The 144,179-nt window shown below is 34.6% G+C and overlaps 1 protein-coding gene across 3 annotated transcripts; it reads left to right on the plus strand.

Moving 5' to 3' along the window:
• Window positions 1–23,383: 23,383 nt before the first annotated feature.
• Window positions 23,384–118,466, plus strand: LOC149786591 (uncharacterized). 3 transcript variants are annotated; one of them, XM_089977090.1, is made up of 12 exons: window positions 23,405–23,473; window positions 31,043–31,094; window positions 44,129–44,259; window positions 45,775–45,917; window positions 54,049–54,153; window positions 73,352–73,571; window positions 75,109–75,398; window positions 77,437–77,577; window positions 82,853–83,059; window positions 85,229–85,344; window positions 104,387–104,528; window positions 116,105–118,466. In XM_089977090.1, exons 3-12 carry the CDS (start codon window positions 44,223–44,225, stop codon window positions 116,909–116,911), a joined length of 2,208 nt encoding a protein of 735 aa, XP_089833216.1. In that variant the 5' UTR covers window positions 23,405–23,473; window positions 31,043–31,094; window positions 44,129–44,222; the 3' UTR covers window positions 116,912–118,466. The 3 variants fall into 3 exon arrangements, with proteins under 3 accessions (XP_089833217.1, XP_089833216.1, XP_089833218.1); XM_089977091.1 differs by lacking the exon at window positions 44,129–44,259 and having other exon boundaries at window positions 23,384–23,473; XM_089977092.1 differs by lacking the exons at window positions 23,405–23,473; window positions 31,043–31,094; window positions 44,129–44,259 and adding an exon at window positions 51,888–51,946 and having other exon boundaries at window positions 45,778–45,917.
• Window positions 118,467–144,179: the final 25,713 nt, after the last annotated feature.

Genomic DNA, 144,179 nt, shown 5'->3' on the forward strand with positions numbered 1-144,179 from the left:
TTCTTAATAATCAACAAAATTCTTCAACCAATCGTGTGGAGATGGTCCAACAAGCGGAGGTGGTTGACCGTGATCGCCGCACATGATCACAGCTGTATTGTTTTGTCAATAACCAATCGAGAAATGTTTTTAATGTTTCTAACGGCACTGTGCACACTTCATCCCAAATAATAACTTTTGGAATATATTTCTCTCCCATTCGATCTGGAGTCCACACACCACCGCCTCGTTTTTTCATCTCTCTGGCGAGTCTGTGTGTTGGTGTCAGCAGAATCATAGCTGAAGATTTTTCACGAAATAATTCAATCACTCGAGTTGTCTCACCAGATCCACCCGCCCCGTTCAAATAAACTGTTTTGTGTCTGGATACCGGATCGTACACAGATGGTGCATTCGACATTTATGATAATTCTGATTTACACTAACTATCTTTAACCGAAATATCAGCGGCTTCACAATAGCAATGTAACATTTCCTTTTTTATTCTCCATGAACTCCATGATTCATCACTGCTTGTGAAACGAGCCAGTAATTCTGAATAATTTTTATCGATATAAAATGAATCCGTAGCAACACTAACTGTAGTGTCAGTAAAATCTATTTACTTGCTATAGTAAATTTATAGAAACATAAGCGAGCATTGAAGATCTTAAATGGGTGTACTGAGGCGATTCTCCTTCAATGTATCTAACAATTGTGCCCAGTTTTGTTCCGTCAGACAAGTACGCATATTCCCGATTACAAAGTATATCTCTCGCAGTGGCATCATTAATTATAAAATCTAATTCGGCATCATCCATAATCAATCGTGCGTAATGTCGTTTATGATCATTTGCACCGCCTTGAGTAAATTTACCGATTATTCTTCTACCGAGATCTTTTGCTGTTTCTTCACTGTTGCTAAGTTTAATCTTAAGAATATTAACAATGACATCCGCAGACAGGTCTGGATATTCTCGTGCACGTTCTTCGAGATTGATACACTCCGGTGTTGGTAACCAAACCGAAGTTTGTTTTCGGTACGATATAATTGCTTCACTGACCGTCAACGATATCAATATTTTACTATCAAGCATATATCGTAATAACACTATTGGCGCCCAACGTTTCTCCGAAAAATGTCTGCCAAACCAAACATAACAAATCGGATGAAGATTCATAGTGAATTCAAACGACGTTACACGAGCAAATCCTGTCAGGGAAAAATCGGGTAATGGACCATTAATTGATAATCATACCATCTCATGACAAGGATGACCAAATCTCGCAAAATATCCGGCACACTCACCCATCCCAAGAAAACTTACAGGATAACACGGGGTCATGTCCACGGAAATCGTCTCACTGATATTATACTTGGTGTTCCACAAACCGCCGTGTCCGTATTCGATACAACTATTCTGGACATCTTCAAGGAACTCAGCGTGTGTTGGTCTCCATGAACTTTTTTCTCTCGCGGCATGGGCAGCAATTGACGGGACTGTAAAACAATTAGTTAATGACTGCTCAGTATCTTCTGAATATTTCTGTGCGAGTTTTCTCATTTCTTCGTTGAGAGATTCTTTACGATATAATTCGCCGTTAGGTCTTACAAATTGATCATACTCGCCTTCTTCGGAACTTTTAAACAACCATACTGACACAGGGTCGTTTTTGCTTATTTGGCTGATAGTATCAAATATTCCACTCCAAAAACTCTCTGACGAGTAATATCTCACAACACGATTTCGTGGAAACATTGTGACTGCATTGGTCCAAGCGTGAGAGTTATGGTCAATAATTTAAATTGGCGCTTCTCTTGATTTACTATTATCTGACTCATATAAAACCTCCCCCGTGAACGTTTTTACTATCATTGGAAAATTTAATTTACTTGATAACTCAGCAACATCGTTTATTGACGCTCCTGTGTCCTTAACCGATTCAGCCCATTTGTTTATTTTTTCACGTCGCAGATCATTTAAACCGTTTCCACGCTTCGCATTTTTAAAATATTCTATTACTCTCTCGGCTACACAATTCAGCCTTGACACAGTCAAGGATGAAAATCTCATCGGAGCAAGATTATTTTTGTTAGGTTTTCTTATCGGATAAATTTCATAAATGACCGCTGTTACAGGATACGCTCGAGCGTAATATGGTTTGTTAATTCCAGTCAGCATTCCTGGTTTGGAATCTTTACTTAACAGAGCGGTTTTTCCACCAGCAAGGACAGGGTCACGTTTGTCACGGATAATCCAAGTATCATCATCCGAGCGCACAATAAACTTTATTCTGAAATAGTATTTCTGATTGAGGTAATCGATAATCGTATTTGCTCGTGAATCGTTCATTGTAGCGTCTTTGATTTCATCAGTGTCGGGTATAATTTTGAATGTGGACCACACGTGAGATTCTCCATCATTACGAAATTCGTTTTCGGCATCTCTGATAATATCAAACAGATTAGTCAGGGCTCGTGTTCGCGAATCAGGGGTAGACTGTCGAGATCAAATCTAAAAGCCTTTCTGAGCTTGATTGCAGATAATCTCTCAAACTCTTCCATTTTGTATTTAAGGCAAACATTTAAATAAGAAATATATATATATATATATATATATATATATATATATATATATATATATATATATATATATATATATATATATATACATATATATAGATACATATATATATATATATATATATATATATATATATATATATATATATATATATATATATATATATATATATATATATATATATATATATATATATATATATATATATATATATATATATATATATATATATATATAATGAATCATTGTGGGTCAAGGTAGGATCTGTGACTGTCTGTAACAAATCATGCAAAAAAGAATTCTGCGGAGAACATTCCCAAAGTATCCGAAGAGGGTGTTCAGGACCAATACAATGTTTGCAATGTGGTGTTGGGGTCAGAGGTAAAGCACAATTATGTGCAAATTTCGGGGGTAAGCGATACCGCGAGCTTAAGCGATATTATAAAAAATAAAATTAAAATGATATGCTAAAATGTGAGCGCGATTATATAACTAAGTTTTCAGACAAATATAAATTAGACAAATGACATTGTTATAATGAACCAAGAATTTGTCCGACACCCATCATCAAGAATTACGAAGCGGCCCGCGGTGGCACAGTTAGGCATTGCAGGGTGACAAAACCAGTTGGTTTTGTTGATAATTTTGGTTATCTAAGGTTTGGTACTGGGAATAAAAATTGTTATAATCATCGATTTGTATTCGAGGTATTTAATGGAGTGAAAGAAGATGGACTTGTGACCGATCATATAGATAATAATAAACTTAATAACTTTCTTCAAAATTTACAAGCCATCTCACAGAGCAAAAATTCTGGACGAGGGGATACTGGTAAATTTGTAAAAATTCCCAGAGTTGTCAGATCTTTCAACATAAGCACCAGTGAAGAAAAAATATTTTGTTCGATGTACGCGGCTGGCAAGTATTTCGGTATTCATTCGATGTCAGTCCAACATGATGCAGATAAAATATACAAATGAACGTTTTCATAGAAATTTAATAGTTGGATTTCATTTCGTTATGTAGATGCAGATAACGGAGTTAACTCTGTAGCGGATGTGTAAAAGTCAATGACGCAGTTATCCCGAGTCAAGGTTATTACCTGTAAATCAGCGAGCAGAACTATTGATAGTTTTTTTTACACAGCCAATTGTAGCAGAAGTCTATTTTCGCCTTGCGATTGTCAATCCAGGTAAATATTTCGTCAGGGAGATTGCACAACACATATCAATACCTTTAAAAGTGCATTATCCAACGGCGGGCAGAACTGTATACAGTTTTTCACAGCCAGTTTTTATTGTATACACACTACAACAGGTAAACAATTCTCCGTTGCTACTTAACACGGAAGTAAACATCTCAAATTACTTCCCTTGACAGGTGACAGAAGTGAGAGAATTTTATCAATAACGGCAGGTGTAATTGTTTATTTCTTCTTTTTTCACAAGCAATATCTTTGTTTTACTGAATTCGTTTGGTTTCTTGGTTCATCTACATTTTTTCTGCGAGTACATTTAAGATAAGAAATACGAAAACCCGCCCACCGTGTGAGCTAATTTTGAGTTTCCAAGTATCAGTCAGTTTATATACTATAGGATCCGAATTACATACTCTGGTTTCAAAACCCAGTAAAGTTGCACACCTTCCGCGTTATCACCCTCTCGGGGTGACATTTTGCACCCCGCGGGACTGATTCGGGGAGGGTGTGCAACCTGTAGAGTGCAGAATATAACCCCGCATATGTTTGTACTGTCCCACACTATCGTCAAACCTGCCAAAATGTCAGAATGGCAATTTGGAGGAGGCACGATTAATAGTGCAAATATATGTTTGTACTGTTCCACACTACCCGTCAAACCTGCCAAAATGTCAGAATGACCATTTGGAGGAGGCACGGTGAATAGTGTAAACAAACACACCATTTCTTGACTTGCTAGGATGTTATAAGACAACCTAGGAGTTCACATAAATAGATTTTTTCTTTTAAATTTATAATTACATAAATATGAACTATGAAAATATCAACCAAGTAATTGCTGATATTAAAAAATTGCAAGAAAATAAAATTAATATATCTGATGACTTAAATCCTGAAAAAATCATGTCTGATTTTGAAACGTTACACGAGACTACATTGGAAGGTCGGTATATTTGGCTTGCTCAGTATAAATTTATAAAGAGAATGCAAACAGCGTTGTATAAATCACTAGCTACAATACAAGAACAGCAACTAAATGAATTTGTTTCTCTGTTCCGTGCAATAGAAAAAATCAGGCTAGTGTTATCCCAAGAGTACGAGGCCAGGAAAGTAATCGGTACGCGTGTAAGACAACTGAAAAAGTTATGTCAGATCGTGAGTTAAACCCCCTTGATAAAATCAATGATGAAATTTCTGGGAAATGAAATCAGGTACGTGAAAATGAAATCGAAAGTAGAAGTCGGTTTCGTACTGACAGAAAAAAACATTTTACCCGAATTTATATTTTTTATCCACATTAATCTGACCTGCATCAATCCGATAGTTTATTTTCACTTGTATCATCTGCATCTGGATTTGGATCAATTTGATCCACAGGGATAAATACTATTTTCTTAAGCTGACTAAGTGTAATACACGAGTGCGTGTAATTTAAAATCTGATCTCTGTCACATGTGATCATACAAATACGTTTTTGCTGCAGTTCATCTAATTGTCCCTGCTTTAATAAAAAGTCTTCATTACCGAATACATCAATAACCAAATCAACCGTGCTGACCGAGGACTGGATAAACACCTCCCTGATGTATTTTTCAAGCGTGTGCTTGTCGTGAATAAAAACCTTCACATGCTGGTACATATATGATACTCGTTTGATTAATTAGAAATCAGGGTCTGTCAGGAATAAAATTCTTCACAGGTATTTTTTTTTTTACTGAATTTGTACAGCGGTTGATTTTTATGATTCTGAAAGTATATTAACCCTGCGGAATTGAGAAATTTGGCAGTTTTTCAGTAAAAGTTCCCTGTCAGATAATCAATAAGAAATTGTATGTTTCATGGAAAATTGTTGATTTTTCATGACCATGCTGGGGTAATTGCCTTTCGGAATCAGTAAAATGGATGATTTTTCAGTAAAAAATCCCTGTCAGATAATCAATTTTATTATTATAAGAAATTGTATGTTTCATGGAAATTTGGCGATTTTTCATGACCGTGCTGGGGTAATTACCCTACGGAATTGAGAAATTTGACGATTTTGTTGACCATGCTGGGGAAATTACCCTGCGGAATTAGCAACACGGATGAATGTCATAACCCCGTTTGGGTAATTGCTTTTCGGAATTGAGAAATTTGACAATTTGTCAGTAAAAAATAAATTTCTTAGATAGCAAAACACCCTGACTGTCAGGATTTTTTTTGGAAGATTGAAAATACTTAAGATTTCACAAGCAAATTAATATGCAGAGTTTCGTGTCTTAAATTCAGAAGGTGGTTAGATTGGTCTGTTAGTTTGAAATATATTCTTGATAACAGTGGATTATAACACTGCAGATAAACCCGATTAATCAGCTCTTGCACAATCAAATATCCAGGTGGGTCTTTCGGGGTGAATGAATAAAGAACAAATCCTTGCTGGGCTTGATTTGATACTGTTGTGTCCGTGCTGTAGCTGCCATCAATGACATCACACACAAGATTGACCGCGACCACAAGGGTTATATTTACGATTTCCTGGGACACATGTCGGCCTGTCCCTTCGGGGTCATTGTTGTGTCGGAGAATAGTTACTGGTGGCAGAGTTTTTCTGTACTGTGCGAGTATGTCAGGAAAGAACTCATCAATGAGATCTTTGACTGATTTTTTTAGTTCGTCTGCGTTTTACCCGGGAAATTTAAAATTTGGCAGTGTAGCTTCTGTCAGCGGGTATGCAGTTAAAAATTGTTGTTTAGAGATACTCCTCTCGGTAATTATTGCTCCAAGCAATCGCCGGTGAATGTATTCCATGTCGGATACAAGCTGATTTAAAACTTCCACGCGTTTAATGATTTCGCTGTGTGAGTTATGAAAAAGATGTTCTTGGAAACTTTGCCGTAGTCGTTGCAGTTGTGTTTTATGTTCTTGATTAATAATTTTAAAATGCTCAGTGATTTGACTTAAAATAATCTCAATACCTGCTTCGTCAGCTTGACGTTTTCAGAAACAAACTCCCCTATCAAATTATCCTTGTCGCGATATACAAATCTGTCATCCAATTTGGCTTGCTTCATACGATCCATCGCCGTCTTGTACACTGGTGCCATATCGTGATACGAAGTTGTATCCGTGATATAATCAGACTTTTGTGGTTCTGGTGGTATCGGTGGTGTTGATGGTGGGATTTCAGGCCATCCTAACACTGTTCTGATGTTTCAATCGCAGAAGACAGGGTTGGTTCATGAATATTTATTGTTATCTTGGATTCTTTTCCTGTGATATTTTTTATCCGACGCTGTAATTCCTCATTGATTTCTTCGATTTGATAAGACCCGGTTGGTATCCCAATGACATCCCAGTCGGGAGTACCATCGGTTTTATTTTTATGTGCAAACACGAACGAATTATTCGCTGGTAATCGACCGAACGATTTTGATCTGATATTGGGCCAGCTGTGATATACTCGTATTTGTGCAGAGTGCGATTTCTTTTACGGGAATAGCAGTTGGAAAATTAGTACTAAATTCAGGGTTAGTCGAACTTACCGTTATCATTGAAATTCTTCTCGGGTTTGTATTTTCGACTATCTGTTGAAGTAATCCTGTCATTATCTATTTTTGTTGTTTTTAAATGGCGAGTGCAGTCTTCGTATATCTTAACCATTAACGCGAATTCGGAATCTGATATTGTCGTATCATTAATGCTTGACGATATCAGCGACGATAATTTTGAGTATGTGGCTGTGGCTGTGTTTAGTTGCATGACGTAATCGTGGTATTTTGTGCTCGTGCACGAGGATATTTTTTTCGCGATTATATTAAAAACCCCTGCGATAGCAGTTGATGAAGAGACGATTATTACTACAATTGTTACTGGTGTTAGTGCTGATAATACTACTCCGGTGGATGCAACTAACGCGGATACCGAATACACTAACGCATCCAGGATGACTATTCGTCGTTTATATATTTTTACTTTTAGGTTGTATTTGTTGTTGAGGGTTTTTAACTCTGATTGCCATTCGCGCACTTGATTGTATCTATATTGTTGCGCATCCAATGTTGTTGTTGATGCTGTCGTCGACTTCGTCAAGAGGGTCATTTATTATCTTACGCAGTAAACAATAGAGGAGTTACAGCTACAAATTCCAAACACCACCAGTAAGATGTTGCGTTTAATGTCGTATCGGCTGCTTCCAGTATAAACCCCTCTTCGGTTCCGCTATTTATTATTACAGTTACAACCCCGGAAAACCTGTCGGTGGAATGTCGCCAGTGATAATTTGCGAAAATCTCAAATCGAGCATCACTGAACACAGACAGTCTATACACACCAGTAACTGTTGCGGTATATTTGATAGTTTTATTTTGTTTAGACCATGTTGCAAATCCAGATGATACCGTGTATACTATGTTGGTAAAATGCCCAGGAGTTAACTCCAGGTGGGAATTTAATCAAATTGGTTTTATTAACGATATCAGGAATCCCACTTACGATATCTCGCTGTGTTTGTTTGATCGTGTCAATGTTGGTTTTGATATCGATAAGTTTTATGTCAACGGTGAGCGAAGTGCCGAAGAATTCTTCTGCGGTTCTTTGATGGTTTCTAAAATTTCTACGAAGATTTTAAACACGCTTACGTGAACGTCGTGTTCAGCCCTCAACGTGGATAATTTATTATCTACGGTGCCGTAGTTAACGTCAACATACTTTTTCGTTGCAGCATCTTCGTCGGATGTTGGATCTCTTAAAACAACTATTTTATTCCCGTTCATGTTAAGTTCACCTGTCATTGTGTCACCGGTATTTTTTAAGCGATTAATTATACTTGCTGCGATTTGATCTCTGATGGCTATGAACGACATACTTGAGTCTCTATTTTTCCGCTGTCAGTAAACACAGGAATATTATCCGGGACAGCTCCAAGAACCCTGCGAACTATGTCATTCCATTTGATATTGCTGGTTTTTAGTTTTCCGTGTCGGTCCTGAAAAATAACAACCTCATCTGGGTCTATACCGATCAGGCTTAAAAGATTATCGATTTCATCTTTGGTCGCATATTTTGATAAATCTATATCAGTGGGCTTCACTTTTCTGTTGACAAGAGATCTTCCGTAAATATCAACCATTACTTGATAGGAAACTGTTTAAATTGACCCGCGGTATACTTATGCACGTCTTTATGAGGCGGTTTGGTTGATTTTGATATCGCGGTGAGAACATTTAATACTTCACGACCACATATCGGAGGATCGGTCAGTGTCTGTGTTGGTAGTGTTGAGTACCAAACTGGAATTGGAGTTGGAATTGGAGTACTTCGTACTCTGTGCACATATTTCAGGAATTCAACTGGTGGTGCTAATCCATACGAATCGAAATAGATAATTCCAAGTAGATCGATCGCGTAAGCGACCCAGTGAGTTCCTGGACCGTTACTGTTATCGAGATTAATAATTCCGGTTTCTGGATTATACGGTTGTTGTGGTAATTGATCGAACATAAAGACGCCTTTCAAATTGTTTATATTAATCGTTAGCAGCATCGAGCAAATCAAAATTTGACATCGGTGAAAACACTTTGTGTTTCAAAACACTTTGTACTTTTAGAACCGTTTCGGATACCATGAAGGCGGAGTTCCTGGAAGTCTGAGACCTCGTCCTTTTCTTTGTATCCTTTTCCAGTTGCTTTCTTTAATGCCAGTCCAGCAGCTGTTCCATCAGCTCCCAACGCGGCTGCTTTAGCGACAGCTGGGGCAGCAGCAGCGATCGGCGCTGGTATTGCTGCGAGAAGTGGAAATATACCACCTGACTTAATCATATCCTTGATAACGTTTGGATCGAAATCAAGCTGAACTCCATTTTTCCTTGCTTCGCTTTATTAAAATGTTTTAGTTGGGTTTTAGTCAGCGATAACCTGTTTGGACCGCCGCCAGAGATTTGATCGTTTCTTAGTGTTATCGCCGCCCCATATACATTTGCGTTTTTCGATTGTAATTTCTTTACCTGACCAGAAGTCAAAGTAACATTAACGTGACTATATGACATTTTATAATAAACGCGATTGATCTAATTGTCTACATGTTTTCCACTGGTGCATCAACGATTCTCATTCGGCAACTGATACCTTCAAGTAACATTGCCTTATTGCTAAGTATGACCGCGATTGCTTTGCTGGGATCATAAACAACTGGCGGACCATCCGCGATTCTTGGTAATGCGCCGACATGAGCTCGAAAGTATATATCAACGACAGACTGCTTAAATAAATCGAGATGCTTCAACGGGAAGTAATAAATCGGATATAGATTTGTAAAATCAAACTGTGATATCTGCGTCCCAGTATCTATATTTGTATTACGCGCCAAGAATGTCAGCCAGCGATGATGCGCACGCGTTACATGATTTTGTGTAAAATTTAGTGATATATCCTCAGCTGGTTCTTGTTGTCCATTTATTCTCAACGAGATATCAGTAACATCAAGTTTGTCAAATATCATATGAGATCGTTTTTGGTTATTTTCCCGACGTTTACCTTGCAGCGCAATAAAAATATGTCGTGGCGCAGAAATTTCCTTTTTGTGATGCTATATGCCAAGTAAACAAACCCGCGGAAGAAATTTGAGCGGAATCTGTGGTAACTGTTTACCACGATAACAATGATTTACCACCTTGATTCATAAAAGAAAGTAATCGCGGTTCTTCCGTGATCGATGGAGTTAATACCGGCATCCACAGTGAAAGTTTTGATATCTCTACTGTGCCAGCAAGGAGAGCAACATCATTAGGAGCAGCAGCAACAACACCAGCTCCTCGCCAGATCGAATCATTATCACTTTCTTTTCTGTAAAGCACAACTGTATGTTTAACTCCAAAGATAACCCTTCTAAAATCTCTGCAAAATCCAAAGATATGGGTTAGTGGAATCGCACACGAAAAAATTCTTTGTTCTCCTAACCACATTCCTCGGCGTGTTAAAAAGCCTAAGTTGTAGGTCGGGGCAATATCTTTTATGATTTCAAACTCAGCACCTGGTCTAGCTTCACGGTCTGGGTTGGCAGCTTGTAATTGATCAGCAACCGAAGTATTTTGTGGCGTAAGTAAAACTTGATATATTGATTATGATTGACGTTATCGGTAGTATCTTTGGCAAACATCATTGATGGACCAGCCGATTTTGTGTAATCGTCAGAGTATCTTGCAAAATCAATTATTATTGTAGCAATATCAACATCACTTTGAATCGATTCGATATTTTTTCCATCAATCATATATCTGGCGCTATTAAATAACACCATAATCCCATTGTTGACAAAACGAACTCGGTCATTGGGATTGTAGTTATTACCATTTGTCTTCACAAGTCTACCTTCCACTTCAATAAAAGCCTCATGGGGTAGAAAATATCTACTTGTATCATGAACTTGAAGTTCGATACGCCCTCGTTTATTTGCTTCTTTTGCATCATAGGAATAAAATTGATAATCGCGCACTGAGTAATCTTGCTCGACCGGCTCATCTATGTTAAATGCTGTGTCGGATATGCGCTTGAACATTTTATACTATTGCGTGTGTTTTCAAATGGTGATTATCTTCATCGAACACGAAGTCCACTTCCTGCTATTAAATTTGCTGTTATATTTTTTGTGCGTCAGATTCTAACGCTGCTAGTCTCTGATTTGCAGCTTGATTTATCAACTTACTGACATCCGCGGACATAATTTCAGTACTCGGTAATTTCACCGTGCAGATTTTCGTCTTATTAACCGTGCCAGTCTTTCTTTGCTTGCCGAGAGCGCCTTACAAGCAGCACTAACAATTGCACCAGGAGCTTTTTCACTAACAACATTAATGGCTTTCAATGATAATTGTTTAGCAAGAGGACCCAATTTTGGTGCTAACCCAGCAAACAATCGTTGAGTTACATCACCAAGTCCGTCTCCGTAAGCTGGTCTGTAGATTGGTAATCGTGAGTTTACTGCTCTGATCTGCACAGGTGTATGTTTGTTATATATGACCATGTTATGCTATTTGCTATTGTTTAATTGCTGTAATCATCAACGAGTTCGTCAACGAGTTCTCGGTAAATACCAGCATCCATGACACCACCTTGAAACAATCGCTGCCAAATATCAGCTGCTTCATTAATTATTTCTGGCGAGTTATTTCCAGCTCGTTTTCCTCCTATGAGAACTTCTAACCGCGAAACATCATTGAAGACACTATCAGGACAAGGAATACTTCCCAGACCCTTGACGGTTTTTTGTAGTCGTTCTTTTTCGACCTTTTCCATAAATTTCAAGTAGGGGCGATCGGTTAACATATATTCCTTTAGAAGCAAAATATACTGCAGCAGGCCACTGCTCATATGCTACTTTTCCAAGATACTCAGGTTTTAAATAATCCAAATAATCATCATATTTTACAGCAATACCAGCTAAACGACCCATTGTTTGACGCCCTTGAAGATCTTTTATAGTGGATTCTTTAAACATCTCTACAGGATTCTTTGGTAAATCACCCCAGAATTGTTTTAGCTCTGTTTGCAGCAATGACCGAGGAAGTCGATAGGAGGAATCTTCCTCACTTTTTTCTTTTTCTTCAGGTGTAAAAGAAACCTCATTATGCGGAACAATAATATCAGGATTTTTCTTTTTTCTCTCTTCCTTTTCTTTTTTCTTTTGTTCTCGCTCTCTCTCTCTTTTTCTTCCAGTGCTGCTTCATGTTCTTTCTTTTTTTGTTCCTTCATCTGTTGTTCTAGTTTTTTCTCTTCCTCTTGCCATTCTTTTTGCTTCGCAATATAATATGCTGCTTCCTGTTAATAATAAAGGTAACTAGCGCTTGTTTTGTCTATTGGACCAATATCATCTTGAATTATTTTATACAACCAATCATACCACATGCTTCTAGCTACTTTGATATGTTCGGATTTTAAAATATCACCTTTGGTATTAAATCTTTCGGCAGCATACCTACCAAAATCAGCCGCATCCTGGGGTCTTTCTATCTTATAAGATCGAATTTCTTCTAAACCCGCTTTAGTAAATCTCTCCCTAGGATCAGTTATCTTTTTTTCTTTTCAGGTTCTCCAATAGCACCTTCAAGTTGAGGCTGAACCGCAGCCATTTTTTCAGCAGTTTCTTTTAATACTTGAATAAGAATTTCTTGTTTCTCACCTGATTCCTTTTAAAGTCCTCTGATAGCAGTTAAAACATCTCCAGTAACCGCGGTAATAGGTTTAAACAACTGTTCCGTTTCCGCTGCGTACTCGACTTGTGCTTCCTGTCACGATTGCACATTTAGTTTTGAAGTCCTCCTTCACATGTATATATTTTTTAAGTGCTTGTTCTCGCTCTCGAGCTAGTCTAGCTGTGTAGGATTCCGAGTGTACCATTGTTTGGTATAGCAATTTTCAATTCAGAGCAGCAGGGAGGGCAACGCTATGAACACGTCACCGACGCTCGTGCATTTTTTTTAACGATTTTTGCGATCCCCCAGGAGGTCTTAATTTGCGAAAACACAGGTGAACCAATTAGAGTCTGTTCGCCCTCCCTGCTGCTTTTATTTATGGTGTACAGTTCCTGATCCCAGATTGACTGGAAACAGCTAGTCAGATTCAGACCCGTTCGGGAGTCTCCGTCTTCGTAGACTTGTCTGGTAAATTGTCTGTTAAAGGTGCAATGGAATTCGTAATTAAGTCAATTTTATTTCATTCCTTCAGTCTGTGTTTGAGGATCGGCTAGCAATATTTTGACTTCAATTCCGGGTAGTCGATCATTTGAATCTTTGATAAATGACTAATCAATGAGGATGTTTTTGAAGATGCATATTCACGTTTGTAGTTGTCTTGTTTTTTTTTTGTCCGTCGACCAGAACCGGTATTATAGATGATCGCAATGTATCAGGCATGTATATTCAAAGTATCATACAAGTTCTTCCTATCATTCCAGTTATGATAAAACTCATCATATTCGATGTTCACACACGAGGTTTCTAACTAATTTGACAGTCCTCTTGTTGTTATCGAAAGATACTATAGAACCCGATCCGGTACATGAAATATAGCCGCTTAAATTCCTCGACCTGCGCTAAATATGTTACAGGCCACACAGGCACATATGACATGGTCAAGTATATGTAAAGATAGATAGTTATACATACATATATATATATATATATATATATATATATATATATATATCGACAGACAGATATGCATACAGACATATATATATAGATATATGGATGGATAGACAGATATATATATATATATATATATATATATATATATATATATATATATATATATATATATATATATATCTACCTATCTATCTACATACATATATATATATATATATATATATATATATATATATATATATATATATATATATATATATATATAGACAGATAGATAGATAGATAAATAGACAGACATACAGATATTCAGACAGACGCATATATATATATATATATATATATATATATATATATATATATATATATATATATATATATATATATATATATATATATATATATATATATATATTTAGATAGATATATTGATGTGAAAGTGAAAATAATACCAAATAACAGCATTTCACATTAAATTATATATTTATCCAAATAAATCCTTCGTTCTAGTACCACTGTTGTTGAAACATTTAAGTCCTTCTGAAAGTACATTTCATTATATCCATGCATTTGTAATTCAAAAGAACGACAATCATGTAAAATACTATAACTTTTAATGAAACACTATGTATTTGGATTAATTATAGCAGATTATTAAATCTCACACTTCACCGATTTTTGAATAAAGCCACTGTATCAACATCGTGTCAATCAAGTCTCATGGTATGTATGAGGTTCATAATCCCCAAATTGATGAATTAAACATGACTAGCTTTCCCAACATCACTGACAATTAGGTCCGTGGTTTCGCTCACTGTCGAGTGAGCTGCAGTTATCCATTCAGCGTGAATTGGCTTGATTAATGAAGTTGCAAGGTTTACTAATGCATATGCCACACATTCTTTCGGTTTGTTTAGTTAGTCCTTATCTGGCTTTAAAATGAAATTAAAGAATTGCAAATAAAACGCCATTTAATAATAGAGTTAAAAAAGTAAGCTTCAAACCAAAAAGATGAAAATCCTAAGAAAAAAGAGAAAGAAGATCGACACAGTTATTACTAAAAGAGTAAAGAAACTTAATGCAAAGTTATTACAGAAAGAGTAAAGGAAGAATGATATAAAAAATATGAAAGACATTTTGAATTGCAGAAGATGAGGGAATTGAGTAATATAAACAGAAATGCAAATGCAAAGAAAAAACATCTGATGTAAATCCCACTGAAAAGATAAAGAGAGAAAAAGAATAACTTCAGTTATAATTTATAATAAAACCATTAAAACTGGCATATTGAAAACACTCGTCTCCTTTTCGCACAAGTTTACATGTTGCTAAGAAATATCATGAAAGTATATACGTTTAAAGAAAATGAATCAGATCAACGTTTGCCGTATTTTGAGAAAATTGCTGGAAAATTGTAATGGGTGACGGAGCATTATAATTGTATTATTCCATTAGCTGAAAAATGGTTGTTTGAAACAATTGTGCTGACTACAGTGAAATGTAAATGCATTTGTTGTTGCAATATAATTTAGTGCCATATATAATGATCTTAATATTTGTTTCAGGATTGTGACAGTTTGCCTTGGCGACGTGTGAGTGCTCATATGGTGCCATTATTTACATTCACTCATATCTAAACTTTATTTATCTCTGAAACAGTCTCAACTTCCTACAGTTTTGATAATGTGCGCCTGACCGTTATGTTAGAGACATTGTCGCGGGCAATATAGGTGTAGGTAATTTAAATATTTTATATGGTAACACCGTAACCAGGGTTTGGTTTGAACACTTTATATTATTCTCATCAGTCGAATTAGGAAAGCAGTAAGACCGGTCTTGAATGTCTGCAATCGTATACTCGCGTTCTGTATGCATATCTATCTTTAAGAAGGAAGATTTTGCTTACGTATATTAGCCAAGATCAAGGAAACAGTGATGCATATTGGGATTTAATCCTTATAATATGTATCATGATCGTTAAAGTGTTGTTGTATTTAAGGTAAAATAAAACTGATCCAAAGAACATTTATGAAACATTGAATCAATAATCAGACGGTATAAAACGATTACTAAATCCTCTCGCCATTTTAGTACTTGTGGCAAGTAACATTCTGGCAACTTGCTTTTATCAAGGACCCAAACATGTTAAATTCTTAATTGTATTGTTGTCAACAAAATATACACAAGGACTATATATAAAACTATCAGTAGTTTCAATGCAGATATTACTACCAATTACGTTCGTTTTCACGGCGATCCTAGCGTCTCTTCTGATGACTGGATACAATACTAATCCTCAACAACATGCCAAAGTTACATGTGCCGGCAATGGACTAAGCTTTAGTTTGTGTTGTTGCTAATCAAAAATTTCCAAGGACCGTGGCATATTCAGAGTTGACAACTGTCATATATAATAATGAGTACCATTCTGGCAACGTTCATTTTGCATGATGGGACTTCACAAAACATTGATTTTGGATCGAGTATACATTGTGATCGCTTCAATTTGCAAAGCCTTTAGTATAAATAACGTTAGTAGAATATACTAGTATATACAAACAGTTTTTTTTATATAACAAGAATATGTGGTCATATGCGCCCAAAAGTAATATTATTTTCTAAAAGTCCTGTCCAAGACTTGGTATTTTTTCTGCGGAATAGTTTAGCGTTCTTGTTAAAGAACATCGAAATTGATTTCGCACCTGCGCACTGCAAACGGAGACGGAGGACTCCTAACCATTAAACTGTCTGCACCACTATTTAGATGTGTTCAAATGGAAAGTTTAGGTCACATAATCTTTTTGTTTTACAGGTCGACCACTTCTGTGATCTAAGTGGTTAGAGCTTCCACCTTGGATGACGAAGGTCGCGGGTTAGAACCCCAGCCGATCCATACGAATCACTCAACATTAAGAAGTTAGTTTTAGGACTGTGGTCAGATAATGTGACTGGGTATGGTACATGTCTACAGCACGACTTCTAAATGCTAGATATCAGCAAAAACCTCCAGGATTCAGAATCGTTGTGATATGACTAACATTTTTAAAGCTAGGTTAACATTCTAAAACACGCAAAACTCTTGTCTTTCAGGTCATTGTGTATTCTAACTGCTTCAACCAAGTGCTTGAGACGTCAAAACATTCTATATCACTAAATATTTTAATTTTTGTTTATTTATAAATAAATTCTTTACTATGTTGATAAGTTTATGGTTAGGCAAATTAGCATATTTGTATTTTACTAGACGTAGACTGCAATCGGGAGCAAAAATATCTGTGCCATATTTTCGAACTCAAGTGACGGAACTTATACGTGCAAAATATTTCCGTAATCAATTGAGTTAACGAGTGTGCGTCAACATTTCAACAAATACGGCTTCAAATTATAGGCTAAGTATACCTGTAGGTGATATTATATATTCTGGCTATTAGAAACGCTTCTCGAGATCATGCATGATTTTAGATTTCCCCAGAATGCATCGGACCTAATAACAAATCTTCGTGTGAGGTCGATCTCAGAATAAAACTAAAACTCGATAATATGTTTTCAAACCATTATTTTACCATGATATGCAAGGGCGCCTCTTTATATTAACAACACTCGCTAACTGCAAATGTTAATTTTGTGGTAGCATAAGGTAAAAAGAGAAAAAGTGTAATGTTTAATACTGTTGATTTTCTAACATTTTTCTTAAAACGTTGCTACTATGTGTATGATTAGAGAAATAAACGAAGAGTAAATAAAGCTTATATCTTCGTTTTGTCAAATTAATTTTTTAAATTCATGATAAAGCTGAAAACAGATCAGATTACCACCACAATTTTCCTCAGTGGCTCTATGGGGTAGATAAGGTCGACCCATTCGGGTTTCTGAAACCATATTCTCTATATCTTAAAATGGTTTTTGTATATTAGTGTTATATTCATTTAAGTAATTATGGGGTACATTAAAGCGAGCTTAAAACCATATGTTGCCAAAATCTAAACATTAACAACAACTGATCACGCAAATTAGACAATATGTCGGGTTAAGTAATCTTGTGACACTTTGACACTTATGAGATATCTGACATGGAGTTATGATACCCTGTTATGAACTGCCAACAATTGCTGGTATATTTATACGTCTCCTCGCTACCCTGTCTCTATTAGGCAGTTGTTATTGTTGACTTTGGTCACAGTAATCATTAGATATCAAAATAATGTAAATAACACCCCAATAACTGTCATTTTGAAGTGTTCACTTAAAAATGCAAAACATGTTGAACACTATCTTATTCTGACAGCTCTAGTTGATAAAAGGACAGGTTATTTGCTCTTGTTGTGTTAAATATGACTATTGTAATCTGGTTATAACCAACTATTATATATGACTCAAAATCACTTCAAAAGTACTTCTGAGCGAAAGGAGTTTGCATATATAGTGCAGGAATATGTGATATAATGTGTCAAGAAATGTTTGATGAACCTTTAAGAAAGAAAATATGACATTTTCTTCGAAAGCGAAACATAAACTTAAAAGCAAAATCAAAACGTTACTTTGATTTAACAATGCACGCAATGTTCATTCAAGCTGTAAATAGCATGTTGCCAGAACAGAACACGTGGACTAGACTCACCACTTCATGTGGAAGACTGTAGATTACTCGACATGCATTGAATTGCAACATTATACAGTGATAATATGTGGATATATAACAACACAAAATATATCATAGCCTTCGTTTCCAATTAAGGTATACGTATATATATGGTACACAACAAACATTAGCAAAATAAGTAAATATTTCGAATACTGCAGCTTAGAATATATACCCCACCCCCACATAATGTAACCCCACTGCCGGTACATCTCGTTTACTCCAGCACTCTAATGTCATGGATATGTATGTCTGTATTAACAAGTAAACTCTTGAGTGTAAGCTTTAAAATAGTTAATTATATGGAATACAAACATTATATGAGACGAAAGGTCATGCCATCACAAGAGGTAATATAAGCTAACATTTAACACTTTCGAACTAGTTACGGGACACTCTGTTTCTCCTTCAAGTTAAATACCATGAATTAAAGATACAGTTAAATGACTGATACATTATATTTCAAAAGGAAAAAAAAAAACACAAATCAAACTAGTGTGTATAAAATTAGTAAAATATATTGTCCGAGTGTGAATATCCCAATGCTGTCAAAATAGTTAGAATTAGATCTTCTGCAAGATGATTTGCCATTGAAGAAACATAACATGTAAATATGTTTCTTTATTTAACAGTAAGCATATAATTTCAGCCAGCACAAGTGATGAACGGACCTTCTAACGTTTGCTTGAATAGTCTTTTACTATAAACCAGTATGACTACACATATGTTATTGACATGTTATGTGTACCATTGCATTTTAGTTCTGAAAGAGTCAAAAATGGACTTATGGAATTTCTTTGGAAAGGTCTAAACACGAATAAGTAAATACACAACATTATATAAAAATATAGATTTTCTTATATTTTATTTCTTCATTGATTTAAACCAACTTGCTAATGACGTAATAATTATTTAGATTTGCTTCTGTATCAATTAAGTTGTATGTAGTTTCTGCTGATAATCATTTATCAATTTTAAGAAAAATCATATTCTGATCACGATACAACTAACTAAATTTAACTCTATCGTCCCTTCTTAGATTAGTACCACATATACGTATATGTTCGCATCTAATTACGTTCATGCTTCTTTGCTCTCAAATACAAACATAGTTTGAGGATGAAAACGGAATTTAGGAACAAACATGTTGGAATGTCTTTGGATGCGGTTTGTAAACGTTTCTCGTGAATATCAATCATTATCATTTGTTAGTGGTAGCTGACGAAAGTAGAGAACTGCGATATAGAACCGATTCGTTCTGAATATATCACATGCTCATTTATATATGTACTTTATTTAGGAAGCAAAATACCGAATTTTGTGTCACTTTTACTCGGAAAATTGTTTCACTTGTGTCTGGCTCTCTGGTGTCTGGATGTATCGACTCAACTGGAATATGACGGAGTGAATTTGACAACACCTAGAGAATATTTATATGTAATTGGACTTTTGGTGAACACAATATCCATATAAGATAACATGTAAAATAACAATGATCTGTGCAATTTGTTCGTAACGAAAATTAGCTTAGCTCATTACAATCGATGGATTGAACTCCATCGTTGATAAGAACAGTGGATGCCAAATCTATCTCTTTAATCCAATCATGGAGATATGTCACTAGTACGAAAAGAGTTTATATGGTTCATTGATCGAATGTCAGAAACTGGAAAAGAACAAAGGTATGGTCAATTATTGCAACGTTTTCTATTATAAATTTTAAACGAGACGGATAAACAATCTTTGAAATGTCCGAGAAGTCATGATAAACGAAATAAATCTAAAAACAACTGCAGCCCCATCCACTGTCTAGAAGACATCGCTTAGATAATTTTCGTAATATGCCGCACAAACGGGTTCTATTAATTTAATAACACGCATTGTTATGTCACGTTTAAATACAACTGTCATTTTGTTAAATACCAAATCCATTTCTAATGCATAGGTGTATTGTCTAAGTCACCATATGGCGATCCAACCCGAGCTCTGTCTGGTCAAGAAGGAGAAAATGAAGGAACATCAACTTGGGGTTTTGGCAAGGAAAATTGACGGGCATTCTCTGAATAATTAAGAGTAAATTACCACGTGGTTGGCTGGGGGTGGGGGACTTCCTTCCGCTTGAGTTTACTATTCTTCTTCAGGAGACATACCCTCCCATGGAGACAAATTGTGCTGAATAGAACAAACCTCGTAAGATTTTGCAAAGACTTTGTATGTAAACGGATACAATTATTTTTTTTTCCATGATCTTTTCTACACCCATGATTCTATAGATTTTTTAGTAATTGTTCCGAAATTCGATCGACATATGAGGATTGTGAAAGGTAAGCTGAAGTGCCGGATATTTAATTTGTTGAGCTAGTGTTAATTTCATTGGGACTCGGTTAGTGGTTCTTGTTGAAATTTGGTAGCCGCCTCATCGAAACTTTCTTGTATCTCCAGTATCCTTTCATGAATTCGTGCATCTCATTTTCTTCCAATCACGGCAGTGGAAGTTTTCATCGTTTTCTTTACATGGTCTGCAGTTAAGCGCCCGGGCTTAATCATCTGCACGAATGTTTGTTCCATGCCCAATGTGACCTATCTTAATTCAGTCTGTCTCCACTATAACTTATCTTTGACATGTTATCTGGCACCTATATAACGAGATACTGCAGGAATTTCTGTTAATCAGCAGCGTCAACTATAACATCGCATACATTTTGTTATAGTCTATATGTATCGCGGTTGTTAAATTCATTGATACATTTGAATTCAAAGAGAGGCGATACTTGCGCGCTTCAACACTTAAGTCTACCTGGCTTCAGCAAACATATTTTAAACACCATTCCACGACATGTTAACAGCAAATTATGCCTAGCAAATGTTTGAAAGGCCATAAGCGTTAAACCAACGAAATATCATCAACATGTCATAATTTTACCAAGTCTCTTTAGCCATTTATCTGCAACGATGTGTCACATAGATCACGTCTGTGATTTTGTGACGGCCCCGGGAAAATATTATGGCGACGCTGTTTCACCGGTCAAGCATCGTATCTTCGTACACGACACAATTATTATGCTCTGAATCAACTACTCTTCGTCAATAATGGAACAAGATAAGTGATGACTACATCGACTAAAGCGTTCTTAAACCATTCAGTACATCTGACGATCGTACGTGGATGGTGCAACAACCGAGATTTCACAAACAGGCCTGGCCAGCTATCAGCGCACGAGCCGAGTTCTGAAACATGGAACAAACTAATGTACAGTCATGAAACCATCTAGTTTCAAAATCAACTTGACTGTGATATCGCTGCTGACTTGGCAACGCTTCCCTGGTTACGGTAAAGCAAACGTCCTGGTGAACAGCATTTCCCTGGATATAATTATTGTAGTCGTGAGAGACGGTTGGATATAGGACTGGTCTCCAATAACCGACCAAATCCATTAGTTCGCGTAAAACGTTCAGGTCATAGCCATGACATAAATGCAATTGCGTGACGTGCTGTCTGAGAACAATCGCTATATACATTGACAACGGAAGTGTGAATGTCATGATTGAACTCAGAGGCTCAGCCTCAAGTGGACAAAAAAGAGTAATAAGACTTCACACCGTAATATAATGAACATGCAATAATAAAGTCCTAGGGTTAATGGAACAGTGAATCAGTCTTTCTAAGATTAGCGAGCGCAGCTATTATTGAGATCGCTCGAGTGTTGTTTTCCAATGAAACTTATATGGTGAATTTCCCGTGCATTGTCTGATGTGTGTACTCACAATGTCATTCACCAGGCTCAGTTGTTATTTTTCCTACATGAGATATTACATACAAATAAACATTACTCATCATAGCCTATGCCAGTAGATACAGGTAACCAACTTCTTGACACCTAATGATTCCCCACGTTTCAGAGACTCTTTACAACCCATGCAGAACAAATATAAGCAAACAACTCAGTTAATACTCTGACCATTGCTTGTTAGTATTTTATTAGAAACACGAACTTTATCATACCATATACAATGCAATGTAATAATATTAATGACGTTCAAATAAAAGCATTATTGTCGTAAAGTTGTAATAATCATAATTAAATGCAAGATCATCAATGTCATCCCATAGACAATACCATTAAGACAGTAAGTTTTTTAATTCTACACAGTACAAAATAACAAAAACAGAAAGGAGATTAAAAAATAGAAATGAAGCTACTTCTACTCGTGATGTGTTGGTCCCCATCCAATTACGAGACAAAGTCGATCAACATGATGTAATGCATGTATCAAGCTGAATACTTCAAAATGTCTTACTTAATAATGCTAAGTTTTGTCCTTGACACTTATATCTCTATAATCAGCTTTCACATGGAAGTACGTTTTGTTTTACAGGATATTCTAAACCGTATTTGGCGCACATATCTCTCAAACTAAAACAGTTTATGATCGAAAGTTAGTTGTATTTCTCATGCAATGTATATTCAACCTAATACTGTTTAATACAGTTTAATTTAACTTGAAATCTCACCCAATATATTATAATGTTCTAGCATTTTTGTATTCATTACACGTTCAAAACATACGCCATGTGTGGACCCACTGTTAAACAAAACAATACTACAAGCTATATTGTTTAGTGAAAATAACTCTTAAAGATTGTACATAAACTTTCATATAGTTTGCTCTTGTCATTGCCGTCTGTCAAATAAATATTTATATTGTAATGTTTGTCGAATGAAGACACCTTAAACAAATATGTCCGTTGTATCTCTACGGATCACATCACATCATTAAGTTACTTTTATTGAGTAATCGTATCCACCTGTACGTAATATAACGTTTTATCATAGTAATTGCATACATATATCTTTAGCAAGATGTAACTCGATTTGCGATACCGTATGCAGACTTTGCCCTGGGTGTTTTCGTGATTGCACCAGACGTTTCGAACGAATATCATGAGAAATATATGGGTATGCTAATTTTAAAATTAACTTATCTAATTTCATTTAAATGTATCTTATTGTAAAAATGCATTAATAATTTCAAACATACGCTTTTAGAGATAGTTTTAACAAGTCGTTAGGATTACAACATTCAGCATATGCGTTGTTGTTTTCGCCGAATTTTGTAAACGTTTGCTTTCAATATAAAACAAACTTCATCACCTATCTATAAAGTATATACCATATTAATATGTGATACAGTGATTTAATACATCAATTCGGAAGTGATTTCAATAATGGCCAATGATTTGTCAATGGGTGGAGGAATACTAGATTTCTTTGGAAGGCTTATACACGCCTTATAATTGTCTCCATTACAAACTTCTGTACACACCTTTAACTCTATCAAATAGGTTCCTCATATAAACTTTCTGCGTGAAGGGAGGACAAAGGCCTTATGAGTATTCCACACAAGCAGCGATTATCATCCCACCCCTTATTCACTGCCCACTCTCCACTTATAATTGTCATGATTGGTATCAGCGCTTGTGTGGTGAACAGGCTATTATTGTAATTGTAATACACATATAACCTATCTATATGTAAATGTTTCAATCAGGCCATGTGTGTGTCTGTGTGTTCTTGCGTGTATGTGTGCTTATAGCATTTTGAAGGGAGTTATGATGGTATTTAAGGGGTCATGATACGTGAACGATGATGTATTTGTAACTTCACATAACTATATAATCACTATGTTGCTTAATGCATCATACAGATTTAGCCGAGAGGTTCAAGAGATGTATCATTTCTTTTCTTTGCGTATCATGAGCATCTTATTAAATCAATCTAGTTAATAACATGCATTTTAAAAGCAAAGACGTATAATCGATCAAATTTATAAAACATTGAATGATATTGTATACAAAAACGTTTTATATGATGACACTAGCATTAGTGAGCGAACACAGTTACGCATAAAATGAAATCATTAGTGAATATGGCACGAGAGACAGTAAATGTAGCAATGACGAAATCAATTAGAAACATACATTTAGTAATAATATAATAATTGCATTCATACTCGACTTCAATTTTGAAATGAAATATAACGCTGCAGAATCCAAGACAGTGCTATATTCTCGGAAGTCATTGTCACAGTTTTGTGCGGACATTTAAAATCATTTCACCACGTTTTACTTTATTTCATATACGAATTGAATTTGTTACATTACTTGAAGCCAATCGGTCTGGCATCACGTTGGAAGATAAGTTATTTAAGCTACCAAGCCAACTTCATGATCTTGGAAAGAACATGCATGGTTATCTACGAAGGCCTGAGTTTAATAATCGTATCGTTGTATCGCTAAAATATATCTGGTTGATGATCTCCGAAAAGTACAATAGATAAATTCGATTTTATTATATTAATTCATATACCATCACACGTATATGAGTATGGTGCTCAATCACTCTTTATAAGAGGTGCGTGAAGTAAATCTAGTACTCAGCTTTGAAGACCATACATATCTGTTTGAGAGTAATAATGTGCGCGCCGACGAAGGTATAAAACCTACTGTTGTTTGAAGTCCCAACGATATCGTTGAGGAAAATGATAATACGTGAATGCAATACTAGGCAGGATTGAATCCATTACATTTTCTGATCATGACAATATAAAACCATATACAATAATTATTTATAAATTAGATAATGATTTTCCATTATAAATAAACATGAAGACCGTGAATCAGCGAAATCAATTCGCGCGTTGGTGTGAGTTACGAATAGCAAGCGGACTATGAAACGCTGATATGCATTTAATGTTACGATCTTCTGTATAGTCGACACAGTTCACATTAAAACAAGTTTTCGAAGCAGCAGAACAGCATCATCTCGATATTCATACCTGCACCAAGATGGCTGCAATTGTAGAGGTGGTTGACGATGAACACTAGCGTGGACCCTCTATTACAGAGATGATCGCCACTTAGAACAAGGGTAGGATATGTCAATGCGAACGTGGCATTCATGCATATATGTATATATATATATATATATATATATATATATATATATATATATATATATATATATATATATATATATATATATATATATATATATATATATATATATATATATATATATATATATATATATATATATATAATGTTTACCAGCGGTGGAATTAGTGAGAAATCAAACACTGAGCAATAATTATTTCCAAAATGTGGTACCGATGGGAGCATATCCTTAAGGAGTTTTATCTACGCTACGCCAAAAATCCTCTATTGGAAGGATACGACCTACATGTCCCAAATGTGTTACATCATAGCATTTGTATGCATGGTCGTTGATGACTCTCGTTGGTTTGACCCCCCCCCCACATAGACGTGAAACAAATACATACGAATAACAATTAAAACAGTTACGGCAAGTACTTTGATGAAGTTGACCTAAGTTTAGTCCCGGTCATAACGATTATTCTTTAGCACCAGAACCTCTTTAGGTACCGCAGGACAAGCTGTCCGTATAAAAATGAAATTATGCTTGATTCCGGCTGTAATTATACAGAATTATTCGTGCTTCCTCCGACTATTCAGAATCAAATAACTATGTAATACACGTGCGTAATTTACAGTTATATCCGCAATAATGTATGCGAATATTAAGGAAAGATTGAGTTTGGAGCCCTACAGAAAAATGAATAAAATGCATCGCACAGACGACATAATTGGGTTTCCAATAAATCATTTAAACTACTATATCTGACAAAACGACGGAATCATCGTCGACCTCGTCTGGGACAGCGAATAAGTATAAATGGAACAATACTTTGGACTGCGTCCTAAAATTCATCAAGTGTGTTGTCTGGTCCAGAAACATTAAAATGTGCAGAGTGTAGAGTCCAACGTATTAGTGACGTTTACATTGCCGGAAATATTGGACTCGACATATTGAGTAACGACCGATCCGTCATGTGGTTTTGCATGTGGGCGCTATTTTGACACGCTGATCATGTCGATCATTTACGGCATGAACTTACACCAAATGCTTTTTTAGACGCACAACGCGCTGTTATGCCTGACAGAGTTATTTCCAGTGACGCCGCTTATAAAATTAAAAACATGAGTAGCATCCTTGACATTTTTGTGCGTGGAGAATAAGCTGTTAAATGATATTCATGATTGATTATTTATGCGATTGTTCCAAGGTATATATTCAGGGTTTGTAGAGATAATTCTTAGCCTATTTAGGAGCCAATACACGGTCAGGCTATACCGACAACCGACTGACAGTGATGTCATTTGTCGTGCTGATTGGGCCCGAGACATCATAGTCATTACGTCATAATTACCTTTGCAGACTCTTGTGATAGTCCATTCAAAGGCTGTACAATTTGGTTTGTTAGCATTTATGAGTTCGTGAGGTACGTCGCCGCCGTCATATCACAGGACCACAAGTTCAATAAAGTTATAAGTTCGTCAGATTTCATGGCAGGTATATAAAAACAAGATATCAGCGGACCAAAACATGTCTGCATGGATGGGCAAGATTTAATTTGCATCAGGGATAAGTCCGTAATTTCGACAACACTTATTTTGCACGTGTATATGACAAATTATGTTAAATCATAGCCCGGCAACAAAATGTTGACACGGGTCTGAATATTTCTCAAAGCGAAATATTTAGCTATGTTTTAACTCATTTATTAATTTTCATTAAAACACAAGGGACTTTTTACGCAGACTGGTAGACAAGTAGTTTCAGCTTATGACGCAGCAGTGATTAACTAGTAAACAAAACTATTAGTAATATATCATGTTACTTTTTAAATAATAATGTCATATATTGAAGTTAAGGATAGGTTTATGCAAACCAGCTTCAGAAAATAGCTTACTTCTACAAAGTTAACTGGAGTTGTCACTCAGTGTTTCACCCAGACACAAATATATCATCTTAATGTGGCCAAACACGCGAACACTGTAATGACATTAAAGCGAAACACATTAAAGGTGCAAAAATTCGTTAGATTGTTGGAATATTTCCATTCGTTTCGCGGTCATTCCAACGTTGTTAGGGGCTGAGACTCATGTCTGTTGCTAAAACCGCTGAGTTTAGGGTTGTAGAAGCTGCATTAGAGATGGCTATGAAAAAGGTTGCATATCATCTCCAAAATGAAGAAACGATTATCGACTACACGAGACTACGCGCGAAATAAGCTCAGACAGAGATCTTCAGTGGCACTGTACACGTTGCAGAAGGCCCGGTTCCATTAACCAATGTTGGTTTACTCGCTATAATAAAGTATGTCAAGCAATTCCGATATGTCTATATTGAGGATGAACATGGAGTCAAAGACTCTTGAGCCATCATTCCAAGCACAAGGTAAACTATGATTGTTAACCACGGTTAATAAACATGACCTGGGACTCGTTGGGTCGCATACTATGTACGGCCTTGAATTCTATGATATTTTTATTCATACGCGCTTTCACACAAAGTCAATTTATTTAACCCGTGGCGCTGGACGAAAACGGCTGTATTATTTCCAACGCTCCTATTGCAAACTTTGCTGGACGGTTCCATATGCGTACATTTAGTTGATACAGTTTTGCATGCGTATCAGATTTCATCAGCACGAATCATTCTTCTTGATGTTACCTTGTTGCCTGGAGCGTAGGCATACCTGTATACGAAATGTATATTAATAATATAAGCAGACGATGATCTGACACGTTTTGCCCTCAAAGCAAATTTTTATGAGTTTAATAGCGGGGTTGTTATTGAAGTCAACCGGTACAAGCTACTTATCTTTCAATATCAAACTAGATTATTGAAACGTTTAAGGTGGATATTCAAGATAACGTTTTGAAGCTGTCAGGAGCTGTTGCACTAAAGTGGTCAAAATCAGTGGAATCGTTTGAATTAGAGACTGGTGTTTCGGTTACATCAACCAAAGCTACATTGACACGGATATGTTATGGAAATGTACAAATCAGGTAATCAAAGGAGTATAAGCCTTATTATGAATGGAAATGAATTGATTAAAGTGCCCCTCAGTGCAGTTGATAATGCAAACAATGAATGCGTGGATATAAAGATCATACATTGCCTTTATCACCAGGCTTGGTAACGTCAAAGTCAAGATGATTGTATTCAACCTATGATGTAAACAATACGGTATTAACATTAGCAAACGATGGACTTGTTTTCCATCCTCTTATCATGGTTTGTATCAACCTTAACTTTACTTCTTAAAGAAGCACGTGTAGGATCATGCTTGCTTTTTTTAAACGGGTTTAAAGGCTGATTGGGTAGAATGATGGAAATAAGAAAATAATAAGTGACATCTTGGTGTCTTTTTATCATTCCCCATATTGATAGATGGAGACGATATTGTTACAACATACAAAGTACCAATGTCATTGTTCGCCGCAGATGAAATTCAGTATTCAACTTGAATAAAGATATGTGCAATACTGTCTTTGGCGGTTAAATTTCAGATCAAATTTAGATGCCGTTTTGGAGTGTGCCGACCATTGGCGCCGTAATCGTTTGCGATTCTTTCCTCTTGATGACGTATATTTGTCGACAAATTATGAAATGTAAAGAACACACTGGAATATAATTTTAGTAAGGATCAGTTACATTAAATCTGCTGTTCTGATGTACTAAAACAAACTCAAAGCCAGCTTGGAATAATTGCCTTAGCATGCGAAAAGACCCGGTCTGAGAATGCAATGCCAAAAACATCCAGGGTTTTCTGGTACTACGATTAGGTGGACCTGGCCGACAATTTCAAACTAGTTGCTTGCCCTGTTGATTATGCTGCACAATAATTGACTCAACAAAGTGGAGACAATTTACCATTGTTAATTAACATGGACGCACTTGTCCCTGTAAGAGTTCTTGGCCGTGAAATTATTAAATGCCGCAATCAATATACGTCTAAATTAACGTAATATCCGGTCCAAACAACACACAATCGTTCGAAATTTAAAAATTCACTCAAAATATGTTTGTTATGGTTATAAGTCATTTTTCCCAGTAAAACTCGGTAATTGGTTTAACTGGAAACTAATTCATTGCTTCTGAAATCAGCAAGAGTGTCAAACAATTATACTTCACGTTCAGATTATCAATAGAAGAAGGGATTAGGGACTAAGACTATCACACCACAACGTAGTAACATAAAATATACCCTGAGGTACCTATGCGAAAGGGTTTTAGACATTTGTGGAAAAATCCTTATTTGGGAAAGAAATCAGAGCGGTGAAGAAGGCTTTGGCCAAGATAATACCGATAAGTGACCTAAATCCGAATTGTATATTACACACTGCTAACCGTAGGGCCCCGCTGTATTTTAAGATTGTATAACTTCTTTACACAGCATTGTGTCGCTGATTGTCCAGTTTGACACTACATAGCATGTAGAATACGACTAATAACTACATGCTAATTAACCACTCTTTAGCTACTGTTAAAGACTCGCGATAACAGTGGAATCTCCTTATGTGTTATGTATATTTAACAATGATTCGTTTGTTAATTTCAAATTTATTTTTGCTTCATTACTTGTTATTGCAATGTAACATTATTTGCAGGACTTGACCTTGTCCAAAAGTGAGTTCGTTTCTGATTGACCTGAGTGACTTTTATTTATTTTATTTATGTAAGAGACACATAATCGCTTCATTACATTCTATGTTTATGAGATAATTAACCTAATTTTAATTCAGGATAACATTTTGTTTTAGGTCAGGATTTTGAAGATTCCAAATTGAATTTTATATACTGTTGTATTGTAAGTAAACGAATCTCATTTGAACAATCTAGAATGTTAGTTTACATTAGGTAATGGTTGCTTTTTGAAAATGCTAATTTGTCGCCTGGCATCAAGCAGAGATCTATATTATCTTTTGACTGCAAGGATTTTACCAGTCGTGCTTTAACATCTAGCACTTTAAGTTTTAAGATGATGTGACCGGTTTGGGCTGAATTTTATTTTCCTGAAATTATTGAATTTGAGTGATTATTCTCTCTGGAAATACAAAAGTGCTATTACAAATACTTGGATAAAGACATCAATTGCAATTTATACTGAATCCTGACCTGAAATAATATGTATGCGATTCACGAAGAGACTCTTGAGACACCAGCACTTCGCAGACCATACGAGACACGGCATCGCCTTTAATTTTCGATCTCTTCGGGACCTGAACTGAATTTTATTCAGGGCTATTTAATATTAGAACCCGTGTCTTCAATTCTTTGATTATATTTGGATTTAATATGCAATACTGTAACTATTTTTTCTCATATTTCACTTTGTATTCATGGGAAATAAAGTATTTTTTAAATTTTACAAAGCATTTTGTCTTCACTCTTTTCTGTTATTTATTTGAAGAACACACACTAGTAAAATTATGTAAGATTATATTGAAAAGTAATCAACATATGTTTCTGTTTTTATATAAATGTTCTATATGTAGATATATATTTATATGTATACAAACATGGCTAATAAACATTTTATATCTATGGCACACACATCAACCAAGTGAATAATGAACAAAGTGTCTTTTCTTTCAGTGATTCTGCTGAATTTAGAACTCATCAACTGAGTCTGGGAAATTCCGGAAAGGTAAGTTTCCAAATAAATGATCAAAGAAAGAATATCGTTTTGGTAATTCAGTCTTTATAATGCATATGTTTATGTCCAATTCTTTTTCCATAAAGATATGAATATATAGAGAAATACATAAATACGTATATACATGAATATGTAAATACTATTCTAATGTCTATGATGTGTCACTCCAGAAATTATTGTCGGTTCCATTTGTCGTGTAACCACACCTCTTATGTTCGTGCTACCATGATAATCCTACTCTCCTATCCAATGTAATAATTGTCCTTCCCTTGCGTTATTCTTTCTATAAAGTGGTCTCTTCGGCCAGGTTGGATATTATTGTCTTTTTCACAATGAGACTCCGAATGCAACCAATATGAGCTAATTACTCAAGTAAACTTACTCAACGAATTGTTCTAATCTTATCTAGATCTAGTACTAAAGTATTTCCCGATTATTATTCTCTTCATCAGATGTATTTGTGACGCGCCAAAAATTAAGAAAAATACAACGAATGACGAAGAATAAAGTACTTTTCACAGACATTCAGTTCCATCTTTCAGTACACAGTAGCATTCATACAAGTAGCAAGTAGTACATATTTATTATATATTTATACCAAAAGACCATGGTAATCAAACGACCTTTCTTACTCTTGCCATTCTTACTCTTGCATAAAGCGTATGGGAATCCTATTGTAATCAGCGTATCGCTATACTATTTGATATTAAATACATTTTGGTTGTTTCTTACATAAACGTTCAAATATATCAATTTCTGTGACAGGTGAGAAAACATCGATCAAATGATTAATTATATCTGAATATTTATAGTAACCCCCACCTTTTGACCATGCGCTAGAACATAACCATTGAGACATTACACTATCATCAGCTGCATATATTTGGATGTCAGGATTGATCCCATCTGATATAGCAGTCTCTTTTATAAAATTCATTTAAATAGTGGACGATCCTGTAACGATTATGATAGTATGGGGATAATTCATGTAATGTAACTCCTAAACATGTAATAGATTTCCGAACAATCCATATGTGATTTGAAGGTCCGTAACCTGTAAATGTATTTATGAATTTAGACTTTGGAATATAAATAAAAACAATAATACAGTTATACTCTTAAACTCATCTCATAAAGATTTCATACAACTGTGCGAACCATCGACCTCATCTTTAATTATCTTGCCCAGGAAAACTCATTATAAACAATGGGACGTGCTCAAATTCGGATGTAAATAAGATCTGTATACTTTCCTGTCAAACTTGAAAATCTTAGACTGTTTTCTTTATCATTGTTCTACATTGATAACGAGAAAATGGTGAACTGTCATAGTGTCAAAGCAATGGGCCTAAAACATTGGACACATATATTTGGATTAATGTATCTTATGTTAAAATAAAATAAATTAGATTTCGTTATCTGAAGGGGTGATATAGAACCTAATCTCATCCTCATATTGATCAGATGTGGAGAATTGATTAGTAAATCTGACGAAGATGTATTAAGGGCACATGCTGAAATGGCTATACCATTTTTCATATGCAACCTTATCCAAGTTTAAATAACCAAACATGACAAACTAAAAGCTGAAAGGAAATACATTGAGATTTTGCACACATGCGGCAATATAAACAGTGGACGAGTAATATGTGTAAGAGTATACTAAACACTCTACATGCTATATGTGTCTAATAAATCTTGTAAGCACTATAAAAGAATATACTTTCACCCAAACAGTGCAATTTTCCATAAAATGCCAATACCGGTCTTAACATTAAGCTGTTGACTAAGTTGCGCATAATATAAGAAAAACTGGCTAGCATTCCCGTACGTTATATGAGTATTATTTTGTACAGTGTCAATAGCAATGTATTCGCTTCTGTTTATAAAGCCAGTAAGACGCTAATAAAAAAGCTGATGAATACTAATCAGATGATGGTGCTAGGGTTCAGACCTGTCCAATCAGACGATTTTATTATTACCTGATATGCAATCTTCAAAGATCAGAACGCGAGCTAACTTTAGGTAAGTGTTATCCTGCAAATTGTTATGTTGCGTAAATTACAAACAAGGGATACATTAGACTGACCTTAGCAATCCATGACAATAAGCCAAACAATGGGGTCAAGTGTCCCAAACCATGTTGTCACTCACAGCATACAAATCGGCCCTCAGTGCTAGGGGTAATATACTATCCAAAATGTCGACTGTAAATATCCAGGTAGCAGAAATGCTTATTAATGTTAGGTGAGGTTAACCACGGAAGTGCGGACACGTATGCAGGAGTTGCCTCCCATTAACAACTGTATCAGTAGTAAGAAATTCACGAGATTGCCTTTTTTGTTCCTTCTCTCCGGTTTCACCCCTACCCCATGACACAATTAGCCCCTATGCAAGCGCTATCTGGTATTCACTAATTATGTCAGCGGAGTGTAAGCAGCGTGGTAGAGGGTTTTCAATGAGGCAAAGCATATCCTTTCGTACTGCTTTGTGATTTTAGAAATGAGATCCTTAAGAAGTGTTTATTTATTTATGCAAGCCTATGTTTTCAATTATTAACCACACTGCGAGATAATGTTTACGATCCATACCAGATGGCTGTGTGGAGATGTCTGCAAAAAGAACCAATAGTTGAGTCAATGTTGGTTTAAAGTATTTGATTACATATATTATAATAACACCAATGTTACTGAGGATGTATGGCAGTGACCTAACCGAAAAGTGTGACATTAAACTGGTGTAAACATTGAGGGGTTGCAAATATTCTTAACGTGCGGACATTACCAGCTATGTGATATTGTCAATATACTTTGGTGAGATATACTACCGAATTAGCACATTTCCAGTTTGAAAAGAAGTCTTCTATGCATATCATCGGTTCCCCATTCCACGTGGTAACTTGCTTTGATCTATACAATCAGTACAAAACAGCTTGTTCCACCTTTCGCACTGGGGTGAATAAAGTACGTTTGGCATTAATGCTGAGATTTCAGAAATTTCGCACAAACCATTTTTTTTGGCGGCGCTGACTTTGAATTCGAATCGCTGCTGGATCGAGTCAAAGAGACGATCCAAAATTCTACTGGCTGATTGCTCCGGCAGAGTGTATTCCTGATTTGTTGACGTTCATTGTGACTGAGTAATATAAACATTAAGTTTCAGTTTCACTTTTATCTTTCCTCATATTCCGTGCTTTTATAGCTGTGTTTTCATATGCTATTTTATGTTGAGCCATGGTGTTTGTCGCTGCATTGTGCATACGAACTACTTATGTTCTATATATAAACGAAGTACAAGGGTTTCTTTGTCCCGTAGAACTTTACCCGTGAATTTATTTTTAGTTTCCTGAAGAGTTTAGAAAAATCGGTTTATTTCCATGCACTGATAAACGCGGAAAGCACGCAGTGTGAGACGTGCAACACAGTTGAAATTGCTTGCATCATCGTAAAAGATAATGTCTGACTCTGTAAGAGTATAGAACCCTTTATATTTCCAAATTATTAGTCCCTTTTTTTTGGTGTAGTCTATATACATCGCTTCTACAGATAATATCATAGAAGACGTACCGTTTTAATGTCTTGTAATGGGGACATCAATCAGTCATTTGATCCAAGAATATAATAAAAATCAAACCAAACGTTCAATAACCCATAACGAGACTCTGCTTGATGATGCCTGTGCATCCGATGTCCCACAATATCATAACTTCCTGACCGTTTGCGGTGCCACTAACTGTAGGTACATCTGCCTTCGGAAAAACAACAAGTGTAGTTCGTCTGAATATCTTCGCCCGATTTATTTCCGAAATATAACACTCAAATCTTGCGTCCTTACAGATACCCATAGTATTTGTAGCAATAGGTACTATTATGGCACACCTCCTTCGTTTAGAATAGTCTGGCGAAATGTGGATACATGTAGTAACATTTCTTACATGTGTAACGTCGTTTATTCTAACAATGGGAACATATTGAAACCGTCCACATGTATTAGCACAAGTTTTCTTGGCTTCTTCAGAAGTAAACTGGGTAAACTAAACAATATCACTAGTATGCCAAAAACATATTCCTACCGATTATCCATTCTAACAATTTTATCTGAATAGGTTGTGAGGAATCTACAACCTTGCGAGCAGTTCCTTATTGTTTCAGTAGCCTTCAGTATGTCATATTATACTTTCAATTAGGACATCATCACATTATGGATAGAACTTTGTAAGGAACTATTCTTCATTTATGATACTGTATTGTGTTGCCCCTTGTTATAAGTAGCAACCTTACTGGAAATATTTACTCGACAGTATGCAGTTTAAATCTGGGTATTACAGATCATCAAAATGAAAATTATTGATACTACCCTTTTGTCTGTATAAAGCCATAGCTTTTACTATTGATATGAAAATAATGGCTTGTTATTTGCATTTCATATGAGAATTATTTAATTTTCAATATCCACTAAAACAATTCCGACATGATCACGTCTTTACCATGGCACAATGGTTATGTCCCAAAAGTACTTCACAATGCTATCTGAAATCTGAAATTGTCCATTTGTGTATGCTGTTTAGAATTGTTTCTTCACCAGGTATAACTCTTTATAGTTTCTTGATAGTTTCTTGAAATATTCAACAAGTTGTTTCTTTCTATTAACTGAAAATGAAGTTTCAAAAACAGTATATACGACATTACAGTGATTAACATGCATATACATCCCAAAAACGTAAAGCACTGTCTAATTTCACAGTATCAAAATTGTTAATTTTGTCTTATTTGTTCCGTGGGAATTTTAAATATCAGTGTTCAGTACAACTAATAAAACGCAGTTTGATTATATGATAATATGTACAATTCTTCCATTACCTAATGTGATATGAGTTATCATTTGTTTATATAATACATTTTTAATTATTTATAAGTACTTACAATTTTTGAAAAAACTCTATATCCAAATATTTATCCTTAAATTAACAGTAATCCATGTCTAATTTAAAATCATCAAGTTAATATGTTTGAGTTTAAGAAAAATAAATAACCATGCAATATTTGTATATGAAATGACCTCATATATTTGTATTATATGTTTGAATAATTCACACATATAAAGCATTACATATTTTCATATTTCATAGAGAGTTACGTTCCTTAAACTATGATTGTAGTATATAAAATAGCATGGTAACCTTTGAAATATATACAGCTATTGATTCTTGCAATATGTGTTACCGGGTTACTTCCCTAGTCTTATAGTTGCAATAGACAGAGTAGTATGTTAATTTTTCATACATCTGCAGTTATTTCATGTTTGCCATATTTCATAGAGTCTTCCTTCCCTCTGATTGTTGATATAGTGTCAAGAACCGCATTGAAATTATCAATCAAAGTGAACTAAAAACGAAACGATAAGACATAAGCAAACCTATGCACTCTACTTTTAAACATAGCATTGAAGTTAAAGAAATCTAAACAAAGCAAACGAAAATATATTTAGACTTTGTGGAACATGCTGACAAAACAATATTAGGATAAAATAAAAAACAATTATCACTTTACTCGCCTCTTACACTACATATATAACATTCAGGTACAAGTGACAATTCATTGTAATGCTTAAATTACGACAAATTGTAGTTACATAGCAAATTAATTCAGATATGCAACGTAAACTATCAATTCCAAAATTATGATCATCATACTCTTTATTGTTACCATCTCACTATTTCATTCATTTATGTTCCAGCAATCATAGCCTCATATGGCACTAAATATTTGACATTTTTTCGACAGTGCATATCTTCATTTACCTAAGACAGCAATATTCACCAGTTTAAAGAAACCAGTTGCATGGTTAGTGGTTATATTAAGTCTTTAAAATATATAAATTAACTATATGATTTGCCTATGAATATAGATGAAACAATTATATATTTTGTTAGATACCTTGCACAATTATTTGGTGCTGAATATCTTTTGCTTTTTTCATTTTCGTTTTATTGTTCTGAAATTAAAAAAAAACAGACTCTTTAAAAGACAGAAAGGTTGTCTTAAAAATATGCATATATGTGGTACTTCTAATCTATTTTTAAAATTGAATGAAAACTAATTTTACGTTTCAAGACATTTTTTTCATTATATTTACCTGTTGCTTGGATGCCAATATCAATTTGATTACAAGCATCAAATAGATACAAGATTAACCACAGACGCAGCTAGTGTGTACGTTCACAATTAATAACCCTGAAATTCAATTATAGTGTTGTTATCTTCAAGAAGTACTCGCTGCTTCTTGTAATATCTCTTATCTAGTTCCTGATTCATTCATCAGAACTTATCAATAATAATAATAATAATAATAATAATAACAATAACAACGAGTTTTTTGCATTGCGCCTGATCTTTAAAAGGTATAAGCGCTCTACAGCTTTAGACAACAGCTAAAAAAGAACATATTATGATATGATTACACAAAATAAATACTACTATGATAGAAAACATAAAACATACTGAAAATATTTAAGATAAAGAAACATTATTAGGTCTTTAAGTCTGCTCTTGCTGTAGAGTTAGGCGAGTCTTAAGAGCGCTTTTGAAAGAGATCACTGTGTCTTAGTGTCCAGTTTCAGTGGGCAAGTCGTTACATTTTGCATTTTTGATCGTAACTATATTATCTTAAGCTAATAGTATAGACTAGTTTAGTTGCAATAAATGAATATTCTGAATATACTTGGTAAGCATCCATGGATATATTTTTAAATACGTCCAAGGTTTCACCATTTTTCCTTTAGTGGCCATGTATGTCTATCGACAATTAACATGGGCATCTTTGATATGGGATCTGATCAAATGTTGTATATTAGAGGTTGTTTGCCTTCTCTTAACGTTGCAAAACCATTCCTTTATTCTTACAGATATAATTTTGTTCTCAGGTGTGTTGTCATGTAAAGAAATTTAATAATTGACTCTGAAAACGGAACATCGTTTAGATTCTTATCACGTTGTTCATATGAGACGTTCTTACTAAGTTTGTGATAATAAAGTGTCGTGTATACAAACCTATCAGCGGAAAATGGAATAGAGTTAGGATATTAATGATTTAAATCACACTTAATATCTGCTATTTTACATTTCCTGTATCATGATCTCTCGATTCCTTCTCTTCAAAATTCTCCTTTTGCAAGTTACGAAATTTAGCGAAATTGTACTACCTGTTTTTCATTAGTCATCTGTTTTATATGCAATCATTCGCTTTATTTCTTCATAAACTGTTTATACAAATAGTTGCTCATATTCACAATACAATTGGGTTATCTGCAAACTGTAAATTCCTGACAGCATTATTTTGCAGTTTTTATTTCCCCAATGTTTATTTTTTTTTGTATTTTTTTACTATTCTCTAAATGTTAAATGGTAGTTCAAACAATAATACAAGGGCGGATACATTTCATTACGCTGGAGTTTTGAATGTAAATATCATAATTGTTAGTACTGTTGTTTATTTGATTGATAGTTATTTATGTTACTATTCATTTAGAATGCAATGTATAACTAAGATCTGTTTTGTACCTTGTATTGACTTCATGTGACATCAATGTTAACAGATCTTTTATTCCACAGCAAACAATGACCAACATCAAATGAAATTAGGATATCTCAGTACCTAATTTTTGCATGGTTTCTTTAAATTAACATACATATTTAAGTCAGTTCACATTTGTATGTATTGTGTATTTATTGGACATTTATTACATCGTTGTTTGTATATGCCAATGTTGTTTGTTTTGAACTTTTCGAATGATCTATTGCTGGATTTATAATACATGAGATGGAATTATGGGCAACGTTATGTCATTTTCTATATTATTACAGGCTTTTACATATTTGTATATTCTGATAAATCTAGCTGTAAATCGTCTTTTGACCAGTCTATACCTTTCGATAGTTCGATCTTACAAAGAGAAGGTAGCATAGCTTAATCCCTGACTATGGTTTATATCAAGTATGTCAAACATCAGTTGGATTTGATATTCCATCTCAAAACTGTTCATTGTATTGAAAGGCTATGTTAATTTGTTCGCCAACTCATGCTATAAACAAAAAAGGTATGCTCTTTATTTTACCAAGATATATCTTTTACCGTTTTATATAATGTTCTCAACCTTGAGCACCTCCTCTTGCCTGTTTCTTCATAAAATATTTCCGGAATATTAACTATCTTCAAGTCCTTTTATTTATATGATATAGGGTCGCTGAAAATTATTTGTCCGATATAGAATTCTCGTCCGTGAGAATAGGATGTTAACCTTCCGAAACAAATAATGTTGTCACCTGTCGTATAAGTGGAAGTCCCATAAAAGACCTGATATCTTTTTCCATCTTGCTTGCCTCACAATGGAATCATACCTATTGACCTGTGACATGCATTAATGTGACCACCGTTAACGTTAGGCAATGGATGTACCTAATTTCAGGGAAGTGTTCAACATTCTTTTGCTAAGGGATATTTGTACAACAGTAAGTGTGGTCTGCGAAAATGGACGAGTATTCGATATTTTATTTTCAGCAGTTTCAGACATTTTCGGCTTTCCGTTTATCTTCCTTTTTCATTTTTAGTTTCTCGCTTATTAAATATTTCGCTCAAAGCAGTGAATGGGTCATCTCCCATTTTTTTTTTGTTACATGCTTTTACAAATTATATGTTGAAGAAAGAAAAATGTAAATCACGGTCATGAGGTACTTATATTAATAGTTGCATGTTTATATGCTTCCATTTTAACAATGTCTGACAGCTCCTTGTCACCTGCGCGATTTACATAGACATTTATGAGGGAACATCTTATTTAATATGTTTATGGAATGTGTATGTTGTTTATTCTGTTAAAGATTCTTTTCTCTTACCACAGTTTACTTTTGTTCTGTATTTTTAAAATTAGTTCTAATAATTGGTAATGATTTGTGCAACCATCTCCAATTCCTGGGTGAGAATAATACAATATTATATGAAATACAGCTCTCCGTTTGTTTATCAAAAAGGGCATTGATGAGTTTCTATTAGGTAAATATTGGAAAACATTTGAATTGTAAACTGTCTGCAAATTAAGGTCCAAGGCACTTTTCTGTGTTCATGTCTTCCAACATTATTGACGCAAAAAGTGGAAAATAATATATATTCTTTACTGCACAACTGTTGACAGAATATAATTGGATAGACGTTATTGGGAAAGCATTTTCATAGCTTTGACATCAAGCTTACAAATGGTGCTGCAGAATTTTGATTCCTTTTTATTTTTTAAGTATTCGATATTGATGATACTTGTTCTCTGTGGGCTGAATGATACAGTTTTTGATAGTGTCTCCTGAAATGTGATATACTTATCCAGGGGCCCCGAGTGGTCGAGTGGTCGTAAGCGCTCTCCGTTACGGATCACTGCCATCTCACCTCTGTCTGCGTGGGTTAGAGTCTAGGATTAGGCCAATGTGGTTCTGTGAGAAAGCCTGCCAGTAGCTTATCGTGGGTCAGTGGTTCTTCCCGGGGTTTACCCAGGTTCTTCCTCCACCATTAATACTGGCCACCATGCATAGCCTATCGTGTGCTAAAAAATGGCGTTAAACCCCAGAACAATAACAATATACCTAACTCACATCCCGGGAATATGTTTATTTCATTCTGTGATCAAGCAACACAATATAGCTCTTGCAGAGTGAAGAATACAAAAAGTGCTAATTAACAATAATATGGAGGCAAATACTCCCACAGTTTTTGATCCAATATTATGAAACTTGACAGACATTATTGACATCATGTAAACATGTTGCGTCATCACACTGAATTAACAGTGTTTAGAGTTATGTCCTTTGTTTATTGTTAACTCGTTTTCAGATTCGTGCACACATGCATTTAGTTTGTCTGAGTCCGCTACTCCGTTTCTACCTGCAGCTTTGCTTAAACAGAGCCGATCAGACATGTATGTGTATTAAAGGCGCATTAATAATGTAATCTTTTATGCAAACAATTATATATGTTCCTGTTGGAATCTTTGAATGGTTTCCACATCATTTGAATTATTGCACATACGTTATTGCAAGTTCTTCACTTCGATCGAAGACTTGGCTAAGCATACATGAAACTTGTTTACTTGAACGTTAGTATTAAGCTTTGACCTCTTAAATAAATAAGTAATTTATTAGGAAAGCAGCTGACTTAATTACATATTGGCATAATTTATAAAAAAATTGAAATGACATTATGAGAGGATCCTTTTTCTTAAATTTAATTACAATGAGACTTCTATGTCGATAAAATATATTTTTTTTAAAGGCGATTGTCGTCGGATGACGGACATACTATCTATTTTCAGTAACTAGTGCCCAACGTGAAGGCGAACAACATCATTTCGTTCAACCTTAAGAGAGCTTCCAATCAGATTTGTTAAATAATATCGAACGGTTTTGGAGTAAACCTTGTATAATTCTTTTTTATTTACGTATTGACGCAATATTTGAGAGCATACAGGCATTTTTAATGCAGTGAAACAGTTGTGCACATCATCTACAGAGCTGTTAAAATTTCATGAGACTTTCGGGTGAGGAATCGCTAAAATGTTAGTATTTTGAGTAACTGCGGCTATATTTGAAGGCAAAGGCAGATCATCAATAGCGAACGTTAAATGTCAATTTACATTAGCGGTGCCAAATTTAGCCTGCGATGTCCTTTCTGTCAATGTTGTAGCTATTACATATCTAATAAAATGACACAAATACAAAGGTATAGGAAAAACATACACATATCCAGATAATGTTTCAGTCATATATATATTGAACAAAGCAAAAACGCACTATTGAAATTAGACATCTCAAATGTTAGCATTTCGCCATCGAAACAGGCGGCATACATTGCATGGCATGTATTGCAGCCTTCACGTGATAAGGCAGATCAGGACATTTCTAAGGTAATAAAAACTCATCAATATAAATCAAAGCTGCCCTATATCCATTAATGCGTTATTGCAAACTGTTATTTGCGGTGACTCCATATAACACCATATAATATATTAATGTACAATATCCATACATTTTACAATATAAGTATAATATATTCTGCCTACCAGTCTCGGAGTATGATGAAGTGATATTCTTCTTCTCACTTAATAGTATATACATATACATACATGCATATACATATATATATATATATATATATATATATATATATATATATATATATATATATATATATATATATATATATATATATATATATAAAATTATATATGTGTGTGTGTGTGTTCGTGGGTGTGTATTAGTGCTTGACATACACACAATTTTTAAAAGTAAATCTCGGCCAGCATGCACAGCTAGCCATGGTCCATAGACAAGATACATATGGTTGTGTATCGATGCCCGTCCTAAAGGACAGAAGTTGTCTGATGAGATATCCATTAAGGAACATTTCGATAATAAACTCTCGCAATAGGACCTGGATTATTTTGCTTGAGCTATTTTATGTAGCAAAATTAGACCAAATATTTTAAGTATTGGTTATACATGTTATTCATTATAACGTATCTGTTACACCCGTATTTCGAGAACAACAGTACCTTTTATGAGCCGATATTTCTCTCTTGTTTGTTTTGAAATTAATGCATTTCCTTAACTTGTGTTTTCTGTGTTATCATAGTTTATACAGATGATCATCACTTCACAAAGTTATTCTTTATCGGTCGCCGACGATTCAGGCTCTGTGTACCGCAGACAAGGGTCTGCAACATATCATTAATTAGCATCATACATAACGAAGTTGTCATGCGTATATATATTTGTATGTGACACGTTTAGAATGGAAACGATATGTTAAGTAGGTAAGCAAACAACTATATATAGTCAGTCTGACACACATTCATTCTTAATCCCATCTCATTCATACTACTCATCCAATATTTAATAAACGTAGAATATAGATGTACATACCGAAGTTTTCTTTTAAAAAGGAATGAGATCTACACATACCAATGATTTGATTGTGCATCAGATTTCCCGAGTCTGTTACTGCTCTGAGAACTATGTTAGCAACGAGCAAGTTGATTAAATTTAAGATTTTGATTTGGATCATAATTATATTAAGACAATTAGATATTGAGAAATGCTATATTTTTCCATCACATTATATGAAGGTCACATATTGAACCAATGTTTCACTAGATTCACAATACAGACTTAAATAATCATCATCTTAAATGAGATCCATATTGAAAAAAGAAAACTTCATTATGCTATTTTTCATCTGATTGGCTCAATTTATTTCCACTCTCTAGACCATACTGATAATCCACGTGTAAACAAACTTAAGAGCTCGGTTTGTATCATGAATTCCTCGCATAAATATTTCATGGAGAGAACACGTTTCATATACATAGGGTGATCTTACTGCATCCTATGTGTTCAGCCCGCTTCGGAGTGTCATTTGGATCCTTATATTCGCATTTGTAACATATATTAACAAGATTCCCAATGTGTTCAACGAACATTAAGTACCCAGAGACAGAGAAAAAAATTAAGTATTGTGCCCAAAACTTACATACCGTACCTGTATAAGTTCAGTTTATTCCGGTCGCACGTTTTTTCAACATCTGTTTTTACAGTAATGATCATCCTTTTATGCATGTCTGGACAGCCATAGGTAAGTATGTCTACTATGAAAAAAAACACTTTTTATTGACCTGTTGTTAACACTGATTGGCTATAACTTCTGTTTGTAATACTTGTCATCTATTTTGTGGAAATCCAAAGTACTGCCATATTCGGTTGTCTTAGCGCTTCCTTGGGAAAGACGTTGTTCTTCTCCCATACCCAAGGACTCATCGTACCCTTAAAACTTACAGACCATTTAATTTTAAAGAAAAGTTAGAAATGAAATATGTTGGTTAATTATTAAGTAAAATTGTGAAGAGTGGCGGATAATAAATGTGTACACAGTGTAACGACAATACAAGTTCACTGCAATAATACGTTAAATGTATATTCTGTTTTATGCAGATGACAGAAAAAAAACATCAAAGATGCCACTCCTGAACAGCCTTCAGATAAACTCTCAGTGAAACAACTGGCTGATAAATTCAGAGTCATTGGGATGGATCGGTCTGGCCAGACGGCTTTAAATAAGAAAGGTTCCGGGTTATAATAGTGTATTTTCTGTTCTAAATGGTTTAATGGTTACACTGTCATTACGGGTCATCACTGTACTTATATGTATCTACCAAATGGAAGATATCACCTTATACAAGGGGCAGAAGAGGAAGAGATGGTAAAATTGGTAGAATTCAATGTATATGCCACATACTTGATGATCGCAACCTTCGCATAAATACCCAAGGTGTCAAATCAATTAGTCAACTAATACAAGAAAAAATAGAGACATACTCATTACTAAATACTGAAATATGAAATCTCATTCAACACAATGTTGGTATCATACTGCCTTCGCTAAAAATAATAACATCGAATAGATAATACTCAATATAATTGGCAAAAATATAAAGGTATTGTAATTATCTTCGTATTAGAATGTTATTAAATGTTGTACTCAAATCTATCAAAACACGTACAAATACAATATTACAACTAAATTTCTTTGTTTCTTGAAATGAAGAAATAAAAGGAATGACACAAAAGCTGATATGGTGCTCAGAATGTTAATGTAAAATAATGTAGATCAAGCAAAATAAAGATGAAGTCAACCCCACTTTCTATCACAGTTTTTGAAAAACCACAAGCACTTGAATATGAAGAAGAAAAATAACTTAAAACTATTCAGCATAAACACATTAACATTCTTTTTTTTCTCATTATTGGACAAGATACTCTTGGCACTTTGTTAAATGGCTGGAATCGTCACTTTTTTCCGTGACACCAGCCTGCTAGGTACCTATTAAATTTTAGTAGCAATTGGGCAATATACTTGAAAATGTAAGTATCCATTTATATTTGAATGCTGCCAAATCATTCTAGCTTGATAGCAGCTCTACAGCTGCAACCCATTCAGTAGTTAATTTGGAGCGCTGCCATATTGTTTAAAAAGAAGCGTGTTATTGTACAGGACAACGAAATATGATATTCCAGAAAAAAATCAACATTAATTCTGTATATTAAAGTGTCGACTATTCGCTTAAGTTTTGTAACAACAACCCATGTCACTAGTGTTGTATTGATGAGCAGCAAAGCCACAATCACTGAACAAATGCTTTGGTGTTTTTTTTGACAACGGAACTATCAGACAATCTACATTTCCTATAACAACTGTCCATACTAACTATTTACACGAAACATTTAGAATCAGACGGACGTATATTACTTTCACAATTTTAGGATTGTTATCTACATTGTAATTTAAACATTGTTGCCGGCCAGCATGCATACCATGATTTTGATTTATGTTTCATTTCCTCTAATGATCAATGCATTTCGGTGTTAAAAAGTACATGTTTTACGTTGTGACTATGGGCCTAATTTTGTATATACCTACGTGACATGATATAATCAAACAATGTGAACATAATGACATTGTGATGGATAGTATTTAACAACATTTTAAGCACAGTTCTGGGCTATATCATACAGCAAACAGTATACAGCATCTACAATAACATCACCACCTGATGATACACTTGTTTTCTTATTTCCAGAAGCTAAGGCACCCTTGAAAGAAATGACATTCATAACAGATAAAAATAAGACTGGACATGGCGTAGGCAGTGGTTCAAACATACTTCGCACAACAGGGACTGGTACAAAGCCAGTGTCGTATGATAAGCCAACGGAAAACAAGGTGTGTTATAATATATATATATATATATATATATATATATATATATATATATATATATATATATATATATATATATATATGTGTGTGTGTGTGTGTGTGTGTGTATACATATGTACTTATTTCCAATGTTCCATGAAATAATTAATACTTTCGTAATTACATAGGTTGCGTACGTTTATTGTGTTTATTGTGTTTATAGCGCATAGGTATATAAACATAAGCTCTACCGAAACAACAAAATTGCCAAGCATAAATTCTAGTTATACTAATCAGATGTAATATCCTTTGCAGTAAAATATCCGTTAATTAATTAGCCTGACCGTTAAGTAAAGTTTAAGATTTGTAATGAAACATTGTCCTACCTGCACTAAATAGACACGAAAGAGTAAAATCTAAATTGCTTGAACCCGTTTGGCTTGTACACCTATTTGTATGCTAATTGCAAAAAAACGTATTTATTCTCGCGATCTACGTGAAAGATGAACTGATTATGCACTTGTGAAGCGAAGTTAGCATGCATATTCTTAAACGGGAACATTTTGATACCCATTGTCCAACTGTTTGTCTCTCTTTTACTATACATATATTTGATATGATGAGTGTACCTTAAGAAAACTGAAGTTATGTTGGTCGTCTGGAGTTACGGGTGTATGGTATACTACAAATCGCTGTAATCATATTAAACCCCTTAACAATAAAGGCTGTGTTCGTATGGTAGGCATGCGGTCTACCTTGTTCATTCAGCTGTGCAGATATGTTATCTCCACTCTTGAGCTGGAACAAAAGTTAAGCTTTATTCACTCTACATCTGTCTCTATTTTTACCCATCTGCATATTTCAACACTTACTCCTGCAATGCAGAATAAAATGAGTAACTCTTGCAGATCTGTTGCGGCAAAGTCATTTTTGAAATCACGTCTTGTGTTTGTGTCCGTGTGTCAGATGTAAGATGTACAAAGATTTTTTTAAAATGATAGGTTTGTATAATTTTGAACTAAACTTTATCGTACCCGATTAAAAATACGTATATATGAGACACTGTGTATCATGAGCTTTTGGTCACTGACTGGCGCTGCTAAAAAATAGGAAGTGGGTTAGGTAAGAAATGGCTGCATAATTGCCGCGTCGAGCCAGTGCAATTACTGTGGTATATATGTTATGTTAGTGATAATTTAGTCTAAAGCAGCACTATAATCTGAAACAGTAATTGCAGTGAAAGCCTCCATGAAGCATAACAACTGCATTTAGTAATTATGTATGTCCAATTTACAAAATGCCACATACAGAGATGGTCCATGCAATCGGATTATCTCATCTTCGATCGCTAATTAGATTTTTCTTAAATGCAAATAACTCGCGGTTGTTTAACATCACTTGTGGTTTAATTTAACATGTTTTAACAACATTCTGATTATATGTAATGTCTGCTATCAATAGTAATTAGTTTACTATATTCGATTTTTTAATATCTTCTTTCCCTACTGTGTGCATTGTATTGAATATAACTACATTACTATTTAAAGACATCTTAATTAAATATATCAATGTTATAGCCAGCCAAAAATTTTAATATTTAAAGTCGCACCATGTATGTCCTCACTGGCCATAAATCCAAGGGGTGTTGATAATTTAGAGTATGTAGTATGTTAAACAATTAATATATGATACCTCTCTTTCTCGTCCAGTCTAGGTCAAACTTGTAATGTAGGTTTATATCAATATGGCCAATTATTTTCAACATGAATTAACATCCACACATTTTAATATAGTGTATCCTGAACTTGTTTATCCGATTTTAATAATTTTGTTTTTAAAAATGACCTTATATTATCAAGATCTCCAAGTTTAAGATATTGTTCACGATCATTAGATATTAAGGATGTAACCTCGCAACAGCTGAAATCCAGTGTGTCTGATCTCATTCCATTGACATTCCAAATGTTCCTCTAGTTTACTTTACTATGCTTTACTAGCTTTACAAAATCGGTTGTTTTATGTTGTATGTTACATGTGTAGCTGATTATGTGCACTTAGAATATCTTGTTTTACTTGCTGTATACGTGTAAGACCACAATACTTTTGGTATCCACTATTTACACAGACGATTCATTAGACATAGTAGGAGGCTCTCGCATTACCTATCCTAGATGGATAAGTTATTTGCACCAAACGTACTTATAAAAATAGTTTTATAAGCAATATACTTTAAGGAACAAAACAATCTTTAGCTGTCTATTTAATCTTTTGTTTACGTTTCATGTTGCATTAATTGTACTTATATTTTTATTTTCATAGTTTTGTAGTGTTCCATTCAGTACTATCTATGTTGTTAATTTTTCATTTTGGTTAGCTGTTTTGAGTTTGCTGTATTTATTGTCTTCATGTTTACGGGTTGTCTCTCTTTTATGGTTTGCTCTTTCTTTGCGTTTTTCTTGTTACTTTTCTCTGGGATTTTTTAAAAAATTTTTGTTAAGTGTGTTTGTTTTCATTTTTTCTTATATAAGTTACTACTTATTCAAATGTTGCTATTTTATGCTCGGTGTTATTTTCGTTTTTTACTTTTGCACTTTAGTGGTTTTAGTTGTATTCTTAATTTGCTTTTGCTTGATTACTTAGTACAATCAATTTCGCTTATTAATTTCTCATATATTTTCTTTGATTTTAATGTGCTTTTGATAATCTTCTTTCAGTAATTTGAAATGAGCTTTTCTTATCATGTACTATTATTGTGCATTTCTTTAATGTGTTCTTAAAATCTCTTATTTTTGTCCTCAAATGCATGTGTTGTAAGGACATGTGCAGATGTTTTTGATCAAATGTGCATTTCTTTTTAAATGTTGTTATGAATTTATTTCGCCTTTATTCGAGAAAGCTTCAGTCTGATAAAATGAATTGTACCTAGTGCTGGTAATGGATTTTTGTTAAATGTTTCTTGAAAGTAAGTGTTGTAATAAGAGTTTCTCAAATATTGTTTGAAATAGACTTCCCTGACCTCTGTTAAATTCATTATTTTGATTTTTATCTTTTATTGCTTTTTGTTTCGAAATTAATATGTGTTGTATTTATATACCATATTTGTAATAGTTTCTTTTTATTGTGTGCTGTAGAACATTTGTTGGTAAATGTTTTGGTTGTTAATAGATGATTATTGATGTACGACTTTAATCTGTGTTTTTCAATCTTTCCCCAGAAAGTACATTACTGAAAGCAAAATTGAGAAATATAATGTCTTAAATACAAACCTGTATATGTCGCGTTACTCAAATATCTGTTTGGAACGTGTTTACTCTATTTACCCAGCTGTTTGTACCTATTGCTTTATATCTTTGTACAAAGTTGTGACTCAGGATATTTCGAAACTTAGTTAACATTTAAACCACCCACTGCCAAGGGAAAATCCAAATTTTCAGCTAATTTACAAGGAGGGTATTTATTAAAAGTGTGAAGAAATGAACATCGAAAATTAAATTACGCAAGATAAACATTATTAGTTTGGGGTTAGTATGTATTAAGGTTGTAACTAGAACTTTATGTACGCATCTATTTTCAGAATACTGCATTTTAATTTCTTTATAAAAAAGAAACATATTGAATAGCAGCACAAAACGAAAGCACGTTTTGAAATTTATTTGAAATCCAAAACAACAAGAAAATCAGTAATAACAGACAATGTAACTTATTCACCAAACCGCACAAAAAAAGATATATGAACATAACATTGAACAACAAAAATCTTATGGATGACACAATAGAAAACCATAAATATATATCACAAATATATTTCAACCACATTTTAAATGACAATATTTGAGGAAGCACAAAAGCAAATGATGCAATTTTCATTTCTTAATCAACGATAAAAATATTGTATAATAAAAAGTGAGCCAATATGCATTTAAAGTGCACAAAGTTCTAAACTTATTCCACACTCCAATTCGCTAAAACTGGCAAAACGTAATAGTCACAAATTACAACAAAGTAAACGAATCACCCGCACAAAATACAACATAGATATCAATACAAAATCCTCCCAAAGTGTATGACATCAAGGAACAAAACACAAAATGACATCAAGGTAAACAGCATATGAAAACATAAACATACCTATAATCAAGCAACAAATACTCAAAAGCAAAGTCCAAAAAAAATAATAACGAAAGCCCTGAACAACAAACAACTAATAAATTAAATAGTACCCTTAAAAATAATACAAGTTGTACTAGCAAATATTGCAACACAATTAAAGCAAACTAACCACTGAAACATAAATATTATAAAAAGACATATCCTAAAGTCTAATATCCTGAAGTATATACCTGGAGACTTACCTTTCAAGTGGTAAACATGTTCCATATTGATAAATACAGTACAGCAAAATGAATGTTTAGACCTATTTATGCGAACGTATTACATTAATCTTCCATCATAAACTATATCAAACAACGAAATTACGAGCGCTATTCCTGAATATTCCAAACTCAGATTAATACAGATTAGACGAATTTCATACAAGGATTGTTGGTAAAAAAAACGGATAATAATTACATCTAACAAGATCAATGCAATACAGATGCATTAAATACATTATTAGATAGGACTCTTATAGTTGAAATAAATTGAGAGAAAAGAAGAAATTGAGGAGACAGTTAAGAAAGAAATACAAAGTCATGAGAGAAAGGACTTAATATGTGTTGCAACATCGATATACGACGTTTAAGTTTTGAAAAGGTTCGAATGTATGTTCAATAGAAAATATTCACAATATCAGACATATTAACTGTATAAACTAGATTTAATCCATCTCTTGATATATTGTACACATTGTTGACCATTATATTTATCTTGTGGAAAAGTAACGTTATTCCTAAATACCAAGTACAAGTATTCATATTTTATATAACTGTATGTATTTGTCATAGCTAGTCCCATTTTATCGCAATTTGAAAAAAAATAATTTTAAATTCACTGCATTATCTTTTGAAACTTGCATACAAAAGAAGGCATTTATGTTCAAACATGTAATGCGAAAATAATTGCAACTTGATTAAAGTTGTTATTCACGATTCATTAAGACATCCTTGCATGCAAATGGAGAATACAAACATGCTTAAAACCTGCTTAGTTATTAATGCAATAGGACAATTACATCAACGTTTGTAAAGAATCGAGTGATGATACAATCTGGAGTGTGACGTGAAAGAAACATCTAACAGCATATAAACTGTCACATCGAATTATATCAATATGCTCGCACCTCAAGTGATGCAATATATATATATATATATATATATATATATATATATATATATATATATATATATATATATATATATATATATATATATATATATATATATATATATATATATATATATATAACATATGTAAGATTATGTAACATTAATCACTTCAAAAGTTAATTATCTACGTAACTATCACCTCCTACAAACACTATTTATTGAAAGAAAATATAATACTACTATAACCCCACTGTATGTTAAATTGAAATAACTATTCACTTGACAAGCATATTAAGTTGCTAAGCAATGAAGGGTCCTAGGGCACAAAACACTGATTACGATGTTTACAAGTGCAAAGTGAAAATATTGATATGATGACCTTTATCTTCTAGGTACAAGGGAAGAATAAAATTAACATGATGCATTTATTTAAATTTGTATATGGTACAATGCAATTATGTTTCTAGCAGAGAAGTGATATGATGTTTCGCAACATATTATGATTTTTACGTATGCGTGTAGCCCAATGCCCCTTTATGCGAACTGATGCATATAATATATCGCGCTCCATTGCGTTGTCTTCAGTCGTTCCTATAGCTAATTATATGCTCTATGATAATATTATGCACTAAGACAATATTGTGATCGCTCCGAACTGAAGATGCACACAAAAGTATATGATCATTGTCTAGTATGCAATAAATTAGATATGCATTCTTTTCTTTATGAGGCTAGTTCGGTTGAATGCCCTGTATTTCTACCGTCATGATATGCTGAGTTGTTCCAGATGTAAGTCCAACTTGTTATCCACTAAACATTATATGAAAGGTAATATTTGTGCTTACGTATCCTCGCACAGTTGGAAGATGTTGTTGAAGCCAAATAATAATGTGCATACATGCATGCTGTTATCTACTCTACATTATTTCAACAGGGCCGCGCCTTCATGATTTACTCTAGAATATATATAATATGCACACATATTTTTAGGGTAATCTCATTATATCTCTGAATGTTTTGCCCTGACACTAGCCATGTATAATTGACATGCTAAATTGAGATTTATGTTTTTATTTGTTTCGTTTATTGCAAATGTTTGTGCATGCTTATATGTATACATTATACCATCCTGTTAAAATGTTGGCACTTCGTTTCATTTTGCTCTACCCATTCAGACAGAGGGGAAGATGGCATCCGCGTCCTGAGGACACCTTTCTTTGTCTTACAAATAGCAAATAATGAAAACATTGCGTACCTCCTTGTGCAAATTGTTAATTACCATGTTTTATATGCCGCATTGGAATAATATACAAGGATGCTTCAATGTCGGATACGTGAACTTAATAAAAAATCACATTAACGGAAAGCATCTGGTTTGTTTATTTATATTATTGACATTTAATTGTTTTAATGTATTTCTCTAACATTTTCCTAAATGCAAATATTCGTCTTAGACTGTCATTACAACATTTAACAATTATCATATACACATAGTATACAAAATCGATCTAAGACTAAATCGATGGGTCATTGTATTGTTGTTCTTGTGAAAAATGATCTTGTATTGAAAAAAGCAAGTTCATCATGAACCACATAACTCTTTAGTCTTCACATTAACACAGAAGTAGAGCCCATTTAACAGAATGCCCATTATCTTACGTCGATTCAAATACCTGTATAGACTTTTTGACTTAAAGCTCTTAAAAATTGAGGGCTAGCATTTCTTATCAGTCCATAAGTATCTCTCAAATATGTTTAATTTATTGGCAAACCAAACTAATGCTAGTAATTAAAAAGCTATTATCATATTTGCGAGAATGTAATATGTCATGAGAGATTAACCTTGGACTGTATACGCAACTGTTGGCGTCAAACAAGTTTTGGATACACCATGACGGTTCTAATTTCACATAAATACTAGCTCATCTCGATTCACAAGTTCATGCAATATTTGTTAACCATATTTAGCACTTTGGCTGATCTATTCCGCTTAACTGTTAAAAAGATGCGGAAAGAAATAGGGTTATTAAATCTTAAGAGACCTACATAGAGGCAGTATACAATAATTATTCACTAATTGTTTTTCTTAAACACTAATTCTGATTCTAGTTATTTCCACCATTGAGGGAACACAACGAATTTACTGTATAATGTGTATGCATGATACTATTAAATTGTCATAAATGTCAGTATAATAAACAACACAGTTATGAGCTTAAGGTGATAATGTTCTTTCAAAATGATTCACTGAACGCATATTGTCATTACAATCTCGTAGGAATCCTTCAGATCCTGAATCTAAATATTAAAGTACAGTTGTTTTCCATGGAATTATATAACTGATATACTATTAATCATATTACTTACTAAAATGGAAAATAAACATTGTCATATTTGCGAAACGGTATAGCAGCTCTTAAACAAAAAACATCGGAACATTTACCATGAAACTCTCGATTGCCTTACTATCAAAAGAAGTAATCTGGCATATGCAATGCAAGATCCTTCTGAGATATAATTATTTAATTTGTGCGAAGTTTTGTGTTCGTTGTTGGACAGCATTAATATGTGACCTAATTACACTTGAGTAATATAACACACATATGAACGTGTTTTGGTCACATGTAATTGTTGAGGGCATACAATTATTGAAAACATATAAGTACAGAAGTCTTAAATGTAATAGTCTGGCGCAACATTGGATTGTAACATTTTAATTGATACATCATTCTGATAGCACAGTTAGTCATACATTTGTTATTCGCATAGTTGTAAGAGAATAGTTGACTTATAAAACAGAGGTATGTTCTTCAAGAGGTGGCAAATCATAATATCAGACCATGAATGCACATGTTAACAACTATGTTTTTTATTTTTTCGGGTTTTTGTAGGAGCAAGGACGCTTGATGGATGACACGTGTCTACAGAATCAGTACGAACTTGAACACGGGAGTGATGTTATAGAGGAATGCTTGGAAAATGTGATACTTACAGAGGTCAAACAATAGCAGTAGTACACCTTTGAAATATAATGCATGATGTATATATTAGAAATTAATGACTTTCGACCTAAATAGACACAATTCTCAATCTGCATGTATGATATTGATACTATGCTGTTCTCCTTTTGATCACACACTATTTCATAAATAAATATTAAAAGGGTAAATTATACATATTACTTCCCAAAGGTACTGCAACAGCTTTTTTCTACTGCTTTGGCTCGTTTACAAACAGGGAAACGCCATTGGTTTAAGCTAACACGTCTGCAAATAGATATTTGTCCAGGTTTGAGGACATATTATTAGAGTATGCTTACATCAGGGAACGGTTGGGGGAAGCAGTCCAATTTCATAATGCAACATTAATATTGATCCGTACATTTGTATAGGTTAGCTAAACAAAACCATTGAATTTATGGTAGTGTTGGTACTTTTGTATAGTGACTGCTTTTAAAATATCCGCTAAACATACAGAAGAAAAGAGTATTCTATATTTATTTTATACGCACCTACAATTCATGAATAGTATTCTGAAATAATAGGAAATTCTTAAAAATTTACATTTCATTTACAATAGTGTTGTCCGTTAAAATGTTCTTTGAATATTGCACATAACTACATGATCGGTGTAAGCAAGCAAATGTTCCTTTGCAATATCCGCACAGAGGAGCTTAGATTATAGTTTGATAGAGATGTAGGAACTTATTTAGAAAAGCTGAGATATATTGTGTTAATCACGGAAGACGTATTTTTCCCATATTATACTCTACATGTTTGAATATCAACGAAACTTGATTTTTTCACACCCTCAAATAGAAATAATCGGTAATTTTTGTGTAGTACATTGACAAACAAACACCCATAGTCTAACAACAGTCATACATACTATTACTTCGAAGTGAATTAGTATATATTACTTTAATCTGACATTATCAAAAAGTGTCTCACTTTGTCTTATGACACTTGTATACAGTACTAAAATATGCAATAGTAAATGAGAGCAATTAAGTATTTCAGATGTAAGGATATATATCTTTGGCTTTGGATAAATATGGGAAGTTCGTTTATAAATCAAGAGCCTCGGTTTTTAATACAGCTCGTATTTTTATCACATCTGTTAAACCTGTTGGTTAGTTTTAATAAAACAAGTAAGATATGATCGGATATATTAATATTCCTTTTTACGATTGAAATTGACTGGGACTATCACATATTACACGTTTTTAAAAGGAAAATCAATTCAGTTAAGTAAAATAAAAAATTAAACTTTTTAACACTGAACTAGAATTCTCATTGGTTAAAATGCTCAATGTATGAATACAGTTTTTGAAAGGCTTTTTATAACTTTATGATGGACAGTTGTGTAAGTTTCAAGATTTGTACGCATAACATCCACATTGTTTTATTTTCCTTCAGAACAAAACAACTATAAGAATAATCGCTTGGATGGAATCTATTTATGTTTGAAAAGGTACTCCAGCTGCTATTCTATGTGTTATGCGGCCATTAACCATGTAATTATTATTCCCTTAGTTACGTTTTACTTGATTTTGGCGCAAATGAACTGTGCTATATTACAAAGCATTTAAAGTAAAGACTGTATGTGATAAGAATGTAACCTCTCTTAAGTTGAATAATATTATTGCGACGTTAAATAAAGCAATAAGCCACTCTGAAAATGACAGGATGCATTTAATATGATATTTAATTATTGCAAATTCGATCGGTGTATGTTGGCTCCGGCTGAAGGAGTGCTCTAAGCGCTCTGTGTGAAATGTCACGGACATATCATCTCTGTCTGGGTGTGTACGTGTCTCATGCGCCGCGCACGTGGGTGTGTGACAAATATTGCCAGTAACGTACCGTGGGTCATTTGATGTTTCTGGCGATTCCACGGGAACTTCCTCTATCAAATATAGTAGCTGCCTCTCATGTGCTGAGGAATGGCATAACAAACGATAACATGCAACTAACGTCTGTCAGCACAGCTGTTGATAATTATCTCGTGAAGTCCAGACGATGGCATGAGATTCCAATTCCAAAGTTCCCGGTTAAATGATAAGGAACTACTTCATGTGTATTCTCCCAATTCACCGCGAGATCATCAAAGAATCTTCCATTTTCGCAAAAACCTTAGTCAAGAAATGTTCACGCCTCACAATTTGTAATTTAACACTATCCAATGAACCAACTCATCAACGTGATACGTTTCTACAAGACTACATAGTTCTATGACTGCCCGTTACATATAGAAATGCAGGGACCGAGCCGTATTATAAATCGTATATAACAACAAGATCAAGGAAAGATACCTTCGATATATTTTCAAACTGAGTGTTTAGTATTTGTGTTTGTAGAAGCATAACATTACTCCAATTACAAGACCTAAACATCTGAACCGAAGGACAGGCTAACAGGTAATTTATTACATATTCATAGCATGTAGGCCTGTTAACATCCCTGACGTTAACATAAATGAAATCATATATGAAAAGTGAATAGGGCCATCTGCTTTAAATATCACATCAATTTAAAAATGAATCTTGAAGTTGATATAATAGTAAAAGACTTTTATAAAAACCTTAATTGTTGACTAATGTGTGGGGCCATATTGTCATTCATCCCACCCTATCCTCAACCTTTTAAAATCTATAAACATAGCAAAATGTACAAAATATTACACTCCGAATAAATATTTTTACAATACAAACACGACAGGAGTTTGATCCAACACAACACTGACTGATCAATATTCCAGATGCTATGAAACTTGCCAATGTCTGCGATAAGAAATAAAGTACAAGGTATGTTGAATTTAAAAAAATGAGGACGGAGAGATCGTGAAAGGCTATGAACAAACACGTGTATAAAAGTTGTTCGCTTATAGTTTCAACATATTTAATTGGCAATATATGATATAATGCTATGAGGTAGAAGTTCAAGTAACTTAACTGGTCACTGATAATTATATTAATTATACATTATACACTTATTTTAGTATATTTCAACATGATAAAGGAGTATTAAATATGACTATTGAAAAATGATTGGAAGGAGAGGGTGACAGCTTCGCTAACCAATGTTCCGATGTGTTAACCCTATCTAAACCTAAGCTTATCGAACATATATTTCTGTGCGTAGGGTCTATGAATTTCATTGGATGCAGCGGCAAGATACCCCATCAAATAAAGACATATCTTTCAAATTTGAACAATGTGCCTAAATGATGAAGAAAAGGTGAGAAAACAATTATAATGGACTGATAGATAAGCACTTTTCCAGTGCTGGTCCGTGTTTGCACAAATATCGTTCACTCAAATACACCTGTAATGGCTTCCCTTGGTACATATTCATCTTTCTGTGTTAAACTTACAAAGTCATCATATTAAGTCAGTGGCCAACCGATTGTTGCCCATACAGAATGTTTGTCATAAATTAAAAATGGAGATCAACAATATTGAACTATGTACAATAAATTACATATATTAGGATAGAGTTCACTAATTTGAAAAATATGGATGTGACAGGAAATGAAATGTTTGTCTTTATTTATTGAAAATACTTCTACACGTGTTAAAATGCATCTATCAATAAGTTTTGCAAGACAGCTAAGTGTTAACATTGTTCTATAATACGCATTTTCACACATATCAACGGTGACAGTTTCTACGTAATACGAAATTTAATTTCATGTAACAATATATTAAGACAAGCTTATAATGGTGCCGCCAAAACCTGGCTGATGCCGTTACGTAATCACAAATATATCATATAGCGGCATGAATATATTTGTTATTATCTTCCGTTTTACAGTCTGCAATTTTATTCAACAAGTATCGTAGAAGCCTTAAGTAAAATTGGGAGGGGTATATCGATATCATCATCAGGTGAAGTCGAAGTAAACTATTCAGTTCTAAAGTCAGTATTTTTTTATATTGTTGATTCGAAAAGAAACATTCTTACTTCTTCAATTATGCGTGTGGCGGGGTAGAATATACTTTTCCAAGATGCGTTTAGATCTTGTCTCTCGCAATTGGAAAGATACACATCAAGAATATCCACATACTGATACTTAAATTGTTTTACTAGTTTGAAATTATTTAAATGGACTGACTGTCCATGATTAAAAGCACCGTTGTGTTTTCTGTATCCCGTTCTTACAGTTATACCTAATTGAGAATGAAATGACGGCTTATCGGTTGGGCAATTTGTTCCAATTTTACAGCGAGTACATCAACTTGAGATTTCTGATAGTATGTTGGAAAACGTACTGAATTCTTTGAATATGCTAAGATAAGCTTAGATTTAAAACCAAACGCCGCTTGTATAGGCCCCTTTGCAATTCAAAATCCTATTTGACACCGATTGCTATATCAGAAACATTACAGTCACTGCTTTCTCTGTAAATTTGTCGTTAGCAGCTGCGTGGCACTCACAAGGATCATGACCAATAATAAGAGTGTTGTATGGTTTATGATCTGCATTATTAGATGCATTTTTAATAAACGTCATTGTTGGGCCACCTGTTCTCGTCTAATGATCGCTGTATCTGGCAAGTCCAATAGTTGTTGTAACAAATTCAACGTTGTCAATAATTGATTCGTTTACCTGTCCGTTAATTAAATAATTTGCACTGTTAAACAACCCAAAATACCAGTTTTGAAAAATCCCATTTGAACATTACAACCGTTGCTAGCATCATTGGTTTGTGTATGTTTTCAATCAATTCATCATAAATGCCTCACATCGCAGAAAAAATCTAGACGTGTCATGCACTTGCAGGTTAATTTTGATTGATTTAGATCTCTGGCCGAGTATAAGTGATACTGTAAATATAGTTTTCATCGATCCACTAACACAGGCTCATCCGAGTCTTATACAAAATCTGATTAGCCTTTCTTTATACGTTGTTAAGTTTTTTAGTACAACTCACATCTTCAACATTGTTTGATTCCTCATCGCCACACTTACAGTTAATGAATCTTGGAATCGTTATTGAGTGGCTTCATTAATAAACCATTATTGAAAAACATACTCGTCATTTTGATGAGTGTCTCCCACGAGATAATATATTGCTGGTTACCTAGCCATAATGGTATTAAAGGTAACGAAAAAGCTGATCGCGCTGCTAAAATGGCCCTTACTTTAGAACCATCTGATTTTAAAATACCGTACACTGATTTTAAACCTTGTATCAGAAAGTTCTTACGTCAGAAGTGGCAGGCATCATGGAATGATGCTGTAAATAACAAACTTCATGCAATCAAGCCAACTCTAGGAGAATGGACTCCTTCCTACAGAACCATCCGTAGGGAGGAGATAGTCATTGCAAGAATCTGCATTGGTCATACTCATATCACCCACTCCCACATACTAAAAGGTGAAGACCCACCAGAGTGCGTTTCTTGTAATGAACCATTCACTGTCAAGCACTTTATGATAGAGTGCTTTGACCTGCAACCTACTCGCGATCGTTATTACATTGTGCATGACATGAAAGAACATTTTTATACTATAAACATCACTCGTATTATAGAGTTCCTGAAAGCCGTAAATATTTACTCTAAACTCTGACTTTTATGCTATCACCTTGTGCAGTTTTATGCAATATATATACCATCCCATTTTAATACCTTTTCATCTTTTTTCATTAACATAGAATATTTACATCTCCCGTTGATCGGGAGGCTTTATTTTGCACCGTTACCATCTTACCGTTTTTAATTTCAACCATTTGTTCTTTTATATCGCTGGTCGATATAGGACCTTTTAAATTTTTTTAAAAGATTATACAAATAACATTTTGTTTGGCGCTAAATAGCCTAACAGTGCTGTTGCGCCGTTAAAAATCAATCAATCAAACAATCAATCATTAATAATGTTACTAACCACTGGAGGAATATATTCATTGGACGGTAATTGAAATGTTTTTTTATGGTCCTCGAATCACTAATACATGTATAACCTCTCCAAATGATTGAGCCGCCATTGAAACCCAGTTGATTCATCCGATCCACTTAAGTACTTGTGATTTTCTGAACAAGTTTCACTGCACTTGTTTAGCTGTTGGCCAAATAATTTTGGTGCACCTTTAAATAATCTACGAACAACATTGCCTGGACCAGTTACACAATATTTTGTGTTAACGTGTTGTATCATCAATATTGCAGAGCATATATTAATAGCACGCACCTCTTGATATACAATAATGTAATTATCACGTGTCATCCGATTAATGGTGTTGATGGCGTAATTGATATCAAAGCAACATTTTCCATTGTAGACGAAAACAGAAGCATCATTTGACTTAGAACATCTAAGCCTTTTATCATACTACTACTGACAGCGTCGCAAGTTTAACTGATCATTTCTGTTGACGTATGTTTACAATATTACTCATAATATGATAGCCCGCGCATAAATATGGCTTGACATCTGATACTTCCTTAAGACAAATTAAAACTTAACGTATTGACCACCCTGCAGATTATACTGAGGTGATGAGACAGAGTGGATTTATCGGCACGTATGGAAATTTTAGAGTAATTGCTGCGAACCAAATTGATTCTGCGTCAAATATTTACTTGATCGATTTAATGTATGCGCCTGTATGACGTTCAATATTATTCCGAGTGGCACCAGTGTCTGTTGAAAACATATCAAAATTATTTGCTGGAAGACTACCAAGCGATGGTGACCGGATATTAGGCTAAGTCGTACTAATCTTTTAGCTACGCTATTGTGATCAGAAGTCAGTGTGATTCACCGGCATGCAATCAAGGTCATACGATATTCTGGTTTTCTTGATGAGGTTGTAATCATCGATATAACACTCTGGTTTGTATGCATAATAGCTGTTTCAGATTATCTAGAATATGGCGATGACATAGTACACCACCAATATAAACATAACTCGCCCACTGCTTCTGAAGCGAATGCAATTTTGTGATGGTACTGAGCAAGATGTTCAGGATCAGGCTAACCAAGTAAATGTCTTGGTTCATAAATATACGAATGCCATCAGAACTCCACGACCGTCAAAATGTATTGTACATAGCAAAAAATAGCAAGTGCAAGTGTATTAGAAAGTTAGCAAACGTTATCATGAAATTTAAACAACCCAAAGCTGTGGACGAAATTTACAAGATGTTTGACATTATTTGGTTGATATGACAGCCTGACAAAATTCATGCTGGTACAATATTCAGTGATGTTTGGACAATCAAAATACTTGCGCAAGTTGAGGTCCATCTGTCACCGTATTAGCCCTTTCGCGGATACAGTTACATAGCAACACCAAACTTGGTACCACTAAGGTCAGTTATAAATTTGAATTATTTGTATAAATAAATATGTTTCAAAGAAAGAAACCATTATGTTGGCGTTATATCAGGTGTGCGACAACCAAGAGAAAACCGGCGACACATGGATAAACTCTTTTTTAGTGATATCATGTTTCCTGAGCAGGTTACCACAGGCACACTGAATAAGTGTGAAACACTTAACCCAGCTATCGATGAGAATTTACTCACGTGTAACAATGATCCATGATCACCACTTATGAATTCTGATTCATTTGTTGTTGCTGAGTGAAAGGAAAATAAGCATACTTGATATCGCATTAGGTACGAATACAGTATCTTGCTCATCTATTTAATGGACGCACTAAACACTAACATACTAACATAACAGTGTTCCCTGATTGTATTTAACACCCAAGAACTGCTCACCAGCCATGCCTTTACTGCGGTAGTATAAGTGAAAAACAACAAAGTACAATCATGCCATAACCTGGTAAAATCAGTCAAACATACCGTAGTACAAAGACAGATGAAAGTCCCGTATATCATATACAAGGATTATAAATCCAAGAATATTTCAGTGGATAGCTCTGCTAAAACAAACGCTAATGCGCCTGATATCGATCGAATTGTGTAAATTGCTGAACAAATTTCATGCTGGTTATATTGCCGTGATACGATGTGATGGTAAAACCAGACAAGCCAGTTAATATCTGGCCACGGTTCTAGGTATCTAAACGCAGCTGTGGTGATTCTCAGATCGATTTAAATTAAAGTAAAATGGATTTCACCGCAGCACAATTTCCAGCACGCATATTTATGACTAGTAATAACAGCTACTCACTGCAGGATTTGAGACGAACCTTTCGCTGACAAAGAGCAACATCCTTCCATCGACAATGATCAAAGCCTATCCTACTGTGTAATTAAATAGCCCGGTTCCAAAGTTCGTGATCACTATCACATCGCTGGTGCTCAAAGAAAAGCTGCAGACATTGCATGTAACTTGCAGTTGAGAATATACCCCGACAAAAACAAATTTGCTTCATAAGCTATGTATGATATCAACTTAGTAATGCAATTAGTAGCCACGGCATCAACCACTGATAAGCGTAATCCCCATCAACATGACAAGAATGTATGAAGATTGAAATAACTTAAGATCATTAATTTGGTACAGTTTATGCTTTTCTCCATGGGCAAGTTGTCAAGCTGTCTGACGGCGGAAAACTTCAAAATAAATTGCTGCTACTCTCCAACCAATACAGACATTGTGATGAAAAATGTTGTGTGAATTCCTACGATTATATAAACGAATTGGACAAATTTTATGAAACTCAGTTGCAACCGATCGAAGAGTTGTATTCATCGCTGCTGCTTCAATGTATTTCAGAAGAAAATTACAAACAAGAAAAGCACGTTTGGGCAATACTCGAGTGCAACAATCTTGGTAACTGTATATGCATTCGAATGTGTTCTGCTTGAAGATATATTTCAGAAATATTTTGGCACTGACATAGACCTGTACAACCTCGATCCTGTCGATGCCGGGTATGGGTTCGCGTGTATTGCTGCTTAAAACCAAACTCGAGCTGTAATTACTTACAGACATTGTTCTGTATATATCCATCAAACGATCAATTCGTGTTGGTATATCCAAGTCAAGTCACATATTCGCTCGAGCCAACAACAAAACATGGATGGATGTGACTCCGCTGACCCAGCAGTCACATCATGTACCAAGATAAAACATAATCCGTATGAAGTGGCCATTTTGCAACTACGTCCGCTTAGTGAATTTCATTGATCCGTCCTGCGTACATTGATATACAAAATCACGTTCACGATCATAACATCAGGAGTGACCAAGGACAATTCTTTAAAATTGCTCTTGAATATCTCGAGCGATTCTGCGAGGCACACAACGATCATTCGCAAGCACTTGAAGCGCTGCTAGTATCACGTACATGATTGTCACCGTATCAGTGCTCGATCGTTGATGACTCTGGCCGCAAATACACTGAATGCACTGAATTTGTGTTACCTTTTAGGACCAAACACAACTGTGAACTGCAGATGGGAAATATCATTTGCACTTGTGATTGAAAATGTGTGTGACCATGATCGAGTGTTTGGACTCGCCAGAAAGCCTAGATGGCCCCATACATTCAGATGGATATGGTCCTCTAAAATGACTTAGAGATGGACTAATTTTACAGACTCAGAAGCATTACTGTGTTTGGGAAAGACATGGATAGTCTGTGTAAACTTTTCCGAGTATGTATTGTCCGCGACATTATCCATCATTAACTTGGAAGGACCATCACAGACCCGGCCTTTGAATAAAAAAAATGAATTGTGTAACTGGTCCAGGCAATGTTGTTCGTAGATTATTTAAAGGTGCACCAAAATTATTTGGCCAACAGCTAAACAAGTGGCAGTGAAAGTTGTTCAGAGAATCACAAGTACGTAAGTGGATCGGATGAATCAACTGGGCAATCAAGTCATTAATCAGATCCACATGTATAATTAGATGCTTTGTAAGCAACATCATCTGGGTAACATACATCATCGATGTGGTTGATAGGTGTTTCACCAGTCTTGGGTGGTTATTATAATGACACCTTTTATCAGGTCTAAATTAGTTATATCTGGGATCATGATTTTCACAGGGTATTACACTCTGTACTGTCTCTTGTGATTTTTCTAATGCAAAATCGTCTGTCCTTGCAATCGTGAAACATTTTGTAAAATATTGAACACACGTTCGCGTATTCGATTCACGTTCATTACGTGTTTGAACTCGATTTGGATTTGCGTTATGTATTTTGTCGTGACATTGCACACGTTATAGAGACATGATCATATTATATCACAGACAATAATTAAATGGCATCACGAAAAAAGAAAATTCTCAGATACTCTTGGCAAGAGAAAAGATTTACCCACCATTGACTTTCTGCACAAACAACACCTAAAGGCGTCAGACGTGATGACTAGACAACGTTTTCAAACTCATTTCGTGCACTAATACTTAGCCCTGCTTGATCAGGTAAAGCACAGGTAAAGCACAATTGTTTCTGAATATGTTTGAACGTCATTGCGATAGATTATACCTGAGATAGGTTGTACATCGTTGCGGCATTGGCATCGGCATCGGCATAGGCATCGGCTAATGATCAACCGTGCTATAATATTTTTAAAGATATTATAAACGTTGTTGAGTAACAAGATACCGTTGCGAAGTGGGATCAACGCTTCCAATGATTTATTTTCTATCATCGTATAATAATCCACCAATAATACTTGAATGCAAACAAAAATAATAGTGTTCTTGAAAATCAAATTAATCATTTACAAATATTTTTATGAGGTCGGTATGAAAACACATACCTATTTGACTCAACGATACGCACATGTACCAAATGTGTTCATTGACAAATGACACATGCTAATACTATTTCGTAGCACTGACACGTATGATCTTGGAAATATTCAATGGATTTGGTCTGCCGCTGACCACATATTGGATGAATTTTGTGATGTGTTTGTACTTATTATCGGACTCGTATAATTCTTTCATTATTGATTAGAATGGAACTTGCAATCGAGTGGGTAAATATCGAACTGGTTTGGGTGCGCCAATTTAACAATTAAAAACCAATCATATAACAAGTTTATGGCAGTTATAACATAGAAAATGGAAAGCGACACCGCGAAGCTGCTTACCAACAACTAGATTTGATTTACGTTGTGATAGAAGCCTCCAAAAATGTCAAAGATATGCTACAGTCCGGACAAAGTGCACTATTACATACCATGGCGGGGTGTGAACAAACATATGGATGAACATGTTCAAGATATTCATGATATATGAGAAACCGCTTATTAGTCATGAATCAATTGGGACTGTCGGTGTGCTAAGTGAAATCAATGTTTCATTGTAGCAGGTGTTTGTAAAAACAACCCAAAGCGTGACTTTGATGATCATTATTTCACCCACAAAGCGAGAATTCAATTATGACGTTTTATGCACCACTGACGGTTGGTGACTCTATTACAGTTAGCATAATATGAGATCCCAACCGTTTTTTTGATCTGCCCACTAACCATTCATTTATGTTTATAGCCGACACTGGTGCGTAGTGGCATACTAATTAATTTCTCTATTCGCGTACGACATATAATACATCAATGAAGACATTTGGCGATGCACTTCACTTTTAACTAACAAAGACTCTAACATTAATATAAATGTCCATGAGATCACACACACGTCTTTCATCGCCATATAGTCTCAGACGAATGCGGTTGAACACTCCGGCACCTGTGTATTTGAAATGATATAATAATTGGTTGTTTCATATTCGCATTTCCCTTGTGGATGAAGAGGGACAAGTTGTAGATTTGCCAGGATGAATCTTGACAAAGCAACTGCACTTTAGAGATCAACCTGAAATTTTACAATAACAATAATGACTAGTGCTTGGATGTGCAAACAAAAGATTGTGTACATGTGAAAATTACAAATTATAGAACTGGGATTATTTGCGAGCGCACCAAAAGCATCTACAACCTGATGATCGCGCGTTGTTACCGTCGCTAAGCAAGATGCAATGCCAGTTGCAAATAGTTGCTAAACGTGCTGCTGTGGATCGATTGGAACAACTGGGTTCGTAGGCATCTCAGTAGCTTTTTTTTGAATACGGCGATTAAATACCAAAAGGCATTTCAGTTACATAATCATCGACAGAATCAATGCTTACTGCAGCTAGTGAAATCGTTAACGAGGACACTTAGCAGAGATACTCAGAATCAACGATTAATACTCTGGCAATATTGATTGGATTTAGACGTGGGTGGCAAAGCCGTCAAGAAACTAATTAGTATATAAGTGCAAACATGACATTTCCATATGTGTCAGTTGATTAATATATGTCTTCCATGATTTGACATGGGTGTGCCTGTGTTAATGGATGAAATCATAGAGATTTCTGGTCTTCATCATACCAGGCAAGAGATCACAATCAATTAAAAATGGCATTGCAAGTACAAGATACATCCAAGTTTCTCCTTCCATGTGAGTCATTTTTGGCAATTGACGGAAAACTGGTACAAGCCGACGTCGCCGGTTACCCGCCCAATGCTAAAGTGGGATTTGTTATCAACGATACCATGACAGTGCCACAATAAATATCGGACTTGCCAGTTATACCGATGATTGTTCTTAAGAATAAACCCAACGAGTGTTATGTGGGTGTAGTGCTGCTAGTAAATATGTTTCCAACGCTGACTTTGTTGATGCCTGTGTAATCCCCTTCATTAGGCTTGTTATCATTTCATGCAGCCGGGAACCACTTCAACGCTGCATATCCTAAGAACACTCACACTAAAACAGCTATTGCATGACAGATGAATTGTCAAATAAGTACCCAACATGGTCAAAATGAATGAAAACTATGTATGTCAAAATGCAATTAAAGATAATGGTCAAAAACGTAGCAAAATTATATTTGACACCTTGGAAGTGACCGAAAACTATCTGCGGTTTAACGGTAATCAAGAACCTTATGAAGAAATTCGCTGAAATACACCGAAGCAACTCCTCATATTGCATGATCAGGTGACCATCTGTAATCGTAAATGTACCGACATAATACATTAACGCTGGTCTGCAAATATCCAAATAAGACTTTCGTTTGTTGTTCCCGATTAGCTGCTTTTCAGTAGAACACTAGTAGTTTTTCAGACTGTCATTGATATGCACTTTCATGCAGATGTATGATGGTAATAACGGATGTTATGCTATGATAATTTCTGACAATCCACTGATGTTTGCGGGTGATGGTGGCCGAATGAGAGCGATCGATGCATCTTTGGAATATTCACAATTGTAAACCTGTGACGTATTTGAATATTAAATCCCTACCACGAACCGATATTCGATCTTAATGATACTCAACTAGAGAAAATAAAATACGCAATCAAAATAAATTGTGGGGTCACGCTAAAACTTTCTCACGCAACATTAACTGCAAATGTTCCTGTGTAGTTAACTCAAACACAGCTGGCTCAGTTTAATGCGTCGATGTACAAAACAAAACCATCAGTGAAACTAAAAGTATCCAAGTTTGAGGTCCAACAAGTTCAAAAAACAGGTTGAATATTTCTGTTCCTTGCAATGATTCTAAGCATTGTTGGTAACCACGGTTCCAGAAGTTGCAAAAACAGCAGTATTAGTGGCTCTAAGAATCGCATTAAGAACGGCTTTAACAAACGTGGTAGGTGACCTTATCAAAAGAGAAAGAGGTCTTCTTTTACCAGAACCAGGTCGTTGAATATTCTCCGACAATCCCTGAAGATCGCTCCGTTATTTACTAACGATGTCAAAATCAGCCGAACATTTTCGTTGTGCGTTACGCGAAATGAAATTACATCGATGATGCCATGCACACGCGAAACCGGTATTGTTAATCTGAATTCTTCAATAGGCCATGTCACTCACCGGGTCACATCCATGGTAACACATCAACATAATTTGTAGTTTGACACGTATGAACCTGCAGCACCTGTTGATGTTGTTAATCAAGGTAAATAACCGTTGTTCATTCGACTATGCCAGTATAAACACGGTTGGATAGACTGATATGCGTTGCAGTGTTGCATGGACTGGGGCGTTCACCAACACGTCAGAACACTTTGATTTTACATTATAGTACTTGTACTATCACACAACAATGTCAATTAAAATTTATGGATGTTACTCAGCTCAGCGTCACGATGCTGATGTAGATATTAGGTGATTAGCCACCAAGGCAGATTTGTATCAATGTCCAAGTCGTATTGTTGTTGGTATCAAGTCAGATGAAATTTTGATCACACTTTCAAATTTAAAACGTTACATGGTGACAATCGGAAAATTACTGTCAAGCCAAAAATTGACTTTGTATGTGGTACCGAACATGGCCGAGTTTACCAAAATCGATGGAATTAGAGACAAGTATAAGTCGGTTGCTTTATCGAAAACTGTGCTGGTGATACTAATTAAGCAACAAAACTATACGTGGATCAGCAAATCGCTGACAAACAATGAACATCGCGGATAGTAACTTCATGAAAGTATATGTAGGTGATATTAATCAAGAAATGAGTGAAAGAAACTAATGTAAAATCCTTAAGTAAATAGGTGCGTCCTTTTCACATGTATTCTGAACATTCTTTTGACAGACCTAAAGTTATTCTCAACCAGATACATCATGGAACTGTTCAGGACAGGGAGGTCATATTCTTCCATTTTTGAGTTGTTGCCGCGCGTATATCTTTATACATTCATATCGATGTCGGTGATCAATTCAAACTCGATTTTGGTCTTCGACATCAAAGCATCCCACGCTATCCCTGGTGGTGAGATGTAATGTGCACAATATAGATTATGGTTGTGCATGGCAGTGTTACAAAATTGATCAAGCACATCAGTGATCAGCAACACGTCGGTGCGCATATACAGATCGCGATAGTCGCCCATAGTTTTTTAATCAAATCCAGATCAAACTGATACCTTCTCGATAAAAGTATTTATAAAACGCTTCGCAACTGAGTTTCAATATATTTGTCCCAGGCACTCGTTTACTCGTATACTCGTACAGACACACCTTTTCTGGTCAGAAGGTCTGTGCTGCTTGGACCATATGGACTAGACATTGTCCTATTCTCCCAATTTTGATTGCTCATTACCCTTTCCAATGACGAATTTATGAACTGCATATTTCCATATTGTGGGCGATCTATCATGTCGGTGAGTTAGATGCTCTGGTTACTTCTTGCATCATTAAGTGCTTTCATACCCACCCAATTTATGAAACTTCAGAGATATTTGTTTTCGTTAGATAAATTATCATTGTTATCAGGCGTCATAATTATCAACGCTGTTGTCCAATACAGTTTGCGTTAATCTCCAGTAATTTAAGGAATGCCTTAACTTAGTTCCTGCTAAGTTACAAAATCGAGATGGCTGTTGATCAACTATTTATGTTGTTGGGCTGTTTGCTTTGGCGTTCACTTGAGGAATGAGACATTTGACACTTAAGATAAGAACATTCATCTTTCGCTGCACCACAGTAAATTAGAGAATGTTTCAACTTGTTCACTGACTCCAGCACAGTATAATGCATGCTCTGGGATCACTAGTTCAGTGCTATATACATACACGCGTGCAACATCTGCATGGACACTTCTGACGTTCGTGCTTCCCGTGTTGTTTAAGCAACCAAATAAGACTATTTATTCATTGGTAGTGCGTTTTCCATTTCTGAACCAAACATACCGCTCATCAACGACAACTCATAATGTTACTCAACCAGGGTGAAGTCGTTTAAGTTTGATCCGTGTGGACTGGGTAAGCTGCAAGGAAATTCAATTTTAACCAGGTGCTGCCCCTCGAATCATGTCTTAGTTGTCACTAGCTCGATCTAACTCTTTCTCTATTGCCCATTCAATTGCATATTCTGGTGGTGGTACGTAACTGGACTAACGAATCCTTTGGTATGGTGAAAAATGCACTTAGACTTAAATACATCAATTGATGGTCCATTCTGATCCTGCAATGGTGTATTTCTCCAACGCCTAAAAAGTTCGTTCAATACTTGTCTCAATTTTATAAATCATGGTGCTGGTATCGTTATGGTTCAGAATTGTACTGGCACCGCTGTGAGTCCACATTATCGTCATTTAAAGCCCATTCTTACCGCAACGAAGCGACGTAAAAGAATGCGTATTGAGGATGATATCAGCTTTAACTCCAGAGTGGCCGAACGATTTTGACACAAATGTTATTATAGGGATCATATTTATTAGCAGCTGTAATACGCTTGTATGTGGGTGGAATAATTCACAAGGGATGTTCTAACTCATTTCTACCCGTATAAATCTTAATTTCACTTAAATGTTATTGATGTCCTAGATCATGAACTTGTTCAGCAGATGCAGTAGCAACAACGTATATGTAAGACGATTTAGTTCATCGCGACTACGGAGTTTGCCAACGTCAACATGGCAACGATTTTGTTTACGCGTGTCTATTATCTAAAGTACGTCAGCCTTTATTGCACCACTTGGTATTTTTATATTACACTGACATCCATATTGTTTAGTTATTGTATTATTGCTTTTTTTCCATTAACAACCGGTGGTGGATTTGTAACCGGCATTGTATTCGGTGTAAATATGGGTCTCAATAATTCAAATATGTCGGCTATTTGCATTCAACTTGGTATTTTGTTCCATGCTGTCGTGCGATTTGACTCAGATCCGGCGCGGTATGCATGATCACATAGAGGAAACCTACTCTAAATAAAATTTCCGTCAAAAACGAAGTTTAGTTTTTGCATTGAAGCAGGATTGGACACTGCAAGTTGCTTTAATCCAAGCAATTAAATCATTTCTTTGTTTGGCATTGTTACATTCACGAACAGATCCACAGGGCTATCAGAGGTGACTGTGTGATTTCACTCCAGTGCCTGATGTAAGACATTGTCCAGCGCCTGGGCCAATACGTAACTACAATATTTGTGTTACAATATTATTCGTGGCATGTTCTGACGCAGAGTTCACATTTTCCAAATCATACACCTTTGCATGTTCGAGTCCGAATGACATTGAGCTTATAAAAAATATGGAAGTTGATATAATTGAACATATTAACATGATAGAAAGTTCATTACTGATCTTGATCTGAAATACTACCGGATGGTTTTATAAAAAGATAAATGCTAATTTTATACGAATAGTCCATAACAAATAAATCCAGAAACTCATTAATAATGGTTCCCACGTTCATCTCGGCAAAAAAAGTTCAAATTCTCCTTTACTTAGTATTGCACCAAATCTCAAACTACCCTTTGGGGCTTCATATCTAATTGAGGTTTTATCTCAGGTATGGCCTTTGCCTCGGTGAACTTAAAAAGGTATAACACATTCCGACAATGGGTAAGTGGATGACATTATTTATTCCAGTCGTTGTATGTCGTTATTAGCCTCTAGAGCTTTGTTATACCAAAACTTATGATGTTCGCCGTTAATGACGCAATTTATTTGTTATTCAAATACCTATGATGTTCGCCGTTAATGACGCAAACGTGATAATCAGCCATTGTGAAATAATTAAGAACACCTACTTCAGGTTCCCGATAGCGAAATTCCTTTTCAGCGCTAAATAAAATATAGTTCAAAAAGTAGTGCGCGTCAATAATATCAAGTGACCCATCCACGAATACAATAATATCATACATTTTGTCAGACTGACGTAATTACTCAATAATATCAGACGCCTTATATATTTCATGAATACCTTTAAGTTGTTTATGTTCCGAAACAGCCATTACAAATTATACTTGCGCTGCTTTGATTCTGTCATTAGGTTTATCTGTTTGTAAAACTGTTCAAACTCCATTCCTATATAATACCCAGAGACATATGTTTACATAACTTGTTCTTAGATGTAGTCAGCTTTACAGGTATGATTTTCACTAAAATTATCAAGCTTTGTTTCAGATGTGGTGCACAGTCTCCTCAGAAACACTGCTATATTTTGCACCATATTATATGAAGTCTTTATCGCGTTTTCATCAAAGCCAGTCTTGCGTTATTTGTTTCCATTTTTAAGGCCACTTTCAATTTAATTTATTCATCAAAGTGTTCTGCATATGTCCCTGAAAAGGCATATATAATCTAAGGTGCTTCTTTGATAAATCGATATGATCCACTCAAATCCTGCAGGGATCGAAGTTTCTCTGCTACATAAACTATTTCCCAATATTAATAATATCAATCTGAAGTTTTGACATTATGTCACAGTCATTCGTTAGTAAAAAACAAAATTTCTCCTTAATAGGTGTGCTTTTGACTTTTTTCTATAAATATTTGGTACTCATATAATCTTAAGCTTGTGATGTTTTACAGTCAACTAATGTGATCAGTCCAAATAAGTTTCAAAGAGTATACATGTCACATATCCATCATTGAAATCGCTCTTACAGTCAGCCAGGCCCAGTTTTCTCTATTATCAGTAAGGCATATCTTGTCTGAAAATTTGATTAGAATATGCAATCGTCTGGCTGACAGCACAGCATGCTAATTATCAAGTATATCGCTTGCATGGATAATATTAATGAAACCCACGTATTTAGCGTTCAGTAGTCGTTTCAAAACACGTGCTGGGCTCTTCACTTTGTATACCAATGTCGAAAAATACGTCATTACTTTATATGCACCACGTAATGATAAGCATGGAGAGCAATTGTGGACCAGCTAGTTATGTCCAGCACCATCACTCAAAATGTTCAAGTAGTTTTCGATATTAGCAGAAACTATTTTACTCCGTTGTAGATTAAAAATAACCAGCTGACCTCGCTTTAATGTATTGGCCATTTTGATACAATCTGCATCAGTTGTAATCCATCAGCGAACTTTACATGTAGCCTGGGGTAGCAGTGAATAATCTAAACTTGGCTGATTCACGACCTAACGGATGTGTACAGATGATGTACACCGTCTCACAAGCGTGCCATTCATTCCATGGTCTGTAAGAATGAGTAGTACGTTTTGCCCTTTCAAACTCTGATACGCGACATAAACTTATATCTCCCATGTCTGTTCACTTTTCGTATATTATTAATGCTGATCAGATATATGTTTAGCATAGCATAAAGCTCGCTTCTCAAGTCATGGGGGATTGAGGCTGTGATTTGTATAAGATTTTCGAAAAGGTGAGTGGAAGGCGTAGTTCGACCAGGATTACTTCTAAATATATGAATAGTTGATGTACAAATTACTTGTGGTTTGCAAATACTATTGTTCTGTGGTACGGTAATAATTTAAACTTTTTTTCTCTGCAGATTAAAGATGTACTTAATAAAACGGTACAAAAGTACAAAGATTTAAAGACGAAACTGCTAGAACTTTACTCTGACGTAATTACAAATGTTCAGGATGAATCGTTGAAGAAGAACATGGGTGAGGTGATAGAAATGAGGTTCCTACACTATGAGGAGGAGTTACAAACCATTAAGACAGTGCTGCAGAACATGACCGAGGAATTTGAAATTGTTGTTTCTGGTATTTCCTTTTTGCCTACTAGATAAGCCTGACACTCTTTAAATAATAGGCTAAACCAGTATGTTATTATTTATTTCATTACATGATAACGATACATAATTTGAAAATCTAGCGTTTATTGATTTCCTACAACGAAAACCAGAAACTACGTATGACGTCACACATCATTTAATATGTATCGAGGTAATTAAGCGTAAGTACTGACTGAAATAAGTTTCTTTGTTTGAACATCAATTATAGCTTTCAAAAGTCAAAATGTCCAGCATTTATTTTCCGGCAACGCATTTGTTATATTTATGTCACCTAAATCACTATGTTCACAGTTATGTGTGAACAGAGCTCAATACAAAGTGGCGGCTCAAAATGAATAAATGAATAAATTGCAATGAATTGCAAGGTAAATATGAACCCTTGCAACTTAAGCAAAATCAACACAAACAAGGACTTCAATATGCTTATAATACATAAATCCAAGGTAAGCATACACTTAAGAATGCGTACTTGTGCGTTTTAGTTAGAAACAAAACATCCGCATGAGTTGTGTACAACTATACTCAATTACCAATTGATAGTTTTACGTTGTACAGAGTGGTGCCACCATTTAATATAAATTTGTCGCGTCTTATCAAACAAAACAACTATATTAATTGCACAAATAACGGTTTCGTTCATCATAATTATATCTCATACCAACTCATGCTGACAGGACATTCCCAATCAATATACTATACTATTTTCGCGTTTCTACGTTTCCGTAAAATATACGTTAAAATTAAGAGATCAGGACCGTGAAATTTGTAATGGTCCTCGTTTGATCAAATGCATAAACATTCTATTTTCCATAGCATAGCAAGGGGTCTCTTAATCAACTCTCAATATAAATAGGGTTGTTAATTATTGTATTAAATATTTATTTATTCTACAGTGAAATATAATTTATGTTATTTGTTCTAGGTAAATAGTCAGGAAATCATCGTTGAAATCTGCATTTAATAATTATAATACAAACTAAGATACACCCTTGTCTCAATTGCGCTAGGACATGGAAGGAAAACATTCAAATATAGTCACCTTCAAAATATCAAGTTCAAAATAGTTCATTTTATTGTGGGGACATACCATTATATCTCGCGTGTTATTTCGTGCTAGACAATGTAATTAGTTGGATACTGCAATCCAACCTGTAATTGCAGCACAGTATCATAAAATTCTCTTAGAGCAACAAAAATCATCATGCGTGAATGGCAGCGATACGATTTAAATTTATGTTTAAATGCTGCTCACGAGCTGTATTATGATATATACAAAACTAATTTATTTTTGTCGAGATAGATTCCCCATACGATCATCTTAGATCCAAATAAATAGTTTATTTTGAAACCGTTATAATATGTCATGACTGGGAAAGATTCGATATGTGCGGTCATTTACATGAATACAATTTAGCAAGTAGGTTCCATTTATGAAACGAAGTACCAGTTTTTAAACATCAAGTCATGTACACTAATATATTCTTCGTGTGACTTTCTTACTACAGGCGAAACAAGCTCCGGTAAGAGTACATTTCTCAACGTGCTTCTAGGGGAGAGGATTCTACCATCGCACCATTTGCATACAACCGCTAGCTTATGTCGCTTACACAACAGCGAGAATAGAAGGATAGAATGCTTCGTCGACAAGAGAATTGTCGAAGAAATAACTCTGACGGCGGATTCCAATGAACTAAGGGGAAAGTTAGACTCAATAACGAAGAAGTTACTGTCAGAAGATGGAGATCATGAACCCCTCAAACAAATTGATATATATTGGCCAGTATCCTCATTGCACGTAAGTTATTAAATGTCAAAGAGGGGAAATATAAGTAGGTGCTTGCAGCCATCCTGGTGTTCACCATCTTGATAATTAATTGGTACAATTCGTTACACGTAAGACCGAAGATGATGCAGTCTTTATGAATGGATAAAACAGCATTATGGTATTATGATATACAAAATTAGTGATGGCTTTTAGAAGATGTTTAAATTTCTCTTAGTTTGCGCGACCTCAACAATACGGATATGTACCTTTGCTAGCTTCATCCCAACGCTGCAATATTGTGTACATTCTAATATGCATGCACATATGTGGGATTCAATAGCTGGTATCTTGAGTAACACGACTGATTGTCGAGTTGAGTAGTAGTGGCTTGATACCTTAACATGATTTGTTTTGTAAATCTGACTTTCTTGATTATTCATTCGCACCCTGAATCCAAAGGTTTCATTATCATATTGACTGCTCGATAGCAAAATATCATGTATGGATAGTATGTGAACTGTTGTATATCAAACAAAGCATATAAATCATACCTATATTGTGTTTAGACCCACATATAAATACAAATATTGATATTCCAGCAAAGTTTAAGATTGATTAAACTAGAATGTTTGTTGACTGAGAAGGATAACTCTTCATCTTTATTAGACGGTTTGACTGCCAATTCTATCATCATATAGTAAAATTGACTAGTTTATTGTGCAAGCAACAGATCACGGAGGATGGTATGCATAACTATCATTACCAATGATTATTATGCGAACGGGACGGACAAATATAAAACAACAACATAAGTGTTGCACAAAATCTACATAACATCATATTTAGCTATAAACTATGCTACTAAAACTCAAATGAAAAGGTTTCATCGTGCTTAAATTCCCCAGTTTGAAAGTTCAACATTGCAAAAGCAGGTTATAACATGCAAACTAACGATATAAGATATATCTTATTACAAGCAAGGTGTACTGAATTAGAAAGATTCTTCAAGGAAACGGTAAAACATGCAAGAAATAAAACAATAAAGAACACAAAATAAAAGATCAAAATAAACCTGTTGGATTAAAGTTATGAGCATCATATTGACTGATGTATGAATGTTGACCCACTTGATAACGTCATCAATTAGAGCTAATTTGATCCAACAACATTTTCCGTGTCATACGAACCCTTAAAACAAATACGGATATGTTCAAGTTCAAGTGCATTGCTATCAATCTATTTCTAATATAAGTGACCAAACTGACATTGTTCTGCCATTAGTTTGCTTTTTATAACCCTTAATATCAACTTGCATTCTTCTGTAACATTTTTGTCAAATAAATAAACATACATATATTTAATTTCATACTTGTATTAGTCATATAAACTAAACACAGCTTTTTAACTTAAAGGTTTACTAGTTTTATACAATCTACTTTGCACAAAGTATGATAGTCGAGATGAATTTTAATTTGATAGTCTTCGGCAGCAAAATAGATGGAACAAATGTATGAATGTTGACCCACTTGATAACGTCATCAATTAGAGCTAATTTGATCCAACAACGTTTTCCGTGCCTTTTAAGATGAAGCGTCAAACGTTGTGCCGAAACGTCTTCTTCCTTTTCATTCATTGTTTTACTACCGAAGTATATTTTTGAACTATATTCTTGTCTTCTTTATGTCCTTGTCCTTTGAAGCATTGTCCTTAAAAAGAGCTAAGGCTGTATACACTATCGATATTAATCCTTTTCAATAAAATAACTATTTGATGAATGTTTCATTTCATGGAAATACTATCGAGAAAATATTGCAAATAATGATGCAGCTTGTCTAATAATTTGGTCAAGCGTATTCAGTGTCCACGGCTTATATGCTTTTCAGTTTGGTTTATATAACTGAACAATACGAAAATAAGCATTTCGACTGCATTTAATGTTTGTAGTTATTATTCGTTTCTGTGCTGAACGTTTGAAAAGGGATTCGATGATCCTCATTAGCGAACAGTATATTTAAGGGAAATAACTGCAGATGATTTTAGTTTAACATGTTATTGTTTTTTTTTTCAGGAAAGTGTTGTTCTTGTTGACACACCGGGAATTGGAGAGCGAGATTCGCTTACGAAGCAAGTTGTTGAGTTTGTCCCCAATTCGGCTGGATATATCTTCATCATCGATAGCTCTCACGCAGGCGGAGTTCAAGATTCTGGGGTATATCTATCTATCTATCTATCTATCTATATCTATCTATCTATCTATCTATCTATCTATCTATCTATCTATCTATCTATCTATCTATCTATATATATCTATCTATCTATCTATCTATCTATCTATCTATATATATCTATCTATCTATCTATCTATCTCTATCTATCTATCTATCTATCTATCTATCTATCTATCTATCTATCCATCCATCCATCCATCCATCCATCTATCTATCTATCTATCTATCTATCTATCTATCTATCTATCTACCTCTCTCTCTCTCTCTCTCTCTCTCTCTCTCTCTATATATATATATATATATATATATATATATATATATATTATCAACTTTATCTATATATCTATGTAGCTAGCTATCTACGAATATATGTATTTATATAGCTTCTCATCCTTGTAAATATTCTTCTAAATGGGAATCTTGCAGAATCTAATCGATTACTAGATTGAGCATTCAATTTACTTCAAAAGTAAAATATAGTAACTTAGATATGCAAACATTTTCGTGTGATTGAACAGTGCAAATTATGACAATAAAGATCCTTTGCTATATAGGCCATGAACATTATTCAAATTTGCATGATGTCGTGGTCAAATTGTGAATTTATTAATCTACGGAGTGAGTTCATACATTCATACAGTTCATATTTCCTTGATTTGACATTTTGGATAACTACGTTCCAAAACCTGATGATGTGTTATGCATATTTATTTTCTCTCTTCTAATTAGTAATTAAGTAATTCAGTAAATATCATATTATAATGAAATTGTCATAGTAACAATACGTTTAAAATGAATATAACCACTCTGTACAATAGACTTTTAAGTACCTGTTCAATAGAAAGTGTACATGTAATTTACAGTGTACGTTCAGCTAATTATTTTAAATTTGGGAGTAACTATAAAATAATAGCAATGTTAAGTTGGAGAAATTATATAATTTCTTGAATAAACAAAGAATTTTCATAAAGTGTATTATTATGAATATCCGTGTACCTTCTGTTCGCATTACTGGTTGTTCATGTTCCTACGTGTATTGCTCATTTAACATTTTATTTTGATATGATTTAGTGGACCAATATAAAGAATGCATCATAATACTCTCGCAACACTGACTTTATTCCCTGTTTCCATTTCATTGGAATTAAATAATTCAGAAAGACGTGTGGTTTCTGTAACTAATAGATCGTTAAATATTGCTACACCAATACGTATTCCTGTGGCAACGTCCGTTGCCGCTATCGGTAACACTCAGTTGAGTATGTTGTTAGTATCTTACTGTAAATGATAGTTGATATTTCATTATGTTTCTTCTGGCATTTTGAATCAAATATCAAATCATTTTTCTTGAAACGATATAATTGTTCCTGGGTAGGATTTGAAAGACATATTTTCACTTTTCATGAAATTTGTGAAAAGGCTTGCCGATTTCATTAAACATTTCCACAACTAGGGGAATTTCAATTTCAAAAGACAAAATTTTCTTAAATATTCTTGCTAAAATTCTAAACAATCCCGAGGACGAGCACCCAATTCGTATGTTACGTGTTTAGGCTGGAATAAACAGCAGCACAAGAAAGAGTGAAAACAACAAGCTTTTGAGAAATTCAACAAATAATCTAGTTATCTGGAAAAATACTGTAAAAATGAAAGATTAAGAACTTACGGTTTTAAGAATCATATCTAGAAATAATCCGGGAATAATCCACGAATACAATTTTAAAAGTCATATTAATGAAATGTTTTGATGAAGTTCGAGTCCCGCAAACAAATCTAAAATGGAATGCTGTGGCGTATACTGTATCATATTCAATGTTGTTTCTACAGTTCCTTGTAAAAATACAAGAAATAATCTTGTGTTTGAATTAATTTAAAAACAATTGTCCTAGAAGTTTGTATAAGCACACAAAATATGTAAAGAGAAAGGAATTCATCTTTTAGAATCCAAATAATTCGAATAAACATTGAAATGTAACTTCAAAAATATGAGACAACAAAACAAACCACATTTACGTCCCAGATCACAAATCATCACTATTAAAATTAAGTAATGTGCAACTTCGGAAATGCCTAACTGCGAAATAGAGGATCACATAATCATGTGTGCATGAAAATATCACGTAGACCCATCATGACCTGTAAAAACCCCAATCATTTTACTCGAAGTTAAGAAGTGGTTCACTAAAAGCTATTTACAATTCGGTGGTAAAGTAACCAACACAGCATCGATCTCATCCTTGTTATTCCCACAATATAAATAGCTAAAACAAATCTGTGTTTACGTGACTATTACTAATTTTGAACTAAGGTCGGGATTCAGAGATTAGCCTTTTGTGTTTACAAAAAGGAACAGTCACGGTGAAACGATTTTCCGGAAAAAATTATGGATTTTCTAGTTAACAAAACTACATAACTTTGACGTATAATTAATGAAATTAAAATCGAAAAATATTGTATAACTTACAAACAATTAAATCAGATATAAATTAAATCAAATATGGAAAAGACGATTAAATGGTTTCTTGCCGAAAAACGGAACACCTGACAATCGCTTGGAAATTTCATAACCTATATAATTTGAATGTGCCTTAATTTCAGTTCACTCATCTTGTCCACCCCTTTTGTTCACTCATCTTGTCCACCCCTTTTGTTTATTCATCTTGTCCACCCCTTTTGTTCATTCATCTTGTCCACCCCTTTTGTACATTCAGATTGTCACTGATTAGTGTTTGTCGGTTATATTTGTGTTCATTTCCTAAATGTATGCTTTCAATTCATGTATGTATGTATTACATTTTGCAGAATAGGAGTTATTGATATTTTGGCTTTAATGAATTTGTATCTCAATATCAATGGCTATTGCTTCACTTATTAAATAAACAAAAACGTTTTTGTCAATGGTAATTTAGATTTTGTTTTATGTGAGTAACGTTCATCATTACAGTGTACATAAAGAAGTTGTAATAAAAACTGAATATGCTATATAGCGTGCAAAACACATTGCAGAACTAAACATCGGACGCTTTTGATGATATCTCTCCGATTAGATATTCTAAGCTATCACCCAAACTGATCGACTATTAAAAGGTATACATAACATAGGTCTTTGCTATTGAAGAATTACACTAGTACTATTCTATTACATAAACAATAATAGTCATAGCAACCATTCTCCTGAAAGAGTCTCCACAAAATCAATTAAATGATGAAAATATATATTTCTTAGAAACAAAAATGTTTCCTACTTTGATTATTGACCATTTATGCAGAAAAAGCAACAAGAAGAATGCAACTATGTCAAGAGTTTTACCATATCGGCTCAATCTATCAGAAACATCAATCAGCTATCCATTAACTAATTACTGATAATATTTATTGTTGGTAATGTAAAGTACAATTAGGTTTTGTTCACGCTTTGTGGGTGCCATGTATTGTTAAAGCTTCCAAGCATAAAATCAACTTGTGCAAAGATTTCGCCATCTTGTCTATAAAATGTATGCTACCGAATCATCTTAATCAAAAGTTTATATTTACACACCATTAAAGCTATGTCCTAATTTGTCATGCATGTGTTGTAAAATCTCTTTCTATCTCAAAAAAGTGTTACTTTTGGTAAGTATTCTTTGTAATTAAAGATCATCAGGAAGGACAATACTATACATAATATGCAATATGTTCTGACGAAATATCTAGATGCCGATGCAGCTGACAAAGTTCCCATACCGATGTTTAATTAACTTTTCATGAACTGTCGTCCATATCAAATATGTTGATGATCCAATATTGTTATGGGAACATTTTTACGCATACCTCTTACTTTACAAACTCATTACTTAATAATCATCAGCTATGTAATTCCTTTTGTTGGAGAGTACATATTTTTATTTCATTTAAATCCATATTTTGAGTACATACTTTATATGGTGTTCTTTTAAAATCGTCTAATTTGGGTTCGGCTTTATAAGTAGTACTTGCCGTTACGATCTTAACGTCTTTCAACTGTCTATTTTTATATTGTGTGTGTTACAGAGGTAAATCCTGCAGTTAAAGCATGCTGTAGATATAATTCGTATACAGTTGGATTACATACAGTTACTTGCCGGATTTAAAACATTTTGTTAGTAAAGTTCAAAAGATAGCACTTTTTATAAACTTATTTTTGTATTTTGACATTTAAGATTTTCACATATTTGATATTGATGTGTGCCCTATGTATAATTTTTTAAATAGCGGTAAAGATATAAATATATATTTTATATTTTTTCTCATCAAATGCTTCAGCCAGTGTCATTTTCTCTTAATGGAAATACATGCACATTCTAATCTTTAATTTATGGTAAACCGTTCACTACAATATTTGAGAGAAGGAAAAAACATTCAGTATTTTCCAACCATTCTTTAACTTTCCTGTAACATAATTATTATCTCCTCAGTAAACTACATATTTTGAGGTATAGTATTCACTCTTTCTATGTTAATATTCAACAAAATGCATCCTATATGGTATTTACCCTCTTGTTTCCACATTTGCAGACCAATAATACGTTTAAGTGAATATATCAAAAATTCGAATTGTATCCGTCTATATTTCTTTCAATGGTGACTGGACAACAATGCTTGCTTGTCACTGATCTTTAAATGTTTGATTTTAAACGTTTTACCGGTTGCGTATTTAATATCTAAGCTGATTGCTAAATTTCAAATTCCTTGAATATATTGTATTGTATTTGGGATTTGTACTATTTAAACTTGTGTGAAAGTCTCAACTTGGATTATAGTAGTAATGTTGATTTAATCTTATTTTTTGTTTTATTTTTAGTGTCGTCGGCGTTTGCAACGTAATAAAAATATATAAGTAACACTTACTATCAATTTTTATATCATGAAGGTGTTGAGAGAACGAAAATCCCAAAGTGTGTTCTTATAACAAAGCAAATTAAAGTGTTGTACGACATCGAATTTAACTCATACAATAATTGAACTTCAGTGAATATATGCATATCATAAACATTTTCTACTAACTCATACTGCGGGACATAATCGATTAATGAAACTTATATATCATGTTTATTAAAATCTTTGTGTTGTCATTATTAGTGTCTTACTGCTGATTTAGAACATGTCAAAGCAATTGGTTTTGGGCGCGACAATTAAACAAATTAATTATGCATGTTACATATAATATACTTAAATAAGTTTACAAAAACAGATAAGCTGTGTTTTTTGCAGAAAGTCAAATTAATATACTTTTTTCAGATTAGAAAATTGATTGAGGCGGTAGCATTATCTGCCGCAAAAGAAGATCACATAAATGATCTTACCAATATGATTTTTGTGTGCAACAAGTGGGACATGGTTCCAATGGAGGACAAGGCAGCCGTGATAGAAGATACAAAAAGAAAAATAAGAAAATACTGCGGACAGTTGGGCGACTGGCAGATTATAACATTTGATGGTAATCTGGTGAAAATTTGAATTTATAGCGTATTTAGTATACAAAGCAAACGGCAAATCTTAACATTTTCTCAAATCCTTCATTTCCGTTTGCCGTAGATAACTGTTTGGTTTCATATAGAACTAAAGATAATTTAAATGCAACAAATCAAGGAGTATGACATAAAGCTGAACACGTTGACAGGGTAATCTTAAGAAATTTTACAATAATTGTACTTATTGTAATGTTGACTTTCAAGAAGCTCATTTAATGATGCAATTGAGTATTTGGAATAAAGTAAACTTTTATGTCGATCTGTACTAGTCATATAAACTTATTCTAAAAATATAATCATTTTCCAAATATTGTACTATTTGTCAATTATTAAATTAGGTGTCTCTATATGTCTATATATCATGTAAATAGTTCCAAATACATTGATAGTGACATATTTATATTATTGTGTTATTAAGGTCTATTGAGCTCATGTTTTAATTATATATTCCAGTTGGAATTCATAATTATATCCGTAATATAAAATTAACATTGTGTCATCTCCATAACGTAATGTCAAATTCTATTTAAACTTCACAGTGAACATTAGTGTTATATTTTCATAAATCCCTTTAGCAGATCGACCACTTGCAACATTGTTCCAGCAGTGATGAATCTTAGGTCCCAAGTGTACTTCCATATATTAACCCGTGTCCGAAAGAATTAAATCAGTAGTTGCAATTACCATTGAATACAATCAAGATTTGTTTATAATTCTTTATGTTAATAGATTCACCCAGAACAAGAGCACATAAGAACATACGCAAGGTTTTCACAGATACATCCTGTATTACATATACCCTCATATTCATATTTACTTCTTTTAGTTTTGACAATTCCTGGGGAAACATGAGATAATGTTGTCATCAATATCATTTCCATTACAAAAGGACATAAAATGGGTTTGGGGGTTTGGGGACAAGTACATCTATTTTGTTTTTTAATTACTCGGTTCCATGAAGCAAATAGATGTGCACAATAATATAAAACATAATCAACAATGAACTTTATTTTCAAACTGAAAAAGGGGCTACATCGGAAAGACACTACATTCACATATTACATTGCACATCGACCAACTGTTGTATCTCATTTTGCTAAAGGTAAATATTCTATCGTTGGCACCTTTTTAGCGCAATCTTTAGAGATCAAACTCAGTAAAACCTATGACAAATTCTAAATCTATCTGAACTGTATTCATTAGTAATGTGTCGATAAATTATATATGGATTGTACATGGACGCATTTACTATATTGTGTGTATTAAAAAAGGTGTTATGGTTATATTGTTTTGAATGTAAAATATATAATTCGCTTCAGTTCAGTATGCAGCTATCATTATACATTTATCGGAATTAATTCTTGCATTTATATGCATAACGATCTTTGCAAGCCGAGGTGTCTATAACCCTTTCTACACCTTGACATATCGAACAGAGATGTATGTGTTCCGGGTCCGTACATTTCATTCGACGTGGAGGCAAGCCACTGCATCCACCCAAAATTAAGTTGTTCGAATTTGAACAATGATCATGTTTAGTCGAGACAATGGAAGAGAACACATTTTGAATGGACTGATAAATAAGAACTTTTCCAGTGCCAGTCAGTGTTTGCACAAAGTACTTTTCACTCAAATGCAACTGTATAGGCTTCCCTCTGGTATATAGTCATACTTTCGTTGTTAAACTAACAAAGTATCCTTTTTAGGTCAATCGCCACCACCGTTTTCGGCCTATGTACATTGCACAACGCTATTGTTTAGTTGGCATTCCATACTAAAGATGGCAATACATGACATCCAAACAAAGTCGCTGAAACAAGGCACGGACACAGTTGTTCAATCTACTAATGTGTAGATAGTATTATTGGAACCATGGATAGCAAATATGTTTATCACAGACAAGTCCATCATAACTAATTCACCTCGGGAATCGTTTGATATGTCGTTTGAGAAAGTTCTTAGATTAAAATTAAAATACATATTAAAGAAATTTGATTTTTATTTAGCCATGCCATTTCTTTTCCAAATGTTCCACATATATGCATGTCTACATTAAAATATCGGCTGTTCAAATTGTATCATATTGTGTTCTTTACGTTTTATTGACTTATGATACTAAAATAATAAATTAAAAACCTTTCAGGAGCTGAAACTCCTGGAATGGAAGGCCAATCCGACCGATGCTTTCAAAACATTGCTGAAAAGCCTGGAGACTCTGATGATCCGTACAATAGAAACACGACTGAGAGACAAGTATCGGTCAGTAGATTTTCACGTTACTGATTGTTATGTTTAGCATATTTAGTATGATTTTGGCTTCTCTTTCTGACGACAAGATATATGCAACTATCTAATAACCACAGCAGGAAAGATTATGTAAGGTATTGAATCGATGACGATCATAAACATGATGACGATGTATTAAAGTCTCTGCGATACGGATATTACAAATGTTAACAACAATAACAACAATATTCTAAGTAATGATAATTTTGAGTGTGATAACGCTATTGATGAAAATGATGATAATAACCAAAGTGATGACGATCAAGTGTTATAATACTTTAGTGTTATTGTTGTTATTCTTCTTATTATTGTATCGGTGTAGTTTTAGAACGATTGGATATAAGTATAGCCTTTATAGTGGTAATGACCGTGGCCTCAAACTTAAGACCAAAAGTTCAAAGTTTATGAACGTTACAAAATTTCTAAACCCGTTACTTGATTCAACTGAAACTTTAGTGTAGCATTATACGATGTCTGAAGTTTGTCACTTGGTCTTGTCATCATAACGACGCTACATATATAATCGATTTTGGTTTCTGGACCGATGTATCTGTCGCATACGTATTTGAAAATATAAAATCTTCTAGACCCATTACTTTATTCAACTGAAACTTTAGTATTACACTACTCATGAAGTTTTTCACTGCCTCTTGTCATCATACCAATGTTAAAATGCGATACACTGAGTATACCACTAATGGTGTGGTTATTGGTTTTGCCTCTTGGTGATTTTAGTAAATAATCAGCACCACCATATCCATCACCATTACATAACAAACATACTTTTAGTTATGCCATGCAAATTTTCTTTAATGTAAAATATCATGTACATTTGGGAGGATAAATATTCACACAAAATATCTAACAATTTGTATATTTAGCAGGTTTATAATAGGTGTTACGTATTATATCTTGCTGTGGATGTGCAGGCTAATGTGCGAGTGAGAGTCCCTGTTGCAGTTGGTGCACAAATACTGGGAAGTTTGCGTTACTGAGGTTGCTACCGCGCTCTTCTTTCTCTCATGTTTCTCTGATGTCAACTGTCATCTATCTCCTCTCTAAAACGACTGCTATGCCCTTGCTTAACGTCAGTCTTCAGGTGCCTCGGTCCTCGGCCATCACTGCCCAGTCGTTGGGTGAAATGTCACATGCCTTCATGTCCCTGCTGCACACATCCACTGAAATAAAGTGAGGGACGGCCGACTATTCTGATACCAGTGGCAAGCTGTCCCTATATGATGTATTTTGGCAGCCTCCCATCGTCCATGCGTTGGACGTGTCTCAGCCATCGAAGGCCGTGTTAGCTCAGCAGGGAGCACATGCTGGGGGTACCTGCAAGCTACAGGATATCACCGTGTGGAACACGGTCTTGTCAGCTGATTTTCTAGATGCGTTGTATGCACCATATATGGAAGGAGTGGAGCAGGCGCTCTTGCCTCATGTAGATGCTCCAGGCCTCACTTCCATATATAAGGATGCTGAGAACGCAGGCCTGGTAGACTTGGATATTGTTGTGCTCTGTTTGCGCGTTGCTTCCCCCCACCCTTTTTGTTAGTTGTGCCATGATGGTGTTTGACATTACAAGCCTTCTGTCCAGCTCCACATCAAAAGAGTGAGTGTGGCTGACAGTTGACCCCAGGTATGAAAAGTTGCTGCCTGCTTCCTGTGTTTCACCGGCAATTTTGATGGAAGGGGCAAAGGTGGTATCTTGAACACTGACATTTGTCTTTTCCAGGCTGATGACGAGCCCAAACTGCTTGCATGCATCAATGAAAGATCTCTCAATCGCTGGTGGACGTTCTAAGTGTGGGTCACAAGAGCCTCGTCATTTGCAAGAATGATATCCCTGATGAGCACCGACCTCACCTTGGTCTTTGAAAGCAGTCTTGCCAAGTTGAACAGTCTTCCGTCGGACCTGGTGTGAAGATATACGCCATCAGTGGTCGAGTCAAAGGCGAAAGACATGAGCATGGGTAAGAATATCCCGAAACAGGTTGGCGCCAGCACGCAGCCCTGCGTCACGCCGATGTTGATTGGGAAGGAGACTGTGGAGGATCCATCATACAAAACTGTTCCCTTAATATAGGCATTGAAAGATATTATAATGCTGTGGGATTTTTGTTGTTGTTGGGGAGACAACCGTCTTGCGAATTAAATCCCAACTTAATCCAATTGTTACAGGCCCTAATTTGATAAAATTCCGTACAACCAATCTTACTGAGAAGTTCAAAAAGGCCCTTCCTGCTGACCACATCAAAGGCATTTGTGAGGTTGATGAACATCATGTAGAGTGGTTGACCTTATTCTCTGCTCTTCTATTGGAGTTGTCGTAGGGAGAAGATCATGTATGTCGTCGACCTGTCTGCTCTGATGCCTCACTGTGGTTCTGGGTACACACGGTCAGCCAGCAGCTACAACCGGTTGAGTTTGATGCGGTCATACACTTTGCCAACGATGCTCAGGAGCGAGATCCCTCTGTAATTATTACAATCACTGCGATCGCCCTTGTTTTTGTAAACGGTCACAATCGTAGCGTTGCGCATGTCTTGGGGGACTGCTCCTTCCTCCTACCAGAGACAAAGTATCTCTTACAGCGGCTGAAACAATGTTGGTTTCCAAATTTGATAGCTTAGGGATAGATGCTGTCACTACCTGGTGCTTTGCCGTTTAGGAGGGATTCAATTGCTTTGCCGAGCTCCTCTAATGTGGATACTTTGTCGAGCTCCTCGATGGTGGGCAGTTTATGTATGCTTCTTTGGGCCGCATCGGTGTTGACGTTTATCGGGTGTATAACTCTGAGTAGTGCTCCACCCATCTGGCCATATGTTGTTCACGGTCAGTGATGTTCTCTCCAGTCAGATGATTTACGTTGGCGCCCCATTCACTGTAGAGACTAGAGCCTTCTTGATGCAACTGTACATACTTTGGATATTTCCAGGCTCAGCATTGCGCTGGATTCCGTAACACATCCTTGCCAGTACTCGTTTTTGCACTGCCTAGCGATGCGTTAAGTGTTGCTTCGGGCACTTCTGAAAGCAGCAAGCCTCCCTGCATTAGGTCACTTTTGTAAGATATGAAGATCGTTTGTCTTCGAGTATTGGTTAAATAATGCAGGCACATATTGTCAATTCCAATGTGGAGACAAGTACAATTTGAATAAACGTTTCCTATCTGCCAATTGATACACGCTAATAAACCTTGTGTAGGATAAAAACAGCAACATTGCTAAAAACAAATCACAGGAAAGGGCAACCGGTAATACAATGAAAGCGCCAGAGATGAAAATCCAACAGTATAATGTTTGTGAAGCCATTGAAACGGTACATTAAAATATAACTTTCCAAGAGACTCACATCCATTGAAGATAAGGAAATAAATTGTGTATGGCAAATGCTGTCCTCAGTTCACTAGTTATATATGTTTGACTTTTTTACATGCTATACTCTAAGTCCTGTTATATATTGTTTGTCAATAAGTATCACACCATAGCATCAAAAACTACCACCAGCACTAACACTACGTGCATTAAAACTACATGAACAACTCCATGTAATCCAGTGAGAACTGTTCAGTGTAAGAAAGACTTGATGGAAACGTGCGTTCCCGTGTCATAGTTTTGATGTTGGTCGATCCACGACCATCTATAGTAATATGCAGGTGCAGTATGAGGAGTGGTTTCTGAATAGGTAAGTCGAATTCTCGGCTGTACACACTATAACAAACGTGATTATGAATTCAGGGAAGAGGATAACACATGCATCCACAAGGGTAACGTTTCTAATACAATTGTGTTACCAGCATCGCATGAATCACGCCAAATTGCAATGTTGGAATTGTTCCTACGAAACAAAGTGTCTATGTGTTTAGCTCCAAATACATGCTTGCGAACATCTTTGCAAAATTTGACTGAGAGAATTGGGCACGTACATCTTAATGAAGCACCTATGATTTGTGATCGACTTTATTCAAATCAGTGTTTATTATTATTATTCGAGAACTTGAAATAGTCTGGATATACGTTAGCATTGTATGCATTATTTCGAGTTCGTATACATACATTATCTCTATTTTCTGCATGAGCTGTTGCATCTTACACAAACATCATTGGTTACCAATCTGTTCGTGGGATCAGGGTCATACCGTACACAAGTCGTTTCATACCCAGTGGAAATTGGTTGTTTCGTACCCAAGGTGCTGGTCATTTAGTACCCAAGGTGCTGGTCGTTTTGAACCCAAGGTGCTTGTCGTTTCGCACCAATTAATTTACAAGCTCAAATATACAGTGCTGTCACATTTACACCACTCGGGGCCCCGTTACTACTATTACTTCTACAACTATCAACATTACCGCTCCGGTGTCCTAGTTCTTAAAGCGTCCGCCTCGGACTAAGGAGTTTGTGGGTTTGAATCCCTACCGAGTCATACCAAAGATTTATAAAAATGGTACTAAGAGTTGCCTCGCTAGGCGCACAGCATTGAGCGGTTAGAGTTAGGACTGGTAGGTCTAGAGTCAGGATAATGTGACTGGGTGGGAAATGATGCTACATGCCTGCGGCATGATGCCCCAGTGCTTGACATTACTATAAACTGCCACATGCAGACATTGTAGGGATATGACTGCAAAATTGTGAAAGCTACGTTAAAAATAAAAATAAAAAAGACACACTATTGACTTTAACATTATCATTAATAACAATAATACTAATACTACTACTACTGCTAATAATAATATACATACCTATCTCACATTTGCGATGCAGCCACTTTTGGCAAGCGTTACATTGTAAAGCATGTTGACGTGGTCTTACTCTTAGGAAGCAAACTACAGAGTTGTCCATTTCTTGCTTGTATTTGCCTGTGTGTGTTGATGTCTGATTATTTCTTACAACACTTTTTTAAAACGAACTCAACTATTTATATCTGTATCGCGTTTTGTAGTCAGATGTTGTTTGCACAGAAGTATTATAAAATGTGGCTTCATTTACTTATATAAATATATATAAAACCATGAAAATAAACTGAATTAGAAATCGCACGTACATTATACAGTATCTGACGACAAACAACTAAGAGTGGACCAAATGGCAATTGTAACCGACACAGGAGAGTAAGAGCAGGTATAATTCGAAACAATGCATGCATCCATGAGAACAAATGAATGAATTTGCTAATTGATTTTTTTTTCTTCATTTAATGATACATTTGATTTCGTCGTATATAACTCCAAGTTTGCCTTATGCTCATTATACGAAAGTATAAGTTCCTGAGTAAACACATTTAAAATTCCGAAGATAAAGTAAATCCCCAGTAAACAAGTGAGGTAAATATATTATTAATGTCAAATAATTTTTTACACGGAATTTAGTGAAAATTATCTGAATCTAAATACTGGTGAAAAACAGACCCATTGCAATTATTTCAAAATAAAACAGAACCTAAAAGATAATCATTCACGTATAAAACTGAAATAAGTTTGAAAGCTTAAACTTACTAGTTTACCGTGGATTTTAGCATTTGATAACTTAACACTTAAATTATGCTTCCCTTTAAAGTAAACAACGTCATCCCTCACTTATTATTATTATTATTATTATTATTATTACTATTATTATTATTATTATCCATTTATATACAGCCGTTACTTTACTAGCATGTAGTAATTATGTATGCCTCTATGTATGTATATACGTATCACAAAGGAAATAAAGCAACGTTGAAAATACGTCTGACAAATGGCTAGGGTACGAAATGACCAGGTATCGAATTGTGTATGTGGTTAATGGATTTCTCAAATAGTTAGCGGTGATCATGTATAAACACCATGTACGATTAGGTGTCGGATATATCAATGCAGACCGTGACCAAGATAATGTGGAACTATGTAATCGCACTCATGCAGAACGGTTATTCGGTCATCAAGAAGCAAAGTTAATCCTTGATGAGGCCAGAATGGGCGCGGACAGCAGAGTTGTCTAACGATTTGGTAGCACGACTTACATTAGTTATAGCAATAGCATTATCTTTTCAACTTGTGTAGGCACATGAAGAAGTAGTAGGTGGGCATCAAAAGCCATAAAACTGACCCGTGTTGTCTGTAGATGTATTCCATATTTTAGCTCGCATTGATACTCCAAAACAACCAACACGTTAACTATTGGACACATACTTATCAAAAAAGCATTATATATCAAAGCCTCCCAACCATGCATGTATGCGAGTGGAATTGCACGTTGTTCCAGTAAATGAAGAAGTGAAATCATGTTTGTTTTTAAACGTTAATCAGCATTAATCGTGAATCGGCTCACAGCAGCACAATGATCAAGTGGTGATTTTATTTGCTCATAGTCGTTCCGTACCCAAGTCGTTTCGTACCCAAGTCAATTCGTACCCAAATGAGTCGTTTCATACCCAAGGTACTGGTCGTTTCGTACCCAATGTACATATAGCCCATGCCTTTGCCCGTCTTAAGGATCAGTCCAAGATGATTCCCTTGTTATCTAGTTGGGTTGACTATGTAGAGTCATATTCCTAGTAAACACATGGTTTGTGTTCCGAAACTCTGTACGAACCAATAACGATGTAGAGGGTTGAAATCGTAGGATCAATGCGAAGGCCGGCAAAGCCAATCTTCCATTCCTTGTGCTAGTCAATATTTTATATGACGAAGCCACTTCAGTTGTTACACAGATTCAACTGGTATCGGAAAAAAGCTAAGAAGATATCAGAAGAAAAAACATATCAACAAATGCAGGCGAGAATATTCTCGGTGTGGGAGGAGTATTAGAACGGCGTCATCTCCTCCTCAAAATTACTGAAGCGTTGCAGCAGTATATACGGCCCGACAACTGAATGACAAGGCAATTTAACTGCATTATTATACCATGCATATTGTAATCTTATTTTTTTCATGTAAGCATGTAATAAACCACAAGAATGTATATTTCGGAATAATGTTGTTAGTCTTTTGTTATTTAAGAAACCTTTTCGACCTATTCTTTCGTCTTACTGAGACATCTCCTTCAGTCCTTCTTTGGATGGTAACTTTTACTGTTCTAATCTTTGAAAAATGTGTGCCCTATTACATAGGGTGCTGTATGGAATACGTTTCAATACTGGTTCAATCAAAGCATGCATATATATCTTCGATTATTTAAATAATTAAATCTGTTTTAAAACAACAAAATAAATGTATGTAAAATGCAGTGCCAAATTAAATCTTTCTCTCTTATTTATGTGGAGGATAACAAAAGTGAGCACAAATGTGCACAAGTATGCCAATGCGATCTGCTGTCTCCCCCCTCAACACAAAAATGTCTTGTTTGCCCGTATAATATACCTCTTTCAACACATTTAAAAGCAGGCGACAAAATAGAAATTAACACAAATATTGGGTCTTGGAGAAGAGAAACTTACACAAACGACACTATTGTATCTGCATTCAGCCCAATTATCAAAAGATCGCAAAATGTATAGTTGTTTTGAGGGGATAACAATTTGTAATTTATCGGACACGTTAATCATTACTAAATAATACCAAGAAATATGACAAGTAATTGTTAATTGGAATTATACAAAAATAATGGACTTATTCAGTTATTTAAACCTGGACAAAGTTTTTTACTGGCAATGTGAATATTTGTTTTTTATTCCGTTTTGTACATATACGCTATTATAGAGTGAAAACAATACAATTACTGTAATTATCTGTTTGGTAATTTGTTTGTCCAGGATATGCTTTGTTTAAATTAGGAAAAGGGAGCTGTAAGTATGAAAATACTTGTACACTTGTAAATTAATTGTTGCGAAACGACAAGCACCTTGGGTACGAAACGAACATCACCTTGGGTACGAAACGACCAATTTCCACTGTGTACGAAATTAATTGGGTACGGAGCGCCCAGGTACCATTTTATCTGGGAGTATCCCTCGCTTGGCATCAAGCGAGGACAAATCTTTGTACATCGGTATACACCCATAATATGTTTCTTGAGTCATATTGTTTTAGCCCTGTGTGCGTAATTATGTCGGTATCGAAAACATTCCAGCACAATTTGTGCTGAGCTCTTTTATGTACAATCACCTTTCGTCTTTTTAATGTTCTTGTGTCCAACCACAATAAAGCGCGCTTTGGACCGGAGTCCCACATGCGTATTGATTAGTTTACTCGAGCGTTCTTATTTTAACTTGCCAACCATCTTTTATTCGCAATTACTAAACAACAAATGCTCTTTATGACATTTGCTGGTACCAAATTCATTCACGACACTTTGTTATGCCATGTCTGCGTACACATGGTTAGTGGTGATATGCATCTGCAACGATTTTGTATCGGTGTACAGCACCTTAATTCAATCCTCTGTAACTAACAAACCGGAAGTGGATGCAGTATTGGCCGGTCCTAAATGTGATACGCATCTTGTTGCATGCTGTTACTAATGGGGTCAGCGATGTTATACCATCCAAAATTTGGGTTGTTTTCAAGAGCATGTATTTGACACTACCTTGAAATTATGAAACAAACTGATTGTTCCATAAAGAGAAGATTGTCAATGTCATTGACCAATTACAGTTCGATTTAAATTTTGGAAAAGAATGCACCACAGCCCATGTCCGATGAATGGAAGTAATGTGCAGGATCGACTTTGTACACTTGCATGTCAGAACCACGAACTTATCAATCAGAATAGCGAGCAACATCACATCAGTGCGCATATACAGACTGTGATAGTCACATATGTTTTTGAACTCGAATGCTGACAGAACTTTCGTTGCACGTTCTTAGTCATTTTTTGAATATCTTCACGTAACAACGATGAAGAAAACGCTTCGATGGATGGCAACTGAGTTTCAGCAAATTTGTTCAAATCGTACATATAATCATATGGATACATACTTTTCTTCGTCATGATAACACTATTGATTGGACAGCATCGACAATTGATTTTGAATTTTTTCGCCGATAGATTGCTAGCTAACTTATCCAAATATAATTCATAAACTATTTTTTCCGATAAACTGAATTTAACCCATTCGAAATTTCTCAGTACTTTGTCATGTCGTTGAGATTTACGCTTATTCGCGATTTTCATGCAGTGGCGTCTACTTGAAGTATCAAGTGATCATCATAACCACGCAGGTTATGACGCATCATATTGATTTTGGTTTTGTTCGGATACATTCTACATTACATGTGCTGTGTGCCGTGCATCTGTACCAACCAGTAATATAACAGTGATCATGGACTTTAGAAACGGGAGTTTTAATTACATCATTGGACTTGCATGAAGCCTTTTGCTCCTCAATGAAAGCTTTAAAGCTTTTTTTCATAAATCCAACAGTGAGTGGCTGCAAAAGAATGACGAATATTATCATTAGCCATAATTTTGGGTGCTGGTAGCCTTGTACTTACTGTGTTAGTTAAGTTGCCGAGCAAGATTCGTTATCCATACATAGAGCAATGTCGATTCTGATTCTTTCATTTCACTCAGTAGCAACAAATCGATCTGGGCTTGTCCCTACTGTCAATGGGCTGTCAGCTGATAATGGCCTTTGTCATAGCGAATGAATTAACAGCGATACTGATGTTAAATGATTCAACTTTGTTCAGTGTGGGTTTTGCAATCTGCAGGGAAAATTTAATTTAAAACTATGTTGTCAAGGTTTTGATCGTTTATTACTTACTTTGACGGTACACATTTTGATCTCGCTATCTAAATGGATGAGGAAACGGCTGATACAGTGAGAGATGTAAACATCGTTCGAGAGTCCATCCTTATCTTGTTTTAGGGTATTTCTCCAGCGTTGCAAAAACATTTTCAGTGCCTCTGCTAATTTCATCATTGCTGGCGCTGCTGGCTTTGCGGTTCAGGATTGCAATAATAATATTTGTCAATTATTGTCGAGCGTTGCAAATGCGAATTGTCTCACTTTAAACCCAAGCATCTCATACCTAATAACTAATTAGCAAAACTATTAGAATAAAATCGGCGCATATAACAGTCGCTGTTCTTTTTACAAATATTTCATGCATGTGAGACAATATTGTCGGCAAACTCATGATACATTCATACCATTCACATCCAATACATGCAAACAAATCCACGACATTTATGAAAGATGGACATCAAAAGGCTATTGGAAATACTCATGAATTCAATGTACAGTTGCACTGAACTTACCATCTGTAAAGTTAAAACGTTATGTTTGCGGCAAGATTTTACACACGTAAAGATATATAAAAGACATCCTTAATATGCAAAATTTATTTTATGATTATTAAATGAGCTGTATCCGCCTATATTTAATCATTTGCTACTTCGCATTGAAACATGAGAGAACAGATATGAATCAAGTGAATGATCACGATACGGTGAAACGGAATTATCATAACCGAATTAGGAATTTACACACACAGACATCAGTAAATATATAGAAAGATAAGTACATTTTACAGGGGTCGAATATTTATCATCCATATAAACAGTCCCAAAATGAACAATTTAATTGCAGCAATTTGTTTTTGAATATCACGCTCTAAAGACCTGCGGCTTCACGTGCAACATTCATAAACTGTTGAATGCATTCAATGTTCTTTAAAATGTATATACTTGCTTCAGCTGGTGATTTGATGACGTTGCTGAACTTATCATGAATTATGTTTGCATCGACAGTTATGTTGTAACCGAAGTCTTATTAACATAACACACAACACGTAAACACCAGACGTCAATCTATATTGTTTCCTATATGTAAGGAGGATTTTAACAATAGACAAAACGCTCAAGATATTCTATTGGACCAACATATATTTATAACGTAAAATAACATTTATTTAAGGCTGCATTAGACTGTAGTATTCTTACTAATTGAGTCTTTTTCAGTATGTTTTGCACAGAAGGCTGTTTAAAACTTCCAATCAGCGATACAAAACATCTGTACGAGTTACCTTGAATTAGCAAATGTACAAACTAAGTGATTTGGCATGTGAACCATGGGAATGCCTGAGAGAGAGAGAGAGAGAGAGAGAGAGAGATAGAGAGATGGAGGGACAGGAAGTTAGCGAGAGAGAGAGTGAGAGATATTCGTATTCGTATTAGACAATGCAGATACTACTTTCTTTTGTCAAACAACGAATAGTCATAGCCGATAAGGTGAGTTTCCTCTCATAAATGCTCAAATCGAGCCAAATGGTATTGTTGCAAGCCAGGGGTATTTGCTTGACCGAATGGTGTCAAACCCTGGCGCTATTCCACTATAAGTCATAAGTTTACCCCAAATTTCCAAATACTTCTATACAACTTCATTTGAATATTAGAGATCCCGACGTGTCCATTATATTCATACATTTTTCTCTAATCGGTGCCAGACCTCATATTTCACAACTTGTCAAATATATAGCACATCTGCATGATTTCTCTTTAGCAACTTTCCGTACCGTCAGCAGTTCACACCGTGTAAACTATTCAATATCCCTTAACACAGTGAACTATTTTCACTATGCCACCTTAGGCCAGTCAATTTATGGTTTCAAGGTACATTTCGCCAGTATAACTGCATCACATTTGCCAACAGGTCGACATTAAAGGTATATGCCGAGTCCCTTCTTGTTTATTTCCTTGTGTAAGTTACCAGTCTCCTACCGTACATAAGACCACTGCAGTCACACCTCCAATGTACACCACTAGATTTTAATAGGGACTATGGTACTACATGGACACTCTGGTGCTTTTGAACTGAATTCATTAAAATTAAAACATGGCGTCATGGCAACTTACTATCACTTCAATATGATACGTTTTCTCTACTAAATTACTAATTAGTTCGGGCCAAGAAATACTTCCATTGCGACGAGTTCAAATAATCAAACACGTAATCACACAAATCTAAGAAGTCCTTACAACGGGGCACTATAACCAAATGAGCATACTGCAGATTTATTACAGTATGATATCCAAAGCGATAGATCAGTCTTGGTAAAGTATACCTGCACGACAAACAGTCAATCAATAAACTCATCAGTCAGTCAATGGAAACAATATATTTTTCAAAAATAATATAATTGCCTAACTAACAGTTACTTAATACTAATCTGTGATTTGGATTTGATTTTAACGTAGCTTTAACATTATTTCAGTCATATCACTACGATGTCTGCAGTGTGCAAGGTTATAATTGTGTCGCGCACTGGGGCATCACGCCGCATACATTAACCTCTTAATGCTGAGAGCAAAAAGCGAGCCAGCTGTTAGTACCATTTGTATGTCTTTGTCCTGACTCGACATTGGTTTGAACCCGCAACCTCCCGCATCCAAGGCGGACTCTCTAACCACTAGGGCATCTGAACGGTCGTATTGCTTGTTAAGACTGGGCTAGATATGCAAACATGTTCTCGTTGGTCATAATGTACCAATGTCCACGGTATCCGTGACTTTTTCAAATAGTGTGCTTCCTTAGTTTGGAAGAATTATAAATACTATTTGTGTAAACTTCTGCGTTTTCGCTCGCATTGCTAAATGTAATATTCCTCAGAATTGATAATACAGTTCCTTCTTTGATACCCAACCATTTGCTACTAATATACTGCATCTACGTGTGTTTCTCATTGTTCTCTAATAGCCATATAAAATGTACGCAGTTCCATACCCGAGTCATCGATATCCACCAAATACCAGAATGTGTGTGTTTATTTGTGGCTTAGATGTCTAACGTGGCCTTAGCCATATTTCACTCATATCGTCACGATGTCTGCATTGTGACAGTTCATACCAATGCCCAGATCTGGGATATCATGCCACAGACATGTAGCATCATATACCACCTGAAACCATGTAGTCCAGTCCTAAACGTAACAGCTTAATGCTGAACACCAAGTCAGGCAGCTACTAGTAACATTTGTATAATAACTTCGGTTTGACTCGGACGGGCTTCGAACCCGAGATCTTCCTATACTGGGGCGGATGCTCTAACCACATATGCCACTGGAGAGGTCGACGCATAATTACACACATACATGCATGCATACATGCATGCATGTATACATACATACATACATACATACATACATACATACATACATACATACATACATACATACATACATACATATACATACATACATACATACATACATACATACATACATACATGCATACATGCATACATACACACATACATACATACATACATACATACATACATCGTTACATACATGCATACATACATACATACATACATACATACATACATACATACATACATACATACATACATACATGCATACAGACATACATACAAACATAGATACATACATACATGCATACATACATACATACATACATACATACATACATACGTACGTACGTACGTACGTACATGCATACATACATACATACATACATACATACATACATACATACATACATACATACATACATACATACATACATACATACATGCATACATACATACATACATGCATACATACATATATATTTATATTGCAAAACGAAATGTTATAATGTGGATCATTTAAAAAATGTTAGATTTTGCGCATCTTGTATTTTTGCAAAATAAACATATTGTGTATGGGTGGGTGGGTGGGTGTGGATGTAGGTGTGGGTGTGGGTGCGAGTGGGTTTGGAGCTGGGGTGATGGTTTTGATTAGGTGTCATATGCTTGCGAACAAATACACTCTGTGGGATTTGTTTATTTAGTCTCAAGAAGTAATATCAAAGGCTGTGGTTTTCTCCCTGTTTGGACACTCGTCGTTGCACTGACAACAGACCGAGACACCAGCCCCCACATTACTTGGTCACTCACGTGTCATGTGTTTGGGGTCCTTGAGTCCTTGTGAAATGGTTTTTAAGTAATCCAAAATGAAATGGTCTCTTATGGGCTAACTATGTCTTGTTATAGATGCTGGACGGTTGGCAGTGAACATAAAAATATGAAAGCGCTACTTATATACTACTCACTCTAAGAATCCTCAAAAACAGGGAAAGGGATGGTTATGGTATGTGTGCAAGGTACCATGATTACAGTGGTATTCTCTCTCTCTCTCTCCCCTTCTCTCTCTCTCTATCTTAACTTGCTGTATAGAAGTTTTTGCCCCGATACAGTATGTTACAGACTTCGTTACACTAATGGTTTCTTACTATCATACTATCCACCATTTAAAAGACTGATCAGGTAGTGCTTTCCAAAGTACGGCAGCTAGATTAAGACATCAACCCACTTCATAACAAACACTGGTTTGTTACAAGAGAGGCAACATACGTTTGATTATCTGATACTTATCCTGGACATTCATGTAAAGAGTGCGTCATAATTAGCTTTGGTTAGATATACAACACAGTATTATGACAAAGTGTATAAATAATCTTTCTAATATACATGTTGGTTTATTGATATGAAGTGTTGGGACACTAGATGATTATATAAATTCGTTATAAAGGGAATATCAAACCTGCGTAGATTGACTTTGGCTGTGGAACGCAACACACAGTATATATGACACTAAAGGTTTCAAAGGCTGAGACATGTATCCTTTGAAGTACGAAGCAGATGGCAAATTATTAAAATATAGCACATTGACATTTCACGCAGCATTTAAAACATGGCATGAGACAGTCTTTCTATATTTGGCATCAGACGGCATTGCTAATTGCTGCTGTATTTGCATTATAAATGCATTAACAAAAATCGATTCACTAACAGTCAAATAATGTTTGTTTTAAGAAGGGAGATACTAACATTATATCGTCCATTTTACTGTGATTGAAGACAGTATGCATTCAATTCTAAGGAAAGGGTAACTGGTCCCGAGATGGTAAACATGTCGCCATCGATAATTTGTCATTAACGTAATTTCATATTTAAAGAAAACTTTATGTTTTGAATATTTTATTTATGATTGCATTAAGCAGTATTTGTGTAATTCATGTCCCATAATCCAAGGGAACGAGATTATTCAATGGATATCAGCCACTCAGGGTGATATCAGCTTCTAGCTACCTCTATTGGGTACCGGTAACTTATTTTCGAAAATCATTATACTTTCGAGGGTGAAAGAAATGACTTGTGTCAGAAAGGAAGTGAAAAAGGGATGACATTATTAAAACCCGTTTGAACAGTGTTTATCCATTTTGCAATACATGTACATAAAAAGGGTCTAAATGTAGACCTAGTGACAACTAAGATGCTATTTCAAATAAACTATGAACATGCTATTTATAGTGATAATATAAAACTTTACTAATTTTTATATATTACCTCAAATGACTGCATAATTATAGGCCTGAATTAAATGGGACATTTTAAACAATGGCCGAATTCCTTAGCCTGAAAAGCATGTTCCAGTTTATTGGTACATGACTCACAACTTGTATAATATACCACAATTATAATATAATGTATGTATCTCGATCGAGTTGACCTTGCTGTGTACATGTCTACTCTACTGTTTAAACATTAATGACCGGAGAGCAAAATGAAAAGGCAAAATGTAAACAGTTATCATGAACATATAATCTCAGAGGCAAAAGTCAACGCATTTCGTGTAAAAGTATCTCAATGCAGAAAGCGTATCTATATTTCTGAAAACATTTGAAAGCAAGAAAGCCGAAAAGAATGGATGATATGATTAAAAAGGGACAGAGGATATAAGCGGGAATAATAAGTCCCTGTTTCCTGCCACATAGTTGTCAATATTAACTGATAACTTTATTTCAATAGTAGAGTATTGCAATAATAGTCCCATGTGAGATCATTCTATAACTCAATTATAACATGGTGGATAACGTGACGACAATATATAAATATTTGCCTTGATACATTATGACATTTTATCATCACATCTCAATGCAATTTAATTAAAACAAGCGAAAATAAAATTTCATACAAATGTTGTATATTGCAATATTTGTCTGCTACATGTTCGAATTGGAAATCTTACTAATTATCTGACCACGTTAAGAGACTATATTAAATAGAATTTTCTCTCTAATTGAACTGAATATCTCATCTTCTTTTCTAGTTCAAAAACTGCATTCCTAATAGTTTTACAATATGTGATTCCCTTGCAGGGCAGATATAATCAGTATTGTAAAATATATTACAGATGTGTTTTTTACAGTAGATATTAATAGTATAGCTTATGTGGCTGCCTTTAACTGGCAGTCATATTCAAATATCTCATCTTGTGAAGCCTTACTTTGGAAACTTTAATTGCAAAACGTATTGCAATATAGGTTTTTTATTCAAATTAGCTGGATTATTTTTCATACACTGACAACATTAGTTTCTTGCATTGATAATGGTGGATGTGTTGCTGTTGCAAGAACAAATTATTGTGATAAACTTGCATTGAAAGTACATGCACCTTGACTTATTTTATCATCATATCTCAGTACTTTGGCGATTAAACAAGGCATTGCAATAGTAGTTATGGACTAACTAGATAGATGTACAATGTGCTTCTACTGGAATAAATAATATTCGAGTAAAGTGAACAAGGACACAACTGTTATTTCATGTACAGGTCCATTAAGACCATTCATACATGTATGATCATAGATCTTGGTTAGTAAATTGGGTTCATATGTGTATTTTAATCGATGTACTGCTTCTGATATAACCATTGATGTGATACTTTAACGTCAAACTGAAACGTTTTCTTGAAAATGTAGAACATCATCATGTCGTTGCTTCCAAAGTTGCACCAATAAATATAGTCACAATAGCTATTTCCTTATAATATGTCTTCAAAACATACTTCCGTCATAGTACTATCCATTGCACCAACAAACTTATTAATGAACCAATGCATCTGAATTAATACAATATCGACCACCAAGATGTACTCCTATTTTAATACACCCTGATCTGTTAAAACTGGCAATGCCGCACAATTTATAGCACCTATTATAACACTTTTCACCCCACATTACTTAATAAATTAGAGTAAGTAGGTAGCTTCATTAAAAAGCAGCTGGAGACATTATACAAAAATCATTATATTAGTGAACAACTGTCGAAAGATATTGACTTGTTTTACCAGTTCTCACCGTAGTGGAGTAACTAGTTTCATTGCAGCACTTTAAGATCAGTAGTTTTCGTTCCACAGTTCCTCGAATCATTATTGTGCAAGTACAAGTATAGTGGATTACTATTCTGGAAGTTATTATACACATTAATTACATACTTTATGTAGCAAATCGCGGTGTTCGACTTGAATGCAACAATTATTACCGTTCTTATAATAGTGGTTCTACTGCATATTGCAATGGCTGTTGTTCGTGCACTACAGCGTTCATTCTTTTCCAACGTTTCTAGTGTATTACTGTAATTAAAGAAACTGGTAGTGTTTCATCGTACTGCTTCAGTTTTAGAACATTACATTTCAAAGTATTAGTGAGGTAATGGTTTCAAATACATATAAGTTTAAACAATGCTCAATATTGTATAACTGGTCATGAACAAGTATGACTTTTCTTATTTTAGTCGTTTTTTGTTGCTTTAGCAATAATAATTCACAATTTTACAATTTTAATTTTCTACAGTAGTGGTCTCCATTGTACAGCGATCAATACATCTATTTTTGTAATATCCTTGGACGTTCCATCATAGTTGGAACATGAACGAAACCATTATAACAATAGTGGATACTTGATATATTGATATGGTTTAGAAAACTGCAATTTCAATTTATTTTGTTAAATATTGATTTGTTTTCTATTTCACAGCGGATGCAATATTTGTACAATCGCATTCTGTTATATATATATATATATATATATATATATATATATATATATATATATATATATATATATATATATATATATATGTATGTATGTATGTATGTATGTATGTATGTATGTATGTATATATATATATATATATATATATATATATATATATATATATATATATATATATATATATATATATATATATATATATATATGTGTGTGTGTGTGTGTGTGTGTGTGTGTGTGTGTGTGAAGTTGAAAAGTTTAGTTTTCTTCTGTACATGTTTCTACATATATTCTCTGTATTAAATTTCCCGTTTCTTTCCAAAGACAATTATGCTACAGTTATTAATATATGGTCAACATCTGCTAATATTCAAGCTTAGTTTAGATCTTCCTGAGATGAAACGTTAATATGCAGTTTATTTGAAATTAAATACAAGATCAACATGCACGAATGTTCTATTCCTTATGATGCATGGCCATTCTGACATGTCTAAATCCCATGCAGCAGTCAGACGGAGACAAAACCTGAGAAGAAGCTTATCAAATAATGTAATTAAAACCAAACACCAAATGTGAATGCAATAATGTTCCTTAGATAGTGGGGAGAAATGTTCAAGGGCCATACATTTATAACATAACTCACCAGGCCGGCTGGGTCTATATATCATAAACAAATTCAAACCGAAATAAAGTACCTAAACATAATACAATCATTATTCTTTGTATTTTAGGAATCCCAAAAACACAAACAAATTGTACTTTGCTTGATGGCAGTTCCAGAAGATATCCGTGTGCTTATTTTGATGTGTCATGTTAGAGAGTATGATTCTCATGTTTTCTAATCCAGTGTCAAAAGCTAAAATATGAATTGCTTATTAGAATGCTTTATTAATCATTCCATCTCTAGATTTGTTTAATTTCTTTCTCCTCATCTACTCATTCCCTCATTTACTCACACTCTCAAGGATTCTCATATTCTATATCTATTCACTTGTCTGACTATAAGTGCTATTTGCCTTTCTCTGTTAGATGGAACACGAGATGAAAACAGTATCGCAATTAAAATAATTATACGTACTGGTAATAATTCAGTTCTTTACATGTTTGTTTTTGTCAGGAGAGATTCATTTGTGCCTTCCTAGTATCAACTGCAATATTCCCCGCAATATCTGGTCAGATGTAAAATCTAAATTATTATACAAATATTCATGTGCTATATGTTATTCCGATGAGTTCATGATCTTATATTTCACTTAAAGATGGATTCGCACTTTCGTATCGGAGCTGCAGGGATTTATTAAAGCGAGGATGAATGTAGCTGGACAATCGAAAGAGAACGTTCAACTCGAATTGGAAAGGGCAAGAAATGAACTTGATCTTGCTACCAAAGAGTTAGAAAGGGTATGTATAGTATTCTACATATTTGTAAATTGTCGTCAATTTAAAGATGAAAATAATGGTATGTAGAAATGCGTAAGCCTCGACCATTTCGATTTCGGTATTATTTGATCGTCATTTGAAAACCTTGTTTGCTCCGAAGTCCGTGTGCCAGTTGAAAGGTACTACGATTCTACATCACTTCTCTTCTTGCATTTGTTAGATCAATATTTAGTTCACTTTACCAATGGTCGATGTGAAGGTGGCAATAACAGTTCTATATGACATGTTGTACCTACTGCAGTGAACACAATCACAAACCCTTGACCATATTGTTAAGCACTGCATTAATTCCCAACTATTTTAGTAGTGCGTTTGCAGTGTTCTCTATGACCTGAACTAGAACGTTGAACATAACAATTATACAAATGTTACTGACTAGATTTATTCAGACTATTGACCATTGTAATTGTTTTATATTAAAACAAAGATAAACCAGTGACTTATCTAATACAAAAATATACTAATTCAATGACGAGTCGAAGCACCTAATTGCAGTAATTTTAGTATGATTATTTATTCATAAGAATCCTATATAAACAGCATATAAAAATGTACTCTTTGCAAATCCAGAAAGATTATAATTTTAATAAAGAACTAAAAATCATTCCAAAAGTGTCGGGAAAATCTGCATAATGCTTGTGTTAATTGTAATGCATCCCATATAGGTGCATATTGTCGTTTTGTCATTTAACATACATATAATTAAAGAGTTATAATATGTGTATCAACTAGACTTTCGTTTATCTACCGGATCTAATTTAGTTTCACCTGGTATCATTAGGTCTCTTGAATACAACATAGTTACAAGGTCTGTCATTTGTTTTCTAAAAAAAGAATTAATACTGCTAAACACATGCAGTCTACTAAAATTGCATTAGCAAGGCTCAAAGGTAAATGTATATTACAAAACGTCTGTTCCACTAATGTCATCCTCGTGTATCTGAGTTCCATCTTAACAACCACCTTTTCGTCGTTAGACTTCTTTCGTAATAGGTAATGAGGAACTGTCAGTCGTATCGATAGACTTAGTAACTACCTTAACTTTAATATTGGGATTATAATTAAATTAAGCGATTAGCGAATACTTATTGGAGTTTTTTTGGCAAAGTCAGACGTCGAATTTCTTAAAATAGTTAATTAAAATAGAAAACCTAACATATCACATATTTTGGATCATGTTTATCGGTAACATGCACATTCCTCACCACATTACTATAAAAACTAATTCTATAAATTCGATCAGAAAGAAATTTTTTCCCCATACTTAACTTAATTCTGTTTTATTTTCATCAATTAATCATCGCATATTGAAGCAAAGAAAATAATCGGTTGAAAAACGGAACATTTAACTCAGTGGCGGCTTTGCTGGTATATTTACCACAGGGTACAGAACATGAAATACCAACATATCTTTCTTATTATCGATCTAAACCTTTGTTAAAATAACCATATAATAATTTTATAGAATATAACCTCCACCGGAAACATTCTATCATTTTTTATTGTTTATTTTACTTTAAGATTATAATATTATTTATCTCGACAGTTCTTTAGTAATATTAAGTAAGACCAATAATGTTACAGATTGGTTTTAATTGTTTGAGCTCCATGATACTTTCACTATCAAGTAATGAATTAGATACATTTGTTTTGTTATTCATCCTGGGTATTTTCCATCTACCCCATAAATCGTTTAAAATAAATTGTAAAGGTATTGTGTTTCACTTGATATATATATATATATATATATATATATATATATATATATATATATATATATATATATATATATATATATATATATATATATATATATATATATATATATATATATATATATATATAGATACATACATACATACATACATACATATACATTGATTTAATTACATGACTTAAGTTTGGAATTTATATAATTTACTGCAACCTTATTTCATGTATAATCCCTGTATTACTGAAATTAAAATAATCCATGCACAGCATATCCTCACTGAGGTTTATCAACATCACCATTTATAAAAGCTATATTTTATTTTGTTATTGCACACCTCACGACGTCTGTGTACATACCAATTGGTGCGAAGATATGGACGGCCTTGCCATGAATAATGCTGCATAAATTCGCTTGTTTGATGAAGTAGTTTATAATGTTAATAGTATTAAGACATTGCAAGTAGATGTAATAAATAAGACATGTCACTTCACCTAACTTTGAGGTTTAATGTTATCTTTTAATTTATGTGTATTAACCTTCTCCTACATCCAATAAATATTCATTCATGAAGTGCATTAGCATATTACACAATACCACTATCAACATTAAGCATCACCCCAATATGTGTCTTAATTCAAACATGAAACGAATTGAAATTTAGGTTTAAAATTTGGAGAGAGGCTGTTTCAAATGTTCATCTGCTGGGAAAGAATGTTCTACGTAAATGGAATACGAACAAATTAACACTCAAATTAAAAGTAATGCTTGCACAGAAACTAAAATATAATCTGCCATACATATAATATACAAAAGCGAGGGTTTGTTCTTGAATGCAGCTCAGTGGCACAACAAGACATTTTGCGTCCCAACCCGGTTGTAGTTATGTATCCCCCTGCCATTAAATATACGTTTTTACTTTGGTCCTTCTCGTCTCACACCAACATCCCATGCCACAGTTTCCCTGTTTGCTTGGACGTTTTCTACGCCAATGAGGCACCATGGAATATATTAAATGCATCTAATATTAAATTCGTATAATACAATAAAGGTCACGATAAGGAAATCGAACTAATTGTTGAAAGTACTACTTGATTGAATGAATCAACATAATACAAATATTTTATTGCCACGAATGAAAATATAAAAATATACAACATGACATGAACGGTGTATCAAAAATCGAATGCAAAGTAATGCTATACAAATAATATACAATAAGTAATGTTTTCCCCACTAAATGGCTAGAAAATGAATAAGCGTCAACAGGTCGAATTACGCATTGGTACTGCGGTCTTGAACAAAATGTTGTCCGTGAACAATAACACTTTTTCACACTTGCTGGAAAACATAATGTGAATGACATGACTAAAATAATGAAGAACATAAAAGTTAAACGGAGATTGAAATGGATATAATATAAACAAATCCATTACAACCACATGGGTTTATTCCATCTCCGATGCAACATTCGTTATCAGTAGAATGTACTATTACTGCAGGTACATATTGAAAAGAACGTTGAAACCTTTACGAAAAATCATTAAATCTATCAAAATGATGTATGGATGATCTCTACGGTAAATTTATATTAATCCAGATAAAACTCTTCTATGACAAAAATGCACTTTTTTATATTCAACGATATGAAGTTACTTGTAGAAAGGCTATACACTATATAAAAAGAAAATTCGTCTGCAATTAGATTAAATATTCCCTTTATGTGCCTGTGTATTCCTTCAGCATCAAAGTTCACCAGAATACTCTATAAATTTTGTTTTTCTTCTTGCCAATGAAAGTAAGAGCTTTTTGATCACTGAACATACAAATCGGAGAAGGAACTGAGGTAATATACACTTCAAAGTATTGCACAGACAATAACGTAGCCTTATATTCATTTTGTTCAAAATACTTTATCTGGTGAAATTTAAGTTTATTTTCAAACAATTGCAAACTGGATGATTTACACCATAGATGTCTCCTTGAATTAGAACTTCAGTACTCATGATTGACTGAAATTCGGAGCTCAAAGAATTGCAGTCTTAAACAAGGCATGTCACTTATCATAATCATGTGTTGGTTTAACTGATCCCTGCCCCCCACTATGTCCTATATATTTAACTCAAGCAGGGTAAACACCTCTGCTTTAGTTAATTGTAAAACGTGCAACAATGAGATTATCAAGGAATTTCCAAATGGTCCCAATGTCATCCTTCCAGCTGACGTTATAGATGATGACGTAATCCGTGTGGTCGTCAAAATTATCTATACCAAATGTAAGCATGTTTGTTAAACGTCTGACAAGTAAAAGGCAAATATTCGCCCCATAAGGTTTGACTGTATAGTGATAAATCGAATTAGAGTTAATCTGGCGACATTTCCGTGGCCCATTATGTCAAGTGGAATTTGACAGAATCATTTGAGAATTCAAATGTGGTGACATATTTTGCATTTCCAATTTTGACAATGCAGTCATCGATTCTTAGCTACGGAAATGAATTGGATTTGGTTGCACTGTTCAAAGTTCTTTAATCTGGGCAAATGCGTTGAGCATTATCTGGTTTCGGTGAAATAGTACATGGTGAACTCCAATGACATTCACTTGCTTCTATGAAATCATTCTGCAGAGAAAAGCGCATATATGTTTACAAACATTCCTAGTTGAGATGGTTTATTATGTGTGGATGCTATCTCACAGAGGTGGAACCTACAATATTGAAGTCATGACAGCTTTATTTCTCTGTGATGGAATTGCTGGAAACAAGTGTTCATTGTAAAACAATACCTGCTATTGTACATTCGTTTCCTATGGCTACAGATGAAGAACTTTCTCGTCTGATCATTCAATACTTCCAAATTATAGTTACACCAAAGTCACTACAGCCGAATTGCATTGCAGTGCTTCAGTCCTCACAGTAAGGGAGATGTAAAACTAAATTGACTAAATGAATAACAGGATATTTGTATCAACATATTCCATTAACATATTTATATGGTCAACTTTTTTCTTCGCTTCCGAGGAGCGTTAATTATATAAGTCACCCACTTGCTTCGACTGTTTGAGGAATATAATAACTTGCCTGAAGAGGATTTGAAGGTATTGATAATAGAGCCGAAATGTATCTCCAGGCTTTAAACTTCTTTTCATTTTAGTTCTCTCATTCCGTAATTTCATTTCTGACCTGGTCTTAGGTAATGGACCGAAACATTATTCCATTTCTTTAATTGATGGCTCGTCAAATGCAGTAATAATTTGCAGATGAGCCTTTGGAATCTTCTGACTGGATTGTTGTAACATTTGACAATTGTGGCAAGATCTACACTATTTCCGAACAGCATGCTTTATGCTCTGCCAAAACAATTGAATTAAGATCACGTGAGCAGCTAAAGGTGTTTCATGGAGTATACTAAGATAATGTTGTCTTTACGAAATGGGAAATTATTTTTCGTACTGATTATTTGTGAACATCGAGTACCTCAGTTGAACCCAATTTGCTCTCGAGCACCCCATTTTATCAAAGAATATCGGTTCTAAGGTAGCTTTGTGTTTCCTAACTCTCTGAAATGAGTGGACCTCAGGATCTTGTTCTTGCTCGATAATATGTAATTATCGCTTTTCACCCGGCTTAGAATAAAGAGAATAAGTAAGAAAATGATGAACATGGTGAGCTACGCCTCTATATTGATCAATCCTGAAGCAAAAGTAACGGCATGAAAAGCCCGACTAGGAAATGTGTCAATTAAAGGAATATATTGTTGATAAACACCATTTTCAAAAGTTTTCGTCTCCATAGAATTAGCAACTGCAACGGTTGGATATAATTCAAGGGTTTAGTGTTCATTTGGATCGACATTCTGGTCCAAACAAATCGTGTCAGTAACACGTGGATTAACTACAACCTTATCTTGAGCTAGGTCATTACCTGGTTAAGAGATGAATACCTTCGATGGGTTAAAGCGGCACTGTTCCGAATAGAAAAGAAACGGAGATTACACAATGGAGAAGAACGTTAACCAAGCCTCACTCTACACTCTGGGAAAAGGGAAAGTACTTGATCATCAAAGAATCGTTTAACTTGTTGCTCTTTTAATATTTTAGTACATATAGGACTTAGAGAATCACTAATTCGTGATATAAAACCATTTTACATTGTTCGTATTTCTGCATTATACATTTTAATGTGGTTTGTTTGATCTAACAGGTGTATTGATTTCAGTACATAACCGTGACTTTTGTCTCTTAGAAATATGATAATTTTGAAGAGATCTGTCTTAATATGCTGCCTAATTTTCAATCCATAGCATTCATAAATATCCTGCCCTTTCTTCCTGCAATAGATGCACTTAGGACGCGATAATGAGTTTTGATCATTCTTAACAATAACTTGATTTCCAAACGTTTCAGATATAAAAGTGCTTGCATGAGACTGAAATTGCCTTTTACATTAAACAACTCCTGAGTGGAAGACCTATTGAGATAAAAAAAAATTGTGAATTAATAACAAATCATCTGGTCTGTTGTACGAGGAGCACGTATAGCTGTTCCATATTATTCATATCACGATAGGTCTCACCATCACGTTGGGCACAATACTTCAACGCTTTAATCCAAATGAGTTATCTGGGGTCATGATAGTCTTGACCAACCTACTTGTCTAAGCATTAACTTATCATATCATTGCTCTTTTTATCTTGAATGAATTCGACCTGGATCTGTCTAGTTTCGTTTTACACTTCCAAAATTGTTGTCCATATGCCTCCGACTCACTTCTCTTCAACATACATTACTAAACCACATCGCAACCATCACTTTATTATTATCCATGACTGCTTCACCCTAGAAAATGGCTATATTGAATAAGGGCAACTTTCTTGGCCTTATCCAAATTTCTTTCTAATTAGGTATATTACTAGTATGACGTAATATCGTTTAAATTATGACATACGTTTTGTGTTAAAGTGCTAAGAGCAGTTTATTAAAACAATATCGAGAAAGATGTGCACATGTTTCATAGTTTAAATGTATGTATGAAACTATATCTAAACTATAAACTAAAATTAAAATGACATTATCGATTGTTATTGTTTTCCTGGTATAAAGTTGCCTGTAACATGATTATAACTTGTTAAGTAAAATACCAGACATAAACCAGTCTAACATATGGTGAACTAACCAAACTTACAATTCAACATAAAACTGTGGTTATTCCGCTGTAAAAATAAAACATTCACAGATAAAATCAAAACTGTGAATGTTTGGAAATTTGTTTGCTAATAGTGGCTGATGGGTATTAATTGTGAAGCCTACGTTTGCTGTTTAGAGCGTATTCACGAATCTCTTGCTTAAATGTTTACACAGATGGGAAATAGACTTCTATATTTTGCTGTAGTCTATACTAAAACAGAAAAAAACATGCCATTTTGGCTTACGTTTAATGAAGAAGATAAAATATCTGCGCCTTATATAGTTGTATCAAGACCATGTTGACACATTTTATATGCGACAAAGTAATACGACAGTTTAAAATCTAAAACTTACTTGAGAACCGAAATATATAATCTATATTAGTTACGAGATAAACACCGTTCATTAAAAATAAAGTTGTAATCTTTCTCATTCGAGTACATTTGGTTTCCAAGTAGAAGGTGCACTTGTGAACTTATATTTAAACAGGTCTAAACATCCACTCTAATGTACAGAGTGAATAACATTATCAATATGCAGCCTATTTCATGATGCCGACGCTAATAAAGTATTCCTAATTGTGTGGAAGAGTATTTAGAACTTGTCAAAAAATACATATCAGCTGTTAATTCGAAATCATTACTTCAACCTTGAAATTTATACTCTTGAAAAGTGAGGTGTTAAACATTACTTGTCATCATTGGTTTAACACTACTGACATAGAGAAACAAAGAGAAAGAGAGAGTAATTAGAGAGAGAGAGAGAGAGAGAGAGAGAGAGAGAGAGAGAGAACAAAAAATGCAGATTAAAAGAGACATTCAATCGACATATGGAACTGCTTATGCTATTGGATGGATATTAAATTAAATATATCATTGTAACACGTATCATATCTTTTCCATGACTGTTTGAAGCCAAAAATGTATCTATTTGTCTTTCCAAAGAACACACATATGCTAGTTTGGGCTGTTGTATAGGGATCGATCTAGCTATTAAGCGATATTATTATACTCTGAATGTACCTTTGCCCACTCTCTCTTCCCAAAACAAGAAACTCTTTTATGAGTTATATAGCTAGTTGTTACATTTAAATGAAAAATAATAAACAATACAAATGTTCATCCCGAATTCGAAACTTAATGTATAGTCTGTCTGATGCTTTATCAAAGTTTAGGTTCATCGGATATATTGGCATACACTGTCTAGCTTGAAGCTAACACTAAGTTGTGTTAAACAAAACTTATTAACATGACAATTTTAGTAGTTTTCCCTAAATCTTATTTTTTGTTTCATAGTGTGCGATACATTGAGTTAGCGTATACATATCTCCTATGAGGCAAACATAATGCGTACTTTATAACAGACTTGACAAGAAGCAGTTCATTGTACATACAATGCAGGTTAATTGCTTTAACATTAATATTTTTACAACGTCAAGATACAGCGACTAAATTCAATTTTCTTAAGCAAATTTTGACTTTGACCTTACTCTACGGACATTAGCAAGTTGTATTTGCGAATCTTTGTGTAATGTGTGGAGAAATATACTGAAGCAGAGGAATGCTGTGGAGTCTGCAGCACTATTTATATCCCACTGGTAGAGAAGGAGAATCTAACGGTTTAACAGCATGAACATATTAACTCTAAGTTTACCATATGTATCCTTTTCAGATAACATCACTTCTTTGTTCCACAAATATACTACGAAAACAAGTTTGCCATATAAAATACACAGGGCACAGAACAATCTATGCTGGGCAAGACATTTCAGAGATATATTAGAATTTTGGATTATGAATTGCCCAAATGTTTTATTTATTCAATGAACGTTGGAGAGTTTCATCTGTACCTCAAAACAACTAGACAGAGGCATGCAATATAATAATACTATTTTGTTTCTTTAAACATTGAGCAGAAAGCAGTCTTTATTCAGAATATTCCCTTGTGACAAGTAAATATCTACACTGCAATGCACATCAAAAGGTTTAAAGGCTGTTTCCATGAGCAGAACACTATCTTACCCGACTAACGTTTGTTCTTGACGTGGCGTCATACTTTTCTTTTTCCTCGGTTGGTCGTTTGTTTTTGCTTCAAGCTTATTTTATTTACTTTTTTTTGTAATAAATTGCCTTTTTCAGCTGCAAAATGTTATGTAATGTGTCATCAATGTAAATATATGGTTATGTGTTCCCCTCAGCATTTGTTATTCGTAATTATCAATATAGATTTGCTCAAAGCTTCACATAGTCGCTGTGTATCCGATCACCACTAATTAGGATGTTCTGTTTATTGGAACTTACTGTTCTTGCTAGTGTGTGAACATTCTGACATACAGAAGAATATATAAGATTAAAGGATATTTGTTTCAAACGTGCATCCAAACTATATATGAGATATTGAATATTCTTAAGTTTTCAAGTAAACAACCTCCCTTGCAGATAATGCAAAAATAAATATTAAGAACAACAATAATAGTAACGTGAATTAACTGTTCGTCCAAACTGTATATGAGATATTGAATAACCTGAGTTGTACAAGTAAACAACCAGTCTTGCAGATTATGAAGAAAAAATATTAAACACGACAACAATAGTAACAACAACAATAACAACGACAATAATAATAATAATAATAATAATAATAATAATAATAATAATAATAATAATAATAAGAAAAATAATATTAAAATATTAAAAAATAATAATGACAATAATAATAACAACAATTAATGATAATAATAATCTCGATAACACCGATTAGTGATACAATTATGTGCCTTTTTGATCCTGAAATATACGTTTCAAACCACCTAACCTAAGGATATTTAATATGCCCTTAATAGACCATGGGGATACTTTTTGGACACATATTTGTTTGGTAGGGGCTTTATAGTATTGTGCTATGATCCCTTTTTACAATAATGTGCAAAACCAGTGCTCGGCCTGACAAGCCATTAATTTTAGTGTACTAACTCACAACGTATCCTCTTCAATCTTTTATTGACAATACATAAATTGTTCCTGATTTAACGACACATGAATTAAATATGGACGGGCGTTCAAGAAGAAAATACAGCCTATCGTTGAAAGTATAAGCATTGTGGAAACAACTGGAATACATTTTCTGTGTTTATACACTTGTGAAGGATAGGATACATTAAATGTGTTTAATAAGTAAAATAAGTAATAAGTGAACTGTAGATAATCACATAAGTAGAAAACTAAAACAGCATACTGGATGCTGCAAAATAGAATGTACATTTTACCTGACATCATGCTCTAAATCCCTCATCTATGTTTTTGGAGAACAATTGTGAATGATTTCAGCCAATTTTGGGCTGGTGGGTGACGGACATTGCTAATATGTGATCATAAAAGTCTAGGAAAGCCACAAAACGTTGCTCATAAGAGAAGTCAAAATTGGTTTGTTTTTGAACGATTATTTGAACACATTATTGAACACACTATTGTGCAATGTCTTGCATAGAAAATGGGGCTCGGTGATCTTCGCTAGTTTCATTAGACTCTGCACAAAGTGCGTTTAAGAAGTTCATCAATTAAAATTGAACGAATTGGTCACTTAATTTAATCTAGAAATTCATAAGAGTTTTGTAAAAGCTGACGCCATTAAAAATGATCTCTATATAATATGTCACTCCTAGTATTAAATTCCGTCCCAGGTTTTTCAAAAAGACCATGAAGATAATAACTCTATTTTGCACTTGCGTTGTTCCTTAGCTTTTCTATATGTTAGTTTCATAATTTAACTAGCGCCATAATGGCCGACTAAACATTGAAGGAATAGAAAAAGCAACAAACTCTTTCTGGGTGTCAATTGCAAAGTATCGTAGAGCTTCTTTGCCATCTCCAAACGACAAATTCTGTCATAATCATGTTCTATATTTACTATGCTGTATTGACATATTCATACATTTGTTGTTTTAGTCTTGACATATCACATTGAAGTTGAACTTTGTCATATATTAGCTTGCATCTAACATCTTTCCAACTTACAGAGGAATGCATCACATACAACAGTTTTGTAAATTCAAATAGTTTTACACTAGTCGATGGGCTTATTCGATATTTCTAAAACGTTTGTTCATCAAAACAAAGTAGCATAATATGCAGTCATTGTGCCTCCATAATTTTCATTTTGTTAGTACCCTTATATTTCTCAGACACATGCAATTTAAAACATTATCTCGGGACTCCTTGATTTTTCTTCTTGCACATGCATTTGAAGGAACTAGTATACATTCTTTGGATAGCGTCAGTGTATTAGACAAAATTAAATTCTAGGGTTAGAATACAGGACAGGGGCGTAAATACTTTGTATGCCATTCCTGCAATAACTATTAGTATCATTAATATTACGAGTGCATCTTGAAAGTTTTAATCTTGTCATAAATGTACTATGTGCACGTGTAATGTGTTGGAAATCCCAAACACTGCTTGATACAAGATTTAAGCCTGACAATGTTATTGTAATATGTCTTAAGCTGCGTGAGACGATTGAAGAAATGTTGTATTCAAAGTGGTATAAAGTTCAAGATAAAGAAATATAAAAAAGGAAATATGCAGCAATGCATAAACTATAGTCATTAATGTTATTTTTATCATTATATTTAATTTTGTATAGTGCAGTGATGTTCAGTCAGCCATTGTTAAAGAAGAGAAAGCGCTATTACAAAACCTGGAAGAGTATTTAAAAAGTGAAGAAGTGCAGAGGAAACACTTTGACTGGACCGACTGTGCTGCCGAACTTAGTAATGTGGAAGAAGCTGGACCTAAACTAATCAGTGCACGGTTTCAAGATGCTATGTTGGAGTGGGCAGCAACAGAAGATGGACCATTAAAAGAGGCATCGGTCAGGATTACAGATATGTGCAAAGAAATGCAATATGAAATTGACTTGAGAATCAGTAACTTAAATGGTCTCGATCTCGGTTTCAGCTTGAAAGAACGTTCAGACCAAAGTGACAAGTGGTCAGATCCGAGTGACAACCCGAGTTCAGATGAAACTGAAATATCTCGCAAGGGCATTGCGATCGTTGTTGCCTCGTCTCCCATTTGGATAACTGTTGGGCTTATTGTTCTTGTGGTTGGTCTAATTCCAGGACTAGTCTGGGCTATTAATCGAGTTGCTAACACCAAGAAAAGGAATATCAAAAAGATGACTAAACTGACCAAACAATTCATTGATATACTCATCTCAGACAATCATCTACAACTCTACATAACCGATTCCTTTACAAGCCATTATTTTCAATGGCTTACTAAATTCAAGAATGATACTCTGTGTACAATAGCTTCAACGCGTGCATTGATACTACGCATGGAAGCTGACTTATATCTGAACAATGACGAACTAAAGATTTTCCAGTCACTGCACGCACAAATGAATCATTGCTCTAACCTTTTGCAAAACTTTGCTAATGCCATTTAAAAACCAAATTTGGATATTATAATTGCATTGCACAATGCAATGTGACAACATGTCACAAGCCACATCATAATAATAGTCATTTCCAGATATTTTATTTTATTATGTTCAAACTGTGTCAATATTATAGAAGCCCATCATAGTCGTTATGTAATGATCGAAATAAATTTCCACTCAAATAAAATCAAAATATGATTAAACACTGTAACACACAACACCAATCTGACGCAGGACATACAATTTAAGGTCAAAGCTCTTAGTAATATTTGCTTTTTTATTATTATCTGATACATTCAGGTTATCTAGACTAGTTTTATTATTCACAAGTTAGCATTGCCACTTCAAGCGAATACAGTTGAGATTGTTGATAAAAAACTAGCTTATTGCTATCTGGTTGCTCTTTGTTTAATGATAAAAGATATGCATATAAAGTGGTATCAAATGCATCAAGTAACTCTATACTCATTATATATATGTAGAGTTAAATACTAATAACAGCTTATCTGGCAAGAGTCATGGTGTAATCCAGCGATTAGTGCATTTGCTTCACATTATCAAATGCAGCATATTTATGTTATTATTGTTGTTAGTATTATTATTATTAGTAGTAGTAGTAGTAGTAGTAATAGTAGTAGCAGTAGTAGTTGTAGTAGTAGTATTAGTAGTGGTAGAAGTTGTATTAGTTTACATCGTAGTTGTAGTTTTACTGACTTGGCTGAGGTTGTTAACAAAGAGAATGTCGCATGCACAAAATAGTATGATCTAACATTCGCATGACATACTTGTCAACGGTCCAAATGACTTATTTCTCTAAAATGTAAATTAGTCTTGCAAACTATTGCTTACATGCATCAGGGTCTCAAATAAGACCCACTGTGCTTGATTTATATTTCTAAATATTGTCTCAATGGCTATTCTCTCAGAGGAGGGACATAGTTATTGGCTATATGCATATTAAGTTTTATATATTTTTGATATTAGATTTTGTGCAATTTTCCAACAGTCCGGAGGTTTTACGTCTTAGACGTTTTAAAGTTTTTAACTAAGAATAAAACAGAATGTTATAAAGTCAAATGTCGAAAAAGTATTAATTGTTTAAAAGAAACAAAATTAGACCAGTGTGACACAAATGATAACTTTACTTCTTCTGCTACGGGATATCTTCAGTTGTCCTGTTAAACTAAAATGTACGATTGAAAGCATTGCTTAATATGTTTCTTTTCTGAATTTTAATATACATTATTAAGTTTGGTACAAAAGTAACTAAATATTTCCGGTAGTCCTCTTATAATTTTTTATGTTTGTATTATTTACATTTTACAAGAAAATATATATATATATATATATATATATATATATATATATATATATATATATATATATATATATATATATATAATGTTAGTTTAACCTCTATTCGGGGATTAATATACGTTTGCTTACTTTGTAGACAGATTTGTGACCACAAGTATATATTTCAAACATACCTATACATAATTGTGTGATTTGTGTATTAATTGAATTGCTTTCTATAAATCAATAAAGAATGTTTATCTTCTTTTTGCCTCTGAGTCAAGTGTGCTAGGAGGAGTAAATGTATGTTTTCTTTAAGCGAGTTAGTGTTGTTAGTCCCACGATTGTATTTTGTTCAGTTGTGTGTGCTATGTGTTTGTCTAAAGAAGAAATACATACACTCCAAGGATTCATTGGAAATGCACGTAGCAGTTAAAACAAACTGTTTTGCAGGTGAATTTCAATGCTCTAGTCGGTCCAAATATCTTTAAAAATAATTAGTTGAACCTATCTCTTTGACCAAAAACGGGATTGCTACTCCCAGATCTTCATAGATCTCAAGGAAATATGAACATTTACCTGCCATTTCTTTTTATTACATTAGAGATGAGTTTAAAAAGAATGTGTTGTTCCTATCACATGGCATCAGGACCGATTTACATAGTTTGCCAATGACTATATTGTGTTAATATGAATAAATGAATGCTTGTTCATCCGAATCAGTGATATCTACTTCCAGTCTGTAACTTCTGTACCGACTTTGGCCACAATAGAAACTATAAATGGATACCAGAAAAATGCTGTTAGTACCATTTTTGTAAGTCTTTGGTATGGCTATACCGGTGATCGTTCCGAAGACATCGCGTATCCGAGGCGAACGCCTTAACCGCAAAGGCACCAGTGTGGTCAGCAAGGGTGCATTTATAAGACCACTTTCGTTGGACAACCCAAAACTCAATTTGATATATCTTTCTTAAAGTATATACAAATGCTTTAAACTTACAGTTATAATAAAAGATAATTTATAGCACAAAATGTTTCTCCAACAGAACAAACATTCATCAATTTAATTTTGGTATAATTTTAAGTAAAGTTTCTGATTTCAAAGGCAGAATTACAAGCAAAATGAATTTTCTTATAAATTGAAAACAAGAATCTCGCAATGGCTATACCATATGTGACCAATACATATTTTTCAACAGTGGAAAGATGCAAGGCATGTAGATGTTCAATTTGCATCACGTATGCAAGGATATGACGTGTTTTTGACATATGACATAGTGACACACACAAGCAATGTTACATCAACCTAAGTGAATGAAATAAATACTATATTAGAGTATTTCCAATGCAAATGGTAAGCAATATTTGTGCATTTAGAATCGATATCATCTACAAAATATGCATGTTTGATTTCCAAAGCTTCATTTGCGCATGTGGAACATATAACCAATTGTACAAATTTAATTGGAATGACCTGTTCGAACATTTTTGGTATATTTTGTAGCATCAGTTAACCTTTGTTATTATAGAAATTAATACTACTTAATACTACTTAAATTAGAATCATGCAGAAGAAAGTGGTTTAAACTTCTGCTACAATGCTGCACTCAGTCAGGCAATGTCTTATGCAAACTTGAAAATAAACAGGTTTTATTGGGGTTAAACTTACGTCATGTTTATTTTGGTTACATCCAAGTAATAAAGTGGAGGTATAAGCATGTTTGTTTTCATTTAAAAAAAAATCTTTTCACAGTTTTAAATTATCTGATAGTTTTGAATACCTTTTAGATCCCGTAAGACTGGTTTATTATATAGTTTTCCTTTTTTCAATCTGTTGTTGTAGTATATAACTATGTATATAAACAGCGACTGTAATTCATATAGGAAGAACTATACAACTTATATACCATACATGAAAGTGTTGTGGGAAAAAATATTTCATTCTGAAATTCAATAAAAAATTATCTGAGATAATTTAAAAATATACACATTGTAACTGTTTGATTGTATGGTAATTCATACGTGATAATAATAATGAATCACTAGCATGTTTGAGAGGTTAAATTAAGTATGAATAAGCCAACGCGTCATGCCACAAAGATTTCATTCAGTACAAAAATATGGCCTAATATAAACTAACTATCCACTGGAACTACATTCGTGTGAAATCACCAGGAAGTAAACATAGTGTCTTGAATTATGTCAGGAGAACTGATTTTTAGCCATGTTTGCAGTGCTCCCTACATATCCGTGCCACAACAATACTCATTAAATCTTATTCGTTCTTGGCAAACAAGGACGGTAAAAACTGTCAGAAAGGGTGTAATGTTTTCATTAGCAAGGTACATATTTCGGAAGGCATGATTTTTATATCTAAACTAAATTTGATATATCCTTCTTAAAATGTATAATTGTGATCTGAATAAACATATAACCACATCAATGGGCGTAATAAATATACGTTTCTTGGTTATGGTTCTGAAATGGTAAACATGCACTGCCCGAAGGATTTTGTGTGGGTGCGTTGATAAGGGGGGATGAGCTAACATCACATTGGACCCCATACTTATTTCTCTATTACTTTCATCATGCAATGCTAACAATAGTGTAACTTGATTTAATGAAATCATTTTAAAACAAATTCAGAGTAAAAAACATTTTAAAAAATTATAAACAATTTTATCTGTTTTGCCAACCCAACGTTTAAAAGATGCATTCTTTACCCCTGAGAAGGATATTGCTTTTGGGGCCTGCACAAAACCTTAAAAGTGTTTTCAAAGAGGTTGTGTTGTGTTTTGCGATTGTGAAAGAAGAAGGTTACTAATGAAACTTTATAGCATTTTGGCAGGTACAGATTGATATTATAATGTGTTTTAACGGATTTAACGGATACCTTGATTCTGGCAATAATAATAATAATAATAATAATAATAATAATAATAATAATAAATCTAAGTCATGCTTGCGAAGTTAAAATATATTACCTCAAATATTCAGGAATTAAATGCTATATTTTATAGTATTTTGGAGCTCTCATAATGTATATGCATACTATTCTAAGTATTTACAGTGATTCTATAACATATACATGGTTAGAAAAACAGAATCTGCATCCTTGCCTACAATTGATCTATGAAGCTTATATGTACTATATATTATTTCAAGGGAGAAAAAATTCAATCTTGTCGCGAGATCAATTGATGAATCGGAGTTGATATTGCACGCTACACTTTGCTATCCTAAACAATTTCCTACTGAAGTTCGCATGTATGTGACGTTGTAGGACGAAGGTATGAAAACCTTTGCGTGCAGTGACAAAAGTACACTGAATTTCAGTTATGAAAAGATCCATAAGCAGATTCGCGATCGTATATGTTGTCACAAGTACACATGCACACAGTGGGTAATTTTAATATTAATAATAGTAATGGAGCATATGGTACAAAAGGGAAGAATAAAACAAACAACAAAATAAATATATTCTTCACTTTGAAACTTATATTTGTGATCATTTTATTATATCCATTTTAATTTCCAACGTGTGAGCGTATAAATGTAATAAATTAAATACATATGTACATATAAACCCACACATTTGTATGGTTGGGTCAATCCTATAAGCTTGCCTGATAACACCATAACAAATAAAGCATTGTAATTAAGCTTTCAGCCAGATTGTGTCTAATTGTCATCTGATGACATAGGTTACAGCGAACTGCACTGGTCCAGTGTTTCCACACAGTGTCTTTGCCCTTCAGAGTCAAATTCCTTCTATGAAGATTCATACTTTATCCATTTTTCAAAATGTTTAGATCGAAAATGGTGTCTCCCGAAACCAGCTTGGCATGAGGGATTCGTTTCAGAAATGAATATGATTATGGTTGGACATGCAGATATACGAGCATGATGAAATCCATATTCCCATGGCTAAATAGTTTTCGAGTGTATAATAAATATGAACGTTAACAGGACATACTCTTTGTTTCAAAACAACAATTGTCCTTATGCCTGCATTTAAGGGTTGGGTAAAATAATAGAGACACTGCTTAATGAATCAATTATCAATCAAGTTTACTCAGTGTTGATCAACCTAATCTCATATATCATAGTATTGATGGAATGATGAAATCTAATGACAGAAAAGGAAAAACAATAAAGATATACTTAGCCGAAAAAACTATCTTCAGTAGATTCAGTATAATCAAATCTTGTCCGCAGAGACACAATGTGTCCGTAAACAACATATACTTTAATCAGCTCATTAAACAACTAACAATGTGGTCAATAACGTCAGTTTAAAGAGAGAAACTAATATCAAGTAAACATCATGAACCACACACATAAGAAGGATCGCTTAGCACTGGATTAGTTTCAAAGTAGTTGAATGCAATTAATTTCGTAAAAATATTGTCTTGGGTAGAAATAAAAAAAAATAACGCACTCAAATATCACTTAAAGTTAGCTACTTCTTTACCATCATAAAAACATTATTACAAAATGATTTGATATATCAGTAATATGCATTGGATAGAGTCCATTATAATGGTATATGCTTGCAGAAATCAACTTTAATTACTTTGATGAATCTTAGCTTTGTATACCTACATGAGTGACTAAGGGCATTTGTGAACATTACAAATGTCAGTATGTTATAATAAAAAAATTATGATCAAACAGGCAGCTTTTGGTAGCTTAATGTGTTCTGTCTTTGATAAACCTATCTTGTAGTGGTCCTTCTAAGCAAAATGTTTTTAGATTTTCTATAATTATTTTGATATGTCTGTAGTGAACAGGAGTTTTAGATAATAAACAAGTTTTTCCTGCTAGAAGGAGATATATAATTGGATCTTTGAGCTATAATGGATTTAGAAGAAGAAAAAAATACAAATATATATCAACGCTCCTGATTGCACTAATCTATGAAATGATAAGTTGTCCACACATACTTGGACTACTAGATATAGGCAGAGCTATTGAGACTGATGGAAGACTACATATATATTTTATAATTAAATTTAATCCGTACCATTTAGGCTTGATTAAAGTCAATAAATAATTAAACACAATGATATGGACGTCTTTATTATTTTTGTAGCTTTTGAGTAACTTGTGATAATAATAAATCATCAATCGGATCATAATTTTGACTTCTTTTGTATTTTGACTTAGAAGGTTACTTAGGTCTTTCACTAAGTTTACTATATAGTCCGTTATATTATATCTGACCACATGAGATCGAAGTAACCAGAGAGCTTCCATGACCAGAAGAGGCCCTTTATGATATTTAATTCGTAAACAAAACGGATATATTTTTTCATTATTCACAGATAATTTTAAAGCACACATTGATGAACATTTGGCATACATTTATTTCAAATGTCAGTTTATTTTAGATATAAATTGCATACATTTTAAATCTATTTTCTCATGACACTGTTCAATCTAAATACAACCTCTAATTCACGTAGGGGTAGTTTTGCTTTATGAATCGTTTGCTACGTAAATCAATACAATGAAAGATATGCTTGGAATCAATTCCATTTCTACTGCACCATAATTTCATTAATTCTTGCAATTTACCAAACGGAGCTCTGCCGATTGGTCATAATAAATAAATAAAACAATGTGACCAATGAGGAATAGGGATATTAAGCAATATCTAGGTAGGACTATTGCGACGTTGTATTGATTTTTTGTTTAAATATAAATTAACTGTATATTCCAAAATTGTGATACTATTGCAAACTTAAAGGTTGATTAAATTTAACATGATGCAAACTTAAGCCATACCCATTTTCAGTTTGAAATGCATATATATATACCGAAACGCATATGATAATAAGATCGGCAGATGGATTCCCCATTATGTGTGAGGTCAATTCAATATATGGTTTCCGGTCAACGTTAAACCACGAGGATTACAGTTACTTAAGCTAAGAGGATTACAGTTAATCATAAAGGTGGACAATAATCATACTAATGTACCTTTGGATGCAATACAAATCGAAGTAGAGGTCCAAACACAAGAGTACACATTTATAAAATATATCTTTCTTTAAAACAACAAAGAGGAGGGTTGGGTAGAAAATGGAACATTACATATGGCAACTTGTGAGAATTCATAGGAGGGTGCATTTTCACTATATCTTCAGTCGAGTTTTTACGAACGATTGCAGCCATTCAATAATATAGAAAGGAATTACAAACTAGACCGTTTTTTCAAAAAATGACACACTTAATTTCCATAAGCCAAATACTACAAGCAACATAAATTAGATGAATGTGTTTAACGGCACATCATATTATGAATTTTTAATTTTCCCAATGACACGTTACGATAACCGAACCATTCTGTCTGGGAAATTTTAAATTTGTAAAAATTGGTCTCGTCTCCGGAAAACTAACATTTGATTGGTCATTCGGAATAAGCGAAAAGAGTACAGGGATAAAGAGAGTGTTCCCTCCTAATATTTTTTGAATACACTCAAATCTTTAACGGCACGATATTATATTATGAAATAGTACTATACAAACCGATGCATTTAATAGTGGTAATAGGCTCTTGAGGCTGTATATCTGGAGAGAATTCAGCAGCCAGAATAATTCCTCTTTTGGAGTCATTCATATTTTTCTGTTCTTGACGTAACATCAAATCTACAGACGTGTTTTGTGCCGTTTGGACTATCAGTGGAAATATAAATTGCTCAATCAATTATGGCATTTGGAAATGTTGTGAAATATTTAAAGGAGTTCCATGCAACTCAAGTTTCACAACGAAGCAATTCTTGGTGGATCAGTACATTTCCAGCTCTGAAAAGTATGCGGAACTTTTCATTCTTCGAGACTTTAATATAACATATTCATGATTATTTTGATTCCCTTCATAATACTGCTTTTAAAACTTTGGTAACTATACTATTTATCAAGCATGACTAATCTATATTCTTCCTATTTTTTCAACCTTGTGAAAATATCCGTTTTCTATGTATTTTTGTGTAGGTCCGTTGGTATGAAATTATTTTGGTCTGAAAAATACTTCTCCCTTTCCTTTGTATTTATGATGGAATGTTATCCAGTGAGAATAGGGGTGAATACACTTTCTCTTTTATATTAATTTATTCTGAAAGCCTAAGTTGGAAACACAACTGGAAAGGTCAAAATATGTGTAACAACTTGATAGTTACGCTGAATATGTTAGTAAATTTAATACAAGTTGATAAGCAGCATGGCTAACATCTGCAAACATAATTAAAAATCAATGACGTACAAATTTTGGATAAAACGAACTACTTAGATTACTATGCAAGCATACTATACAATCAGGGTACTATTTTGGTAGCTTTCTGTCAAATGTATTTACGACTACAATTCTCTGTCAAAATCTATAGTTTTGAAGCGGTTTCATTGTCTGAATTGATGGAGGATGGTCCACGTTGTGTGCGATTCGTGATCGGTAACTTTCTACCGTGAAAGGATCATTTGATAAAATGCTTGTCAGAAAGTGGAATACGTTTCTAAGATTAATTTGTTAGCTGTTTTGATTTTTATACAAGTAAGAAACACTTGAAATTCATAAAGGTTTGTTATGAATGAATGATATCATGTAAACTCTGGATTAAATCACTAACCAGCTGCTCCTCTAAATGTGAAAAGAGTTACCAGAAACAATTAAATGTCACAGGGGACGAAACACGAAATTACTTTTCTGAACACGACTCAAGAGCAAATGAATAAGTGTGTTTTGGAGAAAAAGAGTGGAGACCTTAACTCTCTCTCGAAATTGTTGCCAAATCTTTTTGGACGTTACTGATCACCGAGTACCTAGTCCCTGTAAATCAATTATATTACATGTTTTCTTTTCGACTGAGTGTATATTAAAAAAGAATAATAAAGTACCCCGCACCCAATTTGCATGTGTAAGATGTGTGGATAATAAGTATAAGCGTGTGATCTATCTTCTTACTTTCTGTGCCTTATCGTGGTTAACAAATATTGTTTGGCTCATGTGAATTTGATATGTTTTTTTTATTCTATGATTTTTTGAATTATTCGTTAGTCTTTTAAAAATTTCATTGTAATTTTTGTTAATTATGTTGTGTTCATATTCCTGCGTTTTGAGCAGTTATTCGTCCATTTACCTATATTATTCTTCTCAGTATTCATCTAATTTTAAGATTTGTTAGATTTTATTTTATTGTTTAAATTTTGTTTGAAAATTGTTTTTGTTTTCTTTTTCCTTTCGCAGCATTTTTAATGTTATGCATTTTTATGTTTGTTTGAAAATATTTTGCTTCTATTTTCCAAAATTTTTTTGCAACAATATTTGTTTTTGTATGTTTAGAATTTTAAATTTTGTTGAATTTGCACATTACATTGGAACTCTTCAATGTTGGTCCTTTGTGAGATAATTGTCAAGCAGATTGTAAATTCCTTTAGGGTTTTTACAGGGTTGTCTGATCTAAGAGAAAGCTCATTATTCGTTACACTGTTTGTCTCGGGTCATCTTCCCGATTCAAAATCTATTCGATGTGATAACCCTCAACCGTGTCAAGTATGCAAAAAGAATCAAAGTAATTTAATGCCAACCGGAATGTAATTAATACATGCAAATGCCTTTATTCAATAAACCTCTACTAGAATATTCAAGTCCACTATGGCTGTTTTTATAAAACTAATTAATTCTTTATTTTAAAGTGATACATACACATACACATCCGGTTCACCAACAGTTATTTTTGTTGCAATACTTCGCATAATCTAAGAGAACAGCGCAAAGAAAGATTATTTAAATTATCCAACGTCTTTCATTTGGGAATACATTTTAATCATTCATAAACATTTCATATACAAGTTTAACACATTTGTATTATTTCACCTGTAATATTTTAATCCACTATTTTACCTAAACGGGCATAATTTCCTCATCATTTACTCGTTTCTTAAAATTAATCAATGTTTGTCTTAGACGTATACGATTGATAGCAACACAAATGTTTCAATAAATGCACATATATTAAGCTTAGACCATTATTATAAATTCTTCTTCGAATTCATTCATGAAAAGCGAAAATAACAAGGGAGACATACAACCACCCAGTCAAACACGAAACATACATCTATAAGAATTGCAAAGTTGTGTTCAATGTTTCATGGGACGTTAAGCAGATAAGTATATTGAATACATGCTATTCAAATTAAGTTTAATTACGTTATTCAACACATTTCCTCCAACAATTTCCTCAGACAATATATACAAGCGCAACAAAATTGTTTTTCCCATGAGCAAATTGTGTATCATCAAACCGTATGATAGGCAGCTATCAACTTATCCTGACTGTGCTAATATTTATCAGCTAATCAAAACGCGCTTTATTCATACGCTGCTTCACTTGCTCGAGAACAAATTCTCAAATATAACTTAGATTTTATTATTGAAATATGCTTATATTTGTCCGTTAATCATCAGGGAATTTTGACTTACCCAGTAAAGCAATAAGAACTTAATTGGCGAACACTTTGATTTACAATCATCTATCTGAACGACCACATATCTGGACAAATTGACCGTTTAATCACCCATAAACATGAATGCTTTGTTGTTAATTGAATGCATTATTTATTACACAAATGCGCGTACGCACACACACAAACACAGATTTACCGTGTTCACTCCGGTCAGAATGGTAAACATTTTTATCACGGTAGTGAAATACGTAACCTTCCGCCCCTTAATTTATTTTGTTTCAATTTGCCCACTACTTCGATATTTCAAATATACACTAGTAGCTTTTGAATATATAATAATCACAGATTGATTACTAATAATAATAATAATACATGTATTGCTCTGGTAGATTAGAAATATAGATCAACGTCTTAGATTATATTGGTTGAATAGGATGGTCGGTCTGTCGACTACGGGCATTATAAGTTCAAAAATCCCTAAAGGATCAACATATATGGCGATATGTGAACAACTGGAAATGGTAAAGGCAGAACCACTTACAAGAACTGAGATTAACAGATATGGACCAACACCCACTTACAAACTAACACGCATATCTACTCACCTACAACCATATCTACCAAGCAGAAGAAAAAGAAGCAATATATAATATAAAGCGATTTGAAACAAGCCAAACCCTCATTACATGAACTATGGTACCACAACTCAACAACCCTTACAACTACTTTAACCCTGCATATCCAAAGTACGGTGAAAGAAGCAACGGGAACGAATGCTTAAAATTAACAGTAATGATACAACTAATGCGTTCACATCATGTCATGCGTTGAGGATCGCGAGACATCAATAGTCATTTACGCTTGCTCTAACCGTTGACAAATTGGTTTGTGCCTGAACCGCTTCTCCGGCAATTAACATAATCTAAAATGATGCAGATATGGTGCCTCCCAGCTTTGATGATCTGAACTTTCCTTACTCACTTTGAGAGCGTAGAAATTTTGAGATGACCACAGCTTACACAAGATGTTTATGCACAAAAGCTATTATGTTTTTAATTTTATTTTATGTCACAACAACTTTCAAGACTGGACAAACAATTAGGCTTTTGTTTCCTGTGTACCAGTCACACGGTCTGAGGTAATAGAGTTATCTGTTTAAAAATACTTTATCATTCTATTAGTTAGGAACCTTTTTATTGATCTTCTTTTATGAAATTCGGTCTACCACTGCATCACCTTACGTTGACATATTGAAATCAACCGTCCTACAATATCTGCATTTTTGATGAATGTCTGACTATGTGAACACTTCCAAAGTTATCAACCTTCTTATGCCATTCAGATATCAACAGTTAAAGCATGCATGTTGTCAAGGATGCTGTTGTTCAATGCGCTTCGCTTGAACCTATATCACGTCCTTGTAAATGCGTTCTCGCATCTCCAAATGCAGTTTTTGAGTGTGCTCATCTAAAACATCTAAGTTAACTCGTATTATGGAGCTACCAGTGGAATATATTAACAGCACTGGGACCATCTGAAATAACAATACTTAATCTGTATAATACGTTTGCCTACGTTCATACCACAAACTGAAACACTATGCCCGGTCTCCTTGACCTAACTACACAAAGTATCCTCTAGCTAAAGATTTCTTGTTGGGTCCTTACGTTTCTTTCTTGGAGTTCCTTTATTGTTATACTAAACTTCTACACCCATCAATTACCAAAATGTAATACACTTTTTATATGGTTTGAGAGACGTTTCGAAGAGCTGGCAAAATTGCAATGTTATGGGTGTCGAACGTTCTGACAGGAAGCTCTTGAATTTGACCTGGCAGGAATGATTATTTCAGCATCACCAAAACGAACCCGTACTTCACAAGAAGAGTATTTAGTGCCAGCCGTTTACTCTGCTTTTGGTCTGAAGTTGTCCATTTTATCTCAGCACAGTTAGCCATACTTTCTAGACCACATCTGGCGATATTCGATATAGTATCTGCATGTTCATCGTCGGTGGATGCTCTTATTTTTTTGTCTTCGATATGAGGGTGTAAACTTCTAGATCGATCAATGTATAAGCAGCTATCGGTGCCAAGTACAGGACTATTTCTCCTAGAGGTTCCAATACCGAGTAATTTCAAGCTGATATTGGCCATCGCGTAGACAGCGATGCAGAAATTGGCAACATATCGAGTGCAATAAACTTCATGACCTTTTCTAATTTTACCAATATGAAATGCTCCCATGCGATTTTCTTGAGTTTTGTGAATTTTCTCTTATCGTCGCTGAGTTGAAATTATCAGCTTGGATCCACTAAGTATTCCTTATTTGCCTTGGATTATCTATGCGACTTCAATCTAATACTCGCTCTAATTCACCTCTCAGTTATTAGAAACATGTCATAATTGTGATGCTATACATGCCATCTTTAACATCATCATGCATTAAAAAAGGTGTACTGGGAACGTGCGCTGTGTTAAGCATGTGGTTTGTGATACATACATTCCTTAACACCCTGGAAATGCCACACCACATTAGAGTCTCTTGACTGAGTTATGGAAAAGATCACCTAGTGTGCTCATTTTAAAGTTTGATATCACATCGATTACATATTGGTGATCGTAATATGTTATGTTATTGTTCACCTGAGCAACACGTACATAAAAAAATGAAAATATTCAGTGTCTTAGAGGTACATGTATATCCCTTTTAATATGTGATAACTCTTATATCACAAGCTTGACAAATAGGTCACTGCTGTTTCTTTCGCCAGTAGTTATTAGTGCGTCAATGGTGATTATACCATTAAGTTGTATAACTTTGCATAAAAATATCGTTCGAGAAATAAAGCAAGATGCAAAAGCTAACATATTAAACCTGGTATAACGAGTGACCAACTGTTGCCTGTGGCGAGTGTATAAAGCACTCTCCAAGATTTAAAGGCATATTAAGTCTCATGGCTGCATGTACAGTAATATCTGAGAAACTAAAACAATGTAACATTGAAACATTTCAACAGCGCTATCGGAAGTATGATCCATTGCTTCTCAGAATATATAAAAGCTGTTTTAAGACTATTACACACTTAACTAAACAAAACGTATTTGTTTTATGTAGGATATTGACTGCTGCTGTATTAGTATGGTTAGAACCAACAATGTTTTCTTTCAGTTTGTGTTTGATCACAATACGATTTTTATTTTACTGAGTTATTCAGTGTGAAGTTTCATACCACATTATGGTAATTTATGATAACGTTGAAAAAACCGACATGGACATTAAATGTGTTACAACTCGGTATGATATAGGATCATCAATAAAATTGCGCAAGTGTTTCTGAGCTTTTCTTTAGTTGGCACCTGTCTCTATAAATCTTTGTATAGTCATTGGTTATTTAGAAATTTATTAATGAGCAGATAATGCAAAATGTATATCTAACTAGGCCATGAGCCAGTTGGATATATTGTTACGTGTAAGGGTGCGTACATGAAATAATATTGACAACTTTCTTAGTAAACCTTTCCCGTTGCTTTTTATATTTTTATTATTTCTCAGAGATTGGTATCGAATCCGGATAAACCTTCACTCATGTGCTTGCCTATGCGAACAAGATAAAACTATTTCCTGTATTGACCTTAGTGTCGCTAGAGTTATATAAAGCCTTTTTTCCAGCACCTCTGCTCTACAGTATATACTATAATACTTACCTTACTATTATCGTGATTTCTTTTCTTTTTTTTTACTTGTTTCTCTCAGGACGATATACATCAGCTCACCTTCAGCATTTAGATGCACTCGTACCGCAAGATTTATGTGACGTGTCGGGTTGTTAAGTTGACACTGTGATAGGTGTTATGGTTCAGTTGGAGTGCTCCCAATATTCTATTTAAATTATTGAAGAAGTCCCACTAAGGCTCGATGTTGGTTTGAAGTTATATTATTAAAATATAGCCGTAAAGTTCAGGGCCCCCAGTCAGCAATGCCGACGGTTCAATGATCGAATATACAAAAACTGAAATTCAGCGATGCATCATCTGATTAGTAGTGATAGCTTTCCACCTGTCCTTGCATTATATTCATCTGTGTATTCTCCTCCTCGACCCTTTCCACCGACTAGACTTGTCGACTCTGTTCTTCTATTCTCAATTCTGTCTCCCCTCATATAGTCTCGGAACTTAACTGAACTGATCGTTCTGTCCCCCCCAAATCTTCCTTTACGAAGCTTTCCTTTCCTTACAATCCATTCTCTAAGGTTTACCACCAAATTACTAGTGGTTTCATCACAATAACCTTATATTGCTCAGCATTCTTCCTAGGCGAGACTATACATTTGCTTGCTAGTTAGAAGTTATAATTCTGATTGAAATTGTTTTTACACCCTCTATCTCAATTTCAAGTGGGTGTCGCTGTGACCCGATTCAATCAATCTTAGCGGACAACGTCCTTCTCGCTCTCTGTCCACATGGTGACGGTATTTAGAACACGCCCGTTCCTCTGATCTTAGGACAAAGCTGTAACACATTGGGGAAAAGTTGCGCTATCTACCACCTGTGCCGATTCAATATGACGGATCTTCTCCCTGGTCACGGTAACCTTGCGTAAGAGATTAACTCTAGATGCGGAAATGTTTAGACACAAACAATGTATTGTATTACTACCTTAGTTTATAAACGTCTTAGGAACTGGGCCTGAGCAAACGTGACACCCTATCACGCTACCCGACGAGCCTATTCATAACTGGAATCCACCATTGTTAAGCTAGGATACTCATCAACATTTACGGCATAAGATGTAGAGGAAAAGAACGATGTTACCCACACCTTCGAGAAATGCTCCCTCTTTTAAAAAGAGACAAACGGTTAATGAACTAAATATAATAATGGGAAATAATAAATCATCCAGCAGACCATCAATCGGTCAGAATGTTTCAGCAAGACACGTTGAATCACAATAATGCGACATATTTTAGATTAAATTATTTGCAAGATATTTCAAGCATTTAAACGAGAACAATATCATCCATCCACTAGGGAACATGTTCTCGATGAGGTCATGCAGCTAACTGCTATTTAAAATGACCATCCGTTGCATGCCCTTGAATTTCGTCTATCATCTTATCATCACATGGTTCAATGAGGTCTACATTTCAGACGTTCTGTGCAACTTATTGCTTCGACATTCTCTGCGATGTGTGGCAGATTAAATTGTCCAGTTAGTAGCTCAGTACGGAAAAGCAGCATTGCTGGGAGGTCGTTGGTTCGATCCCCGACCGAGTCATACCTAAGAATTACTAAAATGGTACAAACAGCTGCCTCGCATGGCGCTCAGCATTAAGCGGTTAGTGTTAGGACTGGTCGGTATGGTGTCAGGATAATGTGACTGGGTGGAACATAATGCTACATGTCTGCGACATGATAACCCAGGGATAGACATCACAAACAACTGCCACACTGCAGACATCGTAGCCATATGACAGAAAAAATTGTTAACGCTATGTTAAAAATCAAAATCACACACACACATTCATTCAGCTTTGGACGTCAGTTTCTCCAACAGTTCATACTGTACACGACTTTACTCACTTTCTCCCAGTCACTCGAAAGCGTGGAAGACCAACCGATCATTCATTGAGGAAAGAATAGATACAATTTGTGTACTGCTTTGAATCTTTCCAATGAGAAATGACTGTGATGATATCGCTTTTACCGCTGCATGACACCTTTGATAGAGCGTGAGCATCTTCCATTCGCTTGCTCATCTACAAACACCTGGGAGGGTTTTTTCTATCATGAACACAGCAGATTGAGGTTGAGACAAATGATCTTCTACTCGACTTGTTTGGAGGTGTTGTCAAATATATTCTGAATAATCCGCGACGGGCAGCTTCTTCTCGCTAATGTTAAATATGCCGTTGACAACATATGATAACGCACAGCCGTTCTTCATAAAGTACAAACAGTTAATGCACATGTCTTGTAAATATGGATCAGGACGTTTACCACGTATAATACGTATCGCACACTGGATCGACTTATGTTTGCGTTCGATGGGCTCAAATGTTGCGTTTGCGCAATCGTTGCTGCCGGAAACAAGGGAAATCTTTTACAGTCTTGTTTTCTCACAACATAATATGTGCTGTAGTTTATTCTTATATTGCACAATCTTAACATATGTACATCTATTGTCAAGCACCAAGGTGAAATATGACATTGTATGTGCCCAAAACGCATGCGATCCATACGTTCGTGCATCATCGAACGGCGTTGGTTGGCGAGCGCCCCTTTTGGGCAAACAGATATGAACCTTTCTGGAATTGTTGTTGAAAGATTCGTCAATCAGCTCAAGTCTGCGCCCTCACCTATATCCATAACTCTTTGCCTGCGTCTTAAATCAGGCAGTATTGCAAGCCATTCGACTACTATTATTTTATACCTCATGCTAGAAATCTAATTAAACAAGCAATACATGCAATGGTTACCTTGTCCTTGCAGATGGTTATATAGCATGGATGTCGTTCGCCAAAGGGGGCTGGGTGGTTGACAGCATGGGTGTTGTTATTGAAAGCATCATTATATGGTGCTGCCACTTACTATATTCAAACATTTGGATACCAGGTTTAAGATCAGTGTATGATATTTTAAAACCAAATGCTTGTTGAGAATTTGCTGAACATTTTCGGACATAATTTTCCTTATTCTCTCATTTGTAAGAAAAGAATTTAATAATACGGATTTACCATTTAATGTTTTCAATGAAATATAAACCGATAGTACGCTAATGTAACTTCGGATATCATGTATCATGCCCATCCATAAATAAATAATTCCTTAAATAGTAGTTTAAAGCTTGTCATTACCACTAGCAATTGTTTCTTAGAATTTATACTACACGTGCGAGGATAAGTAACATATAGTTAACTTTACGAATATTTTGTGCTGAAATGTATGGCCTGCGTCATTCACTCTCCACTGCACATGAAAAAGCAGATACGTTAATATTTATAGATGTATTTGAAAACCTAAGACAAAAAAGTTGGGTTTGAATACAAAAATATACCTATAAATTTGCCCAGTTTTGCCTCTCATTTCAGACAGTTGTATATCTAAAGTCAACGCAGATAAAATTCTAATTGTATATGCAAGCTGACTGATATTAATATATTTATGAATTTTTGATCTCTTTTGCGTGCTTTTTACTTGGCAGGAGAGGAAAACTATACTAAAGTCAGCTGGAATAAATATCGCTTAATTTCAGTCCAGTTATGTCAAGTAACTTTGGGGCGGAAACGTTACTTGTTGACACTTAAATGATGCACCATTCAAAATCACAATTTCTCCTTCCACATTATTTATATATGTCACATCTACTTAAAACTTACAATTGTACTTAGTTAACCTTGATTTATCTTAGTGAATGCCTTTAGATGGGTCTATGCTGTGACATAATTTGCCATCATTGTTAAGGTGGTTGTACTAAAACAATTATAGTTCGTTATTCACAGCATCATGAATTACACATGCGTCTGTTTCTCGTTGGATGTTTGCGCCAGCGTATCAAAATGTATATAAAATTATTGAATTCGCTCGTGCATTAATGGTTAGAGAACATAATTCATATTGACATACAGCCCAACACTTCATATTCGATGTGTAATTAGCCGTGGTTGTTTTGAGTTCTAGAAAAGACCATTTTTGACATAGCAAATAATCAAATGGACGCAACTACATTATGGCTTAATACAGCCGATTAGAAAAGATGATCTCTTCTTAATAAATAAGCCAATTAGTCTTCGAGTAACTGCGGCATTGACAAATTCGATGTAAGCAGATCACCCAGCTTAAACATGCATTTATTTAAATGTGTTCAATGTCGATTCAAACGGTGTTTAAATTACTCGTGCACGAAACGAATTACAAAGGAGCCTCGTCAACTCATGACTACGTTTTTCGGAAAATTCGATATCCTGACATAATTCAACTGGAACGGATTTCCTAAACATTAATTTGCTTCATTAATCAAGAAATCAGCGTTCCGTATCCGGAAATCAAAATCTGGGACCATAGTTTGAAATTACTCTAAAACTTGACTTGATAGTCCGTGTGTGTGTGATTTGGATTTTTAACGCAGCTTTAACAATTATTCAGATTATTCAGTTATGTCCTTACGATGTCTGCATTGTGGCAGTTTATATTGATGTCTAATTTTAGGGTAACAAGCCGCAGACAAGTAGCATAATGTCAAATCCAGTCACATTATCCTGACACCAGGCCGAACAGTCCTATCATTAACCTCTTAATGCTAAGCGCCAAGCAAGGCAGCTGTTGGTACCATTTGTATAAGTCTTTGGAATGACTTGGCTTGGGATTGAACCTATGACCTCCTGCATCCGAGGCGGACCTCTAACCACTAGGCCACCGAAATTCGAAAATAGTATACGAAAGTACAGTCAGTAGGATAGCAGATTCAACTGCGCTGATTTCGAGGTGTGTCAATGTATCAATCTCTGACTGGTCAAACTTTAGTGGCATGTTAAATTTATCAATTGATCACATGATTATGTGTGTGTAAAGACTAATTAGTTTGACCATCTAGAAACCAGAGATTGTATTAACAATATATCCTTAGCTAGTCGCCGACGGGGGGTGTTAATAATTTAAAAAAAAATCACACTGGGATCAAATCATCATCCCTATTTGACATCACATATGGATACAAAACTAAGTGTGTCATTGAGCCACTGTGTTGTTTACCAATTGTATGTAACATTCTCGGTGTAGTGATGGCTGTACAAATAGTTCTAATTGATCTAAGCTGTTGACAGTATCGGGCTTCATTTTTCAATCAAACTGGGACGTCATTTATCGGGTCATTAGCAGCTATAACGGCTTTAAGATATGACTAATAGAAATGACTGCATTTTATTAGATTACCATATAATATTTAACAGCGAGATATCAGTTTGAATTCGTTGTGCTCTATACATATAGCATTTCGACACCATCAAGCATGCGCAGACGAGTGGAGATATAGCCAGAATAAAAAAGAAGATTTGCCAGCCCGATGAAGATCATCCAAAAGCTTCCATTCAAGAAATGCGTCAGCATATTATATCTTACTCATCCTTAGACACTGGCATGTCGACAGTTGCGGACATCATGCAAAACAAGGACGAATGTATTTCCGTACCTGCCGACTCAGAAGACTTAACCCTCGCTCGCCACGCCACGCCAAACATGAACAAGTCGACGATGCAGTATTCATGTCGTTCTCAGACATGTCGGCCCACCACGCCGCCCTTCAACGATGCAATGCTCATTGCAAAGGCAAAGATCATCGGGGTCAACTGACTTTGCTTCAAGAATCGGCGGGCGTGAAACACAAATTGTATAAGGGAGAAGCATATAGTGCCGACATGAATCAAGTGCAGGTCGGCATACAAGAACTGTATCGATTACTGGAAGTCTGTTACCCACAAAACATATTTAACCTTGACGAAACTGAATTGTTTTTCTGACTGCCTAAATACCGTTTATCAACTGACAACATTCAAGGCACCAAGAAGTCAAAGGATACGATCACCGTGGCGCTCACTGCGAACGCAATATGGGCCATCAAATTGAAACAATTTTTCATCACAAAAATTAACCAACCTAGGTGTTTGGCAAAACTTATATCACATACACGTACGTGAAATACAGAAACTAACGCAAAGCTTGGATGACGACATGAATGTTCATGTACTAATTAACGACTTCGATATACAAACGAGGGAAACCAAACACAATGCCATCTTACTTGTAGACAACACTACAAGACGGATGCGAGAGGACATTCAATTACGCAAAGTAAAATTACACTTCCTTTCGTCAAATACAACGGCACACATATTCAGCCAATGGACGCTGCCATTATACGTGCATTCAAGGCCCACTACATAAAACAGCTGGTTAGATATTACATTGACTGTGCTGAGCAAAGTTCAAACATCAGGCAGACACTGCGCATGGCAATGACAGTGTGGGGTTCAGTGACACAAACTACGTACAGATCATACCGACACAAACCATTATTGTTGAAGTTATTTTTGATGGAGACAACATGCCATTATGTGTCATCAGATATCTAATAAGAAGCCTTCCATGGAGGACGAGATATCTGCCGCGGAATACGTACGGAGAGACGACATTTAAGAGACAGGGAACAACTCAACGATGACAACATTTTGATCCTGGTATCTAGAGATGAGGTTCCAGACAATGTTAATGACGAACACGATGATGCCACTACCTACCTCAAGGGAAAATATATTATCATCAACCAAGCCAATGACAGCATAGCAACACTCATTTTGGATTTTGAGCAGACATCAGCAATATTCACTAGTGATGACATAGAAAACAATAGTGAAGCCCGTGATAATATATGAACACTATCAATAATCCTTGCAGATCGATCCTCCAAAGAGTTCGTTCAAGCAAAGGTTACAGATTTCTTCAGGAAACTTACATAATAAATGTATTTACAGATCATACATGCAAAGTGTTCGATGTGTTAATTATTTGAACTTATAAATACTTACGTGTATGCTATATTTAAAGTACACGTATGTACAAGCGCATGTTATAATAATGTTAAAAACACAAGTCAATAGATGTATTTATTTCAACCATTATTGAATAGGCAGTACATGTACAGATAGCATATACATGTACAGGTATATATATACGTTATCATTACATCGCATAATACAAATGTGCATGATTCAATTATCCAGAAAATTCGTTAATCCGGATAAAATCACTGGGAACGAAGGTATCCGCATTAACGAGGCTTCCTTTCAGTTACCTTCAAGTATATCTGATCAAGCTAATCTGAAAATTCACTGTGCTGCAGACGCGCATATCATTCGCGATTCTGTACCTAACGAACATTAGGTCGAAATGTAATTCTTTATAAAAAATATGTGGTTGCATTGATAGACACACGTCAGCCATTATATAACAATTATTAGTGTCTATTAACTATTATCTAATGTCTGATGTGTGTATATCAATGCAACGTCGTATTGTGTCATTTTATTTATAGTCGGTTGACAGGTACGTAATAAGAAACATTCGCTCATTATTTTACTAATTTAAGACAATACAAATTCAATTACTTTTAAATACATACATACATGCATGCATCAGTTTGCACATACAATGCATTACACACTTGCATGCATGCATACATATAAACATAAACCTGTTTACACACGTACATACACATGAAAATAATTAGGGCCATATACACCAACGTACAAAACACATACACATTCACACATATATACAAATACACTAATGTGTTTGATTAGGTTGCACAAAATTTTAAATCTAGCATTTATGATAAACAGATATACAAATACAATTTCCAGTCTAAAGGTGATATACGGGTAAATCGATTTTAAGATAAGATTCTTGATTAAACAATTATGCATAGACAAAGGTTCTCAAATACAAACCTATGATTTTGTTATTCAAGGTAAAACTGTTCAATTTGTAATGATACAGTGTTGGCTAAAACTGTGCGCATAAATGCTACATTTTAGTTTAAGATTGGTGTAAAGTACCACAGGACGGAGGCTTTTACAAAAGCGTACATCGTAAACAGGACAAATATATGAAAACACAATATAGGAATTGAAAACAAGTACAATTTAGAAACGAAAGTACAGAACAAAACAACTAAAACACAACACAATGCAACAGAACGAAAATAAATAATATATATGTAGAAAATGAGAGAAAAATCCTCTACAACTAAATGTAAACAAAATAAAAAGCAATATTGAAGTTCTAAGTAAATCTACAAAAGTATGAACAAAAACAGTGCACATGCAGAAGTGTATGGCAGAGGCGGTGCATTCTTTACAATATTTACATATGGAAAATTTGCATAAATCCCTTCCAGACATGGTCTTCACAATCGATTATTTTGTTTAAATATATAATTGTTAATATTTTACGTGGGAGAGAATTCATGAGATTTGCTGCTACATATCCAGTAGAACGTAACACATACATGGCAGTTACTATATTTGAAATCTCAAAGATGTTTGCATGCCTAACTTTCTGAAATTAATATCTGGGTTTTCTTGTTTCTTTTTCTCAAACTACGTTTGAGTTTAATTTTAATTCTCTGACTGCTACTATTGCGCAAAACGTTTTGACATCTTGTTTGTGAAGAAAATGATTAAACATCACAGAAAGTATTTTTTAAAGCATTTCGGGAATGATTTTTGCTCACACACTTATGCTACGATAGCATAGTCTTCTAAATGAACACTAAAATAGGTATCAGAGAGAGTAAGCAGTATTTAAGGGGCACATGGACATCATTTAAATAATTCGGCAAAGATATGTTGCAATGAAGTAAAAATTAAGCTTGACTATTACTATCGCTGACTATTAAACATAATGTGCATAATTATTCAACTGATGTCACAAGGTTTCGATTTGTGCATGGAGTCTTTTAAAAAAATCGTGGTTTTCGTACAAGTTACATTTAAATGGCAAGTTCATAGCTATTTATCTAACTTCAATGAATGAACGTGAGTCACGTTTATGAATTGCACCAGAAATATCGAATAAGTAAGTTCACAATTATAGTAAATAACAGTCTACCTTTAAGGTCTTGTTGAAGAGAAGCTAGTGTTTGTTTAATAAGCAAAGCTATTTAGATCATAATCATCTATGACAAAGAAGGTTTTATTAACAAACATTTGAAATAAATGGGGCACGAGAATTGCTAAATGACGAACACATTTTAGACATTTGCCCATGAAGCATATGTGTTTCCTGCTTTGTTTCAAAGAATTACATGGTGTTCATTATCAAATCAAAATGTCCATAAGCTGTCAGTTTCTGAAAGAAGATTTTGTTGGGTCATCATCATTGGCGGCTCAGTGATGAAGTGCGATACGAGTAGTGCCCCTGGAGTGTCGTCTGTCTCCGGGGTTTTCTCAAATTTTTAATGTGACTTTGCAGGCCTATCTGCGAGTGACAGTTCCTATTGCTGTTGGTGAATACTACTGGGGAGTCTGATTTGCTGTGGTTGCTACCGCACTCTTCTTTCTTTCTCGTTTCTCTGCCGCCAGCTGGCCTAACCTCACATCAGCGACTGCTAGGACCTTAAGAACCGTTTGCCTCAAGGTGACTTGGTCTTCGTCCTGCACTTCCCAGCCGTCGGGTGAAATGACGCATGCCTTCATGTCACTCTTGCACACATCCTTGAACCGGAGTGATGGGAGGCCGACTCTTCTGGTGCAGTGGCCAGCTGTCAAGATGTCCTTTGGCAGCATCCCATACTCCATGCGTCCGTCGTGTTTCAGCCATCGAAGGCGGCGTTCGTTCAGCAGGGAGTACATGTTTGGGATGCTTGCATGCTGTAGCATCTCGCTTTGTGGGACGCGGTCTTGCCAGCTGATTTTCAGGATGCGTTTTAGGGGCGTTGTTTTCCCACACCCTCTTCCTTAGTGTGTCATGATATTGCCCAGCTCCACATCGAGTGAGAGAGTGTTGCTGATGGTTGACCAAAGGTAAGGGATGTTGTTGAATGCTTCCAGGGAGACACGGTCGATGTTGATGGAAGGGACATCGGTAACATCTTGCACGCTGACGTTTGTCTTCTTCGTATTGATGGTAAGCCTGGACTGCTTGCAGGCATCAGCAAAACGGCCTCCCAGTCTCTGTAGGGAATCCTTGGTGTTGGTCACAAGAGCCGTGTCATCCGCAAAGAGCGTCACCCAAATGAAATCTCGACCTCGCTTTTGTCTTCGAGCGCAGTCGTGTCAGGTTGAACAGCCTCCCGTCGGACATGGTGTGCATATATCAGTGGACTAGTCTAATGAGTAGGAAAGAAGCAGGTCGAAGTAGATCTCGAGAAGGTTCGGCCCAATCACGCACACATGCTGCACGCTGATGTTCGTAAGGAAGGAGCCTGAGTAGGATCCATAGTACATAACTGTTCCCTTCATATCAGCATGACAATAGAATTTCATGCTGCTGAGTTTCGTGGGCAGACGATCTTACTGAGATGTTCATATAGGCCCTTCCTGCTGACCAGGTCGAAGAACGTAACGAAGAGAGCATAACCTTGCTCTCTGCTCTTCTTTTGGAGTTGCAGGTGGGAGAAGATTAGGTCTGTTGGGTAAACAGCAAAATATTATTGATACATTCATCAATATTGTTTTATAATAACTGGTTCTGTGTAGAGTTACATAACTATCTCTGGTGGTCTCATTAGCGATATTGAACAGGTACAATTTTGTTTGAAAGATGAAAGGGATGGATGTCACATTGTTTCAAAGCAATTAGTACTATGATTACATATAGCTCATTCGAAGACTTTTGATGTATTTGGATGAATACTAATACTAACTTATAGGCGTTTTATATTTAGTGGCTTGTTTATCGTGTATGCTATTTAAATGTAGTCTTCTTTGAAAATGGTTGGGAAAATGCTCAAATCAAGGATGATACCTACTAGATAGGTTATACTGACATTATGTTATTGACTCAGTAGTTGAATAGTTTAGGCAAATTAAGATAAATGCCAATTACCTTGTTAATGCTGATATTCGTTAAGCTGTAAAATCATGAGTCACATGATATTATTCTAATGTATTTGTCATACGAATGTTCTCTTGTACGGATAGGATGTTCATCGTTCGGTAGATGGTTATGCAACATTTACAAAAAAAAAAAAAAAAAAAAAAAACAAGTAACGGTCTTTGCCACAGAGGTCTTATCGTATTTATAATCTAATGTATTTATTGTAAGATAGTTTAGATTTGTAACTATCTGATCAGGGATCTAAAGGCCACAGTCGTTATATTCATGACTTAAAGAAACGCATTAACTTTGCCTGTCAGAGAGCAGCCAGAGGAGCCATGAAACGGTAGATGGTGTATTACATTTACTAGCAGTTATCATTATGCCTTTCGAATCTTTTTTTATAAATTTTACTGCCATTGGTCTTAAATGTGGAGACGATATTCGTTGCAGCTAGATTGAACCAGTAACGCATATAGCAAAATATCTTTTGCGTGACTGTCATGAGAAAAGTTAAACTAGATGGATGTTTTATACTAAAATACAAACATGAAATAAACAGTGTACAGTCAGTGTACGTGGCAAAGCAAGCATTGATATATGTTAACATTACTTAAATTTGCAGAGAGGTGCCGCAACACAGACGTGCGGTTTTCATAGCATAACAAACAGTGATATTTCTATAAAAAACAATTCAGTAGATTACATAGTCAGGCATCGAACGCCATCCCTCAAATAGACTGGAACTTGCTCAAACATGTCTGTCCTAATATATCAGTTGTTTTAACCGTTGAAAATCTAAACCGTTGTTGGTTCATGGTTCGAGATTCCATTTTTCACTATTCGCCAAATTGAACTAACCATGATTGCAAAAGGCTGACCAAAACTAAAAAGCGAAACAACATGTTTACACTATAGTTCCAAAACAACATTGCTTCTAAGTTCTTTGAAGTAGTGGTCAGAATTTCATTAAGAGGAGCAATGCCAATTAAAGAACTTTGTACAGGAACTAAGCAAGAGTAAAAGAATTTATTTAGTACAGGATTTAATTTTAACATTGCACGTTCGCGGATTTACATCAGTACAGGAACGCTCACGTATAGCTGGACCGGAATGGGAAAAAATCAGCAAGCTTCAACAAATGTCGACACTTATAAGATATACGTATATTTGTTATTTTCCATGTGATTTAATACATGCTAAATTCACCGAGTGATCGTATTGATAGGATAATAAACTTTAGTTTGGGTAGATATTGTCACTGCTCTGGAAACCTCCTTCACCATTGCTCTGCATGGGTACAAACTGTACATATTGATCTTGATTGTAATAAATATAAATGTGTACGAACCATTTTAACTGAACAAGTACATGTTATATCTGTGAGGAAATAATATTAAAGCAGAAAATGTAAGAACAATATTGTTCAGCAACATATTACATATATGATGGTGACTGTGAATGCGTTCTGAATTTCGAGAACAAAAATACTCCCTACTTCATATTCATTTACAATTTCCATATCGGTGACAATCATCTGTTTACAAGCCGCTTACAAACATGATCTAGATGACGAGACAAAATCAAAGATGAAATAAAATTCCGACAACATAAAAAGATGCGAATTATTGAAAGTGTATCTAAGGTGTTCAGATACTCTTTGTGCCATTTACAAAGATTTAGAAGTTTGTCCAGGAACGAAACGATGCCGTATATATTGTCGGGTCATCCAGTTGGATTATCAGTTGGATCATCAGTTGGATCATCAGCGATACATTTGGAGACATGGTAACGAGCCAGATAAATGAATTAATCACCATAACAAGTACAATAAACCATAGCCATCACACACACACACACACACACAGATATATATATATATATATATATATATATATATATATATATATATATATATAT

The sequence above is a fragment of the Sinohyriopsis cumingii genome, chromosome 12 (assembly GCF_028554795.1).
Source record: "Sinohyriopsis cumingii isolate HCF-2022 chromosome 12, ASM2855479v2, whole genome shotgun sequence".
In the NCBI taxonomy this organism is placed as follows: Eukaryota; Metazoa; Mollusca; class Bivalvia; order Unionida; family Unionidae; genus Sinohyriopsis; species Sinohyriopsis cumingii.

What these genes read in the sequence shown, in the direction of transcription:
- LOC149786591 (XM_089977090.1), top strand. Translation starts at nt 44,223, where the DNA reads ATGGATCGGTCTGGCCAGACGGCTTTAAATAAGAAAG. An exon ending in ATTTGAAATTGTTGTTTCTG is followed by an intron (nt 73,572 to 75,108) that starts GTATTTCCTTTT and finishes TTCTTACTACAG; the next exon opens with GCGAAACAAGCTCCGGTAAG. An exon ending in CGACTGAGAGACAAGTATCG is followed by an intron (nt 85,345 to 104,386) that starts GTCAGTAGATTT and finishes TTTCACTTAAAG; the next exon opens with ATGGATTCGCACTTTCGTAT.